Consider the following 144,179-nt stretch of genomic DNA (forward strand, 5'->3'; position numbering starts at 1 on the left):
AAATATATCAAACACGATACACCATCATACAGTGAGCTGTATTTTTTTTTTTTGGGGCTCTGTACCCCAGCATTTTGGATTTAAAATGACTATGAGGAGTGCAGACTGTTAGCTTTAATTTTAGGGTATTTTCATCCATATTGGGTTAACCATTTAGAAACTACAGGACTTAAGTGTACATAATGCCCCATTTTAGGGGACCAAAAGTATTGGGACAAATTCACATATATGTGTATTAAAGTAGTCAAAAGTTTAGTATTTGGTCCCATATTCCTAGCACGCAATGATTACTTCAAGCTTGTAACTCTACAAACTTGGATGGATTCGCAGTTTGTCGTGGCTGTGTTTCAGATTATTTTGTGACCAATAGAAATGAATGGTAAATCATGCATTGTCATTTGGGTGTCACTTTTATTGTAAATAAGAATAGAATGTTTCTTAACACTTCTACATTAATGTGGATGCTACCATTTATTACGGATAGTCCTGAATGTATCGTGAATAATGAGTGAGAAAGTTAGACGCACAAATATCATACCCCCAAGACATGCTTACCTCACACCATCACAATAACAGGGGAGGTTAGCATTGTTTTGTGGGTATGATATTTGTGCGTCTAACTTTCTCACTCATTATTCACGATACATTCAGGACTATCCGTAATAAATGGTAGCATCCACATTCATGTAGAAGTGTTTCAAAAACATATTAAATTCTTAGATTCTCCAAAATGACAAAATATTTTTTACCCTCAAATTAAAGCTGACAGTCCGCACTTTAGTAACCTCATAATCATTGTATAATTTCAAATCCAAAGTGCGAGTGTAAGGAGCCAAAACAAAAACCCAGTCACCGTCACAATACTTTTGAAGCGCACTCTTTCATATCAAACAAGATAAACCATCGGAAAAATGGCGATAAAAAAATACTGAACATAACAGCAAAACTACTACGTGCAAAACACTAAATATCATCAAATACACAACTATATAGTTATAAATTACAGTACTGTGAAAACTGGGACATAAGGCCTGCATCAATCTTTTTCACTAATTGGCCTTTTGACCAATCAGATCAGCTATTTTGCCAATAATTAGGCAAACGATCAGAATCGGGCTGCCTGTGTAAATGCAGCCAAAGGGAATCAAACAACAAGCCAGCTTGTTGGCCACATTCACAATGCCCTCATTATTAGCAGGAGAAAGGCTGGGAGCCGCAGTTACTGCTGCTTCCCGCACCTCAACTAAATACACTGTCTGGAGTTCATGCAGACATTCTACACCAGCCTACAGTAGGCCCATGACTCAGCTGTGGGTAGAAGATACAGCATGGCCTTTATTCATTCTCAAAAAAAACAGGCTGAACAGGGTTAGGCTGGCTGCTGCATTCAGCAACTGCCTCAACACGGCCACCACTTCAGGGATGTATTCATTAGGCACCAAACAATAATAAAATGGACTGAAACAAGGAGGAACTACCTAAACTTGTCCAATAAGAAACACTTGTGTATTTTTCTGTTGCAAAATGTTTTGCTACGGTGTACCCTAATGAACACAGGAGGGGGGCAGCTAACGACCCAGCAGATAACACGACATTCCTTCACTCCGAACCGTCATCCTGGAGCCGCCATCCAACTCAACCAGCCAGCCAGGGTGGGACTTTCTGGGGGAAGTTCTTTACTCACGGGAGGGACTAACTCAACTCATCATGGTGTGTTCAGGAATACTGGTGCGCTCTAAAGGTGGTGGAGGGGGGCCTGGCATCATTTGTGGATCTTCCAGTTCCTCAGCAGAGGGAGGAACCGGGCGGGGGTCAGATAGCCGGTGTGGGCCCTGCTCCCAAGGACAGGATGGTCACCGCCCCCCAGGAGGAGCCTCTCCGCCTCCGCCCAGCCCTCCACCACCCAGGCCTTCGAGTCCTGCAGAGAGAGTCCCTGCAAAGGGAGGGGGAAGTAGTGGACAACAGCACAAGACATATCTGGAGTATACAGTATATGCATGATGCAATACACAACTGCCCATGTCATTGTCCACTCAAACATACTAATGCATATCAAATCTGTAGATGCCATTGTGTTATGCTAGTTGTCACAGTATCAATAATAACAATAGAAAACTACACATACAATATTAAAATGAAGAACATTTCGTTTGAAACACTGCAGATAACATCGACTTAGACATTGTCCCTGAGTGACTCATTTATCCTAATTAATGAGGTGATAAATAATTGCGTAAAATATAAATGGCATTATATAAATATTGTACAAATAAAATGATGTCAAAAGTTAAGAAATTGAAAAAGGAAAACTGACTGTGGAAGACAGATTTATAGGCATGGCCAGAAGGAGAAGAAAAAGATGGGGGCTACTAGGGCCGATAGGGAAAGCCCTAGTTGTAAAGACAATAGGAAACTGTAGGGACTTCTGTACCTTCTGGGGACTCCATCCACACACTGCAGACCGAGCGTCTCACTCATGGGTCTCAGTCAGAGGCACACAGTATGTTGCCCTGCTGCTTTCATCCTTAATGTGGCTGCTCTCTTGTGTGGCTGAGGCGATGATGCTCTGGCTGCAACTCGTCAGTTTCTTCAGCTCGCTGGCAAACGAGAGGCCTTTCCTCTTGTCCTCACGGGCCATCTGAGTGCGCACACACACACAGTCAGAGTTATTTCTGATAAAAGACAGAACTCTTATGAGCAACAATAATCACTTGAACTTGTGGTTTGATGTGAGTGTGTTATGTTCGTATATTACTGAACAAAAATATAAACACAACATGTAAAGTGTTGGTCGCATGTTTCATGAGCTGAAATAAAACATCCCAGAAATCTTTCACACACAAAAGCTTATTTCTCTCAAATTTTGTTCCCAAATTTTTTTACATCCCTGTTAGTGAGCATTTCTCCTTTGCCAAGATAATCCATCCACCTGACAGGTGTGGCAAATCAAGAAGTTGACTAAACAGCATGATCATTACATAGGTGCAAGTTGTGCTGGGGAGAATAAAATGGCACTAAAATGTGCAGTTGTCAACACAATTCCACGGATTCCACAGTCTAAAGTTTGAGTGTGCAATTGGCGTGCTGACTGCATGAATATCCACCAGAGCTGTTGCCAGAGAACTGAATGTTCATTTCTCTACCATAAGCCACCTCCAACATTGTTGTAGAGAATTTGGCAGTACGTCCAACCGCCCTCACAACCGCAGACCACGTGTATGGCGTCGTGTGGGCGAGCGGTTTGTCGATGTCAACATTGTGAACAGAGTGCCCCATGGTGGTGGTGGGGTTATGGTATGGGCAGGCATAAGCTACGGACAACGAACACAATTGCATTTTATCCATGGCAATTGTTATGCACAGAGATACTATGATGAGATCCTGAGGCCCATTGTCGTGCCATTAATCCGCCCCCATCACCTCATGTTTCAGCATGATAATGCACAGCCCCATGTCGCAAGGATCTGTACACAATTCCTGGAAGCTGAAAATGTCCCAGTTCTTCCATGGCCTACATAACTCACCAGACATGTCACCCATTGATCATGTTTAGGATGCTCTGGATCGACGTGTACGACAGAGTGATCCAGTTCCAGCCAATATATATTGGCCGGTATATATATTGAAGAGGAGTGGGACAACATTCCACAGGCCACAATCAACAGCCTGATCAACTCTATGCGAAGGAGATGTGTCGTACTTCATGAGGCAAATGGTCACACCAGAGACTGACTGGTTTTCTGATCCACACGTCTACTTTATTTTTTTAAGGTATCTGTGACGAACAGATGCATATCTCTATTCCCAGTCATGTGAAATCCATAGATTAGGGCCCAATTTATTTACTTGATTTCCTTATATGAACTGTAACTCAGTAAAATCTTTGAAATTGTTGCTTGTCGCATTTATATTTCTGTTCAGTATACATATGGAAATGAATAAAAAAGAATAGTAATTGATGGCAGGTGCACGGGCCCCCAGAGCTCTTGGGCTGCGATTATGTCCGGTAGGCCAGTGGGTGTCAATAATTTCGAACCCCACTGCATATGCATGACATTATGTAAAACATGTCTCACACTCAGTCATAGTTAGTAAAATAATGAATTGGCAGATTTTGGCACCTTCAACTTTTTTGAAAGGTTACAAGGAAAGTTAATCATTTGAACCACCTCAATTTATTCACATTCGCTGAATGTTAAGTACATGAAATTCAAACATTCATTACCAAACTGCCTCCTATCATCCTGCAGACTATCATTCTCCGTGAGAAAACATTACATCTCAACTCATCTCTCGTGGACAGATCTACGTAAACCTAAGTTGCACTATAGGATCTGTCGGGAAGGAATGGGATGCGAGGGATAATGAGCAGCAGTAGTTCTGGTGTTATGGCACTGATGGTTTGTTTGGACAGATCTACGTAAACCTAAGTTGCACTATAGGATCTGTCGGGAAGGAATGGGATGCGAGGGATAATGAGCAGCAGTAGTTCTGGTGTTATGGCACTGATGGTTTGTCGGGACTGATGGTTTGTACGGTTGTGGCTAGATGAGTACAGCGCCATCTAGTTGTCAACAACTTGTCACCAACGTGACAACTGTAGCTTAACCCTCACCCTTTTCCTAACGTCTCTGCTGGAGCGTGTCCCCATACAGGAGTGGTTAATTCATGTCACATGACCAGGAAGTAGGGGCGGCAGGTAGCCTAGTGGTTAGAGCGTTGGCCAGTAACCGAAAGGTTGCTAGATCGAATCCCCGAGCTCACAAGGTAAAAATCTGTCGTTCTGCCAATGAACAAGGCAGTTAACCCACTGTTCCCAAGCCCTCATTGTAAATAAGAATTTGTTCTTAACTGACTTGCCTAGTTAAATAAAGGTTAAATATATATATTTTTTTGAAGTAGGAAGCAGAACGTTTGAGTGGTGACACAGCGCTTCAATGTTTAATACTTTAAAAAATATATTTTCGGGACCAATGTGTTAGTGCTGTTTTTAACCCACAGTTTTATGGCAGGATTTTACTGTCCTGACTTAACTGCTAGGTCTAGCCACGACTAGCTAGGCTACATTGCTGTCACCGGCAAAGCTGGTCTCGCTTTGCGGATGGCTCTTTGTAGCCGGGAAGGCTCTTGTAGCCGGGAAGGCTGTTTCTGAGTACGAGCCTTTCGGACTGCTCTGATTTGGAGATTGATCTGGAGATGGCCACAAAAGTCATGAAATATGAGACGTGTGAAAGAGGACAAATTTACTGACATACACTTGTGATAAGTGTAAACAGTTCGTTGCCTCAAAAGACCGGATCATTGAACGGGGTCCTAAATAAACATCTTGCTCTGGCCAAGGAGACTTCAAGGCTGCATGCTGTTTTTGATGCGGCAATTCAAAACGATCGAGGGGATAATCCAGGGTGCTCTACAAGACTGGGCTCCTCTGCAGTAGCTAATGTGGATACTAACATGGGCCACTTTCCGGTATTAAACATCCCACCGACGAGAACCAGAGAACTACTGTGTCTTGCTCTACACCATCGGAGACAAGGTGGAGTCGAGTTAGAGGTAGAAGAGGAGGAAAATCTCAACGTATCTTCCATTTGCCCTCTCGTCCAGACATGTGGCTATCTAACAGTTTCAAGGCTCTGAGCTCCGTCTCCAACAGGGCCCTCCGCCGCTCTCCCCGTCCTTCCCATTCCACCTCAGTACCAAGCTGCAAGCTCCTCTGGATCTGGTCCTGGGTTACTGAGCCGGCTATCCACTGGAGCAGCACCCCAGAGCACGTTCCACAGGCTCGCAGGGACACTCTCGTCCTCTAGTGGTAGTTATAGGAAGCTCCATAGTTAGGGTGGTCACGGAAGCAAGGACCCTCTGCTTCCCTGCAGCCCATGTTCAGGACATAGACCACCAGGTCCTTGCTGTGATGGAGCACCCGAATGCTCACACAGTAGTCATTCATGTTGGTACAAACTACATCAATCTTCATAAGTCGGAGCAATTAAAAGCTGACTTCAGAGTGCTCACAGGCAGCCTAAAGGAGACAGACAAGCAGGTTCTAATTTCCGGGCCTCAACCAACAACAGGCTGCGGAATGGAACACTTTAGCCATCTACTCTGACTACACTACTGGCTTAAATCCTACTGTTCCTCGGTAGATTTGAGTACATTGACAATTTTGAACACTTCTGGGAGAGGCCCCAGTTTAACAAAAATGGCTTGCATCCAAATAGGAGGGGCAAAAGTATCTTGTCCGAGGAGGCTCTTATAAAACATTGACTCAACAGCCCAACCCCTGCTCAGGTAATTCTTGGCATTCCCACATCATTATCATCATACTGCTACAGATAGTCATATTCCCAGGGGTATTGTCAGTAATAATCTTGTGCCCATACACTTGAATTCCACTGTTCGCTCTGTTACGGTTAGCCCGAATGGGAAGCCCACGGATCAGCTCGTCCAAATGGGAAGCCCACGGATCAAAGTGGTAGGTATGTCGTGTAAATCAAATGATACAAAGCCCCCCCCCCAAATATATTTTAATTCCAGGTTGTAAGGCAACAAAATAGGAAAGAAATGCCAAGGGGGTGAATACAGTCGCAAGCCACTGTAAAGATGCATAAAAAAGTGTTGGCCTATTACTTTGTCAGCTGCATGCCTGACCCTGAATTAGCTATGTTATCTATTTCTCTCTCTCTGGCAGACAAACACGCACCCATTAAATGCCTTAGAGTAAAAAAACAGAACAAATCCTTTGGTCTCTATAGAACTTTCAGACCTTGTTAGAATGAGAAATCCGGCCTGAGCCAAGACTAGAAAACTTGACTCTGTAGCTGATTGGCAGCTTTTCAGGCAATTGAGAAATAGATGAACCTCCTCAATTAAGAAAGCTAAATCCTGCTACTTTCTAAGTTTTATCTCAGACTCTGCTGGTGATCCATCTACATTTTGGAAAAGAGTTAATGCACTGAAGCGTGGAAAATGTCTCTCCCTCCCTGCCTAAGCAAGTTGTGTCAGACTCTAGCATCTTCACTGAGAAAAATGAGAAGTAATGCTTTTAAAATCAGCAGTTTCTTGGTACACTTTTTATTTGAAAGAAATGGTGGTTTAATTTACCCTGGTCAGTCAATCGACTGCCCTTCTCTCTCCCAGACTCTAGTTGGTATGATGGAAGATCCGTCAACCTTTAGTGAATCTTTGTTTTCATTTGAACAACTTTCTCCTTGTTATGTGCTACATTCCTTGTTTAAGATTGATATAAAAAAAATCCACTGGGGCAGATCTGCTTGATGCTTTGCTGCAGATATCTTCTCCCCTGACATTTTTTACTTGAAGATTATCTCGGGGGCTATCCCTAGGGTTTGGGGAAGGCTGCCCATGTGCTCCATCTCGACAAAGGTGGTGCCCCTCCAACATGAATAACTATTGCTCAATCTCTAAACTGTCTTGCCTAGCAACATAATATTTTAAATCTAATCAATATTTAGGCTTAGATATTTTCAAGCTTCAAAATGTAATCCAGTCTGGTTTCAGGCCAGGCCACTATATATAGTCGAAAAAATATAAAAATTGGGCTGTCTAAAATCCTTGATATCCTGCGCTTATGGACTGCCCTCTCCAATTCAAACTACAGGTTTTCAATGGGGTTCAAGTAAGACAAATGGCCATTGCAAAATGTTGATTTTGTGATCAATTAACCATTTCTTTGTAGATTTTGATGTGTGCTTGAGGTTATTGTCTTGCTGGAAGATCCACTTGTGGCCAAGATTCAGCCTCCTGGCAGAGGCAACCAGGTTTTTGGCTAAAGTGTCCTGGTACTGGGTAAAGTTCGTGATGCCGTTGTCCTTAAGAGCCCCAGGACCACTGGAAGTAAAATAGCACGATAAAATCAAAGATTCACCACCATATTTTACAGTATGGGTGTCACGCCCTGACCTTAGTTCCTTTGTTATGTCTCTATTTTGGTTTGGTCAGGGTGTGAGTTGGGGTGGGCATTCTATGTGTTTGTCTATGTTTTCTATTTCTATGTGTTTGGCCTGGTATGGTTCCCAATCAGAGGCAGCTGTCTATCGTTGTCTCTGATTGAGAACCATACTTAGGTATCCTTTTCTCACCTGGTGTTTGTGGGTAGTTGTTTCCTGTTGTGTGTCTGCACTAGCCAGAACTGTTTCGGTCGTTATCTTTGTTATTTTGTTATTTCAGTGTTAATTTAATAAATATGGACACGTACCACGCTGCATCTTGGTCCTCTCCTTCCAACAGCCGTTACAATGGGGTTCTTTTCTGCATATTAATATTTATTTCGACGTAAAACCCACCAGTGGTGTGCGTGGCCAAAGAGCTCTATTGTCATGTCATCTGACCATACACCGGTTCCGATCCAACTGCCATTTAGCAACCTCCAGGTGTTTACATTTGCTGGATGACATTGAAAATAGAGCTATGAGGTATTGAAAACAGGGCTTGAACCCTATCTTTTGAGAAACAAAGTATTCCTTGTTAAACAAAATCTCTCTCAGCAATTGTATTAGTATAAAAATATTTTCCCAATTTTCTGTAGCATACAATATAGCTCAGTATTTGTATTACTTATGTCTTTTTTGCTCATCTTTATCAGGGGTGCCAATTATTTTGGACCTCACTGTACCTAAGCAGGAAAATTGACGTTTACAGTAGCATTAGCTAGCCTAGTCAACTCTAACATTGGCTGGCGTTCAGGAAATTGGCTAAATGGTTAAGGGAGTTACCTCATATGATTAAGACAATTCGTATTGAATGCTGCATATGTCAAGTGCACTCAAAACAATATATTTATCTTATTTTAGTCTTTGGGAGCTAGCTAGATTTTATCATCATCATCATCATCCCACACCGACAGCAGCTTACGATTTCTTCTTCGGTATAATGACGGTCTGCAAACAATTGTTTAAGGTGCATGCCACCACCTACTGTGATGGAGTGTGTGGTCCATCACAGTTACACAGCTTTACATTAGTATAGAAGAAAACAAACTCAAATTTTAGTCACAGCAATATTTCACTGTCATATACAAAATAAAATCAGCTCCTCCCTCGACACGGATTGATCAACATTACGTTTTTTCGGTTCGGCCCACCACTTATTTTCCCTATAAGCAACAAAACCAATGCGTGTGCAACTGTGGACAAAACAGGTTGCCTTAGAATCAAAGGATGGTTGACAATATTGAAGCTATACTTCCTCTCCATATCTTTATAAAAAATATATATAAATTGCACAATGAGCACTTGTCTGGGATTTTTGGGCATTTTTTGGCATATTAGCATACAGTAGACATGACAAGAGTAAAGAAAAACTAAAAACAAGACATGGTATCAATAAGATGCAACGAGCTGATACGAGCCACCTACGATTCCCCACGTGGCAGCTTCTTGTCATTGTTGCTAGCTATCTGACTGTCCAGAATCGCAACCCCATCGACGCGCACGCATCAATTTCATGACGTTGCCAGCTAACCCGTCTACTGTATATGAAAGGAAAGTAGTGTGTATTTCATAATATGACCCCAGGACGGGGCACTTACAATGAAGAAATTGCTAAAAAAATACAGTATTTGCTTGACCGGTTTCGCATTAAAATAGCTTGACTCTACAGCAGTCATGGGAAATTTTTGTTGAATAATGTAGTACCTCTTCCTTGGTTTTAAGGCAGATTCTGCCCACATATCCCTCTTCGGGCTGCCAGCTGTTGATAACCCTGATGATCTCCTCCTCAGGGGCTACGGGGCGCTGCTGAGGACACCTCTTACGGTCACTGCGCTCCTTCCCCAGTGACACCTTCTCCTCACACAGGAAGTATTCACTGGCACCATCTGTGGACATCAGCAACTAAAGTAGGGAGAGGAGAAATAGATAGGCCACTATGAACAGAGAGCATGGCAGGTCTGGTGTGTTTGTGTGTGTACATTTTTCTATGGGTGGGTGTGCTGGGACTGACCGTGTCCAGTAGCTGTCCGGCGGTGGTCTGCTCTTTCACAGACACTACAGTGAAAGGCTCTCGACCTGGCACACCATGGACAGTCACTTTGTGCTGCTGGGCTGCCCTCCGCTCCTCAGAACTAAACAGCTGACAGGGAAATACAGTGTTGTAAATATCTATCTACATTGTCCTTACATGTACTTTAAGGTTACTAGCTAATTAGCTCATCAGATGCTGTTCGAAGAGCTACAATAATATAAGCAATCCCTAGATGCTCCTCAGGGGTGTGTGTATGTGTGCTACCATGGCAGCAGGCAGGGCTGTGCCGGTGGGGCTCTCCTCTACTCTGCGGCTATAGATGAACAGACTGGACACCTCCAGGGGCTCGTTGTGCTGCGTCCTCAGCTGGATGTGTCTATAGCCTGGAACAGACAACCAACCACAGACATTAAGAACAGGGAGTAGAAGTGTATTAACCTGGCCACATGCCATGCTGTAGCTGCTAGCAAACTCTGTACATAGCATGTTGCTAAATATCATTGTTAAATGATCTATTAATAGGTTACATGCTATTGATGTGTGAACTTGAGAAAAATAAATTGTCAGGAATATTTGAAGTCATCACTTTCTTCCTCCTCTTTTCCACTCCACCCCTCCCCCTCATCCTCTCCCTCACCTGGTTTGAGGGCCCGTAGTGGCAGAATCCTTTGAGCGGTGGTCTGGTAGCTGTTGTTCTCAACCACAGCGATGCGCAGGAAGCAGGTGTCCTCAAAGTGCACGGGGAATCGGAAGTGCTCTGACCACATGGGGTTGAGCGCGTTGCGGTGGATGGGCTTGGTGCGGAATTGGAAGCTGTCCACGGGCATGCCCATCACTTCCACCTCCACACAGGGGCTGCCCGCGCTGTTGGCAGGGCACACGTTCTGCCCAGACACAATCTGACAGAGGGGGAAAGGACACCTTTAATTCATTATATACTGTATATCAAAAGTGAATTTAATCATCTCAATCCACTATAAGACAGATACTTGGCATTACACGTGTAATTACATTACTCTGTTTTACTTAATACTTTATCATATGTCATATTCCTGCCAGATTTTATAAGAAATTAAACATCTGTTTACACAACTCGTTTTACGACCTTTTTTCCCCATTCACTATTGCGGAACATTTATTGGGTTGTGTCCTTGTCTCAACTAGAGAAATCATACTGTATATATGGTGCAAATAGCTCCAATAAACCCATCAAAACCATGTTGAAGAACACAATGGGAGTGCTTTGGGTAAGTGTGTGTGTGTGTGTGTGTGTGTGTGTGTGTGTGTGTGTGTGTGTGTGTGTGTGTGTGTGTGTGTGTGTGTGTGTGTGTGTATATATACCCAGCAGGGTAGTTAGTGAGAGAGACCAGTATATGGGTCATATTGTTTGGCTACATTTTAAAATAGGTTTTTGTTGGGTTGAGTGTCTGTGTATCCCTAGAGGGGGAGATATTGTGTGTGTGTGTACTCCCAGCAGCATACCACCCTGCATCCCATTGCTGGTTTGCCTCTGAAGCTAAGCAGGGATGATCCCTGGATGAGAGACCAGATGCTGCTGGAAGTAGTGTTGGAGGGCCATTAGGAGGCACTCTTTCCTCTGGTCTAAAATTTACAAAACTATCCCTTGGGGACACTGCCCTGTGTCGGGTGCCGTCTTTCGGATAGGACGTTAAACAGGGGTACTGATTCTCTGTGGTCACTAAATCATAGGGGTGTTAACCCCGGTCTCCTGGCTAAATTCCCCATCTGGCTCCTCATACCATCATGTCCACCTAATCATCCCCAGCTTCCAATTCGCTCATTCATCTCCCATGTAACTATTCCCCAGGACTTTGCTGTAAATGAGAATGTGTTCTCAGTCAACATACTTTGAAAAATAAGGGTAATTTTTTTTTAAATAGAAAGTGTGTGTTTGCAAGCTTGCTTGTGTGCATCCATGTACACTCCCCTCCATATGTCCATGTCCATTCAGTTCCTATTGGACAAAATACAATTCAAAACAATCAAAACAAACTGGAAACGCATCCAATAAGTTTGTAGTCACAAGCTTGATGTATTCATTGCGTGGAAGGAATACGGGACAAAATGTTAAACTTTTGACGATAAGCGAATTTGTCCACATGCGACTTCTTCAAAATGGGGGGACTAGATACATAGTGCTTTCATTTGTAAACGGTATAACAGATTTGTATGAAAACACCCTCACATAAAAAGGTGCCATTCTGTACTGTCACCTCATATGAAACATTTGATCTCAAATCCAAAAGTAGTATCGAGCCTATGAAGTAGAGAGCCAAAAATGGTTTTAGCAGTCCAAATACATATGGAGGGTAGTGTGTGTGTTTGTGTGTACTCACAGTCAGAGAGTAGAGTGTTGGGCTTATGCTCTCCATGTCTCTCTCCAGGGAGCAGAGTTGCTGGTAGAGGGGACAGCAGCGATCCCACAGCACGGGAGGTTTCAGGACATATCCACAATGCCCATTCGCCTCAAACAGAGCCATGTTCAACTGCATGGGCAGGTCTGGAGAGAGCAGAGGTGGTGACGGAGAGTGAAAGAGAGAAGGGGGGAGGTGAGAGAATGAGAGAGGAGAAAGAGTTAGAAAACAACAGCAGACCATCCATTATTTCACAAGCATCACTTATCCTAATTTTAGTTTGAAATTTGGCACAGGTGAGTGGAGAAACATAGCTTGCAAATCTGCAACTAAGCTTTATAAATGTGTAAAACAGACAAGCCAATAAAATACATGTTTTATTTACTTATTTAACTAGGCAAGTCAGTTAAGAACAAATTCTTAGTTACAATGACAGCCTATCAGTATCACAACCATGTCCAGGGTACTGAGTTGACTCAGTGCTGCCCAGGTCAGAGCTTCCCCTTACAGAGAAATTAGCCATGACATGCAAGATAACATAACCCAGTGTTTCCCCAATACATCTCCACACGGTCATATTGTACCCTGTCCAATCCATTTCCAATGAATAGGCAACTAGAGTTTCTTGAAAAGTTATGAGTTCATAAGTTAAGTAGGGCCCTGAGTTTTTCCTGACCATGTCACCTGACCAGGGTACAAAATGACGTAGTTATGGACTATACTGAACAAAAATATAAAAAAACGCAACATATAAAGTGTTGGTCCCATTAGCTGAAATAAAAGATCGCAGAAAAATTCCATTTGCACTTCAAGCTTATTTCGCTCATATTTTGTGCACAAATTTGTTTACATCCCTGTTAGCGAGCATTTTTCCTTTGCCAAGATAATCCATCGACCTGACAGGTGTGGCATATCAAGAAGCCGATTAAACAGCATGGTCATTACACAGATGCACCTTGTGCTGGGGACAATAAAAGGCCACCTTAAAATGTGCAGTTTTGTCACACAACACAAAGCCACACGTTCCAAGTGAGGGAGCGTGCAATTGGCATGCGGACTGCAGGAATGTCAACCAGAGCGGTTGCCAGAGAATTGAAAGCCGCATCCAACGTTGTTAGAGAATTTGTCAGTACATCCAACAGGCTTCACAACCGCAGACCACGTGTATGGAGTCATGTGGGCAAGTGGTTTGCTGAACAGAGTGCCTCATGGTGGCGGTGGGGTTATGGTATGTGCAGACATAAGCTACAGACAATGAACACAAGTGCATTTAAATCTAATGTAATTTGAATGCACAGAAATACCTTGAAGAAATCCTGAGGCCCATTGTGAGGTCCATTTTTTAAGGTATATGTGACCAACAGATTCATATCTGCATACCCAGTCATGTGAAATCCATAGATTAGGGCCTAATTTATTGATTTCATTTGACTGATTTCCTCCTATGAACTGTAACGCAGTAAGATCTTTGAAATTGTTGCATGTTGCGTTTATATTATTGTTCAGTATATAGAAGTTATTTCCTCATACCCAGATAAAGTCCCCGCCTGGTTATTTCCCCATACCCAGATTAAGTCCCAGCCTGGTCCTGGACTAAAAATAACTTGCAATGAAGAATCTCCATTGAGCATAGTAACATCCAGGGACTAAACTGGACCAACCTTATCAGTAAGACTCCTCTCCATGTCCTTACCATCAGTCTGATAGTTGAGAGCCACCACTTGCATGCCGTGTAGCCAGAAGGGCAGAGGGTTGGGGTTGGCTGAGTCGATGCGCGTTGCGGCCGGGTAGGTCCTTAACAGCTGGCAGGTGGTGTGCTGGATCAGCTTCTCTGAGTTGCGGCGGCACAGGCGCTTGGCAGTGTTCTCGTTGACAGAGGAGATGTGGTAGCACTTGGGAGTGTGGATGATGGCACTCACTGAGGCATTGGGGCTGAGCACGGGCGATGTCTGCTCTTCCCAGCTCAGACGGATGCCCTCCACGCTACCTAGAGAGGGGGCAACAGTTACACATTTACAATCTAGTCATTTGGCGGATACGTTTATCCAGAGCGATAGAAGTGAAAAGGAAGCAGAAACAAAGACAGCTCAAACAACGATTTGAACACATTTTTAAAAAAGTTTTTTTTCCAGGATAGTAAGAAAACGTAACACTAACATTTAAAATAACCCAAATAGTACAGGTAACTGCCAAAATAATGAAAACACTTGAGTAAATCAGAGATACAAAGTATATTGAAAGCAGGTGCTTCCACACAGGTGAAGAAATTAAGAAATTAACATCCATCCATCCCATCATGCTTGGGGTCATGTATAAAAATGCTGGTTAGGCTGTTATTTTGGCTACCTTTGCCCCTATAGGATGACAATTGGGATGTGGCAAATGTAAAACATTTCTGAACGTTTAAACTGCCATTTTTTTAATGAAGATAGACAACCAGGTGAGGAGAGTTCCTTACTAATTAGTGATCTTATTTCATCAATCAAGTACAAGGGAGGAGTGAAAACCCGCAGACACTCGGCCCTCTGCGGAATGAGTTTGACACGTGATTTAAACCATAAGAAGAAAAAAAAAACATAAAATGACATGAATTCACAATTCAGATATGGTCCTGCATATGACTGCTATGGGGCAATGCAGTTCAATCTACTGCCGTCCTGGCTACCTACCAGACGGCACTCACCTTACTGCTGTCCCCCACCCACTCAGCAACGATGCTACGTAATGCCGTTATAGGTTCTCTGCTGTGTCCCTCCCCTCCATGTTCTCAGTTGTCAGTACTGATGTGATGGCTCGTTGCAGTGATGTATGACAGCATGTTCATAGACGTCCAACAATCTGTTACCTCCACGTAGTATGGTGTATGAGAGCAATCATTGTACCATTTTTACATCCGGGCCGTCAAGGCATCTTGTTGTCTGGTTCTATATATGCCATCAGGGCATTGAAGCCACCATCCTCTACCATTGGCAATGGCTGCATTTCAACTAAAATTATTTCTGTAATCAGTGCTGTGATTACTGCAGTCAGCAACAGGTTGGGTCTCCCTTTCAGATGGTTAGGCATTGCACCTGTACTGCCACTGTAGCTCAATTCCACCTAGCAAAGTCTGCATTTATTTCACCATCTTCTCATTTAACTTCTCAAAGTACTGCCATACAGTACTTTGTGCTGTCACTTCCCTGTCTCACTCACTGGCATTTTCCCAACTGTTAACGATGACGTGCGAAGTGCCTTATATCTGTGGCAAATAAACGTTTAAACGTTCACACCTCTAGATGACAATGCCCTACCATCCACATGTCACAAGTGGTCACCGAATAGTTTGAGGAGCATGAAAATGATTTAAACCATATGCCATGGCCGTCTCAGTCACCAGATCTCAACCCAACTGAACACTTATAGGAGATTCTGGAGCGGCACCTGAGACAGCGTTTTCCACCACCGTCAGCAAAGCACCAAATGATGGAATTTCTCATGGAAGAATGGTGTTGCATCCCTCCAATAGTTAGACACTTATAGAATCTATGCCAAGGTACACTGAAGCTGTTCTGGTGGCTGGTTGTGGGCCAACGCCATAGTAAGACACATTATGTTGGGGTTTCCTTTATTTTGGAAGTTACCTGACCTTTCGAAGGGTTATGATTGATCACGAGAGGCATTAGCTACACAGCTATTCAAACTCTCTGCCAAGCCTCAGTGCCCAGACAGAAAAAACACGCACCTCCAAGATATGCAGTCTCTAACAATCCCATTTGAACCCTTTTACAAACCCTTTAAAAACTCCACGACAGCTTCTCTCAGCACCTTTCACTGTACTCTAATGCAGCGTCCGCACACTTTGAGAGGGCCATTTTATGGAAAAGTTAAAGGGATAGTCCAGCCAACTTACAACATGACACATTGGTTTCCTTAACTTGTAAGCAGTCGATGGACAGGGTCTGACAGCAATCCATGCTTTGGTTTAGTTTCCCTGGCACTTACATTTGAGGCACAAATCCCATTCATGTCATGGGCCCAATATTAGCATGTCCAAATCACACGAAATTATCTAAAATTGACTGTGAAACTCAGTCACTTATAGATGATTTGAACATGATGAGCGAAAAAAAGCGCGTATATTGGTCCAATGACTTGAATAAGATTTGTGCCACAAATGCTAAAATGTCCATAAAGGAAAACCAACAATCCCTTCAACAGGCTGGTTCCCATGGGGGGGTAATCTGACTGAGTCTGTATGTGGGTGTCCTTACCTGTCCCTACACATCCCACCCCCAGGTCTAGGGGTCTGGGTCAAAGGGAAAGGCTGGGCCATACGTACCCTTCCCTGGTACCGCCTCCTTGGGGCTTCCTCCACTACGACCAGGATCCATGCCAAAGACGGACTTCCTGTTCTTTCTGTCTTTTCTTCTGCCAGAGGCCGAATGAGAGAGGGTGGAGAGGCCTGTTTCCCCCACACACAGAAAGAAAGCGACAGATGAGAGTGTAAGACAAGGCCGTGGCTTAAAGGCACCATCACGCTTCCTCCCCTCCTTTCCCTTACTCACGCTGGTTTAATGTTGCTTGTTTGTTCTAGCTGTGCTCTGGAGAATTATACCCCTAGAAGATGTGCACCTGATTCTAATTTACAATCAATTCAGAGCCCTGTTTGTGAACATCCACCGTTATCTCTCACGGTTGGGAAATCACCAGGCAGAATAAAAACACTGCACTACATTCTGAACATAAACCATTAATTTGCTGGAATGAGCCATACAGTCAAGTTAATTGAACTGAATTAAAGGAGGACTACCAGGGAACTTGACGGCCTGGCAGTAGATGATGAGGTCAGAGAGCTCCTGAGCGATGTGTCGACTCTCCTTCTTGTTCTGGGGGGGATATAAATCTTCTTCCAGCTCTATGTCAAATACCTAAGGTAAGAGCAGAATCAGTGATTCAGATCTGGAATTACTTCTAGGGGAAAAAAATACATTTAGGGTGCATTTGTCAAGCATTTATATACTGTAGGTCTGGTGTCTCGTAGTTAATATTTAAGATCAGTTTTATCTCTATGGTGTCTCCTGGCTAAGAGAGAGGTCAGAGGTGAAACCCACCTTCCCTTTGTACTTGGTTACAGCATTGTCTGCTTTCTTCACCCTCTTGGCCATCTCATCAGTGATGGGATGGTCTTCCTTGTCACCTGATGACTTCCTTTCTGGTTTATCATTCAGGACGTTATCTGAGAAACAAAACCATTGTCTTTGAGTGAGGGAGTCAGACAGAACAGCTTGAATTACTCAAATGACTGCTTCCAATGTAATGTTATTCACTGGCTTCACATTTAATCTTCCTTGTGAAACCATTACCGGTAAACTGAGATAAGAATTCCATCCCATAACACATTCCACATGCTTGCAATGCTGGGAATTGGGGAAATGCTATTCAGACGAAAACAGTGGCCCTCCACAAATCCCAAAATGCAACGCAATGTCTGTAAACAAAGAGCCTGGGAGTTCGAGTCTTCAGCTCTTCTCTCGCCCACACACAGCAGGATACAATACATGACTGTAAACACAGATTTGATGTCAGCAATGGATCACTCAAAGATGATTTCCACCAAAACGCATCATGACAGTTACTTTACTGCAGGAATCACACTGGTTGAGTGCAGTTTCAGTGTAGTGTCATCTGTCTGTCTCACACTGCTCTGGTTACATGTGGTGGCTGGTGAGAGCCTATCCGCAGAGGTAGTGGAGTGGGCTAGGGATTTTCACCCCCACCGCTCCATGTTTCGACAGGGGCCTGAAGAAACCAGATGTCTTGGTTTTCTCTCTGATGAGCCATTGTCACTAGCAAGGTCAGGACGTACATATCAAGACACAGCAGTGCGGATGGGGGGGTTTGACGTATTTACACTACACTGGTCCTGTGTGTACTGACAACACAGAACCAAACAGATCATCAGCCATTAACCCACAAACCACACGGTCTTCTGCTTTAACCATACTCCCTCTGCAGTTTAATACTACAATTACCCTCAATGTCAAGTCCCAGAATTCTAACCTATCCAGTACCCCCCCTTGGTACAGTAAAAGCCTCGATTTCACCCCAGCAAGCAGGTAAGCAAGGGAGACCTGCAAAGTGTACAGTACCCAGGCCCACGGTACAAGCTCACTGCACAGACGGAGTGCTACAGTTGGAACCATGCAGTGGAGCTGGTACTGTAAATGCAGGGAGACCGCTTATGTCGTTCAGTTTACCTTCAAGGCTATAAGAGGCAGTGGAATCTGGAAAGAGGTCAGCTGCAGCACAGAGGAACAGTCAGGGACAGAGTAATAGGAGGAAAGAGCACAGGAAAACAAACACACCTCCAAGTAGAGCTACTGTAAATCCACTGGAGGCTTCCCTTATGTTAATAACAGACAGAATCGAGGGAGGTGTTAAAAAGAAGAGTCTAAATACAAGTCATTATCCTTCATAACAACCATACATTGTTACAGCGATGTACTATAGGGGCGGAGTGAGGGAGAAAGTAGTTAGTGAGGACGTCATTGAAACCACAAGAGACTGAAGCTTTGATCTGCTCAGTATGTGTGTTGTACACATTGTTACAGAGTGTTTATCTACAGTAACAGCGAGTCTCTCTCTCACCATCAGACAAGGATTCACAGTCATCGTCATACTCGTCTTCTTCCTCTTCATCATCGTCGTGGTTACCAGGAGAGCTTCCTCCCGGGGCCCCGTTGCTGGTCTGTGCCTTTATGTGGGCCAGCTGGTGAGTCTGAGAGAACAGAGCATGATGAGTGGAAAGTCCTGTAGCCATTGCACCATGTCAACAGACATAAAAGCTTGTTCTTACATGGGGCCATTATCTTTGAGTGCTTCCAGGTCTAGGCTCCTCAGTCACTTCCGAAGACACAGCTTGACTGACGTCATCCTCGACTGCGAGGGGCCGTGTGTATATACTGTGCGCATTCGTTCACACTGTATAAGGTCTTGTAGTGTGGCAATATTTGATATACATACATATTATATACACACACCTCGCATGCGACCCTAGATAAGATTATCCAATTAGCCTATGAAATTCACTGCATGACTGAGGGACCTTACAGATAATTGTATGTGAGGGGTACAGAGATTAGGTAGTCATTTAAAAATCATGTTAAACACTATTATTTGGTTATTGGACAGAGTGAGTCCATGCAACTTAAGCAAATGTTTACTCCTGAACTTATTTTGGCTTGCCATAACAAAGGTGTTGAATACTTATTGACAAGACATTTCAGCTTATAATTTTTCATTAATTTGTAAACATTTCAAAAAGCATAATTCCACTGAAATGGGGTATTGTGTGTAGGCCAGTGACACAAAACCCAAATGTATTCAATTTTAAATTCAGGCTGTAACAACAAAATGTGGAAAAAGTTAAGGGGTGTGAATACTTTTTTTAAGGCACTGTATGTGTGACGACCTGAGGGGGTGTGCTGGGTACTATAGAGATGACAGAATTCCTGAGAGGACAAAAAAAGAGATGCTTGCATACAGTGTCATCAGGGTTCACTTTGAACAACTAACCACAGAGATGATATATCCATTTGTATGGCAAAGTTTAATATACAGTGCATTTGGAAATTATTCAGACCCCTTCAATTGTTTTGTTACAGCCTTATTCTAAAATGTATTAATTCTTAAGCCTAGGCGTCCCACTAGCAGGACAACTTCCGATGAAACTGGAGGGCGCGCAATACAAATTATGTATATTAAACATTTAGGTACATACAAGTGTCTTATATCGGTTGAAAGCTTAAATTCGTGTTAATCTAACTACACTGTCCGATTTACAGTAGCTATTACAGAGAAAACATGCCATGCGATTGTTTGGGGACGAAGCACAGGTTTCATAAATTCACAAATAGCTATTAAATATTCATACTTTTTGAAAATCTTCCTCTGATTTGTCATCCGAAGGGTCCCAGCTATAACATGTAGTGTCGTTTTGTTAGATAAAATCCTTCTTTATATGCCAAAAAGTCAGTTTAGTTGGCGCCATCGATTTGAGTAATCCACTCGTACAACATGCAGAGAAAGGAATCCGAAAATCTACCCCTAAACTTTATTTCAACAAGTCAAAATACGTTTCAATTTACTCCTCAGATACCCTAAAATGTAATCAAACTATTATATTTCTTACGGAAAGAAGTATGTTCAATAGGAAACCAATATCAGGTGAACGTTGTCTTCATGGCGCACGCAAACACAAATTTCCAAGACTGTGTCCCTGTACAAAAACTGATATTTCTTATTCATTTTGGAAGTTACAAGCCTGAAACCTTGAACATAGACTGCTGACACCCAGTGGAAGCCATAGGAATTGCATCCAGGGAGCTAATTTTCAGTGTGCCATTGTAAGAGGATGGTCTCTCAAAAAAATATAAATAATTCTGGTTGGTTTTTCTTTGGATTTTCTCCTATCATATCTATTGTGTTATATTCTCATATATTATTTTAACATTTCTACAAACTTCAAAGTGTTTTCTTTCCAATGGTACCAATTATATGCATATCCTGGCTTCAGGGCCTGAGCAACAGGCAGTTTACTTTGGGCACATCATTCAGGCGGAAATTTTGAAAAAAGGGGCCTAGCCCTAAGAAGTTTAATTAAAACATTTTCCTTAATCGACACACAATACCCCATAATGACAAAGCACTTCTTTTTGTGTATGCAAATGTATAAAAAATTAAATACAGAAATCCTTATTTACGTAAGTATTCAGATCCTTTTCTATGAGATTCAAAATTGAGCTCAGGTGCATACTGTTTCCATTGATCATCCTTGAGATGTTTCTACAACTTGAAGGTCTCCAAGAACACAGTTGCCTCCATCATTGTTAAATGGAAGAAGTTTGAAAAAAACAAAACTCTTCCTAGAGCTGGCCGCCGGCCAAACTGAGCAATCGGGGGAGAAGGGCCTTGGTCAGGTAGGGGACCAAGCACCTGATGGTCACTGACAGAGCTCCAGAGTTCCTCTGTGGAGATGGGAGAACATTCCAGAAGGACAACCATCTATGCAGCACTCCACCAATAAGCCTTTATGGCCTAGAGTGGCCAGACAGAAGCCACTCCTCAGTAAAAGGGACATGACAGCCCGATTGGAGTTTGCCAAAAGGCACCTAAAGGACTCTCAGACCATGAGAAACAAGATTCTCTGGTCTGATGAAACCAAGATTGAACTATTTGGCCTGAATGCCAAGCCTCACGTCTGGAGGAAACCTGGCACAATCCCTTTTGTGAAGCATGGTGGTGGCAGCATCATGCTGTGGGGATGTTTTTCAGCGGCAGGGACTGGGAGACTAGTCAGGATCGAGGGAAAGATGAACAGTACAAGTACAGAGAGATCCTTGATGAAAACCTGCTCCAGAGCGCTCACGACCTCAGACTTAGGCGAAGGTTCACCTTCCAACAGGACAACGACCCTAAGCACACAGCCAAGACAACGCAGGAGTGGCTTCGGGACAGGTCTCTGAATGTCCTTGAGTGGCCTAGCCAGAGCACGGACTTGAACCTGATCGAACATCTCTGGAGAGACCTGAGAATAGCTGTCCAGCTCCCCATCCAACCTGACAGAGCTTGAGAGGATCTGCAGAGAAGAATGGGAGAAACTCCCCAAATACAGGTGTGCCAAGCTTGTAGCATCATTCCCAAGAATATTCGAGGCTGTAATCGCTGCCAAATCGCTGATATTTCCATTTTTTTTTTTATTATGTTTTTGCTTTGTCATTGTGGTGTAATGTGTGTAGATTGTTGATGAGAAAAACTATTTAATCCATTTTAGAATAAGTCTAACGTAACAAAATGTGGAAAAAGTCAAGGGGTCTGAATACTTTCCGAATGTACTGTATAATGAACTAAAATATAAAACGCAACATGCAACAATTTCAAAGATTTTACTGAGTTACAGTTCATATTAGGAAATCAGTCAACTTAAATAAATGCATTAGTCCCTTATCTATGGATTTCACATGACTGGGAATACAGATATGCATTTGTTGGTCACAGATACCTTAAAAGAAAAGGGCCTCAGGATCTCGTCACGGTATTTATGTGCATTCAAATTGCCATTGATAAAACGCAATTGTGTTCGTTGTCCTTAGCTTATGCCTGCCCATAATTCCATAACCCCCACCAGGTTTCCATGTAATTGTTGATAGTTTTGCATACGAATATAAAAAAATGTGCACATTTTCCCACCAGAGAAAATGTTTCCTTCCAATTTAATTATTGCGGATAAAAGTCTGTGCGTGATGACGTAGTGCACATAAAAATACAAGTGAAATGTTTTCTTTACCCCCCTTTTCGCTTTGGTCTCATCGCTGCAACTCCCCAACGGGCTTGGGAGAGGCGAAGGTGGAGTCATGCGCCCGCCTAACCGCGCTTCTTAAACACCCCCCAGCTTAACCCGGAAGCCAGCCGCGCCAATGTGTCGGAGAAAACACTGTTCAAATGGCGACAGGGGTCATCCTGCAGACACCCGGCCCGCCACAAGGAGTCACTAGAGCACGATGAACCAAGTATAACCCCCCCCGGCTAAACCCTCCGCTAACCGGACGACGCTGGGCCAATTGTGCACCGTCCTATGGGACACCCGGTTGTGGCACAGCCCGGGAATGACCCCGGATCTGTAGTAACGCCTCTAGCACTGCGACGCAGTGCCTTATACCGCTTGGGAGGCCCCCTCTACTGACGGTTTTGTCAATAAAAATGTTGTATAGCATTTTCTATTTGCCCATTGAACGTGCGCTGCAGCCAACCATTCACAGATATGGTGCGGGTTTAGCTTACATTAGATTATTATGGACAAAAGAGCAAGATTTTTTATTTGTCAAACGGCAGCCAAGCATCGATAATGTCACCGGAATAGGACCCTTTATATTTAATAGAAAGGAGCATCAAGCTCATCACAGGGTGGTGAAAGTGCACAGTGAAGTTCATCATAGCTTATCAGTAGTCAAATAAACTGCACGCTTTCTGAGTCGTAGTGGGAGGATCACACAAAATATCATTGTGTGACTCCAAGTTTACATTCGATAAGATGGTTACAATATCAATATTTGCGCATAAAGGCATTTCCACCTTCATTTCTCACATAATTAATTTTAGACTCAAAAGATTGTATTTTGTTTTGTCGGCATTTGGAAAGTTTTCTAACACATTTGCTGTTTCCATCAGCCCTGTTGTGACATTTTTTATCCAACTTACTTTACTCGCATTAAAAAGGTTGGATGGACACCTGGTTACTAACACTCATTTCAATAGTGGATGGATACTGTGTGAGAGAGATGCATAATGGACTCTTGACTGGGGAAGAGCAGGCTGCCTCTTGAGTATTTTCCTTGTTTTCCTGGGCCATTGTCCATGCAGACCCAAAGGTGACAAAGCGCACATACGTTAGGGCCGATCCTACAGTCTCACCTTCTGTTTGAGAGTGTCAACAGGAGCCTGGTGTGCCGTCAGCTTCTTGTTCTTGAGGAGGATCTTTCCCTTCAGTTGCAGTGGGGAGGGGAGCAGCGGGTCATCAGAGAAATCACTTTCAAACAGGAATTTGCTCACCAGCTTGACTCCGAACACCGCCTTCAAACACAAATAAACAGATCAAGTGGGCTGACCAAAGGAATCCTCACAGACACGTTAAAATCAAAGGTGTTTCATCAAAGCACTATCAGAGTGGTCTCCAAAGAAGGAAGGAATGAATTAACGAGGTTCAGCTAGAATCCGTACTGATCATGTCCATTGGAGCCAGAAGGAGGTACCTTGAAGATTTCAGCCATTTTGCGTTGCTGGGGCAGAGAGCAGTGGTTCTCAATGGACAGGATGACCGGCATGTCTGAGTTGACAAAAGCAGTGCGATTGATCGCCTCCACCACATCCTAGAAGGAAATGGGTTACAGTATGAGGCATAACTACAGTCCTATTTATTCAATAATTCCAGCATATAAGCAGTATTACTCAAGCTATAAAAGAGGTATGCCGTCATTGTACTGCATCTTGGACAAACTGTGACACAAGGTCAATAGCGGCAGTGTGACAGGGTTGTGGCAGGGTTATAGACTAACCTTAAAGGGGATCTTGGTGGTCAGGGTGTATCCGTGGTAAATAATGGGTGATCCGTCGTCTCCATCCCAACAGTCCAGCTCCACACTCCTGCAGCCCTGCAGCAGGACCTAGACAACACAACAACCACATCCCATCATAATAAGACAAGACACCAAAACATAATTCATCTTATAGTACAGTAGGAGCCCAGAGTTTTTCCTGGTCAGGTCACAGTCTGGAAAAACTCCTAGCCCTGCTTATGGCAAACCAAACTGAAGATGACAAATTGATCCGATGCTTAGAAATCCCCTACACAAATAAACTAGAAAAGGTACATTTCCGGGAGAAAATATGTTTGCTTGCGTCAGTTATCTAAAAGGGTGATAGTGGTGATCTCACCTGGCTGTAAAGCTCCACGGAGGACTCTCCTTTGAGCTGGTGTCCAGTGAGGTACGTGTTGTGAGAGGACTCTATGTAGTAGTAAGACATTGGGTAGTGGAGCTCCTCCGCGTTCACCTGAGACTCCTCGTTCTTAGACGCAAAGTTCTCCTTGTCCATCAAAAACCTGGGGAGGATTTGAGGAAAAAGGTCAGTAATTAAACTGGTCATGAACGTAATTTCAAAATTCCTTTGACGAATTTCTTGAGTTAATTACCCATTAAAAATGACGTTAGTTAAGGTACCTGGCAAAACCTTCAAAGGACATCCAACCCATCTGACGTACGCTTACACAAGGCTCAAATGTCTGAGGGAGACAAAGGAAAACAATTGAACAATACATCACAGGAATATAATACTCCAAGTCTTACTTGCATCACATCTGTGTTCTGTACAGTATGTCCCAAGTTAAAGGGACATTACATTCCAAAATCAAATTATGTCAGATGTTTTCAGACCGTAAGACACATCCAATTTCGGCCTGGTGGACCAGTCATGAGACCTACCTGGATGATGCTTTGGATCTCGTCGTAGGTCAGGTGTTTTCGCTGGCAGTTCACCAGGAAGTCGTTGAGCTGTGGGACGGCCAGCCCAAGCACCCCTAGAGAGGCGTTCTCCACGCCCGTCCCATTGGTCACGATGCTGGCTGCAGCAATGGCGTCCGAGATCTGCTTCTGGTTTTCCGACATCTGCTGGCGTGGTCGGATGAAGAGGCCCAGGTCCGATCCATTACGGGTCAGCAAGTCTGTGGAGGACAGGAAAACCGCATCTTTAGAATTCATTCCCTAACTAACCAATACTCCCCAGGGTAGCTTACTAATCTAAATCTGCATGTAACATTATGATAGGGCTGACCCTATTTAATCGACTGGTCGATAGGCTGTTGGTCGACCGAGATTCCTTTAATCAAACAGTAGCACCAAAAATCATGGTGTACAAGACACCTGTTTGATTCCCGCCTGTCTGAGTGGACTAATCCATTGTGGAGGCGGGACAGTTTATCACAAGTCATGTGCTACTGAAATTGTATATGGTTATAAACTCAGCAAAAAAAGAATGGTCCTCTCACTGTCAACTGCGTTTATTTCCAGCAAACTTAACATGTGTAAATATTTGTATGAACATAAGAAGATTCAATAACTGAGACATAAACTGAACAAGTTCCACAGACATGTGACGAACAGAAATGGAATAGTGTGTCCCTGAACAAAAGGGGGGTCAAAATCAAAAGTAAGAGTCAGTATCTGGTGTGCATCTCCTCCTCATGGACAGCACCAGATTTGCCAGTTCTTGCTGTGAGATGTTACCCTATTCTTCCACCAAGGCACCTGCAAGTTCCCAGACATTTCTGGGGGGAATGGCCGTAGCCCTCATCCTACGATCCAACAGGTCCCAGACGTGCTCAATGGGATTGAGATCCGGGTTCTTCACTGGCCATGGCAGAACACTGACATTCCTGTCTTGCATGAAATCACGCAGAGAATGAGCAGTATGGCTGGTGGCATTGTCATGTTGGATGGTCATGTTAGGATGAGCCTGCAGGAAGGGTACCACATGAGGGAGGAGGAGGTCTTCCCTGTAACACACAGCGTTGAGATTGCCTGCAATGACAACAAGCTCAGTTCGATGATGCTGTGACACACCGCCCCAGACCATAACGGACCCTCCACCTCCAAATCGATCCCGCTCCAGAGTACAGGCCTCGGTGTAATGCTCATTCCTTCGACGATAAACGCGAATCCAACCATCACCCCTGGTGAGACAAAACCGCGACTCGTCAAAGAGCACTTTTTGCCAGTCCTGTCTGGAACAGCAACGTTGTTGCCAGTGATGTCTGGTGAGGACCTGCCTTACAACAGGCCTACAAGACCTCAGTCCAGCCTCTATGAGCCTATTGTGGACAGTCTGAGCACTGATGGAGGGATTGTGCGTTCCTTGTGTAACTCTGGCAGTTGTTGTTGCCATCCTGTACCTGTCCCGCAGGTGTGATGTTCGGATGTACCGATCCTGTGCAGGTGTTGTTACCCGTGGTCTGCCACTGAGGACGATCAGCTGTTTGTCCTGTCTCCCTGTAGTGCTGTCTTAGGCGTCTCACAGTACGGACATTGCAATTTATTGCCCTGGCCACATCTGCAGTCCTCATGCCTCCTTGCAGCATGCCTAAGACACGTTCATGCAGATGAGCAGGGACCCTGGGCATCTTTCTTTTGGTGTTTTTCAGAGTCAGTAGAACGGACTCTTTAGTGTCCTAAGTTTACATAACTGTGACCTTAATTGCCTACTGTCTATAAGCTGTTAGTGTCTTAACGACCGGTCCACAGGTGCATGTTCATTAATTGGTTATGGTTCATTGAACAAGCATAGGAAACAGTGTTTAAACACTTTACAATGAAGATCTGTGAAGTTATTTGGATTTTTCTGAATTATCTTTGAAAGACAGGTTCCTGAAAAAAGGACGTTTATGTATGTATGTATGTATGTATGTATGTACATACATATATACATATATATATATATATATATATATATGTATATGTATATACATATATATATATATATATATATATATATATATATATATATATATATATATATATATATATGTATGATCAATGATCATGAGGAAGGTGAGGGATCAGCCCAGAACTACACGGCAGGACCTGGTCAATGACCTGAAGAGAGCTGGGACCACAGTCTCAAAGAAAACCATTAGTAACACACTACGCCGTCATGGATTAAAATCCTGCAGCGCACGCAAGGTCCCCCTGCTCAAGCCAGCGCATGTCCAGGCCCATCTGAAGTTTGCAATGACCATCTGGATGATCCAGAGGAGGAATGGGTGAAGGTCATGTGGTCTGATGAGACAAAAATAGAGCTTTTTGGTCTAAACTCCACTCGCCGTGTTTGGAGGAAGAAGAAGGATGAGTACAACCCCAAGAACACCATCCCAACCGTGAAGCATGGAGGTGGAAACATCATTCTTTGGGGATGCTTTTCTGCAAAGGGGACAGGACGACTGCACCGTATTGAGGGGAGGATGGATGAGGCCATGTATCGCGAGATCTTGGCCAACAACCTCCTTCCCTCAGTAAGAGCATTGAAGATGGGTCGTGGCTGGGTCTTCCAGCATGACAACGACCCGAAACACACAGCCAGGGCAACTAAGGAGTGGCTCCGTAAGAAGCATCTCATGGTCCTGGAGTGGCCTAGCCAGTCTCCAGACCCGAACCCAATAGAAAATCTTTGGAGGGAGCTGAAAGTCCGTATTGACCTGAAGGATCTGGAGAAGGTCTGTATGGAGGAGTGGGCCAAAATCCCTGCTGCAGTGTGTGCAAACCTGGTCAAGAACTACAGGAAACGTATGATCTCTGTAATTGCAAACAAAGGTTTCTGTACCAAATATTAAGTTCTGCTTTTCTGATGTATCAAATACTTATGTCATGCAATAAAATGCAAATTAATTACTTAAAAATCATACAATGTGATTTTCAGGATTTTTGTTTTAGATTCCGTCTCTCACAGTTGAAGTGTACCTATGATAAAAATTAGACCTCTACATGCTTTGTAAGTAGGAAAACCTGCAAAATCGGCAGTGTGTATATATATATATATATATACACACACACACATATACATACATATATATACACATATATACACATATATACATATATATACACATATATTTTGGTTACTACATATACTACATATTTTGGTTACCTTATTTTGGTTACTACATGATTCCATACGTGTTATTTCATAGTGAAGACATCAAAACTATCATTCTACAACTTAGAAAATAGTAAAAATAAAGAAAAAACTTTGAATGAGTAGGTGTGTCCAATCTTTTGACTGGTGTTGTATATACGTTCTGACCTTTTATTTTTGCTTTTTTTAAATGTAACTTTTAAACAATGACTGAACAGTACCAAATGCAAAACCACTCACACAGTCACAGACAAACACATAGGGTTTCAGTAAGACAATGTGAGAGACATACCTAGGTCAGGCTGCAGTCCCGTGTCCTTGTCGTCAATCCTCAGGGTGGTGTAGAGGGGGGCAGACTCTGGGCCAGAGCTACTGCAAGGAACGGCGTAGGTGTCAAACAGCTCCTTCAGGTCTTTACGGCTCCGAATGCTGCACATCAAAACAAGAACAAGGGCTTTTACATTCAATTGACAAGAGAGGGAAATTATTATCCACTCTTGGGGAACAATGGGAGTGGACAATGCTATGGTTTTGTAATTATTACACGTTGTTTCGGTGTGTAGCCTTAGTCTGTTTTCAACTGAGAGAAACCTCAGAAGAACCCAGTGTGTCTTTTACAAAACAACCTTCGGAAAGATTGGTTGGATTTGTCAAAACTTCTTCTGAATGTCTGAATGGAATGCAATTTCTATATCCTGTATGTATTGTGAAAGTACAGCAGGCCTATGTGTTGTATAAGTGTAGGGACGATATACACAGCACATAATTGTGCTCTTACCCTTTGAGAATTCCTTCTACCTTCCCAGTGGGAATGATTAACAGAGGCATATTGAATTTAAATCACTACCATGGACTTGTATAGTTACTGTTCCTATATAGACTATAGTTACTGTATACTGTAAAGAGAGGTGGTCGGAAGTTGGATGGAGCACCTGAAAGACTTGAAGAGCTCGACGAACTCGATGAAGCTCATAGTGCTGTCAGAGCTCATGAGGTCCTGGAAGCCCTTGAAGAAGCCCTTCCCTAGGCCGTGCCAGCTCTTGCTGCTCCATGCACTACACAGGGACAAGAGGAGAGGGATTGGTGACTGTTCCAAGTTAAAAACACTAGATTTAAAAATGATATTTTATATTGTAGATAAAGACGATTAAATAAAGTATTTGGTACAAGGTTCACTGTATGAGTAGGTTGACATGTAAGTATTTGACACTAGGTTTACAGATGAATTATAAACCAGAGTGATAGAAAGGCAGTTTTTACCCTTATGAACAGGCCTGGGGTCAGGTTTTGTGTCTTACCCTGGCTGGGCCTTGGTGCTGCCTGAGAGGATGGGGGAGGAGGCCAGGGAACCAGAGGCCAGGGAACCAGGGCTCTTACAGCTCGGTGGGGGGAAGGGTCCAGGGAAGCAGTCCTCTATGGAATCAATAAAGTACAGAGTTACACACACAGTATAAATGGTCAAACACAGTGAACTAGAGGATTCCAAAAGAAAAAAAAAAAAATCTGGTACTATTTAAAATCTCAAGTATTCACATTTTTGTGTCCCTCCCTATAAAACATACACTCTCCTACATATTTATTTGGACAGTGAAGCTAAAACATTACATTTGGCTCTATACTCCAGCATTTTGCATTTGAGATCAAATTATTTATATATGGAGGCGACAGGACAGAAGGTCACCTTTAATTTGAGGGTATTTTCATACATACAGTGCTTTCAGAAGGTATTCATACCCCTGGACTTAAATCCACATTTTTGTTATTGTACAGCCTGAATTCAAAATGGATTAAATAGATTTTTTCCCCCTCACCCATCTTTACACAATACCCCAAAAGGACAAAGTGAAAACCTGTTTTTAGAAATTAAACACAAAAATCTAATTCACATAAAAATGCACACCCCTGAGTCAATACTTTGTAGAAACACTTTTGGCAGCAATTACAGCTGTGAGTCTGTCCAGTAAAGTCTAACAGCATTTAACACCTGGATTGTGCAATATTTGCCCATTATTATTTTCAAAATTCTTCAAGCTCTGTCAAACTGGTTGTTAATCATTGCTAAACCATTTTTCAGGTCTTCCCATAGATTTTCAAGTAGATTAAGTCAAAACTGTAACTCGGACATTCAGGAACACTTACTGTCTTCTTGGTAAGAAACTCTAGTGAAGATTTGGCCTTGTGTTTTTGGTTATTGTCCTGCTGAAAGGTGAATTCATCTCCCAGTGTCTAGTGGAAAGCAGACTGAACACCATTTTCCTCTAGGATTTTACCTGTGCTTAGCTCCATTCCGTTTCCCTTTTATCCTGAAAAACTCCACTCCTTAATGATTACAAGCATACCCATAACATGATGCAGCCACCATAATGCTCGAAAATATGGAGAGTGGCACTCAGTAATGTGTTGTATTGGATTTGCTCCAAACATAACACTTTGTATTCAGGCCAAAATGTTAACTTCTTGCCACATTTTTGGCAGTATTATTTTAGTGCCTTGTTGCAAACAGGATGCATGTTTCGGAATATTTTTATTCTGTACAGGCTTCCTTTTCGCTCTGTCATTTAGGTTAGTATTGTGGAGTAACTACAATGTTGTTGATCCATCCTCAGGTTTTTCTATCACAGCCATTCAACTCTAACTGTTTAAAGTCACCATTGGCCTCATGGTGAAATCCCTGAGCGGTTTCCTTCCTCTCCGGCAACTGAGTTAGGAAGGATGCCTGTAGTAGTGACTAGGTGTATTGATACACCCAAAGTGTAATTTATAACTTCACCATGCTGAAAGGGATATTCAATATCTGCTTTTTTAAATTTGTGCCCATCTACCAATAGGTGCCCTTCTTTGCGAGGCATTGGAAAACCTCCCTGGTCTTTGTGGTTGAATCGGTGTTTGAAATTCACTGCTCGACGGAAGGGACCTTACAGATAATTGGATGTGTGGGGTACAGAGATGAGGTAGTCATTCAAAAACCAAGTTAAACACTTATTGCACACAAAGTCCATGCAACTTGTTATGCACATTTTTGCTCCTGAACTTAAATTTGTAAGAATTTGAAAAACATAATTCCACTTTGACATTATAGGATATTGTGTGTGGGCCAGTGACCAAAAATCTAAATGTATTCCATTTTAAATTCAGGCTGTAACACAACAAAATGTGGAAAAAGTCAAAGGGTGTGAATACTTTTTGAAGGCACTGTTTCACCGTTTGGAAATTAAAGCACTGTGTATCTAGTCCCCCCAATTGAAGGCGTCATAAGTATTAGGACAAAATCACTTAGTGTATTACGTTTAGTCAAAAGTTTAGTATTTGGTCCCATATTCCTAGCATGCAATGACTACATCAACCATCTGACTCTACAAACTTGTTGGATGCATTTGCAGTTTGTTTTGGTTGGGTTTCGGATTATGTTGTGCCCAATAAAAATTCATGGTAAATAATGTATGGTGTCATTTTGGAATCACTTACTGTAAATAAGAATATAATTCTTCTACATTCATGAGGATGCTACCATGATAACAGATGATCATAACTGAACCTTGAAAAGTGATGAGTGAAAAAAGTTAGCACAAAAATCACAAAAAAAATGCTAATGGTGAGAGGTTAACATGTTTTTTTTTGGCATCTGTAACTTTCACTCATTATTCACGATTCATGATTATATACAATACCAGTCAAAAGTTTGGACACCTATTCATTCAAGGGGTCTTCTTTATTTTACCATTTTGTACATTGTAGAATAATAGTGAAGACAACAAAACTATGAAATAACACATATGGAATCATGTAGTAACCAAAAAAAGTGTTAAACAAATCAAAATAGATTTGAGATTCTTCAAAGTAGCTATCCTTCGCCTTGATGACAGCTTTGCACACTCTTGGCATTCTCTCAACCAACTTCCTGAGTGGCAGGTAGCCTAGTGGTTAGAGCGTTGGGCCAGTAACCGAAATGTTGCCAGATCGTGCCACCAGAGATTCTGGGTTCGAGGCCAGGCTCTGTCGCAGCCGGCCGCGACCGGGAGGCCCATGGGGCGGTGCACAATTGGCCCAGCGTCGTCCGGGTTAGGGAGGGTTTGGCCGGCAGGGATATCCTTGTCTCATCGCGCACTAGCGACTCCTGTGGCGGGCCGGGCGCAGTGCACGCCGACCAGGTCGCCAGGTGTACGGTGTTTCCTCCGACACATTGGTTTCGGAGGATGCATGGCTCTCGACCTTCACCTCTCCCGAGTCCGTACGGGAGTTGCAGCGATGAGACAAGACTAACTACTACCAAATTGGGGAGTAAAAAAGTGGTAAAATAACAAATTTAAAAAAGGTTGCCAGATCGAATCGCCGAGCTGACAAGGTTAAAATCTGTTGTTCTGCCTCTGTCGCCGTACACCTGGCGACATTTAACCCACTGTTCCTAGGTCGTCATTGTAAATAAGAATATATTCTTAACTGACTTGCCTAGTTAAATACATTTTAAATTAAAAAGGAGTTCCCACATATGCTGAGCACTTGTTGGCTGCTTTTCCTTTACTTTGCAGTCCAACTCATCCCAAACCATCTCAATTGGGTTGAGGTCGGGTGATTGTGGAGGCCAGGTCATCTGATGCAGCACTCCATCACTCTCCTTCTTGGTCAAATAGCCCCTACACAGCCTGGAGGTGTGTTGGGTCATTGTCCTGTTGAAAAACAAATGATAGTCCAACTAAGTGCAAACCAGATGGGATGGCATATCGCTGCAGAATACAGGTTAAGTGTGCCTTGAATTCTAAATAACAGACAGTGTCATAAGCAAAGCACCCCCACAACTCCTCCATGCTTCACGGTGGGAACCACACATGCGGAGATCATCCATTCACCTACACTGCGTCTCACAAAGACACGGCGGTTGGAACCAAAAATCTTACATTTGGACTCGTCAGACTATAGGACAGATTTCCACTGGTCTAATGTCCATTGCTCGTGTTTCTTGGCCCAAGCAAGTCTCTTCTTCTTATTGGTGTCCTTTGGTAGTGGTTTCTTTGCAGCAATTCGACCTAGAAGGCCTGTTTCACGCAGTCCCCTCTGAACTGTTGAGATGTGTCTGTTACTTAAACTCTGAAGCATTTATTTGGGCTGCAATTTCTGAGACTGCTAACTCTAATGAATTTATCCTTTGCAGCAGAGGTAACTCTGGGTTTTCCTTTCCTGTGGCGGTCCTCATGAGAGAGTTTCATCATCGTACTTGATGGTTTTTGCGACTGCACTTGAAGAAACTTTCAAAGTTCTTGAGATTTTCCGGATTGACTGACCTTCATGTCTTAAAGTAATGATGGACTGTCGTTTCTCTTTGTTATTTGAGTGGTTCTTGCCATATGGACTTGGTCTTATACCAAATAGGGCTATCTTCTATATACACCCATACCTTGTCACAACACAACTGATTGGCTAAAACACATTAAGGAAATAAATTCCACAAATTAACTTTTAACAAGGCTCACCTGTTGATTGAAATGCATTCCAGGTGACTACCACATGAAGCTAGTTGAGAGAATGCCAAGTGTGCAAAGCTGTCATCAAGGAAAAGGGTGGCTACTTTGAAGAATCTCAAATCTATTTTGATTTGTTTAACACTTTTTTTGGTTACTACATGATTGTGTTATTTCATAGTTTTGATGTCTTCACTATTATTCTACAATGTAGAAAATAGTAAAAAATAAAGACAAACCCTGGAATGAGTAGGTGTGTCCAAACTTTTGACTAGTTGTGGATATATTTTTTACTATTCAAACCGTTATTACGGAGACCGTGGACATCTGGCTAGCCAATTAGCATCATCCAAAATCTGTATGAATGTATGAAAATGTATGAAAATACCCTCAAATAAAAGGTGACATACATTCTTTACCATCGCCACAAAGAATGCTGGAGTATAAAGCCAAATTAAACATTTTAGTTTCACTGTCCAAATAAATATATAGGGGAGTATATGGGAGGACAGTTGCATGTCTCTGAATAATTTTTGAATAATAATTTTTTAATAATATCTCACATAATTGTGAGATATGGTGTAATAAACCTAATCTAAATCTAGTGATGAATGTGGCAATTGAGCAAGTTGAGACTAAACTGCTTGATGTAAACCTAGATTGTAAACTGACATGGTCAAAACATATTGATTCAACGGTTGCTAAGATGGGGAAAGGTCGGCTGTGCTTTCTTTACATCTCAATCGACCAAACACGTTCTACAGGCCCTAGTTGTATTACTCCTAGACTGCTGCCCAGTTATATGGTCAGTGCTGCAAAGAACAACATTAGCAAATTAGTTAGTGCCCAGATCAGAGCAGCACGGGTGTGGGTTCTACTAAACTGATATATGGAATTGTTTTAAGATGGTCATACCAAGGATCATTTAGCTATTTGATTTGGAATTTTAGGTATAAAATAAAACATTTGCTTAAGGTGATAGAAATCTGAATGCATTTCCAGCGTTAATGTAACGATACTTTCCTGTAGATATATTGTCTCACATTTTAGAGGTCGTGAGGGGAAACTTTCCTGATTCAAACGCTCATTTCTGCCCGACATAGAATTCTATGCAATTCAACGTCGGGCTTCCCGAGTGGCGCAGCGGTCTAAGGCACTTCATCTTAGTGCTAGAGGAGTCACTACAGACCCTGGTTTGATTCCAGGCTGTATCACAACAGGCCGTGATTGGGAGTCTCATAGGTCGGCGCACAATTGGCCCAGCGTTGTCCGGATTAGGGTTTGGCCAGGGTAGGCCGTCACTGTAAATAAGAATTTATTCTTAACTGACTTGCCTAGTTAAATAAAGGTTAAACAAAAAATACATTCCAGGCAATAGTTAGCCCCGAGGTAGCCTGCCATGGAGCAGGTTAGATCTGAAGGATCCGTTGCCGTAGAAATGTACCTGGCTAAAAGTTTAGCCACTTCCGTGGTACCAGTTATCCCAAGTTGAACTCAGAGTTGACCAAAGTTACCTCGCTAACTCCTCAAACTACATTAGTAGTATAGGGCCTTGGTCTTTGTGAGCGATATTGACGTATTGAAACCACCAAACTGTCTGTTCAATCAGTACATGACATGCCACCAGGGGTCTCTTCATAGCCCCAAGTCCAGAACATGCTGTCTTGGCAACAGCTAATGGGGACCCTAATAAAATACTAATAGACAGGTTACCTAACTCTTCCTGGTGCACGCTGTTATATAGCTCCGGTCCGTTTCTGCACAGGGTGTCCTTGCAGCTCTTGGTTTTACGTTGGCTCGTCTCGTCATCGGTAGCATCCCCGCTGTATTTCTGTGTGATTTATGAAACACTCAATGACACAAATCTTCATAAACTTAGAAAAAATTAAGACTATATTTCTCAAACTAAGACTATTTTTTAAATATTTCTCCTAACCCTGACGAGAGCATTCTTCTTCTTCTTGGTGGTGGAGCTGTTCTTCTGCGCGCTGGGCTTCTCTGTGGCCTCTGTGCCCATGTTCCAGCACCGCCCCCCAAACAGCCTGATGGCCTGAGCTAGGGTGGGACCCTCGTACCTGCCCTCCTCCTATTGTAGATGGGAGATGACAAACAAACGCACCACACAGCAGTCTGAGGAGATTGCTCACTCAAGGTTTATTGGCATTAAGTGAGTCAAAATGATCTTCCTTGCATCTGTGCTCATGTTACAGAGGCTCACTGTTTCCCTTTTGAGTATTGATTCCCAGGACATTAGACATAACAAATATATTTTCATACTTGTGTATTATAGACAGTCAATATTCCTTATTATCCACTACAATCTAAATTAAGTCATTTTTTACCCTATAGAGGCGGACGTACTGCCTCCTGAGCCAGTGCAGCCTCTTATCGGGGAACTTCTTCAGCTTCCTCATGGCGTTGACCAGCTCCACCAGGCCCTCATACAGTATGCAGGCTGTGTGCCTGGGGGACACAAAGTGCAGTAGCCTGTTGTCTGTAGTATGGAGCCCGTAGAGCAGACTGACCCCATTCTCCTCGGCCCTCATGGTGTTACACAGCTTGTTCTGCAGACACACAGCAAACATGTCCACCCCCTGGTGGCCCATGAACACAGCCTTGACCACAGAGAGGTCCAGCAGGCCCTCCGCCAGGCCGCTCACTACGGGTTGACCCAGGCCTGGGGGATCTGTGGGGGGGCTGCCGCTCTGTGGATTAGCCCAGGTCAGAAAGCAGTTGTCGGGCTCCAGGCGGAGGAAGCATCGAGCGGTGAGGTGGCTCTCCTGGTCGTAGTGGATGACAGTGGATCCCTGCAGGAGGAACTGGTGGACGTCAGGCTGGAGGGAGAGCACGTACCAGGGGATGAGCTCCGTGCCGTGGCTAAAGGCCCGGTGGGTCTCATCGGTGCCCTGGAATGCCACCTCTTTAGCCTGCTCAGACAGGTCCCCCTCCACAAACCTGCTGGGAGGATGAAGAATCGGGAGGACATGAAATAGATAAGCAGAACATCAAACAATAGATAATAGTTAATAGTTGTCATCAACACTTCAATCTGTCTCTTCTCTAGGACATAGAGGAAATTGTCTCATCACCAACTTCTATTCAATGAGTGTAACACAACCCAGCCATGTTATCTACCTAAAGAACATCACTTTGAGGATAACAAATCCATTGAACGCAACAGTCTCAAACAGTTCAACTGTTTTTAAAACGTTTAGCATAGTTGAACAAGTATAAAAAGCACCATGCAATTGTAATAGCAAATTCTACTCATACAATTAAAGCAAAGTTAGTTAGTGGGAAACCTCTAAAAATGGCAGTCTAATACCTTACAAGACATGGTTCGAATCAGACCTGCTCCTGAAAGAGCTACGGTGGCGGGAGGAAGAACAGAGAGAAAAAGTCAGGAAGTGTCTAGCTACAAATAGTAAAACAGAAGAGTAAAAGAAGGATGAGAGGTGTCACATTCGCCCTCATCTTTCCTTCAGCCTTGTTGAGCCTTGTTGAGAGAACTTCCATAGAAAACCATAGACTGGATCCAGAGGCCCCTCCGTTCAGAAACTGGGGTCATAAATCATAGGCTTTTTCCACCCAGAGGACAAACAGATCTCCCATCAGGGTCAGGAAACTACACTGAACAAAAATACACAGTGCATTCGGTATTCAGACCCCTTGACTTTTACAGCCTTACTCTAAAATGGATTAAACTGTTTTACCCCTCAATCTACACACAATACCCCATAATGACAAAGCAAAAACAGGTTTGGAAATTTTTGAAATTTTACGAGAGAAAAGAAAACACGGAAATATCACATTTACATACGTATTCAGACCCTTTACTCAGTACTTTGCTGAAGCACCTTTGGCAGCGATTAAAGCCTCAAGTCTTCTTGGGTATGATGCCACAAGCTTGGCACACCTGTATTTGGGGAGTTTCTCCATTCTTCTCAGCAGATCTTCTCAAGCTCTGTCAGGGAGCATCGCTGCACAGCTATTCTCAGGTCTCTCCAGAGATGTTCGATCGGGTTCAAGTCCGGGATCTGGCTGGGCCACTCAAGGACATTGAGACTTGTCCCGAAGCCTCTTCTGCATTGTCTTGGTTGTATTCTTAGGGTCGTTGTCCTGTTGGAAGGTGAACCGTCACCCAAGTCCGAGGTCCTGAGCGCTCTGGAGCAGGTTTTTGTCAAGGATATCTCTGTACTTTGCTCCATTCATCTTTCCCTCAAACCTGACTAATCTCCCAGTCCCTGCCACTGAAAAAACATCCCCACAGCATGATGCTGCCACCACCGTAGGGATTGTTCCAGGTTTCCTCCAGACAAGACGCTTGGAGTTCAATCTTGGTTTCATCAGACCAGAGAATCTTCTTTCTCATGGTCTGAGTCCTTAGGTGCCTTTTGGAAAACTCCAAGCGGGCTGTCATGTGGCTTTTACTGAGGAGTGGCTTCCGTCTGGCCACTACCATAAAGGCCTGATTGGTGGAGTGCTGCAGAGATGTTTGTCCTTCTGGAAGTTTCTCGTATCTCCACAGATCTCTGGAGCTCTGTCAGAGTGACCATCGGGTTCTTGGTCACCTCCCTGACCAAGGCCTTCTTGCTCAGTTCCAAGAGCTGGCCACTCGGTAAAGAGTCTTGGTGGTTCCAAACGTATTCCATTTATGAATGATGGAGGCCACTGTGTTCTTGGGGACCTTCAATGCTTCATAAATTTGTTGGTACCCTTCCCCAGATCTATGCCTCGACACAATCCTGTCTCGGAGCTCTACGGACAATTTCTTCGACCTCATGGCTTGGTTTTTGCTCTGACATGCACTGTCAACTGTGGGACCTTATATAGACAGGTGTGTGCCTTTCCAAATCATGTCCAATCAATTGAATTTACCACAGGTGGACTCCAATCAAGTTGTAGAAACATCAAGGATGATCAATGGAAACAGGCTGCACCTGAGCTCAATTTCAAGTCATAGCAAAGGGTCTGAATACTTATGTTTACAGTTGGTCCGATGTTTCATGTTCATGTTTCATGATCTGAAACAGACATTCTCCATACGCACAAAAAGCTTATTTCGCTCAAATTTTGTGCACAAATTTGTTTAAATCCCTGTTAGTGAGCATTTCAACTTTGTCAAAATAATCCATCCTCCTGACAGGTGTGGCATATCAAGAATCTGATTAAACAGCAGGATCTTTACACAGGTGCACCTTGTGCTGGGGGCAATAAAAGGCCACTAAAATGTGCAGTTTTGTCACAAAATGCCACAGATGCCTCAAGTTTTGAGGGAGAATGCAATTGGCATGCTGACTGCAGGTATATCCACCAGACCTGTTGCCAGAGAATTTAATGTTAATTTCTGTACCATAAGCTGCCTCCAACGTCGTTTTAGAGAATTTGTCAGTACTTCCAACCGGCCTCACAACCGCAGACCACGTGTATGGCGTTGTGTGGTCAAGTGGTTTGCTGATGTCAACGTTGTGAACAGAGAGCCCCATGGTGCCGGTGGGGTTACGGTGTGGGCAGGCATAAGCTACAGACAATGAACACAACTGCATTTTATCGATGGCAATTTTAATGCACAGAAACACCTTTAAGAAATTATGAGGCCATTGTTGTGCCAGTCATCCTCCCCAATCACCTCATGTTTCAGCACGATAATGCACGGCCCCATGTCAAAAAGATCTGTACACAACTCCTGGATGCGGAAAGTTCTTCAAATGGCCTGCATATTCACCAGACATTTCACCCATTGAGCACGTTTGGAATGCTCTGGATTGACGTTTAATGACAGTATTTTCCAGTTTCCGACAATATCCAGCAACTTCGCACAGCCATTGAAGAGGAGTGGGACAACATTCCACAGGCCATAATCAACAGCTTGATCAACTCTATGCGAAGGAGATGTGTCACGCTGCGTGAGGCAAATGTTGGTCACACCGGTTTTCTGATCCTCACACTTACCTTTTTTTTTAAAGATATGTGACCAACAGATGCATATCTGTATTCCCAGTCATGTGAAATCCATAGATTAGAGCCTAATGAATTTATTTAAATTGACTCAACAAAGAATTCACATCATAAACTCAGTCCCCAGATAATCTGACATTAAATATGCAGTAGAGTGGTGTACTCAAGTAGAGGGAAGACTAGATGAAAGCTATCACAGTATAATGGTGAGAGGAATGGATTGACTCAATATTCTCCCTGACACTTTAGGATTAGCCCTGATCTTAGGTCAGTTTTGTGTTTTCCCCCTACAAGTCAAGGTTAGGATTTGGGGATCAGATCCTTCCTGATCCTGTCACTTACTGGTTCCTGTCCATGAAATAGTTCCTGTGAGAGGTGGAGAAGCCTTTGTGGTGGCCCCCATTCTCCGTCTCCAGACTGCGGTTGCAGGAGCGGATGATCTGCAGGATGTTACTGACCGTGGCCTCCTTCTCGTGGCTGTGCAGTCCGTCTGGCCCCACCCTCTGCAGGAAGTGCTCCTGCCCGCCGTAGTCCGTCACAAACTACACAAAGAGAAACACAGGGTAAAGTGAACCTGTTACTGTAGTAATAACAGTTTTACTACACAGGTATAACAGCAATTAAATGTAAAGTGTACATAGCCAAACTGCTTGTTTATATAGTCAAACTGCTTGTTCCGGAAGCGCCAATGTATTCAGACACCTTCCTTTTTTCCACATTTTGTTACATTACAGCCTTAATCTAAAAATAATGAACATTTATATTTTTATCAATACACACACACACACACACACACACACACCACACACAATACCTCAATGACAAAGCGAAAACAGGTTTCGGCAGAGCCATCAAAGCTGTGTTCAGAGCTTTAGGGTGATGGCAGGTGTTGTCTGTACACCTAGTTTTATTCACCCACTATGCTACAAGCCTGGCATGCAAGCCTGGGCCTGGCCCACTTCTTTACCTCTGGCGAGTCGTGCGGTGAGTGGCGCAGGCTGATAATGCTGGCGGCCCCATCCAGCGCGTCACTCAGCTCTTTGAGGAAGACGCCACAGAAGGGCACCACCTTGCACCCTGGGATGTTAAGTGCCACCTTCCTGTACTCGGACAAAGACTTGTGCTGCGCCATGGCATCTTTCAGGCTGCGCATGGTCTCAATGTCTGACTGGTCCATGAACTGCCACATCTTCAGCACTTTACGAGACCTGGAGCAGAGAATCATTCCATATTGATCTAACCACATCTTATCTACATTGTTTTTGTACATTGTAGAAGACACTCATCCAGAAAGACTTTCAATAGGTGTGTTCTGAATATGAACATTGACAGATACTGTAGGAAGACTAAGTGAGATGTGTAATAAAGGTATTTGTACTATAGTGTAGTCAGTCATAAATACCGTAGTCCAGCCAGGAACTCCATGACAGCGTTGTAGTTTCCCATGTTCCAGCAGCACTTGGCTACATGGACCAGGTAGGAGAACACCTCTCTCTTCTTCTCCATGGTACCCGCAGTCAGGATCAACCAGGTCACCCACAAGCTCACCTATTAGATGCAGCAAATCTCAGTTAGAACATGGACCCCACAAGCTCACCTCTGTAAAAGCCAGGCTGCACTTCAAGTCCTTACATAGTACACTACTTTTATAGGGTCCATAGGGCTCTAGTCTAAAGTAGTGCACAATATAGGGAATGTGCCGCCATTTTGGACATACCCCTAGAGTGAAAGACCAAGGACGAGGACTAGTGTTTCTCACTGTGCAGGTTAATGTTCTACACAGCATCTACATCAGCACGATTTATGATGAACCAAGGTGAACTCATTGAAATGGAAATAAGCCTAAATTCAACCCAGGTTTCGCTGTCACCATCTCCAACCGAATACAAAAAGGATGCTGGTAATTGGCTCCACAACAAGTCATGAAACTCCTGATTGCACCAGGTCTCGTTTGTTTCACTGGCACATAAATCCAACACAACAGTAGACCTAAGACAAAAGCTATATCGGCTTTATCCAAGTGCTGGCAGAAACCGTGGCCTGGACATAACAGTTGGAACAAATATTTGCCAGCTGTCATGTTGTAGCTAACCCCCCCTCCCCCCTCCCTCCCTCCCCTGAAACAATGATGGTTAGATAAACAGTTCCACAGGCAGGCCCCTGATTAGGGGTGTAATGGTACATGTATTTGTACCATTCTGTACAGGGACCTCGGTTTACAATAAAAAATATATTTCCAACATAAAAACACTAGGTCTGCATTGCAGTCCTATGCCTAGAGTAAATAAACATGGCAGGCTATTCCGTTGAACTAGAGCTCACGTGCACCTCGTCATCAAAATGTAAACCTTAATTGGCGCATTTCAAACTGTCCTTTTGTGAGGCGCAGCCAGGAACTAGTTCTGTAGGCCTACGACGGCGAGTGGTGGGGGGTTTAAAAATCAAAACTTGGGCTTCCCAGTAGATTACAACCGATGGACAGAAAGTTCTGGATAAAATGCAAACAGTATGTCGCCACGCTCATCAAGAATAGCCTATGCAGCTGCCAACACCTCAAATATGTTGACACATTTATGGGTCTTTCTATAAACTAGGGTACCAGTGAGCATCTGTTTGGAGCTGTTACAATACAATTCATAATAATTTACCTTTTTTAAGTGAATAAGTATAGGACATCAATGGGGAACATGGGTACATTCAATATAATTCAAAACTGAGCAATCAGGGGAGAAGGGCCTTGGTCAGGGAGGTGACCAAGAACCCGATGGTCACTCTGATAGAGCGCCAGAGTTCCTCTGTGGAGATGGGAGAACCTTCTAGGAGGACAAACATCTCTAAAGCACTCCACCAATCAGGCCTTTAAGGTAGAGTCCTGTCCCACCATGCAGCATATATATATATATATATATATATATATATATATATATATATATGTCTGGATTTCTAAGACTAGTATCATATTCACAACTAAAGTATCCAAATAACTCTAAATCTAGTAAATAGGACCTTTTTCCAAATGATCACTTTTAAGCTCAATATAGCCACTTCATACGCGCACTCGCTCCGGAATGGTGAAAATATCCTTTCTATTTCATTCAGCTAAGTTCAATTACATTAATCATACAATAAAATAAAAGCATATAATGTCAGCTAAATGAACAAGCCTACGGCATAGAGTATAGCCAGATAACATAGGCCTACAACTCATCCTGTTCATCTGAAATACATTTTCTTCATGTCATGTTTCTTTAGACACGACTCAAATAAATAATGGATTTATTGTGATGGTGTATATTGATTTAATATACCTTTAAAATGTAGATGTTCCAAAGGGCCACATCAGCAGGTTGTATGCATGGAGGCGTGGAGACGCTAAACGTGTTAATGTTAATTAATGGTCAAATACCATGAGACATGCAGATTTTTGCATGACAGTAACCGGCAGACAAAATGTCATAAATGCCACAGCCCTAATGAAAGTCAAATGATAAAGACCGGGTGTGATACTACATGCGATTGAACAGCCAAAGTTCTGGAATTATTGTTGATCTGGAGAATTGACAGAAGATTTGTGTCTATTGTTACTGCGATCAAGATAATTAGCCTATGTCCTGGACACAATTATGTCAAGATTCCTGAGGTAAGATTATGGTCAGTGTACGTTTAGATCATTTGTTTTCTTGATTAAAATGGGGCAAATCGGGAACATGAAAATGGCTTGTTTATTTGTTTTTGAATAGAAATGGAAAAAACTGAAAATGGCTTATTTGTTTTTGCACATCAAACAAAAAAATTCACATGGGGATGGGGTTAAATGTGGAATGCCTGTCATTTGTTAACCCTTTGACGCATACGATCACATATTTGTGATCATTGTTGAGAGGTCCCTGCAGCGTACCATCACAAATATGTGATTGGAGCAGTCTCAACAGAACGTATGATGCAACAAACGCATCTAAACAGCATTGTTGTCTGAAAAGCATCTAAACAAGGTTTTTGTACTGATGGGAAATAAGTCTTCACAACTTTATTCCACCTTTTATTGTAAAACATAAATGCAAACTTCATCATCCAAAAATCACACGGAACACATCCAAACTCATTCCATAAACCAGTCTAAACAGCATGTTGCGCTGACAAAAAAAACACAAGTTAGCGACCTAACATCTAGACTAGTTTACAATGTACCACATCTCTGGTGAGCACAAGGGATGATTGTAATAATGTTTAGAAAAGAGATGTGCATCAGCTAAGCTAACAGCAGCTAAATTCTTTATGATGGCAGCCATGTTTGTTTATGTTTGACAAGCAAAAACTCCCTAATCCCAGAATGCCATTCACTATAAGACGCAAATATACAAAGTCAAAGATGGCTGTGCCCATTGCCTGAAAAATATTTATTTAGTTTAGCCACTTTTCAGCATATTAAAATCTTCAATGTACTTGTTACAGTGTATACAAAAAGCGGAGCACATGACTTGACAAGTTAACCGTTTTTGACAAATCACAAGGAAAATATGTTGTTATCACCTCACAGATCATCACACCAAATACAAGCCTACTGCCTAGCCTAACCGCAGCGTGAAAGCTAAACAGGGATGAAACCATTTTAGGGGGGTTTTCAATTCCATGTGGGGTAAAAATGGTGGAAGGCATCGTGGGGGGATACGATGCAGGAAATATTACTATGATGGGGGATTTATGAATAAATGGGGGGGGAAACAGAAGTTTATACGCAAAATAAAAATAAACCCCCTGGAAATGGGGGTATGAGCTGGCAACCCTGAGGTACCATAGTTACAATCTGATGCTGCGTTCAAAACAACAGGGAACTCGGAAATCTCCGACTTCAGTGCGTTCAAGACTACTGGGAACTCGGAAATAACGATCTCTGAATGGGAAAAGTCTCGGGCCTCTTTCTAGAATTCAGACTTTCCGACCGGAAGATCACTGATGTCATGATTTGACCTCGTATTTTTCAGAGTTACCAGTTGTCTTGAAAGCACCATAAGTTAGTCGAGTGAACTATCCCATCACCTCGTTTTTTATAACATCTTTGGTCAAACTGACGATTACGAGACAACCAAAATGCATTGTATGATGTCAACAAACATGGCGCCACACATAGCTGGCAAATAGCTTAGCATTAGCTCATCACAATCAGCACAACTTTCCAAAAAAGTATTTTACACACATCTGTGTCCTTCCATTAAAATCTATGCAAGAACAGGAATGCATGATTAGTCATTAGTACTTGAAAACATGTGAATAAAATAGTAAATACATTTTTCTCCATACATACAGTATGCTACAGTAGAAACAACACGATATACAGAAAATAAGACAATTACTTTGATAGGAACGCAGACTTGTCCAAAGTTATTATTTGTAAGGAAAATAACAATGAAGGCAATACAGGCACCAGCCAGAAAATGTGCCAGGGGGAAAACGTTTCTACAAGGCTTGTTCTGACGAGAGATGCGCAATGTCTTCATACTTGATCTGTGGAAACACTGGGGAAGAGCTTGGGCTCTTGTTGAAGAGAGAAGTTTGTCCAGCTCAGTAAAGCATCAAACATAAATTGTCCGCAACAGTGAAATGGGCTACTTCTTACGCGAATGAATGAGGTGGAACACACATCAAATCAAACTGTTAGAAAATCAAACTTGTTGAAAATAATTAGAAATTGACAAGTTGAAAAATAGCCTATAGATAATTAGAAGGCAGTGTGCCTTGGTTTGAGGGCAGTGTGGGTTAACTGTCCTGTTGCGTAACAATCACATTTCGGAACAGAGTGCATTCTGACATACGCATAAAACAAACCCCCAAAAATTGTTTACCTCACGTTGGGGTGATCGTTAGAGATATTTGGAACTCACATAAAGGGTTTTAAGTGCACAGCCAAAACTTCCTGTCCTTTCAAAGTAGGAGTTCACCCTTCTAACTCCATTCTATTAATATATTAATTAAATCACTGCCCATACCGTGCCACAGTGCCAAGATAAAATAAGATTTCTGAATTTCTACATAAGATTTCATGTGTATTGACTTAATGAACTGCTGTCACTGTTAATGGTTAACTGACTGATATATCCTAGCTACCCAACTAACCATTGGTAATCTTAATCAATGATGCCAATTCGGCCAAAACAACAGTATCTATTGCTAGACTAGAGATATTCCCCTTGCTGTAGTTAGTCAATGGTTGCATATCTAACTAGTTGGAGTGAAGCAAGGGTGTGAATAGTAGACATGCAAATATATCCTTTCACTGTTTACAGCATGTCTTCAGCTACCCAGAACTGTCTGATCAGCCTGATAGGGTGCCGTGTGTGTGTTCAGCTTACACCTGTGCAAATCCATGTGTGTATAGCAATGGAATGAGTCATCCAACCTAGGGCTGTTGTGGTCATGAAATTTTGTCAGCCGGTGATTGTCAAATAACTGCCGGTTACACGGTAATTGACCGTTAATTAACAAACACATTTAGCATCTCCTGGCTTCCAGACATGATACCACTGATGCAGACCTTTGGAACACCTACATTTTAAAAAGTATATTAAATCCATGTAATATAGCCTACACCATCACAATAAATCCATTATTGATTTTAGACAGTTCTAAAGAAACATGATATGAAGAAAAAAATGTAGTCTATTTCAGAAGAACAGAATAGCATACTCTGCGTTGTCCTAATGTCAGGCCCTGATCTGGCTATGCCATATGGCTGTGGGCTACACTAGTTCATTTAGCAAACAAAATTGTCTTAGAATTCCGTGGCATTATTTTACAGTATGAAGAATACAATTGAAAATAGATGAATAAAATATAACTAATATTTTCTCCAAACGATTGAAGCAGTGCACACATGCGGCTATTCTATGTTGAGCAGTTAACAAAGAAACAGGTACACCTATGCTTAATTTAGCGTTATGTAACTTTAGATGTGATACAAATGTTGGACTATTTGTTTTGATTTTTAATACATTTTAAGGCTGCATGATGCGAATAATGATGATTTGAAAAAAGGAGCATGAAAGCCATTAGCTCTGCTTAGTTTTTTGCACAGGTAAGTACTACTGGAAAATCTATCATCCTGAGCAAGTACTTCTCCCACATGGTGACCTCGGATGTCACCTACTAAGGAAATGGCGTCTATAACAGCATTTGTAACAGTTAAATGCAACAAAACATTTATAAAAAGCAATCTATTATTGTGGTTTTTGACCTGTCATTTGTTTACAAGCATGACAGCTGTACTTTTAGTTTATGGTTGACACGAGTCCAAATCACATGAACACATCCAACTGGTATTTATGGCTTCACAACTGGTAAATTCCCACCTCCTACAAAGTTAAACGCAGCATCAGATCTGGATCAATGGCATTTTATTTTCCGGCTGTACCGAAACGTTAACCTAAAACTGAAATACGTACCAAACTGTGGGTTTGGAGAACCGGGGATGCATTTTGATTTCCCCCAGAGAGAATTTCAGAGACACTAAATAAAAAGTTAGAGCCCCATGAGAGACATCACCCACCCATCCTCCTCCTCCCTCGTTTCCAGGAACGACCGTCACTGAGAGACGGTACCAAAGTGATAGAGAAGCGAGAACATTCCTCTTCTCCTTCTCCAAGTGTTTGCAGTACATGAGATAACTTATTTGAATCCAAACGGACATTACAGCTATGTTTCTCAGCGTTTTAAACAGTGTTGGCGGTGGACATGAAAGCACTGGTAACCCAAGTAGATTAGAGGCAGGCACATACTTTGCAGAGCAGCTGATATTCTAGATATCCATGGGAGGACGGGAGTTGTGCTAAGTCCATATTAAATGGTGGGAGAGCAGTCGGTGGTGATCTAAAACAGTCTCTAGCTATTATGTGGTGTCCCTTTGATAACACAGGGGTTGCATCAGAATGACAACCCAAATCGACTGGACTGAAAACCGAGCGGCACTCTGATTTATAGTGCATCATACTGGCGTCAAACAGGCTACACAATAACAATGGAATTATAATTCCAGGAACAAATATTGTATTCCTTTTGGTGCGAGTGTCAATAACATTTGATCAGTGAACAAAAACATACACAATGTACTTACAAACTTGTTTCATTTGTTGTGTGTGCTACTGCATTGTTAGGGTTCAGTTGTCCCATGATGGAACTATTACATATTCAAGGTTGACAGAAAGTTACTACAAACTCACCATAGGAGCATAATGTGTTTGTCAGAAATAAACGCTCCAGACAGCTACTACAGGCTTAAACGGTCCAATAACTTCCCCCAGTTTATCTGCTCCAGTTTGGGGAACTGGGACACAGCAGGTAACCCTGCACACAGTGAGTCCATGTCATCATGCTGTGGAGGCTGTCAGACTTGTTCTATATTGGGAAGAGTCCCTCATTTGATTCTAGCTCTGCCACATGCCCAAAAATGGTCAGGATGCACATTTGGGGAAATAAAATTATAAAAAATATGTTCCCCCTCTGCTTTGCTCACTTAATGAAAACCAGCGGATGTTAAGGCACGCAACATAAAGATGACATTATTTCCACTCCTCCGCTCGGTACTCTGTGCTTGGGACTGACCTCATTCCGATGTGGCCGATACGTTTTTCTTAATTGTTTATTCTCAAAGTCAATCAGCGTAAAGGGTAGCTCAAAGGGCTCCGTTTATGAGTGTAATCACCACAAGTATGAGTAAAACTGTCAGAATAAGATACACTATACCACGAGGTGGTCAATTCTACTTCACATTACTGTCAAGTGAAAACTTTGATAATCTAGTACAAAAGTGATCACCAATCCTGGTCCCAGAGAGCAACAATATGCGCAGGCTTTTGTTCTAGTCCATCACTAACACACATGACCCAACTTCATTAACCATCAAGACCTTCATTATTTGAATCCCATCTATTAGATATTTAGGACAAGGATTGTTATTGACCACTCAAAGCATAGCAACATTAGCATATCCTCTAAAATAGTTCACCTCATTGAATCGTGTGACCAGGTCCTCCACAGAGTTTCTCTGGGTCTGCGTGGGCAAGGCCGGGTCCGACAGCGAGGCCTCGAGGCTGGGGTGCAGGTGCTTGCTACAGTCGGGGATGCCCAGGTCCCTAGTGAGAAAGCAGAGGTAGTCCAGGGGTAAGATGCGTCGGTAAAGCTGCCGCTCCTGCTCCGTCAGGATCCGAGCAATCTCCTCGGGGAACTGGATCAGGTGGCACAGCTCGGCCAGCTCCTTGCTGATGTCCATCACGTTGGGCGGAAGGGCGCTCGACACCGACGTGCTGCACAGCTGACGCTCTGAGAGACAGATGAACACAGTCAACTAAAAATGTTAACTCCAATGTCAAGGTAATATTAAACATGGTGAGAAAGCTGAACACCACTGTCTTTCATAACACGTCTTAAACTCCGTAGTTCAGACATCAAACTTCAGTGCCCTCAGCATCCCACATTTATAGTACCTACTGAAAGTCTACCCTTGCACAGTTCACATTCTGCTGCCTTAAATTTCAATCTAAAAAAAGATTCAATTGTGATTCATTCTCCATTGATCTACACATCTGTTTGCAAAAGTAGTAGTTCCTGTGATTTAAGAATAACTTTCCCTGTCTCTGTAAGGTCCCTTTGGACCAATGAATGTCAAACAATGATTGAACCTCAGACACACCAATGAGCTTTAAAAAGCATGTCTAGAATACATTTTTAGACAGGCGTAGATCAGCAGAGATTAAAAAATAATTCGCAAACACTGAATATCCCTTTTAGTATAGTCCAGTATGGTAATTAATCTATGGGTGGTGGGTTCCCACTTGGGCTCCCGAGTGGCACAGTGGTCTAAGGCACTACATCTCAGTGCTAGAGGCGTCACTAGACACCCTGGTTTGAATCCTGATGGTATCACAACCGGCCGTAATTGGGAGTCCCATAGGGCGGCGCACAATTGGCCCAGCATCGCCTGGGTTTGGCCGTCATTGTCCCCCCTGCGGGACTGTTGAGCTAACGTGCGCTAATGTGATTAGCATGAGGTTGTAAGTAACAAGAACATATCCCAGGACATAGAAATATCTGATATGGGCAGAAAGATTAACAAGAATTTAAGCTAACTGCACTGTCCAATTTACAGTAACTATTACAGTGAAATAATACCATGCTATTGTTGAGGAGAGTGCACAGTTATGAACTTGAAAATGTATTAATAAACCAATTTGGCACATTTGGCCAGACTTGATTCAACAGAAATACAATGGTTCATTGGATCAGTTTAAAACTTGGCACATGCACTGCTGCCATCTAGTGGCCAACATCTAAACTGCACTTAAACTGGAATAATACATTGTGGCCTTTCTCCTGCATTTCAAAGATGGATTATCTTTTACCATATATAATGTGTTATTTTTTTCCTACATTCATTTCATATTTCCATAAACTTTAAAGTGTTTCCATTCAAATGTTATCAAGAATATGCATATCCTTGCTTCCGGTCCTGAGCTACAGGCAGTTAGATTAGGGTATGCAATTTTAGGTGATTTTTTTTTAAAGGGTCTGATCCTTAAGAGGTTAACTGACTTGCCTAGTTAAATAGTTTAAATTGAAAAATTTCACCCAAACACCGCAAATATCTGGCCTCGAGGCCACTGAGCTGGGTAAAAAAAATGGAAACTGCTCAGGGACATCACTACAAGGTTTAAGATAATTTAGAACAGCCACTGAATTCATTGTATGACAAAGTGAAAAGGAAGCCTGTGTTAAAAAAAAAACATTCCAAATCATTAATTCTGTTTGCAACAAGGCTCTTGAACAATACTACAAGACAAAATGGCAAATAAATAAAGTTTTTGGCCTAAAAGTCAAACTTCAAATCGATTACAACTCATCATAGAGTGAAACAGGGACTGGGGAATTTGTTAGAATAAAAATAAATATGAGGGAGAAAAGCCCAGGTAAAAAGTTGAAGGAAAACCTGCCTCAGTCTTCTGAATACCTAACTCTGGGATATAGTTGTATTTTCCAGTGAGACAATTAGGCCTACTGTACACAAATTTTAAGGGTCAATTGCCGCTTAGGCCGTTTTAACACCAGAAAAGTTGGTTCTGTGTGTCATCGATATGAGTCAGAAACATTAATTATAGTGTCATAATTGACTACAACAGGTAAATTAGATTTCAAATCTAATGTTATTTGTCACATGACCTGAATACAACAGGTTTAGACCTTACCGTGAAATGCTTACTTAGAAGCCCTTAACCAACGTAGTTAAGAAAAATAAGGGTTAAGAAAAATATTTACTAAATAAACTAAAAGTAAAAACAAAAGTACAATCAAATAAAAAAAATAACGAGGCTTTTTTTTAACAAGTTGATTTATTTTCTCAATAAGGGAGGTGGTCACAATTGACACCCCTAAAGATTTGTATAAATAAATGTAGTCAAATGTAGTATTCAACTATATCAAGCTTGTGACTCTCCACACTTGTTGGATGCATTTGCAGTTAATTGTAGTTTTAAATGTAATAAAATTATTTATTGCCCAAAAGAATGAAAGCTAAATAATTTAGTGTGTCATTTTGGAGTAACTTTTATTCGCTTACATCCTCAACACCAATGCCCCTCAGAGCTGTGTGCTTAGTCCCCTCCTGTACTCCCCGTTCACCCACAACTGCATGGCCAAGCACTACAACAGCATCATTAAAGTTCTCTGATGACAACAGTGGTAGGCCTGATCACCGACAACAATGAGACAGCCTATAGGGAGGTGGTCAGAGAACTGGCAGTCTGGTGCCAGGACAACAACCTCTCCCTCAATGTGAGCAGGACAAAGGAAATGATCGTGGACTACAAGAAAAGGAGGGCTGAACAGGCCCCCATTAACATCGACGGGGATGTAGTAGAGCTGTTCGAGAGTTTCAAAGTTACTTGGTGTTCACATCAACAAACTCTGTTGTACAACCGCACATGGACTCTGTACTTTAGTTTATTTAGTAAATATTTTCTTAACTATATTTCTTGAACTGCATTGTTGGTTAGGGGCTTGTAAGTAAGCATTTCACGATAAGGTCTACACCTGCTGTATTCGGCGCGCGTGACAAATCATTTGATTTAACTAGGCAAGTCAGTGAAGAACCAATTCTTATTTACAATGAAGGCCTACCCCGGCCAAATCCTAACGATGCTGGGCCAATTGTGTGCCGCCCTATGGGACTCCCAATCACGGCCGGTTGTGATACAGCCTGGAATCGAACCAGGGTCTGTAGTGACGCCTCTAGCACTGAGATGCCGTACCTTAGAGCACTGCGCCCTTTATAACTCTTACCTTTGAGCATGGCGTGGCCAGTGGAGCACACAGTGACTCTGGGCAGAGCACTGCGGGCCCCGATGGCGGCGGTGGCCTCCAGCAGGGCCCCGGTCAGACAGGCATACACCGAGGTCTTCTGGGAGCTGACCCGGTACCTGTACCTAGGCTGAGCCGGGCAGAGGTAGGGAGGCCATTCCTCCCTAAGACACACACATCTGGCAAAGGCTAGTGGGTGTACCAGGTTGTCAACTTTCAGCACATGGTGGATCTGTTGACAGAAGAGAAGAAATGTATTTATCGAGACTTTGGTATAAACAAGGTGTTAAAGTGACACACTAACTTTAACACATCTAATCCTGGCAATCTTAAAATTGACCTAGAGTTATGTAAAACGTGAAAAAAAAAATCTGGATGTTTTTATAATGTTGTCCAAAAGCAATTTTGCATCAGAGGAAAATGTCTAAAGCAACAGCTTGACCTTAGTGGCCGGCCACCTCTTCCCAATTCATTTCAGTCTCTTCCAAGAGCACTTCATCTCACTCTGAAAACAGTTCTGTGAAACCAGCTGCCATTAGTAACCCTGGAGCACTATTCTGCCAGGCGGTTTCAGGAAAACCATTTACTAGCCCTTCCTCTGAGCAAAAGGACCCTGCTACTTCGTCCCTGCTCTTCACAAGATCTACAGCACACTCAGATGGTGACAATATGAAAGAGGATGGACTGGATCCAACGGTTTGAATGGAGGGCCTGAGCAGGAGCTGCACTATTTCCAGACTGTAGTTTAGGTTGTCAACTCTGGAGACAGCATGATATAAGGGAATGGAACATTGTGCTCCGTTAGGTCAGTTCACAGACCTTTGAAGTCAGAGCAGCACTGAATACTTTCAAATCTCCTTAGGAGAGACAGCAAGACCGTTTGATTTTGTGAACTGCATGTTGGTTTTGAATGTATTAAGAAATGACTCATCCAGTTATGGTAAATGTATCTTCCAAGGGCTGAATAAATATTCATAACAGAAATCCTGAAATAATCAGGTAGATCATGTTTCAATATCATTACTTCAATAACATCATCCTTGCCTCGTTAAAGCCACATCAACCAGGATAAGACCCTCTATAACAGGGTTCCCCAATAGGAGGCCCGGTGATTTTATTTGGCCCCCAAATTTGTATGAGCAAAATTTGTGTAAACAAAATTGTTGGACATAAGTCTAAAAATCACTAAGAAATCAGCTGAAAGTGATTTGAATTTAGAAAATGTTCCAAAGTATTCCCATGCATAAATGGAGGCATATGTGATCGTATCCTAATGTAATTAAGGTTGGAAATTCTGTTTTTGTCAAATACTACTGGCCCGCGGCTGAATGTAATTGGGGAACCCTACTCTTTAATACTTAGCAAGTCAATTAGCTGGTTCTCATTTCTGCCTCTCTATTTGATTGCCACAGAAAACTACATCACACAGCTTTTACATAAATATACAGTTGTCTGAACTGTTCAAGAATACAAGGACAATTCTGATGGTCAGGGGCTACAGTGTGACACTTTATATGTAATAAATCATGTCTGGTTAGTCTCTTGTCCTTTTTAACCAGACCTAGGTTCAAATACGATTTAAAATCATAAAAGATATATTAGCTGTACTTGATTGGTCTTGCCTCTTGCAATGTAACCAATAGAATAGTCCCAAAAGTGCTTGGCACTCCAAGCAGGCTAAATCCAACACTCAAGTATTTCAAGTAGCATTTGAACCCATGTCTGACTAACAGAAAGCCCCAATGTTGAAAAAAAAGGGCAAAAATGTCCTGTTTTATGATAAAAGCAGGCCAGAAGCCATGACCCGCCATCCACCAGCCAGAAATCTACCAGGCGACACACAATTAGGCTAAAGCAGCCAGTCACCACATTGGCTAGTTGCAAAGCTGCTGTGACTTTGTGGCCTGCATTGCAGAAGCAGATACATGCAAGAAAACCAACCAACCAACCAACTGAAACTATAGGCAGTGGGTTGTCCACTTGATGTTGTTCTGCCTCGTGTCAAACAACTCTTTCTTTTACAGCACATGTAGTAATATCAACCAGTTTCGATAGAGCCGTGCAGGACACAGACAGCACACGCCCAATAACTGCCACTTATTTTTCTGAACAACGTCCACACACACACGAGCACAAAATGTTCATGCCAAAAAAAAAGCAATAAGAAAGTTTATACTGCATAAAATAGCCAGTCATGATCCAGTTAGGCAGATACATCCCAGCTAACTCCACAGGAGTTGGAACAGACACTATTGGACGCGCTAGTGCCAGATCTCATACCAGCTAACTCTTTAAAGGGTTAAAAGAGACAGCGTCTTGTATGCTCCAGTACCAAATGACAGGTTCCCCATGTCACCCCTTGCAGACCAGACCACCCTCAAGAATGACCCTCTCGGTTACAGTATAGAGACAACCTGGTCTATATTACAGCGTCAGTCTGCTCTATACTACAGCTAGTCAGGTACAGTATCTCAGCATAAAGATAAATAAGCCATCCATCCAGACAGCGTAAACCAACCGATCCAGAGACCTAAGCACAGACGAGTATGTCATTCTCCTACTATAGAGGTTAGAACATGAGGACAATCTGAGAGAACGTCAGGCAGTCATCCACTCTAGTCAAAGTCAATAACTGACAAGCCTATTTTATATTGTCTTTCAGGGCGACAGAGAGCCTCTCCCAAACTCCTGTCCACCGCTCTTCCTGTGTCTTCACAAGGTAATGTTTGTAGTTCCTTCACTGGATGTCTAGACTTTTTCCAGCACTAACTAAATATTTTATGGCAAGGCCTCGTCCTCTTATCTTGGAAAGCAGAGCTGGCTTGGGCCTACTGAACACAGCAATCCATGCTGTTTAGAGAGGCTGATAGCCACCATACTTACTTCACCAATACCATAATACTGATTGACTACACATAGCACAGACATGTAGTACTGACACTCCAGTGGTTGGGAAAGGGTACGGTGGCTGGACATGCAGCGACACAGACCCCGCTACTGTCAGAGATCACACACACTGACTCAAGGTATTTGGGGAATGGGTAGACAATAATAATGATGCTGATAATGCTGTCTCCACACACTATGATAAATTACTGTACTGTAAACCTATGCTTGAAAACAAAATAAAAAGATAGCTAAGTAAAATACAAAAAGAGGCTGAATACCTTTCCAGATAAAGGAGTGATGTTCTTTTTAAAACAGAACTAGGTAACTAGGCTATGTAAAAGGCTCAGGGAAAGATCCAGAAAATGACTCACGTAAAAGTGGAAGTCACCCAGTAAAATACTACTTCAGTAAAAGTCTAAATGTATTTGGTTTTATATATACTTAAGTATCAAAAGTAAATGTAATTGCTAAAATATAGTTAAGTATGAAAACTATGAATAATAAATAAAAAAAATCCTTATCTTAAACAAACCAGACGGCACAATGTTCTTTTATTTTTTTGCATTTTTTTAACATATAGCCAGGGGCACACTCCAACACTTACAAACAGACAAATTTACAAACAAAGCATTTGTGTTTAGTGAATACCCCAGATCAGAGGCAGTAGGGATGACCAGGGATGTTCTCTTGATAAGTGTGTGAATTTAACAATTTTCTGTCCTGCTAAGCATTCAAAATGTAACAAGTACCTCTGGGCGTCAGGGAAAATGTAGGGAGTAAAAAAAAGGTACATTATTTTCTTTAGGAATGTAGTGGAGTAAAAGTAGTCAAAAATATAAATAGTAAAGGTACCACAAAAAACTACTTTAGTTCTTAAATAATTGTTACTTAAGTACTTTACACCACTACCAACACAACTGTACAAGTTCAGGCTTAATTGGCGTGTGTGTGCATGTTGTGAGAGTGCGTGAGCTTGAGTGTGAGCGAGGCGACTTACAGGCCCAATGCAGCAGTTTCTCAATATCAAATCATTTCTGTCTAACAATTAAGTGATTGTTTTCAATTAAAATGTAACAGAATCAAAAATAGCTTCTAAGCAGAGAGCAATTTCTCCTGCAAAAAGTTGCTAGGACTGTCGGAGTGGTCTGAGTGAAAACTAGCCGTTATTGGCAGAGAGGTTTGGAACTCTTTCTTATTGGTCTAATAACTAATTAAACAGGCTGGCCAAAACTCCATCCCACCTAAACAGGCAGACATTTCAGGGGGTCTTTTCAAACAGCTGGTACACTAAAAAGGCATTATCATCACAGAAACAATTATTCCAACTACAATACATAGTGTGGACTGCACTGGGCAAGACACGTTTTTGACTGCACTGGGCCTTTAAAACAACAAACTATTGTTCTAAACCCCAAAGAAATTGCACAAGAAACCCTAACTATGTTCTGGTGTAGAGTCACATTGAGTAACAGAGCGTGTTGAACCCCACAGCCTAGAGAGAACTGTAAGAGTTGAGAGAGAAAGCAGAGTTGGTTCCCTCCAGACTCAACCTGGAACCCATTATTACCAGGCTCCCAGCACTACACCATCTCGTCAACCCGTTCTCATGTCTTATCTAGCTGGCCCTCTGCTACATTTCACATACTTACAGTATTCCAGATACCCAGTAGGCTACTTGGGATTTCTTAAAAGTCTATAGTGTACAAGAGAAAGTAACCTTTCAATACAGTAAGGTTTAGTACTTAGCAGACCTGCAACCTTTTTTTTTTTTTTTATACATTTACATTTTTTTAACCCCCTTTTTCTCCCCAATGACAATCTTGTCTCCTTGCTACAACTCCCCAATGGACTCGGGAGAGGTGAAGATCGAGTCATGCGTCCTCCGAAACATGACCTTAACACCCGCCAGCTTAACCCGGAAGCCAGCTGCATCAATGTGTTGGAGGAAACACTGTTCAACTGACGACCGAAGTCAGCTTGCAGGTGCCCGGCCCGCCACAAGGAGTCGCTAGAGTGCGATGAACCAAGTACAGCCCCCCCGGCAAAACCCTCCCTTAACCCGGACGAAGCTGGACCAATTGTGCGACGCCCTACGGGACTCCCGGTCACGGCCGGTTGTGACACAGCCTGGGAACAAACCCGGGTCAGTAGTGATGCCTCAAGCACTACGATGCAGTGTCTTAGACCACTGCACCACTCGGGAGGCCTAGTCTGCTATCTTCTAATGAGCAATGTACCTGTTATTGCCCTATAAATGTCACGATTATATCTGCCACATTAAACACTATATATACCCAAAAGTATGTGGACACCCCTTCAAATGAGTGAATTCACCTATTTCAGCCACATCCGTTGCTGACAGTCAGTAGCGGTACGTGGGTAAAATCACTGTGGAAGCCAATCACCCCCCCACCCCCCCCACCCTAATTTTGTTTTAAGCCATATTACAACCTGGGTTGTGATAACTGCGTTGCTTGCTCTATAACCTGTTAATTTACATGCCTTGCGACCGTGATCTATATTCTTAAAAGGCCAAGACAGTGGCATAATAAATTAAACCACACCTTTGATGTATCACAAAACCAGATAGCAACCACTGTCCAGCAAAGTCCACAAAGCATATTGCGTCTGCGCGCGTTCGTGCAAGTAGAAAAACACCAATGCCATCCTCCCTTTCATGTTGACGAAACAGTATCACTCTGTCATACAGTACACAATTGTTTTTTTTATGTCCTAGACTACTTGACTAAAATGCTTGCTCACTTGCTTAACTTCCACTCATGGGCAACATTAAAGGCATGAGCTCTGCTTTGTTTTTTTGCGCAGGCTGTACACACTTCAGTCTCTCACTTACAATTTCCCGGCTGCATCCCCTTTGTGTGGCCATAATCCCCCTAATAAAATCATGCATTTTGTGGCCAGTGGCCGTTATAATTCCCTTCTCCCCGCTGTGTGCCGAAGCACCGCTCACTCACATGGTTCTGTCATGTGATCGGGTATTTCTCACAGGCTACAAGTGAAGACAGACACGTGAAGACAGACAAGTGAGGACAACTGTGCGCGTCCTTATCCAATTCTGAGGAGCATATTGGAAGAACTGTCCACATTTACCATTCGTCAGCCAACAAAATGAATCGGCCTAAACGAACAGCAAAAGCACTAGCTTAGGTCAATCTACTATCCCCCATAGGAAAATAAATAAATAAATCACCTATTCTATTATGTGCGAGAAATAAATATTCCAAAACATAGTCTGGGACAGTTGTGTGATGCAATAGATTCCAAATTATTACAACCACTAGCATCAAAATAAGCTATGAGGCTGCCGCAACAGATCAAAACGTTTAGCTTAAAATGTTGATATCCTAAGTTTATTTCTTCACATTATAAGCGCAGCAATGCGCACACGATAGTAGGCTATAAGAAAGATTGAGTATGGTGTTTTCTAATGGAACAAAAGTGACCGCAAAAATCGATTAATACATAATGCTTTTATTATAAAAAGGTCAATTTTTAAATGGTGAAAATTCTCTCCCCCAAACTTGCTGCATATGTATGCCAGTTAGGCTCAACACCCATTGTAAAGCGGACTAATGTGCCTTATTTTAAGATTTTTTTGGGCTACTTTAGTTGTGATACAGACGAAGACGTGGATGTCGATTAAGGCCACCTCTCTAATTCAGAGGTGTTGAGTTAAATGCGGAAGAAACATTTCAGTTGAAGGCATTCAGTTGTACAACTGACTAAGGTATCCCCTTTTCCCTTACTGCACGCCGAGACATAAAAGTGGTATCCACAAGTTCCTCTGATCTGAACAAGCTTAAAAATGACAATCTCGGTTTTCCTTTAACAGAACAAGCTGTTAGATAACACCGATGTTGGAGATGCATCTTCCTGAAAATCACAGGGATAAGAACTTGCAGTGGCCTACTGCACATTGTGACAGTTAACATCCTACAATTTTACACATTTTGCAATTGGAGCAAAGACAAAATGCTGCCGTTATAAAGCAAATTTCCTGCAATTCTACACGTATTGCCATGGAGCAGAGAGAAAGATGTGCAGTTTTATAGCTAAATCTCAGGCTATTATACACATGTAAAAAAAACATTGCAGTTTTACAGCTAATTTCCTGTAATTCTAAACATTTTCACCATGGTGCGTTCATATGCTATCTGGTGAGGGGGGGGGGGGGGGGCTTCAAGGCACAAAGTTAAACAGATTGTTCACACTATTCTATGTTTATTTAGTAACCTACTTGGTATGTCTAATTAAAGCAAGTCTCTGATAATACAGTGTGTGGGCCAATCATCTCTCCACCCATGCAATATGGCTGCCCACTAATGTCCCCTGAGACTGTGGGAAGCTGATGAACATGCCACCCTGGGACGTCGGACCACTTGATCGTGGTCATTAGCCAGCTATGCCCACATTTGGCATGAGAAACCTTTAGAAAATACCCTTAAATGTCAGCTTTCTTTCTGTTGAAATGCTTTGACACTTTGTTCACAGTGCAACATGAAATGTCACACAAATGTCCACCATAAGCCATTACATTTCAACTTTTCTGTTCAAATTATATATTCAGAATTCAAAAGCCTATACCAACCCTGACCCCAAATGAACATATTTTCATGTTTTTCACTTGTTTTTTTGTCTTGCAACCTCTATCATCAGTAGCTGTGTGGCAGGAGGTTAAGACGTTTACCTAAACACAGACCCTTAGTCCATCCACTTAATTCAAGTGGGAAAACTCATCCATTCCATGCTTTGGAAGCACTTAAGTGATCCCATGAACAAAGGACTTGCTTACACATCAATGCCTTTGATCAATACTTTGTCAAATGAAATGCACTACTGTAATTATATTAGGTACAACACGCTTCAATACGTTGAACACTATTCCCTTGATATGGTGACGATATAGATTATTCACGCAATCATTTTAGGAGGGGAGGTATTCCTTTAGTTTCCATGGAGCGATTGAGGAGCCGAGGTTCTGGTTCAGATTACATAAGTACTGCCACCATGTGATGAAAGTACGCTAACAGACTAGATCACAATGTTGAATAAAGGAGCCTAAAATCTGCTGATAAAATTAACTGATAAAGCATAAGGAGTATCAGGCTGAGGCAATACTTACACAATACAGCCTCACCCTAACGGTGTTCACTGTTCATACACACAAAACCACGTTTATCCAAGTAAAGGAAGGACAGGAAACAGCTGATAGCTAACTGGATATTCCAATTCCATAATGACCAAGAAATCTGCCTTGGGGCCAGTTCTTTCACAATCTAAATTTTCAAATGCCAGCAAAACTTGAGAAGTCATCCAAAAATACTGCCTGCTGTCACTAGATGGCACCCAATAGCAGCCATGCTGCTGGCTTACGAGAACTCAGCCTGTGCTCTTGTAAACAACCATCAATTCAATTAGGTACTCAATTCTATTTACTAAATCAAATGACTTGTAAAATCTCTCTAGTTAAAAGCCAACATATTGTACTAGAGGTTGCTTGTTACAGTGCTTTCAGAGAATATTCACACCCTTTGACTTTCTCCACATTTTGTTGTGTTACAAAGTGGGTTTAAAATTGATTTGTCCTTGTTTGACAACAATCTACACAAAGTACTCTGTCAAAGTGGAACAAATTATATTGGTTAACAATTCATGAAAAATAACTCATCTTGATTAGTTATTGACAACCCCTTGGAGTTAATACATGTTAGAATCACCTTTAACAGCTGTAATCGCTGCCAAAGTCAATGAGCTTTGCCACATTTGTTGCAATACTACAGTGCTTTGTTGTAAACAGGATGCATGTTTTGGAATATTTTTAGTTCGTACAGGTTTCCCTTTCACTCTATAAATTAGGTTAGTATTGTGGAGTCAACTGTTTTTGATCCATCAGAACCATTAAACTCCGTAACTGTTTAATTGGCCTCATGGTGAAATCCCCGAGTGGTTTTCTTCATCTATGGTAACAGAGTTAGGAAGGAAGCCTGTATCTTTGTAGTGAATGGGTGTATTGATACACCATCCAAAGTGTAATTAATAACTTCACCATGCTCAAAAGGGACATTCAATGTCTGCTGTTTTTTGTTTTTTTTACCCATATACCAATAGGTGCCCTGCCTGGTGTTTGAATCTGTGTTTGAAATTCACTGCTCGACTGAGGGACCTTACAAGTAACTGTGTGAGGTAAAATCGGTAGTCATTCAAAAATCAGGTTAAACACTATTATTGCAAATTATGTGACTTGTTAAGCAAATTTTTACTCTTGAAGTTATTTAGGCTTGCCATAACAAAAGGGGTCGAGTACTTACTGACTCCAGACATTTCAGCTTTTCATTTTTTACTAATTCATAAACATTGCTAAAAACATAATTCCGCTTTGACATTATGGGGTATTGTGTGTAGGCCAGGGCCAAAATCTCAATTTGATCAATTCTAACACAACAAAATGTGGAAAATGTCAAGGGGTGTGAATATGTTCTGAAGACAGCTGTATCTGTTTCACCGTTTGGAAATCAAAGCACTTTATGTATCTAGTACCCCCATTTGAAGGGGTCACAAGTATTTAGACAAATTCAAATTCACAGTATTACATTTAGTCAAAAGTGTAGTATTTGGTCCCATTTTACTAGCACACAACTACTACATCAAGATTGTGACTCTACAAGCTTGCTGGATACATTTATTGGGCTGTGTTTCAGATTATGTTCTGCCCAGTGGAAATGAATGGTAAATAATGTGTCATTTTGGTAACATGTGAGTGACGAGCAACTGCGAGGCTCCAGTTCATGAGGCATGTATGTAATGACTAAAGAAACACTGACCAGGGTGGAGGATACACACCCTTAGGCAGTAGTTTAATAAACCACATTCCTCCAGCCTCTAACAAGGTTTGTTTACTCTTAATGTGAAGCACACACACCAAAGCTCTCCACAGGACATGACAAGAGGGATGTTCTTTCTGGACCTCTGCCATTTTCCCACAGTAGATGAGCTGGGGGGGGGGGGGGGGTCCCACATCAGTACTGTACTCACACAAGTACAATACGTCATGGGGCCTCTATGATAAATGATCTTGCATATTTAGGATGTTTCCTAAACAGAGTGACTGGCAGAATGAAGATTGCATGATCACAGTTCCATCAAAATCCTTTTAAAAACAGTCACACTACAGGGCATCATTGACTCAATCAATAGATAAGGAAATAAATATGCAGTGCAAGGTCCTTCCTCAAAACAAAGCCCCAAGCAATCCTAGAGAAACAGGAGATTCCTCAAATAGTGATGTGTTTACTTCTCACCCTTTTTTGTGTAGAAGAGCATCTGGACAAACTGAAGTGTTACACTCCCCTAATCTCTGCCTAAACCGCATCACCCAACTGGGACAAAAACACGCCGCCTCGTCACATTCCACTAGAATAGCACAACATACTGCTATGGAGCAGGTAGAGAATGGAGAATGGCTCTACCACCTGCCTCTGCAAATCAGCTATTCAGTGGCCTAGTGATAGTCCCAGACCCTGAGGACTTCCTGTATTGAAAGCTAATTAGGAGTCCTATTGGACTTTACTGTGTGTGTGTGTCCACGCGCATATCTTTCTAATTTCCTAATCTATTACGCTTCATCTAAATCATAGTTTGTCAAACATCAGAGCCCCTAAGATTTTTTATTCAAGGATTAGGTTCATGGAAGCTACTAGCTAGCAGCTGCCAGCTACAACTGATCAGCGCTGATACTACTGACTCCTATCCCTGTTTTTTCATACTTTTATGAGTAAGGCCATAGTCTCTCTCGCTCGCAAGTGACAGTGGTGTGCTAGTGAGCGTCCTTATCAGCGAATCCTGTCATTCTGCTCTCCTGACACCCAACAGACAGGAAGTGATGCGGCCATGAAGGTTAGTCAGGACTGTTGTTTTTGTGAATCAAACAGCAGACTGGGTTCCTGTAGTTAAGGGGAGCTCAGCCGAGCCAAGACTGAAAAAGACCTCAAAAAATTAGAATTGTGTGTATAGTTGTGTGTGTAGTTAACGCATCATGTCAAAGTTCAGATTTCAATAACGTAATCGCTATATTAGTCAGATCCTGTCGGATATCCCACTCCATACAAGGTAAAACTGCAAAGCCTATCATTTTATTCACATACTATAACAACTGTGTGCCATCTATACTGAACAAAAATATAAATGCAACATAAAGTGTTGTTCCCATGTTTGAGCTGAAATTAAAAAGATTCCAGAAGTTTTCCATAAGCACAAAAAGCTTCTCAAATTTTGTGCACCCCTGCATTTACATCCGGGTTAGTGAACATTTCTCCATTGCCAAAATAATCCATCCACCTGACAGGTGTGACATATCAAGAAGCTGATTTAACAGCATGATCATTACACAGGTGCACCTTGTTCTGGGGACAATAAAAGGCCACTGCAGTTTTGTCACAGAACACAATGCCACAGATTTCTCAAGTTTTGAGGGAGCATGCAATTGGCATGTTGACTGCAGGAATGTCCACCAAAGCTGTTGCCAGAGAAATTAATATTAATTTATCAATAAGCCGCCTCCAACGTCGTTTTACAGAATATGGCAGTACGTCCAACCGGCCTCACAAAGGCAGACCACACCAGCCCAGGGGCCGAAGAGTATTTCTGATTGTGGGGGGGGGAAACTCATTCTGATTGGCTGGGACTGGCTCCCCAGTGGGTGGGCCGATTTTCTTACATGCTACTTTCCGAGAAGCAACCTACCCTTCTCGCCATTCCCTCTGGCGAATAGTAAAACATCTGTTGCCAGGAGGCTATACATGTGCAAACTTACAGAGATGAGTGTTCGCATGAAAAACTGCTTTGAGGGGGAAATTAAAGGAGTTGGTTAGACTCTAATTAGAGTCCTGAAAAGCAAACAGCAAAAAACCCCGTCTTCGCCCTGAAGATGTTCGATCCTGGTGTACGTGAGCTGGGAGTGTGTTTTACAGGTAAAACCCGAGTGGCGCAGTGGTCTAAGGCGTCACTACAGCCCCTTGAGGCGTCACTACAGCCCCGGGGTAAATCCCAGGCTGCGTCACAGCCGGCCGTGACCAGGAGACCTATGAGGTGGAGCAGAATTTGCCCAGCATCGTCCGGGTTAGGGGAGGGTTTGGCTGGCCGGGATTTCCTTGTCCCATCACGCGCTAGCGACTCCTTGTGGCGTGGCGGGCCGGGCGCCTGCAAGCTGACTTCGGTCGCCAGCTGGACGGTGTTTCCTCCGACACATTGTCAAGAAGCAATGTGGCTTGGCAGGGTCGTGTTTCACAGGACGCATGGCTCTCGGCCTCTCCCGAGTCCATAAGGAAGTTGCAGCGATGGGACAAGACTAACAACCAATTGGATATCACGAAATTTGGGAGAAAAGGGGTAAAGTACAAACAAAAATATATCTATAAAAAATTATTAAAATCACAATGGTGATGAATGTCAAAGCAGTGGTCTGGTCTCTTTAAACAAACACTGCTGTTAAACTGAATTGATTATGTAGAGTTTCTCTGATCACAACAGAGAAACAAATAAAGCTGTTGAGGAGAAGGTCTCGTTTGAATAAAATCATGGAAACTTGCAAGGAACTAATACAGTTTGCATGAGAGGCTGATCTCTTGTCAATTTCCACAGCATGCAAATTAACATTCAAACTAGTTACAGAGATGAGCTACCAACTTTCAACTACAATCTAGCTTGCTGCCCAACTCAACTAACTTTTGTTAACCTACTAGCCCAGCAATAACTAAACAGAGAAAAGCTGGGTCTCTCTCTTTTCCTGTGGGCAATTCCATGGTAACGGATTTACGCCGAGACTTAGATTTTTCACTTTACAAAATGTTCACCAAACAAAAACAATTGATTTGACAGTTTAACAAACCATAGAACTCCATGCACAAGGACTATTTTTAACAAATTCCACAGACAATTGTACAAAAACACATTTACAGGAAGAACTGTGCAGGTACAAAGTTTGGTAACAGAATTACAATAAAATCTCCCTCAGTTAATTCTGCTAACTTTGTATCTGCACATTTTATACAGTAATTGTGCTTTTACTGCAGAAGTACAGTTCCCGCTCAGCCCAGTCAAAACTGTTCACTGCTCTGGCACCCCAATGGTGGAACAAACTCCCTCACGACGCCAGGTCAGCGGAGTCAATCACCACCTTCCGGAGACACCTGAAACCCCACCTCTTTAAGGAATACCTAGGATAGGATAAAGTAATCCTTCTAACCCCCCCCCCCCTTAAAAGATTTAGATGCACTATTGTAAAGTGGTTGTTCCACTGGATATCATAAGGTGAATGCACCAATTTGTAAGTCGCTCTGGATAAGAGCGTCTGCTAAATGACTTAAATGTAAAATGTAAATGTACTGTGTAAATCGTTCAAAGTAGTCATTGTGCATTGAGTTGCATGGTTTGTTTAGCATACAATACCAGCCAGAAGTTTGACCACACCGACTCATTCAAGGGTTTTTCTTTATTTTTACTATTTCCTACATTGTAGAATAATGTGAAGACATCAAAACTATGAAATAACACACATGGAATCATGTAGTAACCAAAAAGTGTTAAATCAAAATATACTTTACATTTGAGATTCTTCAAAAGTAGCCACCTTTCACCTTGATAAGCTTTGCACACTCTTGGCATTCTCTCAACCAGCTTCACCTGGAATGCTTTTCCTACAGTCTTGAAGGAGTTCCCACTTATGCTGAGCACTTGTTGGCTGATTTTCCTTCACTCTGCAGTCCAACTCATCCCAAACCATCTCAAATGGGTTGAGATTGGGTGATTGTGGAGGCCAGGTCAGAGGTAGCACTCCATCACTCTCCTTCTTGGTCAAATAGCCCTGACACAGCCTGGAGGTGTGTTGGGTCATTGTCCTGTTGAAAAACAAATGATAGTGGGACTAAGCGCAAACCAGATGGGATGGCTTATCGCTGCAGAATGCTGTGGTAGCCATGCTGGTCAAGTGTGCATTGAATTCTAAATAAATCACTGACAGTGTCACCAGCAAAGCACCCCCACACCTCCTCCTCTGTGCTTCACAGTGTGAATGACACATGCGGAGCGCATGCGTTCACTTACTCTGCGTCTCACAAAGACAGAGGTTGGTACCAAAAATCTCTAAACTCAGTCCAAAAGGACAGATTTCCACCGGTCTAATGTTCATTGCTCGTGTTTCTTGGCCCAAGCAAGCCTCTTCTTCTTATTGGTGTTCTATAGTAGTGGTTTCTTTGCAGCAATTCGACCATGAAGACCTGATTCACGCAGTCTCCTCTGAACAGTTGATGTTGAGATGTGTCTGTTACTTGAACTCTGTGAAGCATTTATTTGGCCTGCAAACTGAGGTGCAGTTATCTCTAATGAACTTATCCTCTGTGGCGGTCCTCATGAGAGCGGGTTTCATCATAGAGCTTGATGGTTTTTATGACTGCACTTGAAGAAACTTTCGAAGTTGTTTACATTTTCCAGATTGACTGACCTTCATGTCTTAAAGTAATGATGGACTGTTGTTTCTCTTTGTTTATTTGAGCTGTTCTTGCTAGAGGTCGGCATGACCGATTAATTAGGGCCGATTTCAAGTTTTCATAACAATCGACAAACTTCATTTTTGGACGCCGATTACATTGCATTCCACGAGAAAACTGCGTGGCAGGCTGACCACCTGTTACGCGAGTGCAGCAAGAAACCAAGGTAAGTTGCTAGCTAGCAGTTTAATTTATTTTATGTTAGCAGGCAATATTAACAAGGGAAATTGTGTCACTTCTCTTGCGTTCATTGTACGCAAAGTCAGGGTCTATGCAACAGTTTGGGCCGCCTGGCTCGTTGCGAACTGATTTGCCAGAATTTTACATAATTATGACATAACATTGAAGGTTGTGCAATGTAACAGCAATATTTAGACTTAGGGTTGCCGCCCGTTCAATAAAAATACGGAATGGTTTCGTATATCACAGAAAGAATAAACATTTTGTTTTCAAAATGATAGTTACCGGATTTTACCATATTAATGACCAACGGCTTGAATTTCTGTGTTTATTATATTATAATTAAGTCTATGATTTGATAGCACAGTCTGACTGAGTGGTGGTTCAAACTTTACTGAGTTTTCCAGCAGCTCTTAGCAATGCTTGCTTCACAGCGCTGTTTATGACTTCAAGCCTATCAACTCCTGTGATTAGGCTGGCAATACTAAAGGGCCTACTAGAACATCCAACAGTCAAAAGGTATATGAAATACAAATGGTATAGAGAGAAATAGTCGACGTGTCATAATTCCTATAATAACAACAACCTAAAACTTCTTAACTGGGAATTTTGAACAACCAGCTTTCATATATTCATGTTCTGAGCAGGGAACTTAAACGTTAGCATTTTTACATGGCACATATTGCACTCTTACTTTCTTCTCCAACACTGTTTTTGCATTATTTAAACCAAATTGAGCAGGTTTCATTATATATTTGAGGACTAAATAGATTTTATTAAATTAAAATAAGTGTTCATTGTTCATTCAGTATTGTTGTAATTATAGTAATAATGACACACACAGTTGAAGTCGGAAGTTTACATACACCTTAGCCAAATACATTTAAACTCAGTTTTTCACAATTCCTGACATTTAATCCTGTTCTAGGTAAGTTAGGACTTTATTTTAAGAATGTGAAATGTCAGAATAATAGTAGAGAAAATGATTTCAGCTTTTATTTCTTTCATCACATTCCCAGTGGGTCAGAAGTTTACATACATTCAATTAGTATTTGGTAGCATTGCCTTTAAATTGTTTAACTTGGGTCAAACATTTAGGGTAGCCTTCTACAAGCTTCCCACAATAAGTTGGGTGAATTTTAGCCCATTCCTCCTGACAGAGCTGGTGTAACTGAGTCAGGTTTGTAGGCATCCTTGCTAGCACACGCTTTTTCAGTTCTGCCCACAAATTGTCTATATGATTGAAGTCAGGGCTTTGTGATGGCCACTCCAATACCTTGACTTTGTTGTCCTGAAGCCATTTTGCCACAACTTTGGAAGTATGCGTGCGGTCATTGTCTATTTGGAAGACCCATTTGCGACCAAGCTTTAACTTCCTGACTGATGTCTTGAGATGTTACTTCAATATATCCACATCATTTTCCTCCTCATGATGCCATCTATTTTGTGAAGTGCACTAGTCCCTCCTGCAGCAAAGCACCCCCACAACATGATGCTGCCACCCCTGTGCTTCACGGTTGGGATGGTGTTCTTCGGCTTGCAAGCATCCCCCTTTTTCCTCCAAACATAAGGATGGTCATCATCGCCAAACAGTTCTATTTTTGTTTCATTAGACCAGAGGACATTTCTCCAAAAAGTATGATCTTTGTCCCCATGGTCAGTTGCAAACCGTAGTCTGGCTTTTTTATGGCGGTTTTGGAGCAGTGGCTTCTTCCTTGCTGAGCGGTCTTTCAGGTCATGTCAATATAGGACTCTTTTTACTGTGGATACAGATACTTTTGTACCCGTTTCCTCCAGCATCTTCACGAGGTCCTTTGCTGTTGTTCTGGGATTGATTTGCACTTTTCGCACCGAAGTACGTTCATCTCTAAGAGACAGAACGCATCTCCTTCCTGAGAGGTATGGCGGCTGCATGGTCCCATGGTGTTCAAACTTGTGTACTATTGTTTGTGCAGATGAACGTGGTACCTTCAGGCATTTGGAAATTGCTCCCAAGGATGAACCAGACTTGTGGTCTACAATTATTTTTGAGGTCTTGGCAGATTTCTTTAGATTTTCCCATAATGTCAAGCAAAGAGGCACTGAGTTTGAAGGTATGCCTTGAAATACATCCACAGGTACACCTCCAATTGACTCAAATTATGTCAATTAGCCTATCAGAAGCTTCTAAAGCCATGACATCATTTTCTGGAATTTTCCAAGCTGTTTAAAAGGCTCAGTCAACTTAGTGTATGTACAGTTCTGACATACTGAAATTGTGATACAGTGAATTATAAGTGAAATAATCTGTCTGTAAACAATTGTTGGAAAAATGACTTGTGTCATGCACAAAGTAGATGTCCTAACCGACTTGCCAAAACTATAGTTCGTTAACAAGAAATTGTTGGGGTGGTTGAAAAACTCGTTTTAATGACTCCAACCTAAGTGTATGTAAGCTTATGACTTCAACTGTATATAAAAAATATACGTCCGATTAATCGATATCGGCTTTTTTAGGTCCTCCAATAAATCTGTATCGGCGTTGAAAAATCATAATCGGTCGACCTCTAGTTCTTTCCATAATATGGACTTGGTCTTTTACCAAATAGGGCTATCTTCTGTATACCACCCCTACCTTGTAACAACACAACTGATTGGCTCAAACACATTGAGGAAAGAAATTCAACAAAATGAACTTTTAACAAGGTACACCTGTTAATTGAAATGCATTCCAGGTGACTACCTCATGAAGCTGGTTGATAGATAATGCCAAGAGTGTGCCAAGCTGTCATCAAGGCAAAGGGTAGTAACTTTGAATAATCTTGAATATAAAATATATTTTGATTTGTTTGACACTTTTAGGGTTACTACATGATTCCATATGTGTTATTTCATAGTTTTGATTTCTTCCCTATTATTCTATAATGTAGAAAATAGTACAAACAAAGAAAAACCCTGGAATGAGTAGGTGTGTCCCAACTTTGACTGGTACTGTACATCTCAGCGTGATTCCATTATTGTGAATTGCCCCTTTCCTCTCTCTGAGTTCACTACTCCAGTGTTGCCCAGCTAAGATCCCTTCACCATATAATCCTGTGTGTCTTGGCTCACTTAATTTGCTGTGGAAATAAACACAGGAACACTGGATACCTTGGAATTTCTCACATAAAACTCCACTTAAATTATTGTATCGTTAGAAACTCAAGGAGAGTTAGGGGGAGAAAAGCACAAGATTCAGTGAGCATTCTGTTTTGTTCCTATAGTAACACCATATGAATAGCGCCGATCGTGTTGACAGGCGCTGTGATGATTACCCTTTTCAACGGCCTCCCTATTTGCAAAGATGCGAGCCTTAGATAAATGCTGCCCATATTACACCACAAAGGAACCATAACAACCCTGCATTTCTAACCACTGCAGTGGCCGGGTTAGTTACCACAGACTCTCTCAACACAGATGGTCACTCCGTTGTCGCATTTAGTGTTAGCACACACAGTGGTGTCCGTTAAACATCCATGGCAGTGCTTTGACAAGGGAGGTTGGAAGCCAGATAACTGCACTTTCTCCGGCCCCATTCATCTAAACGCTCGGTGACAGGTCCTCTCAGCGTCGCAAAAAGTCCTCACACCACATTTAGCACGTGGTCCATAGGAAATTAACCTTAACACGGAACCGGGCCTCTCTCGCTCCGTGGATATTACGGATTTCCATGGCTATAACTTCAATGGAATGGTAGCTCAGGCTCTCAGTAATATTGGGATCAGAACTAACTGGCCCCCAAATCATTTTTCCACTGCTGCGGACAAAAAGACAGTGCGACTGTGGTTCCTCTTACTCTTCCTGCAGAGTATAACAGGTGGAACATTTAAATCAGAGAAGAAAAACTACTAAAAACAGTTTTTTCTGTGAACCAATGATTTGTTCTTTTAGTTGGGAGGGATTGAATTGCTGAAGCATAATAATGAGCAAAATACTGCACACTACAAAAAATAATTGCAGAATGTATCAAGATTATAACACTATTTGATGGAGTAGATTTTGTGTGTGGGAGCTAAACCAACACTTTCATAACAGAAAGCCGCTGCAGCTGCACAGATCTCTGATAACAGAGGGTTCTTACATGAAACCTGTAGCCTGGGGGTGAAGAACAAACGTGCTTACCTCCGAGAGTCTGACTCCGGAGTAGCCGAGCAGCCCCCTGCAAACACGCAGGCTGATGGCCAGAGTCTCCGCGCCGTGCCCTCTAACTGATACGATGGGTCTCTCACTGGGGTGCCAGGTCCTTCTGCAACTAGCCTCCCAGGCCCTATCACCCAACCCCCGCTCCCCCAGAGATGTGGCGCTGAGCTGGTCTACGGCACTAGCATGTTTAGGGTTAGAGTAATACCAGTATTTGCATCCTGCATCCAAAAACATCCCCTGCCCAGTGTCATAAGATAACTTCAGATACTGAGGGAGGGGTGAGCAGCGGCCTCTGCTGCCCTGGTCGCTAACTTCTGGCTGGTGAGAATGTGGGCGTGCTTTGCTTTGACTCCAAGACATGCTGTAGTCTGAAGTGACAAAGTCATTTCTGGTCTCGGCAGACTCCAGCACTGTCCCACGACACACAGCAGCTTCTATGTCCTCAGATGCCATAGTGATGCTCAATGTCCCAGCTGTCCCTTCCTGGCACGGAGCTTCAGATCAGACTATTTAAAGGTGGAGGATAGGGATGGTCTTTATCAGGAACATACACAGCCAGTAATACTCCTCCGGACAGAAGTGAAAATAGAAGCTTTTACAGCTGACAAACCAGCCCGGAGAACAGGTGACCCTTGGCAAAATTAGGAATTTCCTGAGAGAACTGTCCGGTGTTGAGAGCTTGCATATCCCTTCTTCAGAGTGGGGTGTGTGACAAGGCAGTCACTGACGCTTTGGCTCGCTCCTCCCGAGTCCAACAGCCATGCCTGCTTTCTGGATCTGAGAAAAGCAGAAGACAAAAGGGAAACAGATTAGCACCAGAACAGACACAATCACATACTGTAACATAAGCCAAGTTCCTTTGATACCTGGACCTTGTAGAGACTGTCATCATGCTGTTAGAATGTCAGTTATAACAACCTAGTTCTGTTGTGTCTCTGCATACACTAGTTGGGTTTTGTCATTTGTGTTTCACATTAACACCAATGGACAAGGGGGGGGGGGGGGGGGGGGGCTTTTTTCTGAAGTCTTTCGTATGTCTCCTACCTGGACAACATCCACTACTGAAGCGCAGGTTGACTCATAATCATTCCCCTCGTTTACATCCACGGGGAGGCTGGTTTAGGGTCATGAAATATTGTATGGATGAAGACGGGTGGGTGGCGTTCGGGTTGAATAAAGACAATAATTTTTTAAATGCAGAAACGCATCATTCTTGTGCAATTTATAAGCTACATTTAGATTTTCCTTTCATTATTTTTAGGCTAACTTTTGGTGCGCCAAATTGTCTAAATGTCAAATCGGCAAAATTATTTACTATTAATTTCTATTGGGCACAAAATAATCTGAAACGCAACCAAAACAAACAGCAAATGCATCCAACAAGTTTGTAGAGTCACAAGCTTGATGAAATCAGTGTGTGTAAACTTTTGACTACTTTAATACACATAAGTGAATGTCCCAATATTTGTCCCCTAATATTGGACTAGGCAAAAATAAATAAAACGGTTCACCCGATATGGATGAAAATACCCTCAAATTAAAGCTGCACCTTAACTTCGGTTCTTGTATCATTTCAAATCGAAAGTGCTGGAGTACAGAGGCAAAAAAAGGTCACTGTCCCAATCCGTTGAGCTCACTGTATAGTCGGGCAGTTGTGGGTGGGTTATTAGCCATTGTGGGCAGGTACATAAAACAAACAGCTGATGTCCACATCCACTACTGCGGACGGCAGCAGAAAATCCTGCTGTAAAAAAGGCGTGGGTAATTGGAATGTAAGGCCTGCACAAGGGAGGACCAGTTCAGAGAAGTTGGAGAATTGGGTCCATTGATCCTGGGTCAATTTATCTAGTAGTCAAGGCCGAGTAACCCGCCAACTTCCCACACAGCAGACACTCAGTAAAGCAAGGTGTCTGAAGAGCAACAGCCTCTTTTTACAGATAAATGTCAAATTATGTAAGAAATTAAAAGAACTTGAAAAGAATCAGCTGTAATCACGATGACAGAAAACAAGTACCAAGTGATCGGAGCCTGTGTTAGTTTAAATCTATTAAATGGGCAACCGTAAACTTGAAACAATAATTCCTGTTCAGGCTATGCAGAGTTTATTTATATTATGTTACAAAACAAGTGTAGGCCTAAATTCACTGGTCATTGTGTAGAATACATTTTGGGTTCTGATGGGGTTTCACAGTTAAACTAAGATCATGAAGCACGTAAAGGTTGTAATTCTTCTAGAATCACTGGATTTCATTCATTTATAAGTCTAAAAATAGATGTAGCAACTGCAGATTGCCCCTTTAACAAAAGGCAGTTTGTTGTTGCTCCATGGTAAAAGGCACTGACTGTACAGTAACTTTGTGTGACAATATACAGTACCAGTCAAAAGTTGACACCTACTCATTCAAGTGTTTCTTTATTTTTAATATGTTCTACTTAGTCTACTAAGTGAATACATCAAAACTATGAAATAACACATCGTGCATCCCTACATGATATCGGCATTGGCCGATTTAGCTATTAAAAAAAGCCAACATCGACCAGATGTCTAGTTTAACGCCGATGTGCAAAACCGATGACAAAGCTAACATGCATACCTATATAACGTAGGTACATGACTTAATAACGCCACATAAAATTTAGAGCTACATGGGTAACACAGCATTCCTAACCTAGCCCACAATGTCTACTGTGTGAATCAAGCAGTCATTTGAAAGAGTAAGAACATTTCAGCGAGACAACTCAAAGGCAAAATTCATTAAAGCCAAGATAATTGGAATTCATTGTCCTTGACAATCAACTGTTCCCTGTCGTGGGTGATGTTTGCTTTCGCCGACTGGTCGAGCACCGGTACACAATACCAAGTGCGCTATTTTTCAGAGGTTGCCCTACCAGAGTTACACAGTAATAACATCACGACTAACATTTTGACCAGCGATATCAGCCCCATGAGCATGCCGAGTCTGACAGCACAGTGGGTCGTCGAGGATATTGTATACATTCTGTATACTTCTGTCCCTTCTTTGGACACTGTTAACTAACCTCCAGACGAGCATCAATGCCATACAACTCTCCTTCCGTGGCCTCCAACTGCTCTTAAATGCAAGTGAAACTAAATGCATGCTCTTCAACTGATCGCTGCCAGCACCTGTCCACCCATCCAGCATCACTACTCTGGACAGTTCTGACATAGGTATTTGTAGTTGTCCACATATTCTAGGTGTCTGGTTAGACTGTAAACTCTCCTTCCAGACTCACATTAAGCATCTCCAATCCAAAATTAAATCTAGAATCGGCTTCCTATTTCGCAACAAAGCATCCTTCACTCATGCTGCCTAACATACCCTCGTAAAACTGACCATCCTGCTGATCCTTGACTTCGGCTATGTCATTTACAAAATAGCCTCCAACACTCTACTCAACAAATTCGCAGTTGGTTAAATAAAGGTGAAATAAAAATAAATAAAAAGTTTGTACTGAGGAAAGTCGTATTGCACGCTCATGAATGTGCTGGTTGTCATACTGCTGCCGCCAATTCAATGGCATTTGAGAACATGAACACACTAGCTAGCTCCATTCAAACAACTGACTGGAGAAATAAGCTCATCTACTGCGCCTGCAGCAGACGTGATACCCTCTGTCATGGCATTGAAACGCCTGCTCAACAAAACTGCCGACATATGCTGTGAACAAGCAATTAGGTGGCATTCTCTTTACTGTGTGGCCACCATGCTCGATGCTAGGTACAAGGACCGCTACTTCGATGCAGACAAGAAACAGGGTTCCACACGTTCCCGTGACGTGTGAAGTTGTGTGGGAAAAATATTCTTCTATATTCTTAGCCTACTATAAAATGTAGGCTTTGTGTGTTGACTGTGATCAGGGTAAGTGTGTTTGTTAAATGAACAAAATAACTATGGATTTCATGTGCATGGCACAGCCATGTAGTACATTGGCTGCACAAACGAGTAACATAATTCAACTCAAAATTATGCTCATATTTTGTGTACAAAATACATTAGTAGTCATGTTTTAGGACCTGCCTAAACAAATATATAATGGATCTCTTTGTGATGGTGTATATTAAAATGGATTTATTAAAACAGACGTGCACCCGTATCGGCCCACGCCTATTCCCACTCCTTAACTTGCCGACGTGTGCACGTAAGGTATGAAAGGTTTATCCCAGCCAAAGCATGTGGTAAAAATGGGACTATATGAATTTTATTCCTGAAAACATTGCCAGATTTTTTTATACAGGCAACATAACGTTTACATATGTATAGATTGCATACTGTACTGTTAGTGATATTTGGGTTGTTAGATTTGTTCCGACATTTCTTAAAAATATACAGTACCAGTCAAAGGTTTGGACACACCTACTCATTCAAGGGTTTTTCTTTATTTTTACTATATTCTACTTTGTAGAGTAACAGTAAAGACACCAAAACTATGAAGTAACACATATGGAATCATGTAGTAACCAAAAAAAAGTGTTAAAGAAATCTAAATGTATTTTATACTTGACTCTTCAAAGTAGCCACCCTTTGCCTTGATGACGGCTTTACACACTCTTAGCATTCTCTCAACCAGCTTCATGAGGTTGTCACCTGGAATGCGTTTTAATTAACAGCTTTTCCTTCTTAAATTTGTGGAATTTCCTTCTTAATGTGTTTGAGCCAATCAGTTGAGTTGTGACAAGGTAGGGGTGGTATACAGAAGATGGTCTTTTACCAAATAGGGCCAAGTCCATATTATGGCAAGAACAGCTCAAATAAGCAAAGAGAAACGACAGTCCAGCATTACTTTAAGACATGAAGGTCAGTCAATTCGGAAAATGTCAAGAGCTTTGAGTTTCTTCAAGTGCAGTCGCAAAAACCATCAAGTGCTATGATGAAACTGTCTCTCATGAGGACCGCCACAGGAAAAGAAGAACCAGAGTCACCTCTGCTGCAGAGGATAATTTCATTAGATATAACTGCACCTCAGATTGCAGCCTAAATAAATGTTTCAGAGTTCAAGTAACAGCATATCTCAACATCAACTGTTCAGAGGAGACTGCGTGAATCAGGCCTTCATGGTCAAATTGCTGCAAAGAAACCACTACTAAAGGACACCAATAAGAAGAGACTTGCTTGGGCCAAGAAACACGAGCAATGGACATTAGACCGGTGGAAATCTGTCCTTTGTTCTGACGAGTCCAGTGGCGACCCATCATTCAGAGCAGGTGGGGCTTGCCTGTTATGCATATTATTTTGGCATTAATACAGGTCACATATCAATTTGTAAACAATGTAAAAAATATATAATTGAGTTAATAAAGTCACATACTCAAGAGAACAGAGACCATGTTTGTAAGGCAGCTCCAAAATGCAGGTGTTTCAGCCTAGCTCAGTGATTTCTGTTGTGGTGGGGCAAGCCAGCAGATAATACGGAGCGTTGCGCTGTGTTTGGCTCAGTGTTCTGTCACCCATGGGGACACTACATCACTGCCAAGTCTAATGGTAGAACTAGAAAAGTCTAGCCCCTTGGATTCTGCCATAGAGTTACATTAGAAGTGCCCATCCATGAAGGCTCAAGGTCATTGGCCACAGATAAAATGACATCAAATCACATTATATGTACAGTAGCTTTGATTGGACTGATCATGTCAACATCATACTTTCAAAAATCTTAGCTAGCAGTCATCATCATGAATCAAGTCGACAATCTACTGGCAAATCCTTTTTAAACCTTGTCATAAGAAGAGAAATAATGAAGAGAAATTATAGATAAAAAGTATAAGTGCTCATCTGCCATTGGACATAAACATTACACAAGTTGGAAATCGCAACTTCAACAATGAGTGATTTGGAAGGAATCAGACTAACTGCAAGCATTGCAAAGCAATCACTAGCCTGCTATTCAGTAGAGTGTCTGTGTGGTCCCAAATCTGGGATTAAGGGGCACTTTTCCAAGTTTAAAATGATAAACATTCAACATTGGCCATGCTGTCAATGAAGCATGATTTGTGCTGCGCTCAAAACAACTTGGCACTATGAAGTCTTGAACTCACTGAAGTCAAGTTACCTGGGAAGTTGGGAATAAACGAGCTCCGACTGGGAAAATAGGTTATGAACGGTCATCCAACTCAGAATTGTAAACCCGGCCTCTTTCTAAAGCTACGACCTGACAATCAATGACGTCATCATGATTCAACCTTGTTTCCCCCCCCCGAGTTCCAAGTTGTTTTGAAAGCACCATAAATCCAGAGAATACCGGACTTTGATGACAAAATTTGCCCACGAAGGACTGCCGCGCCACCTTCCTGTTCAAGCGAGCACAGGACAAGGTGAGTCCAAAAAATGTATTGTATGCTGCTGCATAAATAATGTAATATGCCAGGTGTAATATGTACACTGTAGCTAAGAAAGTAATACTAAGTGTGTGGTGTGAAGTAAGCTGTTAGTAGCCCATGTGCATCACGCTAATAATGTGATCCCTTTTCCCCCCCTCTTAAATTTCACCTACTGTTCTGACTTGGTGGTGCACATGCAGCCCATAACCTGTTTTAGAGAAATGTAATCATTGAATATTATAAGAGCTTTCATTGTCTGCCTATATGCCCCCTTCATTTATCCTACGGTTCTGACTTGGTATACAGGGAGAATACTGGAAGAACGACCCATGTTCTGAATTCTGATGCTGTACATTAAGTGCAAAACAAATAGTTATATTGACTACGTTCATCCTAGCTCTTAATCGAAATGACGGATTGCCTCTTATCCGCTTGTCGTCGCCTTATGCCATAGTTTGTACATCTCAATTGTCATTAGAAAACACATTTGTTTAAGCAAGTCAGCCATATCAGCAAAACATAAATAAAAGGCAGTAAATGAGGCTCGGTTAACTGTTTCACTACCAGACAAGGCTCAGCTGATAGCCAGGTGTAGCATTGGTAAGATGCTGTTGTTGGGACAGCTTTATGTAGGCCCTAACAGTTTGTGGGCACCGTTTGTCACCGTTATTGCGCAATTAACGTATTGTTTAGTGGCTTTGCTGGCATGCATCCCCAAATCTTGAGGGGTTTGCCCCACCAAGATTTACATGCCAAAATCAGTCCAAATTTGAGATTTTTGGTTCCAACCGCCATGTCTCTGTGAGATGCAGAGTAACTGAACAGATGATGTCTGCATGTGTGGTTCCCACCATGAAGCATGGAGGTGGCGGCGTGATGGTGCTTTGCTGGTGACACGGTCAGTGATTTATTTAGAATTCAAGGCACACTTAACCAGCATGGCTACCACAGAATTCTGCAGCGATACGCCACCCCATCTGGTTTGCGCTTAGTGGGACTATCAATTGTTTTTCAACAGGACAATGACCCAAAACACACCTCCAGGCTGTATAAGGGCTATTTGACCAAGGAGAGTGATGAAGTGCTGCATCAGATGACCTGGCCTCCACAATCACCCACCCTCAACCCAATTGAGATGGTTTGGGATGAGTTGGACCGCAGAGTGAAGGAAAAGCAGCCAACAAGTGCTCAGCATATGTGGGAACTCCTGCAAGACTGCTGGGAAAGCATTCCAGGTGAAGCTGGTTGCGAGAATGCCAAGAGTGTGCAAAGCTGTCATCAAGGCAAAGGGTGGCTAATCTCAAATCTATTTTTGATTTGTTTAACACTTTTTTGGTTACTACATGATGCCATGTGTTATTTAATATTTTTGATGTCTTCACTATTATTATACAATGTAGAAAATAGTACAAAAATAACACACTTGAATGAGTAGGTGTCCAAACTTTTGACTGGTACTGTATACATACACATTTTTACTGCATTGTTAGAAGTAAGTAACATAGGCAGTTTCATGCACCTGCTATAACATCTGCTAAACTGTGTATGGACCAATAAAGTTTGATTGGATGACTAGATCAATTCAAACATGGATAGCATTGGCTGTGACACCCTGTCCTGAGCAAATGATTCATTTCTGAGCCAGCAATGAAATCAGACAATTAGGCCTACATAACTCATCTGAAGTTCATTTATCTAATTAATTTCAATGAATGGACTTAAAATAAATCACCAAGATGAGACATACAAGAGCAGAGCATCGTGATATGTCTGTACCCATAAACATTATGAAAATCAATAAAGTTACAAAGGCAGTATGTAAGGAATCACTAGTCATTTGAAGCACGCCTTGGCACGTGTATGCATATGCGCTCCAACTTGCTTTCTCTACATTTAGCCAAGACTTAGTTACATCTCGCAGAAAATGTGTATAACTTACCAAAATGTAGGCAAATGTAGTGGAAACTCGCGGTAAACAGTCCTCAAAAGCGATTCAATTAAAAAGTGATAGGACTTTTATCCCCCACGACGAGTCACGAAACCGTGAAAGTTGCCGAGTGAGATGAAAAGGCCACCCTTAGCAGCATTGATTAGGACCTGCTGTTGTTGTGTTGGTAGTTGGTAGCCCATTTGCTGCGGTGGCGGTTGGACAATAGCCGCTGAGTAGTTAAAATATGCAAATTCAATGCACTGTCACTACATTGGAATGTCTGTGGCTAGTGTTCCACGAGGCAATTAGTTTGACAGTGGCCTTGTCCAAATACGTATACTTGCGTTTTAAATAGTAGACTTAAAAATGTTTTTTAAATAGTAGACATTTTCGGTATGCGAAAAAATAACGTTTTATAGTATGTGAAAATGTTGTATGCTTTCAATTTAAGGATTTCATACAAATTTCGGATTTTCATCTAGTAGGATTTTGCAGCGCGCTATTGAGGAATATAATTATCTTTCCAGACCCACGTGTATGACAATAGCTGAACCAAAATGAACGATTGGCGGGAAACAACGGAATTGAATTGTGTATTAGAGTATGCATTCTCAGTGGGAGGAGCCTAGCATGCTGATATTTGTTGCTTACTACAGTCGTTTTTACTAAACAGTACGTTGTAAATAGTATGTAGTACGCAGTTTAAGTAGGCAATCTAGCATTAGGAGTCTGTATATTGGTTAGACTCCCTGAGTTGTGCATCATTCTGGTGTGTGGTGAAGGAAAATAACTCTACCACTATAGAGCTCCACAGTGGGGGTGTCGTAATACCCATAAAACCTTCCGGTCAAACAAAGAAATGGTTCCAATCGTTTTTCCACCATTCATTTTTCCCATGGGGAATTTTAGAAACACTTAAAATAAGGGCTGTGTTTCTTGTCGGCTTACCCCAGTGTGATGTTTTGATAACCATGCAAATCTCACTAGGGCAAGGTGACTTTTATCAATATATTCAGATCTATTTACTCTCACAATCGAAAATACTAATTCACATCAAAGTAGACCTCATGCAGGTATTGTGTTAATGTAAAACTTGCTCAAGACAGTTCACAAAATGTACTATTTAAATAAATGTAGGTAGTAAATGAATTGCTAAATTTAACTAACAATAGATAATTCATCCAGAGATTCTTACCTTTGCCTCAATTCGGCAGTCTTGTCCAGACATCATGGCATTTCTAGTTCTTTATGATAGCCTCATTAGCAGCTAATTAACATTTCAATTTTGGGTGGTAAATACAGGTGACTATATTGATAAAAGTCCCCTTGTCCTAGAGAAATGTACACGGTTATCAAAGCGTTATGCCAGGGTAAACCTACACGAAACACAGCCCTTATTTTAAGTGTTTGTTGATTTGATTGAATATACTGTACTCTTTACCATCTACTGCATCTTGCCTATGCCGTTCGGCCGTCGCTCATCCATATATTTATATGTACATATTCTTATTCATTCCTTTACACTTGTGTGTGTATAAGGTAGTTGTCATGAAATTGTTAGATTCCTTGTTAGATATTACTGCATGGTTGGAATTATAAGCACAAGCATTTCACTACACTCGCATTAACATCTGCTAACGATGTGTATGTGACGAATACAATTTGATTTGATTTGAAGAAAGTAATACTGTGTATGTTGTGAAGTAAGCTGTTAGTAGCCCATGTGCCTCACCCTCATAATTTGTTCCCTTTTCCCCTCTTAATTTCGCCTACTGTTCTGATTTGGTGGTGCACATGTAGCCTATAGCCTGTTTTAGAGAAATGTAATCATCGAATATTGTTCGAAATTTCATTATCTGCTTATATGCCCCTTTTATTTATCCTACGGTTCTGACTTGGTGTACAGGGAGAATATTGGAAGAACGGCCCATGTTCTGAATTCCGTTTTACGGGCTCCTAACCAACTGTGCTATTTTGTGTTTTTTCGCATTGTTTGTAACTTATTTTGTACATAATGTTGCTGCTACCGTCTCTTATGACTGAAAAGAGCTTCTGGATAGCAGAACAGCGGTTACTCACCTCGAACTGGACAAAGATTTTTCTTTAATGAGTCCGACCCGAAGGATATACTGCTTCTCCGAGACCAGTCCCAAATCCCTGTCGTTCACGTGAAGAAAATACGGAAATACAGGGTGCGGAGATCAGGGTGCCTTGTGAGAATTTGTCGGCGAGTGGGTAACCCGCCTCTACCATCCGTTCTATTGGCCAACTTGCAATCACTGGAAAATTAACTGGATATCCACTCTCAACTATCCTACCAACGGAACATTAAAAACTGTATATCTTATGTTTCACGAGTCGTGGCTGAATGACGACACAGATAATATACAGTTGGCCGGGTTTTCCGTGCATCGGCAAGACAGAACAGCTACTACTAATCTGGACGCGGATAAGAAATCCCGCTATGCCCTCAGATGAACGATCAAACAGGCAAAGCGTCAGTACAGGACTAAGATTGAATCCTACTACACCGGCTCTGACGCTCGTCGGATGTGGCAGGGCTTGCAAACTATTACGGACTACAAAGGAAAACCCAGCTGCGAGCTGCCCATCTGAGCCTTTTTATGCTTGCTTCAAGGTAAGCAACACTGAAGCATGCATGAGAGCACCACCTGTTCCGGACGACTGTGTGATCACGCTCTCCGTAGCCGATGTGAACAAGACCTGAAAAATAGGTCAACATTCACAAAGCTGCGGGGCCAGACGGATTTCCAGGACGTGTACTATGAGCATGTGTGGACCAAATGGCAAGTGTCTTCACTGACATTTTCAAACTCTCCCTGATCCAGTCTGTAATACTTACATGTTTCAAGCAGACCACCATAGTCCCTGTGCCCAAGGAAGCAAAGGTAACCTGCCTAAATGACTACCACCCCGTAGCACTCACATTGGTAGCCATAAAGTGCCTTGAAAGGCTTGTCATGGCTCACATCAACACCATCATCCCGGAAACCCTAGGCCCACTTCAGTTCTCATACTGCCTCAACAGATCCACAAATGACGCTATCTCAATCGCACTCCACACTGCCCTTTCTCACCTAGACAAAAGGAACACCTATGTGAGAATTCTGGTCATTGACTACAGCGCAGCATTCAACAGCATAGTACCCACAAAGCGCATCACTAAGCTAAGGACCCTGGGACTAAACACCTCCCTCTGCAACTGGATCCTGGACTTCCTGACAGGTCACCCCCAGGTGGTAAGGGTAGGTAACAGCACAACTGCCACGCTGATCCTAAACACGGGGGCCCCTCAGGGGTGTGTCCTTAGTCCCCTCCTGTACTCCCTGTTCACCCACGACTGCGTGGCCAAGCACGACTCCAACACCATGACATGGAACTTCCTTCCATCTCATATTGCTCAAATAAAGAGCAAACCTGGTTTCAAAAAACAGATAAAGCAACATCTCACGGCACAATGCCTCTCCCTTATTTGATCTAGGTAGTTTGTGTGTATGCATTGATATGTAGGCTACGTGTGCCTTTTTAAAAATGTATGTAGTTCTGTCCTTGAGCTGTTCTTGTCTAATGATGTTTTGTATTATGCCATTCTGTGTTATGTTTCATGTTTTGTGTGTACCCCAGGAAGAGTAGCTGCTGCTTTTGCAACAGCTAATTGGGATTCTAATAAAATACCAAATACCATCAAGTTTGCTGACGACACAACAGTGGTAGGCCTGATCCCCGACAACGATGAGACTGCCTGTAGGGAGGTCAGAGACCTGGCAGTGTGGTGCCAGGACAACAACCTCTCCCCCAACATGAGCAAGACAAAGGAGATGATCATGGACTACAGGAAAGGAGGGCCGAACACGCCCCCATTCACATCGACGGGCTGTAGTGGAGCGGGTCGAGAGTTTCAAATTCATTGGTGTCCACATCACCAACAAACTATCATGGTCCAAACATACCAAGACAGTCGTGAAGAGGGCACGACAACACCTTTTCCCCCTCAGGAGACTGAAAAGATTTGGCATGGATCCCCAGATCCTCAAAAAGTTCTACAGCTGCACCATCGAGAGCATCCTGACCGGTTGCATCACCGCCTGGTATGGTAATTGCTCAGCATCTGACCGTAAGGCACTACAGAGGGTAGTGCGTACGGCCCAAAGCTTCCTGCCATCCAGGACCTATATACAAGGCGGTGTCAAGAAGGCCCAAAAAATGGTCAAAGACTCCATTCACCCAAGTCATAGACTGTTCTCTCTGCTACTGCACGGCAAGAGGTACCGGAGCACCAATTCTAGGTCCAAAAGGCTCCTTAAAAGCTTCTACCCCCAAGCCATAAGACTGCTGATGTCACGGCAGCCTTCCCTCTCTTCACTAAAAGAGGGGGTGAAACAGGGATCGGACCAACACGCAGCGTAGCCAGTGCTCAACATGTTTAATTAAACAAAAAAACAGTGAACACTTACAACGAACAAAAAATAACAAAGTGTGGCAAACCGAAACAGTCCTATCTGGTGCAGAACACAAACACAGAGACAGGAAACAACCACCCACAATCCCCAACACAAAACAAGCCACCTATATATGATTCTCAATCAGGGACAACGATTGACAGCTGTCTCTGATTGAGAACCATATTAGGCTGGACACAGAAACAGACAAACTAGACACACAACATAGAATTCCCACCCAGCTCACGTCCTGACCAACACTAAACAAGCAAAACACATAAGAACTATGGTCAGGACGTGACGTGACAGTACCCCCCCCCCCCCCCCCCCCCCCCCCGAGGTGCGGACTCCGAACGCACCCCTAAAACTCAAGGGGAGGGTCTGGGTGGGCATCTGTCCGCGGTGGCGGCTCCGGCGGTGGACGAGGACACCACTCCACCACTGTCTTTGTCCCCCTCCTTAGCGTCCTTTGAGTGGCGACCCTCGCCCCCGACCATGGTCCAGGAACCTTCACCAAGGCCCCTCCTAAATATAGACAACTCAGGACAGAGAGGTAGCTCAGGACAGAGGGGTAGCTCAGGACAGAGAGGTAGCTCAGGACAGAGGGGCAACTCCGGACTGAAGGACAGCTCCGGACAGAGAGGCAGCTCTGGACTGAATGGTTGCTCCGGACTAGATGCAGCTCATGACTAGAAGGCAGCTCATGACTGGAGGGCAGCTCATGACTGGAGGGCAGCTCATGACTGAAGGGCAGCTCCTGACTGAAGGGCAGCTCCTGACTGGAAGGCAGCTCCTGACTGGAAGGCAGCTCATGACTGGAGGGCAGCTCATGACTGGAGGGCAGCTCATGACTGGAGGGCAGCTCATGACTGGCGGGCAGCTCATGACTGGCGGGCAGCTCATGACTGGAGGGCAGCTCATGACTGGCGGGCAGCTCATGACTGGAGGGCAGCTCATGACTGGAGGGCAGCTCATGACTGGAGGGCAGCTCATGACTGGAGGGCAGCTCATGACTGGAGGGCAGCTCATGACTGGAGGGCAGCTCATGACTGGCGGGCAGCTCATGACTGGCGGGCAGCTCATGACTGGCGGGCAGCTCATGACTGGCGGGCAGCTCATGACTGGAGGGCAGCTCATGACTGGCTGGCGGCTCTGGCAGCTCCTGACTGGCTGGCGGCTCTGGCAGCTCCTGACTGGCTGGCGGCTCTGGCAGCTCCTGACTGGCTGGCGGCTCTGGCAGCTCCTGACTGGCTGGCGGCTCTGGCAGCTCCTGACTGGCTGGCGGCTCTGGCAGCTCCTGACTGGCTGGCGGCTCTGGCAGCTCCTGACTGACGGACGGCTCTAGCGGCTCCTGACTGACGGACGGCTCTGACGGCTCGGGACAGACGGGCGGCTCTAACGGCTCGGGACAGACGGACGGCTCAGATGGCGCTGGGCAGACGGACGGCTCAGATGGCGCTGGGCAGACGGATGGCTCAGATGGCGCTGGGCAGACGGACGGCTCAGATGGCGCTGGGCAGACGGATGGCTCAGATGGCGCTGGGCAGACGGATGGCTCAGATGGCGCTGGGCAGACGGATGGCTCAGATGGCGCTGGGCAGACGGATGGCTCAGACGGCGTTGAGCAGACGAGCAGTGCAGGCGGGGTTGGGCAGACGGCCGACTCTGACCTGCTGAGGCGCACAGTAGGCCTGGTGCGTGGTGCCGGAACTGGTGGCACCGGACTGGAGACACGCACCTCAAGGCTAGTGCGGGGAGCAGGAACAGGGCACACTGGTTTCTCAAAGCGCACTATAGGCCTGGTGCGTGGTGCCGGAACTGGTGGTACCGGACTGAGGGCACGCACCTCAGGGCGAGTGCGGGGAGAAGGAACAGTGCGTACAGGGCTCTGGAGACGCACAGGAGGCTTGGTGCGTGGTGCCGGAACTGGTGGTACTGGGCTGGAGACACGCACCACAGGGAGAGTGCGTGGAGGAGGAACAGGGCTCTGGAGACGCACAGGAAGCCTAGTGCGTGGTGTAGGCACTGATGGTACTGGGCTGGGGCGGGAAGGTGGCGCCGGATATACCGGACCGTGCAGGCGTACTGGCTCCCTTGAGCACTGAGCCTGCCCAACCTTACCTGGTTGAATGCTCCCCGTAGCCCGACCAATGCGGGGAGGTGGAATAACCCGCACTGGGCTGTGTAGGCGAACCGGGGACACCATGTGTAAGGCTGGTGCCATGTACACCGGCCCGAGGAGACGTACTGGAGGCCAGATATGTTGAGCCGGCTTCATGGCACTTGGCTCAATGCTCAATTTAGCCCGGCCAGTGCGGGGAGGTGGAATAACCCGCACCAGGCTATGCACACGTACAGGAGACACCGTGCGCTCTTCCACATAACACGGTGTCTGCCCGTACTCCCGCTCTCCACGGTAAGCATGGGAAGTGGGCGCAGGTCTCCTACCTGACTTCGCCACACTACCCTTTAGCCTCCCCCCCAAGAAATTTTTGGGATTTCTTCTCGGGCTTCCTGGCCAGCCGTGTTCCCTCATAACATCGGTTCCCCTTCTCAGCTGCTTTCGCTCTCCTAGCTGCCTCCACCTGTTCCCATGGAAGGCGATCCTTACCAGCCAGGATCTCCTCCCATGTGTAGCAACCCTTTCCGTCCAATACATCCTCCCAAGTCCATTTCTCCTGGTCCCGCTGCTGCTGCCGTTGCTGCCCGTTGCTACGCTGCTTGGTCCGGGTTTGGTGGGTGGTTCTGTCACGGCAGCCTTCCCTCTCTTCACTAAAAGAGGGGGTGAAACAGGGATCGGACCAACACGCAGCGTAGCCAGTGCTCAACATGTTTAATTAAACAAAAAAACAGTGAACACTTACAACGAACAAAAAATAACAAAGTGTGGCAAACCGAAACAGTCCTATCTGGTGCAGAACACAAACACAGAGACAGGAAACAACCACCCACAATCCCCAACACAAAACAAGCCACCTATATATGATTCTCAATCAGGGACAACGATTGACAGCTGTCTCTGATTGAGAACCATATTAGGCTGGACACAGAAACAGACAAACTAGACACACAACATAGAATTCCCACCCAGCTCACGTCCTGACCAACACTAAACAAGCAAAACACATAAGAACTATGGTCAGGACGTGACAGCTGAACAATTAATGAAATTGCCACCCGGACTATTTACATTGACCCCCCCGCCCTTTGTTTTTACACTGCTGTTACTCACTGTTTATTATCTATGCATAGTCACTTTACCACAACCTACATGTACAAATTACCTCGACTAACCTGTACCCCCAAACATTGACTCGGTCCCAGTACCCCCTGTATATAGCCTCGGTATTGTTATTTAATTTTTTATTTCATTTTTTACTTTAGTTTATTTAGTAAATATTTTCTTAACCAACAATGTAGTTTAAGAAATAGAGTTAACGGCTTGTATGTAAGCATTTCACGGTAAGGTCTACACCTGTTGTATTCAGCGCATGTGACAATAAAATTTTATTTTATTTGATTGTACAACAGTACAGCAGACCACAGGGCCAGGACTGAGCAGCCCAGCAGCTAGGGATTGCCTAAATAGCTATCTCCCCTGACGTGGGCATGTTTTCAATACAGACTCCTTTTGTTGTACATTATTCCATATGTACAACAAGACCTTATGAAAGTTGCCGGGTATACCATTAATATTAAAACAAATCTAGTGATACTGTACATAACTTTCTTCCATACATTGTGGGAGGATAACCAGCCTTCCAGTTAATGGCAATGCATTTATTAGCCACTATAAATGCTAGGTTACACAGTTTCTTCAACATTTCCAAGCAAACAAAAACAGGGAGAAGGGAGAATCTGTTGACATGCTGAAATAAAATAACATACTCTATGCCAGAATTCAGCCAGCCTTCACAAAACCACAACATATGCAAATATGTCCGCTTTTGTGCTTTACACCTCCAGCAGCATAATACAATTTCTAAGTGCATGATATTCAGTTTCACTGGCGTACGCTCTATGGATGGTCTTAAATTGCAGTAATTTACAGTGCATTCGGAAACCAAGCCATAAGGTCGAAGGAAATGTCTGTAGAGCTCTGAGACAGGATTGTGTCGTGGCACAGATCTGGGAAAGGGTACCAAAACATTTCTGCAGCATTGAAGGTCCCCATGAACACAGTGGCCTCCATCATGCTTAAATGTAAGAAGTTTGGAACCACTAAGACTCTTCCTAGAGCTGGCTGCCCGGCCAAACTGGGCAATCGGGGGAGAAGGGCCTTGATCAGGTAGGTGACCAAGAAGCCGATGGTCACTGACAGATCTCCAGACTTACTCTGTGGAGATGGGAGAACCTTCCAGAAGAACAACCATTTCTGCAGCAATCCACCAATCAGGCCTTTATTGTAGAGTGGCCAGATTGAAGCAACTCCTCAGTAAAAGGCACATGACAGCCTGCTTGGAGTCTTGAGAAACAAGATTCTCTGGTCTAATGAAACCAAGATTGAACTCCTTGGCCTGAGCTTCACGTCTGGAGGGAACCAGACACCATCCCTACGGTGAAGCATGGTGGTGGCAGCATCATGCTGTGGGTATGTTTTTTTTAGCGGAAGGGACCGGGAGACTAGTCAGGATCGAGAGAAAGATGAGAGGAGCAAAGTACAAAGAGATCCTTGATGAAAACCTGCTCCAGAGCACTCAGGACCTCAGACTGGGGGGGAAGGTTCATCTTCCAACAGGACAACGCATGAGTGGCTTTGGGACAAGTGTCTGAATGTCCTTTAGCAGCCCAGCCAGAACCCGGATTTGAACCCGATTGAACATCTCTGGAGAGACCTGAAAATAGCTGTGCAGCGACGCTCCCCATCCAACCTGACAGAGCTTGAGAGGATCTTCAGAGAAGAATGTGAGAAACTCCCTAAGTACAGGTGTGCTAAAAACCTGTTTTTGATGTTTTCATTATGGGGTATTGTGTGTAGATTGATGAGGGGGGAAAAACGATTGAATACATTTTAGAATAAGGCTGTAACGTAACAATATGGAAAAGTCAAGGGGTCTGAATACTTCCCGAATGGACTGTATGTCTGAGATTATATGAACAGGACTGGGCATTCTAACTTATCTATATCCATTCATCAATAGCGTCTCCCAGGTCTTCCTCACATTTTTGTTTTACATGTTTTGTGTCATTGGGAAAAGCCTCTATCAATCCTTGATACAGTTTGGAAATCAATTTTGGAGGTCTGCCTTATAATAGCATCTGGCTTGTCCTGTGTTAGCTGGACAGAGAGAATAAAGTGTAGTATCTGCAAAATTCACCTCACCTCTGTCACAGATTGGTCTTCCCTGGTTGCCTGACCCTGCTGAGACCCCTGTCACCATCTGATCCTCCTAAAATGAGGCATGACAAAGAATTAACTTGGTGTACATTTATACATTATATTATGCAATAATAGAAAATGGTTCAATAATTGAAATGACTATTATTCTCAGATCTCAGACTGCAGCTTTAAGCTTAAGCTGCTGTCATGTAGCTACTGTAGATCTACCCTTCAATTCAAGATGGAACTTTGTATAATTCACTGATATTGTTGATATACTGCAAAATTCACCAGAGCTCCATTGACTGGTCTTCCCTGGCTGTCTGACCCTGCTGGGAATCTTCCCACTCCTAAAAGGTAGGCTATAAAAATGGCTCAAAAGAAAGTGCAAGTCTCTCCTACTCTTCTCTCTTTAACTACATCTAGCATATTGGCTGATATAGCCCAGTAATACAATCTAAGGGCTATGTGAGAATCTCTGGTAATTGAACATATTTCGTAAGTTATTTTTGCGCATTTGATATTGCAAATTGGACACCAAATAGTAGGGACCATGGCTGGCAAGTGTGCTGCGTCACATACGCCTAAAATAACATCGCGAGACTGCGGTTGGGTTTGGGACCAGTTCTTTCAGTACCGGGTGGGAGTCGGACAGAAAGCCAGCAGGAGCGGGTTGAAGAAATCCGTCCCGCAGACCTCTACCACAGATATAACAATGAGACCGATCTTTCACTGGATGTATAAAAATGAAGCATCCGCTTGGCGTTTTCACTCACTACCAAATATGGTAGTGAGAGGAAGCCCACTGGCGGGCAATGGGAGAAGATGGAACGAGATTGATTTTGGCCTACATTCTGCAAATGTTCTCATCGATGAGATCTCAATACAGTTTTCTGTTCCCAAAACTAGAATCAGTTATGAACAGAGTGGACTACGTTTTGTAGACTTTAGCTTTTGCCAAAGTTTTTAAAAATGGTCTTGTTTAGGAGTGCAAAGTCATATTGAGTTATTGCACAAGCGGATTTCAGAGTAGGCGTTCCCTAATCGAAAAATTAAGATGTATGCTAGAACGGGCCAATAGGATCTCGCTAGCTCGTGTTTGGCTCTGCCCACCTCCTTGCTTATTCTGCCCACTATCTGGTTCCATTGGAAACGACAGGCTGTGATCTATCTTGGTTTGGTTATAAAAATCTTTGCCTCTATTGTGCACCATGACAGTGAAGCCTGTAACTTAACAGCTGTTTATTACTGACTGTGTCAGTGTGAAAAGTAAGAGAATTAGCTGGGGAAACTGACAGATCAATAAAGTTACATTGTCATACTGACTAACACAACTCACATTACACTGAAAAAAACATCAGAATATCAATCTCCAATCGTTTGGTCGATGGTTTCATCGTTTGATTCAGGTTTAGTTTGATTGAGGCAAAAATAATAGCTAATGTAAGCAAACTTCTGGCCAGCGCTCTCTCTCTCTCTCTAAATGGTACATCAATGAGCGAATGCTAGCCAAGTTCATTTTCTTCTGAAACGGGACAAAACAAAGGCTACAAAACATTTCCATACAAACAACTGCTGTTAGTAGTAGTAGTAGTAGAAGTAGAAACCTCATATCATTATCTGTCAGATAACTAGCTAGAGCTGACGTGGCTGTGGTAGCTACTCACTAGCTTAGCTTATGTATTCACCTCAGTCGAGAGAGGATGAAACATTAGCTAACGTTACATGTCAGTTACAATACTAGCTCTGCAAATAACCCCTAGTTGAGTTTTTTTCTGTTACGTTAAACAGCAGTTACCTTGGCTGCTACATCAGTCAACTAAAGAGTAGGCAGTTTCTGTTTTGCTACCTTTACAACTCGGTGAAAGAGCGCAACACGTACACACTGAACCATGCTCAACTCTCCCGTGCTGGTCCAGCCAGCCATCCAGAAGCTTTGCCTTCACACAGCCTGTCAGCCCGCTCTGTGGTGTCCTAAAGCACACCGGAGCCACGCTTTGTATCACATTCCAATGTTAAAACTGGGGGCGACCAAAATGAAATTTCAGAATGTGGGGAGGACATGTCCCACCCCATCCCCAGTGAAATTTGCGCCCCTGCATTCAGTACAAACCGCCACTCAATGTAGAAAATGTTATATCTAACTGAACGCACCTCTGGCCTGTGTGTGTGTGTGTGTGTGTGTGTGTGTGTGTGTGTGTGTGTGTGTGTGTGTGTGTGTGTGTGTGTGTGTGTGTGTGTCTGTGTGTGTGTGTGTGTGTGTGTGTGTGTGTGTGTGTGGATGGAGAAGACTGGGAGGGAGGGAGGGAGTGGTCATCTCACCACTTCCCAAAATATTGCTAGTTGTCAGCTGCACTTATGTTAACCTGGTAAAGTGAGATTGTTTTCCATTATCCTCCTCTGAAAGGAACTCGTATGCCATCCAGGAAGAATGTGCAGCGCAAGCCCTCAACTCCCAATCAAATTGGCACATTAAATTCAACTGATTTACCATACATTTTTGCATTACAGTTCACCAATTAAACCAGATTCTTCACAATTGACTGTAAAACTGCAGCATGAGTCAGATACACATGTATAAAATACTTTATGGGGCTTTCATTATTCATGTCCACAAGTTATTTTGCAACATGAGGGGGTATCATCGGATGGGGCCACAGTGTCTCCTGACCCCTCCTGTCTCAGCCTCCAGTATTTATGCTGCAGCAGTTTATGTGTCGGGGGGCTAGGGTCAGTCTGTTACATCTGGAGTACTTCTCCTGTCTTATCCGGTGTCCTGTGTGAATTTAAGTATGCTCTCTCTAATTTTCTCTTTCTCTCTTTCTTTCTTTCTCTCGGAGGACCTGAGCCCTAGGACCATGCCTCAGGACTACTTGGCATGATGACTCCTTGCTGTCCCCAGTCCACCTGGCCGTGCTGCTGCTCCAGTTTCAACTGTTCTGCCTGCGGCTATGGAACCCTGACCTGTTCACCGGACGCGCTACCTGTTCCAGACCTGCTGTTTTCAACTCTCTAGAGACAGCAGGAGCGGTAGAGATACTCTTAATGATCGGCTATGAAAAGCCAACTGACATTTACTCCTGAGGTGCTGACTTGTTGCACCCTCGACAACTACTGTGATTATTATTATTTGACCATGCCGGTCATTTATGAACATTTGAACATCTTGGCCATGTTCTGTTATAATCTCCACCCGGCACAGCCAGAAGAGGACTGGCCACCCCTCATAGCCTGGTTCCTCTCCAGGTTTCTTCCTAGGTTTGGGCCTTTCCAGGGAGTTTTTCCTTGCCACCGTGCTTCTACACCTGCATTGCTTGCTGTTTGGGGTTTTAGGCTGGGTTTCTGTACAGCACTTTGAGATATCAGCTGATGTAAGAAGGGCTATATAAATACATTTGATTTGATTTGAACATGAGTGTAAGGCAATATCATGATAGATCATTTACCACAAAGGAGACTTTTTAGGTACCAGTCTTTACGGTATCTGCACAAACAGTTCAGCAGTTCTTTTAAAGATAATTGCTTAACAAGATTAAAACAAGATGAATATGCTATTTAAGCCTACCTATTTTATTAACACATTACCACTTCAGCAATTGCATTTTAATTGCAATTACACAACGGGGACTGTTCCAATTATTCCGCTTGTGTAATAACATAAACCGCTATGCAATTGCAAAGCTATAACTACATTATTATGCATTAACAATGTTACCAAAGTAATTAGTGTTACTACACAGGCATAAGCAAATTAATGTTACCCATATGTTTAAATTGTTTAGAAAAAATCAATGCATGAGAAGTGTGTTGAACCAATGATGTGTATAAACCCTGGATGACTGACAGGGGCGCTGTATTGATGTCACGTTCTGACCTTAGTTCCTTTGTTTTGTCTTTTGTTTTAGTTGGTCAGGGCGTGAGTTGGGTGGGTAATCTATGTTTTCTATTTCTGTGTTGGTTTTCTGTGTTTGGCCTGATATGGTTCTCAATCAGAGGCAGCTGTCAATCGTTGTCCCTGATTGGGAACCATATTTAGGTAGCCTGTTTTCTGTTGGGTTTTGTGGGTGGTTGTTTTCAGTCTTTGTGTGTCTGCACCAGATAGAACTGTTTCGGTTTTCACGTTTGTTGTTTTTGTATTTGAAGTGTTCAGTTTTTTGGTTTATTATTAAATTAAGATGAACACTAACCACGCTGCCCTTTGGTCCTCTCCTTCTTCCACCGACGACAGCCGTTACAGAACCACCCACCTCAACCGGACCAAGCAGCGTGGTAAAGGACAGCAGCAGCAGCGGCAAAGAACACAGGACTCCTGGACATGGGAGGAAATTCTGGACGGTAAGGGACCCTGGGTTCAAGCTGGAGAATATCGCCGCCCTCGTGAAGAGCTGGAGGCAGCTAAAGCCGAGAGGCGGTGGTATGAGGAGGCAGCACGAAAGCGCGGCTGGAAGCCAGAGAGGCAGCCCCAAAAATTTATTGGGGGGGGGCACACGGGGGGTGTGGCTAAGCCAGGTAGGAGACCTGAGCCAACTCCCCGTGCTTACCGTGGAGAGAGAGCGACCGGGCAGGCACTGTGTTATGCAGAGATGCGCACGGTGTCCCTGGTATGCAGGCTTAGCCCGGTGCGGTACATAGCAGCACCTCGTATCGGCCGGGCTAGAGTGGGCATCGAGCCAGGTGCCATGAAGCCGGCTCTACGCATCTGGTCTCCAGTGCGTCTCCTCGGGCCGGAATACATGGCACCAGCCCTACGCATGGTGTCCCCGGTTCGCCAGCACAGCCCAGTGCGGGCTATTCCACCTTGCCGCACTGGCCTGGCTACGGGGAGCATTCAGCCAGGTAGGGTTGGGCAGGCTCGGTGCTCGAGACCTGTAGTGCGCCTCCACGGTCCGGTCTATCCGGTGCCTTCTCCATGCACCAGTCCGCCTGTGGCAGCCCCTCGCACCAGTCCAGTACCACCAGTGCCAACACCACGCACCAGGCTTCCTGTGCATCTCCAGAGCCCTGTACGCCCTGTTCCTCCTCCCCGCACTCGCCCTGAGGTGCGTGTCCTCAGCCCGGTACCACCAGTGCCGGTACCACGCACCAGGCATCCAGTGCGTCTCCAGGGTCCAGTACTCCCTGTTCCTGCTCCCCGCACTCGCCCAGTGGTGTGTGTCCCCAGCCCGGTACCACCAGTTCCGGCACCACGCACCAGGCCTACTGTGCGCCTCAGCAGGCCAGAGTCTTCCGTCTGTCCAGCGCCGCCTGAGCTGCCCGTCTGTCCAGCGCCGCCTGAGCCGCCCGTCTGTCCAGGGCCGCCTGAGCCGCCCGTCTGTCCAGCGCCGCCTGAGCCGCCCGTCTGTCCAGCGCCGCCTGAGCCGCCCGTCTGTCCAGCGCCGCCTGAGCCGCCCGTCTGTCCAGCGCCGCCTGAGCCGCCCGTCTGTCCAGCGCCGCCTGAGCCGCCCGTCTGTCCAGCGCCGCCTGTGCCGCCCATCTGTCCTGAGCCGCTAGAGCCGCCCGTCAGTCAGGAGCCGCCAGAGCCGCCCGCCAGTCAGGAGCCGCCAGAGCCGCCCGCCAGTCAGGAGCCGCCAGAGCCGCCCGCCAGTCAGGAGCCGCCAGAGCCGCCCTTCAGTCCGGAGCCGCCTGTCAGTCCTGAGCTACCCCTCAGTCCTGAGCTACCCCTCAGTCCTGAGCTGCCCCTCAGTCCGGAGCTGCCCCTCAGTCCGGAGCTGCCCCTCAGTCCGGAGCTGCCCCTCATTCCGGAGCTGCCCTTCAGTCCGGAGCTGCCTTTCAGTCCTGAGCTACCCCTCAGTCCTGAGCTACCCCTCAGTCCTGAGCTGCCCCTCAGTCCTGAGCTGCCCCTCAGTCCTGAGCTGCCCCTCAGTCCTGAGCTGCCCCTCAGTCCGGAGCTGCCCCTCAGTCCGGAGCTGCCCCTCAGTCCGGTGGGGCCCGTTATTAAGGTTCCCAGGCCAAGGTCGGCGGCGAGGGTCGCCGCTCAAAGGACGTCACTGAAGCGGACAAAGACAATGGTGGGGTGGGGTCCACGTCCAGCGCCAGAGCCGCCACCGCGGACAGATGCCCACCCAGACCCTCCCCTATAGGTTCAGGTTTTGCGGCCAGAGTCCGCACCTTCGGGGGGGGGGAGGGGGGGGGGGGGGGGGGGCGGTTCTGTCACCGGGGCGGTACTGTGACCTTAGTTCCTTTGTTTTGTCTTTTGTTTTAGTTGGTCAGGGCGTGAGTTGGGTGGGTAATCTATGTTTTCTATTTCTGTGTTGGTTTTCTGTGTTTGGCCTGATATGGTTCTCAATCAGAGGCAGCTGTCAATCGTTGTCCCTGATTGGGAACCATATTTAGGTAGCCTGTTTTCTGTTGGGTTTTGTGGGTGGTTATTTTCAGTCTTTGTGTGTCTTCACCAGATAGAACTGTTTCGGTTTTCACGTTTGTTGTTTTTGTATTTGAAGTGTTCCGTTTTTTGGTTTATTATTAAATTAAGATGAACACTAATCACGCTGCGCTTTGGTCCTCTCCTTCTTCCACCGACGACAGCCGTTACAATTGAAGCCACAGTGCAGCCATCTTGGCACTCCTTAATTGTAAAAAATATTTTGGAAGCTATAGAAATGCATTTATTAATGTCTACATTCGTTTCTGACATGTTTATTATATTACAGACACCTTAATGCAGACTTTTACATTATATTATGTGAGCTAAACATAAAAATGACAAAATAATAAAATGTTCTTTGAAGTATTTTTTTTTCTAATAATGTTACTGTCCCCACTATAACAAAACCAATACTTAAATACATGTAATTTTGTCCTTGAAACATTTAATTGAAATACTGTAGAATTCCATAAATTCCTGTAGAGGACTGCTGTCACGTTCCTGACCTGTTTTCTGTTGTTTGGTATGTGTTTATTGGTCAGGGCGTGAGTTTTGGGTGGGCAGTCTATGTTTTCTGTTTCTATGTTGGTTTTGGGTTGCCTGGTATGGCTCTCAATTAGAGGCAGGTGTTTGACGTTTCCTCTGATTGAGAGTCATATTAAGGTAGGTTGTTCTCACTGTTTGTTTGTGGGTGATTGTCGTCCGTGTCTGTGTCTGCGCACCACACGGGACTGTAGCGTTTGTTCGTTCGTTTGTTATAGTCTGTACCTGTTCCTACGTGCTTCGTGTTATATGTAAGTTCTCATGGTTTAGGTCAGTCTACATTCGTTTTTGTTATTTTGTATCCTTCCAAGTGTTTGTTTTCGTGTTTCGTCGTTTGTTGTAATAAATCATTATGTATTCACAACCCGCTGCATTTTGGTCGAATCACTACTCCTCCTCTTCGTATGAAGAGGAGGAGGAATGCCGTTACAACTGCTCTACCAGAGAGTTACAATATGGCCGACTGGTGGCTTCAAAGCCTCTCCATGGCAACTACACAACAGCATCTGCAACCGAGGGTTTATATATGTCATTGGTCTGAACAAATGGTTTATATATACACTAGCTGACTGACGGGGGGCTGTTTTGAATCCACACGCCTCCATCCAGGCACACCCCCACCGTTGAAATATTTAGGAAGATATAGAAATGCATGTATTAATATCTACATTTGTTTTTGCCACTATTATTCTTTTACAGACACCTAATGCATACTTTTAAAGCTAAAGATGTAAAATAAAAAATATATAAAACATTTTCCTGACAGTATGATGTATTTTATAGTACTGATTTTACTGTCCCCACTACAACAAACAAATACATATAGTAACTGCCCAATTTCTATGAAATATGACCTATAATTACTTATAATATGAATGAAGTAGTTTCCCTTCTGTCACGTTCCTGACCTGTTTTCTGTTGTTTTGTATGTGTTTAGTTGGTCAGGGCGTGAGTTGGGTGGGTTGGTCTAGGTTTGTTTTTCTATGTTGGGATTTTGTGTTCGGCCTGGTATGATTCTCAATCAGAGACAGGTGTGTATCGTTGTCCCTGATTGAGAGTCATACTAAGGCAGCCAGGGTTTCACTGGTGTTTTGTGGGTGTTTGTTTCCTGTGTCAGTGTTTGGGCCACACAGGACTGTTTTCGGGTTAGTCACGTTTGTAGAGTTTCGTAATTTGTAGTGTTTGTTGTTTGTTCATTAAAACATGAATACCTACTACTCCGCATCTTGGTCCGATCCATGCTCCTCCTCGTCTGAGGAGGAGAACGACTACGACGACCGTAACAGAAACACCCACCAAAACAGGATCAAGCGGAGTGGAGAAGGAAGGCAGGAACAACAGCAATGGGGAAAAGAGGAATGGACTTGGGAGGAGATCCTAGACGGTAAAGGACCCTGGGCAGAGCCAGTGGAGTGTCGCCGCCCCAAAGCGGAGCTGGAGGCAGCGAAAGCGGAGAGGAGGTTGTATGAGGCTAAAGCAAGGCAGAGCGGCTGGAAGCCCGAGAGGCTCACCCAAAAATTTCTTGGGGGGGGGGCTAAAGGGGAGTGTGGCGAAGCCGGGTTGGTTACCTGAGCCAACTCCCCGGGCTTACCGTGGAGTGAGAGGGCGTCGTACTGGTCAGACACCGTGTTATGCGGTAAAGCGCACGGTGTCCCCAGTACGCGTGCTTAGCCCAGTGCGGGCTATTCCACCTTGCCGCACTGGGAGGGCTAGGTTGGGCATCGAGCCGGATGTCATGAAGCCGGCCCAACGTATCTGGCCTCCAGTACGTCTCCTCGGGCCGGCGTACATGGCACCAGCCTTACAGGTGGTGTCCCCGGTTCGCCTGCATAGCCCAGTGCGGGTTATTCCACCTCGCCGCACTGGCAGGGCTACGGGGACCATTCAACCTGGTAAGGTAGGGGAGGCTTGGTGCTCAAGAGCGCGTGTCCTCCTTCACGGTCCGGTATATCCGGCGCCACCTTCCCACCCCAGCTCAGTACCACCAGTGCCTACTCCACGCACCAGGCTTCCAGTGCGTTTCCAGAGCCCTGTTCCTCCTCCACGCACTCTCCCTATGGTGCGTGTCTCCAGCTCAGTGCCTCCAGTTCCGGTACCACGCACCAGGCCTACTGTGCGCCTCAGCAGGTCAGAGTCGGCCGTCTGCCCAACGCCGCCTGCACTGCTCGTCTGTCCAGCGCCGTCTGAACTGCCTGCACTGCTCGTCTGCCCAGCGCCGTCTGAGCTGCCTGCACTGCCTGCCTGCCCAGCACCGTCTGAACTGCCTGCCTGCCCAGCACCATCTGAGCCATCCGTCTGCCCAGCGCCGTCTGAGCCATCCGTCTGCCCAGCGCCGTCTGAGCCATCCGTCTGCCCAGCGCCATCTGAGCCATCCGTCTGCCCAGCGCCATCTGAGCCATCCGTCTGCCCAGCGCCATCTGAGCCATCCGTCTGCCCAGCGCCATCTGAGCCATCCGTCTGCCACGAGCCTTCAGAGCCGCCCGTCTGTCCCGAGCCATTAGAGCCGTCCGTCAGTCAGGAGCCGCTAGAGCCGTCCGTCAGTCAGGAGCTGCCAGAGACGCCAGCCAGTCAGGAGCTGCCAGAGACGCCAGCCAGTCAGGAGCTGCCAGAGACGCCAGCCAGTCAGGAGCTGCCAGAGACGCCAGCCAGTCAGGAGCTGCCAGAGACGCCAGCCAGTCAGGAGCTGCCAGAGACGCCAGCCAGTCAGGAGCTGCCAGAGCTGCCCTACAGTCATGAGCTGCCCTACAGTCATGAGCTGCCCTACAGTCATGAGCTGCCCTACAGTCATGAGCTGCCCTACAGTCATGAGCTGCCACTCAGTCCGGAGCTGCCACTCAGTCCGGAGCTGCCCCTTATCCCGGAGCTGCCCCTTATCCCGGTGCTGCCCCTTATCCCGGTGCTGCCCCTTATCCCGGTGCTGCCCCTTATCCTGGTGCTGCCCCTTATCCTGGTGCTGCCCCTTATCCTGGTGCTGCCCCTCAGTCAACTGCTACCCCTCAGTCTGTTACTGCCTTTTGGAATAGCGGGATTGACATGGAGGGTGAATATTGGGAGGAGGCCACGGAAGCGGGGGTTGACTATGGTGGGGTGGGGACCACGACCAGCGCCAGAGCCGCCACCGTGGACAGACGCCCACCCAGACCCTCCCCTAGACTTTGTGCTGGTGCGCCCGGAGTTCGCACCTTAAGGGGGGGGTTCTGTCACGTTCCTGACCTGTTTTCCTTTGTTATGTATTTGTTTTAGTTGGTCAGGGCGTGAGTTGGGTGGGTTGGTCTAGGTTTGTTTTTCTATGTTGGGATTTTGTGTTCGGCCTGGTATGATTCTCAATCAGAGACAGGTGTGTATCGTTGTCCCTGATTGAGAGTCATACTAAGGCAGCCAGGGTTTCACTGGTGTTTTGTGGGTGTTTGTTTCCTGTCTCTGTGTTTGTTCTGCACCAGATAGGACTGTCTCGGTTTTCACGGTTTGTTATTTTGTTTGTTGTTTGTAGTGTTCACTTGTTATTATATTAAACATGTTGAGCACTGGCTACGCTGCATTTTGGTCCTCTCTTTCACCCCAGGAAGAAAGCCGTTACACCTTCAATATGAGAGAAATTGTTTTAAAAATTGTTATAAGTATGTTAAAAAGCAGCTTTTCTGTGGGCGTATACTGGTCATTAAAAATATTCATGCAAGTAGTGTTAGGCTAGCTCATCCTTCCTCTAGACTGCTGATTGGCCAGCTCATCCTCCTCAGGGAGATTACATCAGTGGCGATTTTAGCATGTAAATCTTGGTGGGGCCAACACCCCTCCAAAATATGGGGATGCATGCCAGCACTACACAACACAACAGTAAACAATACATTAATTGCACTATAACGGTGACAAACGGTGCCCACAAACTTTTAGGGCCTACATAAAGCTGTCCCAACAAAAGCATCTTACCAATGCTACACCTGGCTATCAGCGGAGCCTTGTCTGGCAGTGAAACAGTTCTTTCAGCCTCATTTACTGCCTTTAAAAAAAACATAGCTGATATGGCTGAATTGCTTAAGTAAATGTGGTTTCTACTGACAAGTGAGATGTACAAACAATGGCATAAAGGGATGACAAGCGGATAAGAGGCCATCCGTCATTTCGATTAAGAGCTTGGACGGACGCAGTCAATATAACTATTTGTTCAGCTCTTTTGAAAATGTACAGCGACTGAATTCAGCACATGGGCCGTTCTTCCAGTGTTCTCCCTGTACACCACGTCAGAACCGTAGGATAAATAAAGGAGGCATATAAGCAGACAATGAAAGCTCTTATAATATTTGATGATTACATTTCTCTAAAACAGGCTATAGGCTACACACCAAGTCAGAACAGTAGGCAAAATTAATTAAGAGGGGAAAGGGACCAAATTATTAGGGTGAGACCCATGGGCTACAATCAGCTTCCTTTACAACAGACACTTAGTATTACTTTCTCAGCTACAGTATACATATCTCTCTGGCATATTACATCATTTATGCAGCAGCATACAAGACATTTTTGGACTCACCTTGTTGTGCTGTGCTAACTTGAACAGTAAAGTGGCACGGCGGTCGTTCGTGGGCAAAGTTTAGTCATCAAAGTCTGGTGTTCTCTGGGTTTATGGTGGGAACTCGGAAAAAAACAAGGTCGAATCATGATGACGTCAGTGATCTTCAGGTGGTAGCTCTAGCAAGAGGCCTGAGTTCCCGACTTACAATTCCGAGTTGGATGACCGTTCAAAACTTATTTTCCCAGTCTGAGCTAGTTTTTTCCTAAGTTCCCAGTTGTCTTGAACTCACCTTTAGTCAGATTTCCCAATTCTGAGTTAACAGTTGTTTTGAGCGCAGCAAAAATCATGCTGGATTGACAGCATGGCCAATGTGGAATGTTTATCATTTTAAGCTTGGAAAAGAGACCCATAAACCGAGAATTGGGACCATACAATCACACATTCAACAATGACTGGTTTGGGAGGAATCGGTGGCTAACTGCAAGCGTTGCAAAGCAATCACTAGCCTGCTATTCAGTGAATAGTATCTGCAATCCAGAGTTTAAATACATCATTAGTCTGAACACATAGCATGATGTTAAAGTTCCTTCTGCCCTCTGCTGGCTACACATTTTGTACATGGGTTACACAGAAAATAATCTATACTGTTTCAAGTTATCTGTCCCATCTACAATACAACAATACACAAGCGTTGTCGTTCAATGAAGGGTCAAGAGAGAACCATGGAAAGGTCATGGCAAAGTCGAAAACCTCAAACGCAGGGTAACATGACAATGGTTCCCCTTAGAGGTACTACTCTGAAAGGCTCTGACTCAGTGGTTTGTGAAAAGCTATAGTGTAGTCTTGTTTCTACCATTGTTCATAACTGAGTACTTCGTTTAGCCAGGTTGGAACAACTGTGTGCAACATTGGCGTAAACTTCATTCTGTCAGACCTGTTCAATCACAACAGGAATTGCAGCCATGCTCATGTATGATCAACTGGAAAACGTAAAACTTCCTTAGTTCAAGAGATCAAGACACATAGGTGAAATGTATATGTAATTTATTTTAGAATAAAAAATGACATCCTGCATTGTGTATGAATATACAACTTTTAGAGTAATCCTTAAATCTAATAAAACAATCTGAAATAGTAATATAATAATTACATAGTTGAGAAGGGATTTAGTAAGGCATGAAGGTGGTAACATTCTATTCAGCAGTCAAAAAATAAGTAAAAAAACTCATCTGTAATGCTCTCCTCTGAGCAAGTGCATCCAACTTCTCAGTTTCAATCAAATCACTATCAATCAAATAAAATCCAACATGAACCACACAAAGGTTTAGACATACTATATGTCTCTGTGTCCACCTTAATTGAGGACAAACACGTTGTGAAATATGGTCCCATAAACAGTTAAGTCATTTCAACTTATATAAACAATGTATGAAAAAGGAGGGCACAGTGGGCTCAGAATTACATTGAACAATTAAATGGTTCATTTAAATTGTTCGTACTGTTGCTATAACCAATTTATGTAGACCTACGAGAAAATGATTGAACACAGTTAATGTTAAGAAGCATTTTTGCCACATATTTGATAAACAAGTCATACATTCAATCAGTCTGAGAAAGTGCTTTTGATAAAGCAGAAATATGTATTTGATTTCTATTGATAAATAAATAATATAAAACAGCAGTCACACTGGCATAACTAGGAGTATAACACGTACACAAAGCATCATAACTGACACGGCATGTAACAGAAATGTGCAAAGTCAAGTGCTTAGTTCTAAATTAGTAGTACACATTTCAAAAGGAAGGCAACAAGTGGTTTTCTGTGGTATACTGTCATAAAGCTATTTGTACTGTAAATATCAAGTTTCCATCATATTATACTATTTAACTACTGTAGGCAGCATAAATGTGAGATGCATAAAGTCATCTGACTATGCAGCTTACTCCTTGGGTCAACAAAATAGTATTGCTAGCTGTGACACATTGCACAAAGCAAATCTTTTTAAAATCTTTGCATTTTGTAAAAAATTATGTCACACTTTTAACATTTCCACAAAAAAACTATTGTGACCAGCAGTGTATTAAAATAAAGGATATCAGCCTATTTTAAATTGAAAAACATGCTAATATAAGCTTTGCTGATTAACCTCAGTACACACACAAATGGTTCTACAGTGCCTTCAGAAAGTATTGATACTCCTTGACTTATTCCACATTTTGTTGTGTTACAGACTGAATTCAAAATGGATTACATTTATATGTTTTCTCACCCATCTACACACAATACCCCATAATGACAAAGTGAAAACATGTTTTTAGAACTTTTGCAAATGTATTGAAAGTGAAATACAGTCATATCTAATTCACATAAGTATTCACACCCCGGAGTCAATACTTTGTAAAAGCACCTTTGGTGACGATTACAGGCTTGAGTCGTCTTGTGCAAAGCTGATACAGACATACTCATCTATATTTGGGGATTTTCTCCCATTCTTCCTTGCAGATTTTCTCAAGCTCTGTTAGATGGAGAGCGGCGGTGAACAGCAATCTTCAAGTCTTTCCACACATTTTCAATGGGATTCAAGTCTGGGCTTTAGCTGGGCCACTCAAGGACTTTCACATTCTTGTTCTGAAGCCATTTCAGCATTGCTTTTGCTGTATGTTTGGGGTACTTTGTCCTGTTGGAATGTAAATCTTTGCCCCAGTCTGTTGTTTGCACTCTAAAGCAGGTTCTCATCAAGGATTTGCCTGTATTTGGCTCCATTCATTGTTCCCTCTATCCTTACCAGTCTCCCAGTCCCGGCCACTGCCATGCTTCACAGTAGCAATGGTGTTCAATGTGTGATGAGTTATTGCTGTTTTTTCCAGACTTAGCGCTTTGCATTTAGGCCAAATAGTCAAATTTTTGTCTCATCAAACCACAGAATATTTTTGTATTTCACTTGCCTTTTTGGCAAACTCCAGGTGTGCTGTAGTGCCTTTTTCTCAGGAGTGGCTTCAGTCTGGCAACACTCCCATAAAGCCCAGATTTGTGAAGTGCTGTAGACACAGTTGTCCTTCTGGCAGGTTCTCCCATCTCAGCCAAGGAACTGTAGTTAGATCAGAGTGGTCATTGGGTTCTTGGTCACCTGCCTTACCAAGGTCCTTCTTGCCTGGTTGCTCAGTTTGGTCAGACGGCCAGCTCTAGGCAGTCTGGGTAGTTCCATATTTTTCATCACAATTCTATCTCGGAGATCTATGGACAGTTCCTTGGACTTCATGGTATAGTTTCTGCTCAGACATGCAAGTTGTAGTGACATCTCAAGGATGATCAAAGGAAATTGGATGCACCTGAGCTCAATTTGGAGTGTTATAGCAAAGGAGTGTGAATACTTATGTTAAATTAATTATTTCTGTATTTGATTTTCAATAAATGTGCTTATATTTCTAAAAACATGTTTTCACTTTGTCATTATGGGGTATCGAGTTTGAATTCAGGCTGTAACAAAATGTGGAATAAGTCAGGGGGTATGAATACTTTCTGAAGGCACTGTATGTAGTGCCACTGCCAAATAAGGGCAATTTGGCTTGTAACCATAGCGGAACACTTTTTGAAGGTTCTATAAAGAACCATGTTCATAAGGTTCTAAATGGAACCTTTATGGTGCTATAAAGAGGGTTAGCTATATTATATTATCTTTAAAATTACATGGGTGTTATTATTGTGTTAATTTACAAGTTGAATCAAGTGTGCTAGCTCTGGACCGGCTGGGGGTCCCTGAGGAGAGAATTGAGATTTAGTCAACCGTTGACACGAGGCCTTACATAAGTCTCTCACAAGACACTATTACTGACCAGTCATATTTAACATGCAATGACATAACACAACAGATTATATCAACTGGAATGACACTCACTCTCGGCTGCACAAAAAGAGCTGTGAGAAAACCACGCCCCAAAATATTAAAATGAGCCACCTCCCCTACATTTGAATTATCACTAAAAGATTAAAGCACCGTTTTCTGAACTGCAAAGAACCATTAAAGAGCTCAAATGGTTCCACATAGAACCATCACCCTTACCAAAGAACCCTCTTTTCTAAGTGTGTTGATGTAAATACTAAAAAATGTCCAGTTTTGTGCTCAAAACCTCACAGTAACATTTGGATGTAATATTGCTTCTTTGGTTTACATAACACTCTTGACTGCTGAACATTAACATCATATTAATTGATAACCTTTAATTTATTCCTGGAATAAAATATTTGTCTGATGTGTGGTTCACGGCTCTTTCTTGGGTGTGTGTTGCTGTACCACTTCCTTAGAGCCACACCACAGGTACTGACGACCACACAACATGCCCCACCGAGACTCCACATGGTGGGCTTACGGTTGAAAAAAAAGAACTGGAAAATAAAGGCCAGGATCACGTCAACGGTCCTCATCAAGGCCACAGGGCCGGCCTTCTCAATCTGAAGTGCTTTGGTGAGAAACGTTTGGCCAGCAATACCCAGGATTGCAATCAGCATAAGGATCCACCTGTCTCTCCCACAGAATGGAATGGTCCATTCACCAAGTATAAACAAAGTGATGACACACTCAATGAAACCAATGACCGCATAGTACCACACAGACAGATAGTAGTGGACGCTTTTGCCCATTTTCCTGAGTATAACTAAAGTGCAGGCTGCTCCTAACGCTCCACCGAAGGCTGCAATAGTCCCCTTGAGATGATTGGTGTAGTCTCCCTCTATTCCCTCTATACGAGCACCGAATATGAAGGGAGGCCTGGCTATCATTATGACACCGGCCAGAGTGAAGACAGTGAAGACACAGTCCCAGATTGTGCATTTCTCTTTGAGGAAGATCCAGGCTAACAAGGCGGTGAACACTGGGTTGCTGAACATGATGACTGTTGCATCAGCCAGGGGCATCTGCTGTACTGCATAGAACAATAGGATCATGGCGTTGGAACCCAATAACCCTCTCATCACCAAATAGATACGCTTGTCTCTTGGTCCAAGGAAGCCAGTCCTGAAAAACAGAAAATGTATAGGTTAAATATTTGCATGGGATTATCAAGGTTCAAGGGGTCAAGTGGTCCAATATAGTATAAATACAGTTATGTAATAACTTACTTGTAATAGATAAGCATAGGCATCACAAACAGCATCTGGAAGAAGCAGCGAATGGCACTGATTTCTACAGCATGGACTCCATCTATTGTCTTCACCAGAAGAGCTATAATGGAGAAGAATACTGTTGCCAGCAGGCCATAAAACAGGCCCAGTCCTGGACAATGTTTATTCTCTGAGGACAGAGGGAGAAGGACACATGAACTGGTTAAAATAGCTTGAATGGAACTGAACATTAACCAACTAAGAGGGAAGTAATTTAATAGTTGTTTGTCTGAGATGGGGAAGAGGTACAGTACTCAAATGTGATATCAAAAGCCACTTCGTTGAAAAGAATCCCCGCTAAAGCTGAATTACTGGCAGCTTCTTGACAAATTGAAAGCTGCAGGGTGATTTGAGGTGTTGAATATGATTAGATATATCTACCTGGGAGTTGGCCTGTCACACACTGTACCTACTGATTACTCGTGTTTATTACCTACAGATTACTCGTGTTTATTGCCAACATAGAAAGAGGGCAATGAACCAATGTCCCCTAAATGGAGAGAGACTCAAATTGAACAGGAAGTATAAGGGGCCATTTTAGCCTGTACTGGCTAGATATATGGAAAACAGTGTGGAAGGACGCAGAAGAGCATTACTCATCTGAGAACAGACAACACCATTGTCAGACTTCCTTGTGAGTTTTATTTACACCCTGTGAGTACTGTAGGTGCTCATTCTTTCCCACTTTGTAATCATACCTTAAATCAGAGGTCTCCAACAGGTAGATTGCAAGCTACCAGTAGCTCGCAGCGCACCTACTGTATCAATAGCTCGGCCAATCTATTCTGAAAGTACATTAATTTTTTCATGTGTTCCATCTGTCATAAACATAAAGCTCCCGGCTACGAAGCCACATTGACAATATCCCTGGTTAGGCACTTTTGTCTTAAAAAGTCAAACGTAACACAGTCTGCCAATTCATTTCCAGCAATATTTCCTCTGTCTGTTTGGTGTGCACGTCTATCTAGGCTGTATAGCTGGCTATTTGTATGTAACCAGGTCAGTTGCCCCAGTATCTCTGTCTGAGAGACCTCTCTAACGCCCAGGAAGCTCAGATTCAAACTCCCATTCACCAGCTCTGCAAGCGTCATAAAAAACATTCGCTACTCACCAAATATGGACTATCTCATTTACTCCCGTTACGGCCAGTATGGACATCCAAAAAAGGTATGAATATAAATGTACAAGCAATCGAAAAAATGACTCTTCGGCACCACCAATGTATTGAGCTGTTGTAGACTTCCGACATGTGCGTGGCAGTAATATGTGAATTACATATGCATTTTTTCCCCGGTTACTTGTACATTTTTATTTAGACATTTTTTGGAAGTACATAGTGCCTTCAGAAATTATTCACACCCCTTGACTTTTTCCACATTTTGTTGTGTTCCAACCTGAATTTAACATTTATTAAATTGGGATGTTTTGAGGCCTACTGAGTGGTGCAGGCTCTGTCGTAGCTGGCCGCGACCGAGAGACCCATGGAGCGGCGCACAATTGGCCCAGCGTCGTCGGGATTAGGGGAGGGTTTGGCCGGGATGTTCTTGTGCCATCGCGCACTAGTGACTAAGGCACTGCATCTCAGTGCTAGAGGCGTCACTACAGACACCCTGGTTTGAATCCAGGCTGTATCACAACTGGCCGTGATTGGGAGTCCCATAGGGCGGCGCACAATTGGCCCAGCATCGTCCGGGTTTGGACGGTGTATGCCGTCATTGTAAATAATAATTTGTTCTTATCTGACTTGCCTGGGTAAATAAATTTATTAAATAAAAACAAGGAGGATTTCCAATGCCTTGCAAAGAAGGGCACCTATTGGTAGATGGCTAAAAATAAAAAAGCAGACAGTGAATACCCCTTTGAGCATGGTGAAGTTATTAATTACACGTTGGATGGTGTATCAATACACGACAAAGATACAGGCATCCTTCTTAACTCAGTTGCTGGAGAGGAAGGAAACCTCTCAGGGATTTCACCATGATGCCAATTGTGACTTTAAACAGTTACAGAGTTGAATGGCTGTGATAGGAAAAAACTGAGGATGGATCAACAACATTGTAGTTACTCCACAATACTAACTTAATTGACAGAGTGAAAAGAAGGAAGCTTGTACAGAATACAAATATTCCAAAACATGCATCCTGACTGCATCAAGGCTCTAAAGTAATATTGCAAAAAATGTGGCAAGTTATTAGCTTTTTGACCTGAATACAAAGCATTATGTTTGGGGCAAATCCAACAAACACATTACTGAGTACCAACCTGTCACGTTCCTGACCTGTTTTCTGTTAATTTTGTATGTGTTTAGTTGGTCAGGGCGTGAGTTGGGGTGGGCATTCTATGTTTTGTGTTTCTATGTTTAGGTCAGGTGTAATTAGCCTTATATGGTTCTCAATCAGGGACAGGTGTTTGACGTTTCCTCTGATTGAGAACCATATAAAGGTAGACTGTTCACACTGTTGGTTTGTGGGTGATTGTCTTCTGTGTTTGTGTATGTTGCACCACACGGGACTGTTTCGGTTTGTTCGATCGTTTGTTTGTAGTCTGTTCCTGTTCGTGAGTTCTTCGTGTATTTATGTAAGTTCCATGTTCAGGTCTGTCTACGTCGTTTTGTTATTTTGTAGTTTGTTGAAGTGTTTTCGGTTTTCGTCTTTACTTTAATAAACTTCGTTATGTCAAATCATCACGCTGCGCTTTGGTCCAATCCCTACTCCTCCTCTTCTTCCGAAGAGGAGGAGGACACCCGTTACAGAATCACCCACCAACCATGGAGCAAGCAGCGTGAGAGGAACCAGCAACAGCGGCAAAGAAACCAGGACTCGTGGACATGGGAGGAAATATTGGACGGAAAGGGACCCTGGGCTCAACCAGGAGAATATCGCCGCCCCAAAGCTGAGCTGGAGGCAGCGAAAGCAGAGAGGCGGCGTTTCGAGGAGCTAGCTCGGAAGCAGGAGAAGGATCTGGGCTACACTACGTGGGAGGAGATCGACAGGTGGGCGATCAACCCAGGGCGAGTGCCGGAGCCCGCCTGGGATTCTCTGGCGCAGTGCGAGGAGGGATACCGGCGAATGGAGGCAGCACGACGACGCGGTAGGAAGCCTGTGAGTAAACCCCAAAAATTTATTGGGGGGAGGCTAAGAGGGAGAGTGGCGAAGTCAGGTAGGAGACCTGCGCCTACTCCCTGTACTTACCGTGGAGAGCGAGAGTACGGGCAGACACCGTGTTACGCAGTAGAGCGCATGGTGTCTCCTGTACGTGTGCATAGCCCGGTGCGGGTTATTCCACCTCCCCGCACTGGCAGGGCTAGATTGAGTATTGAGCCGGATGTCATGAAGCCGGCCCTACATATCTGGCCACCAGTGCGTCTCCTCGGGCCGGCTTACATGGCACCAGCCTTACGCATGGTGTCCCCGGTTCGCCTACATAGCCCGGTGCGGGTTATTCCACCTCCCCGCACTGGTCGGGCGACGGGGAGCATACAACCAGGTAAGGTTGGGCAGGCTCAGTGCTCAAGGGAGCCAGTACGCCTGCACGGTCCGGTATTTCCGGCGCCACCTCCCCGCTCCAGGCCAGTACCACCAGTGCCTACACCACGCACCAGGCTTCCAGTGCGTCTCCAGAGCCCTGTTCCTCCTCCACGCACTCTCCCTGTGGTGCGTGTCTCCAGCCCAGTGCCTCCAGTCCCGGCACCACGCATCAAGCCTCCTGTGCGTCTCCAGAGCCCTGTACGCACTGTTCCTTCTCCCCGTACTCGCCCTGATGTGCGTGCCCTCAGCCCGGTACCACCAGTGCCGGTACCACGCACCAGGCCTATAGTACGCCTTGAGAGTTCAGTGTGCCCTGTTGTTGTTCCCCGCACTAGCCTGATGGTGCGTGTCCTTAGCCCGGTACCTCCAGTTCCGGTACCACGCACCAGGCCTACAGTGCGTCTCAGCCGGCCAGAGTCTGCCGTCTGCCAAGCGGCGCCTGAACTGCCCGTCTGCCCAGCGGAGCCTGAACTGCCCGTCTGCCCAACGGCGCCTGAACTGCCCGTCTGCCCAACGCCGTCTGAACTGTCCGTCTGCCAAGCGCCGCATGAACTGCCCGTCGGTACTGAGCCTTCAAAGCCGTCCGTCTGCCATGAGCCTGCAAAGCCGCCCGTCTGCCATGAGCCTTCAGAGCCGTCCGCCAGACAGGAGCCGCTAGAGCCTTCCGCCAGACAGGAGCCGCCAAAGCCTTCTGCCAGACAGGATCAGCCAGAGCCTTCCGTCAGACAGGATCAGCCAGAGCCTTCCGCCAGACAGGATCAGCCAGAGCCTTCCGCCAGACATGACCAGCCAGAGCCGTCATCCAGCCATGACCAGCCAGAGCCGTCATCCGGCCATGACCAGCCAGAGCCGTCATCCAGCCATGACCAGCCAGAGCCGTCATCCAGCCATGACCAGCCAGAGCCGTCATCCAGCCATGACCAGCCAGAGCCGTCATCCAGCCATGACCAGCCAGAGCCGTCATCCAGCCATGACCAGCCAGAGCCGTCATCCAGCCATGACCAGCCAGAGCCGTCATCCAGCCAGGATCCGCCAGAGCCGTCATCCAGCCAGGATCCGCCAGAGCCGTCATCCAGCCAGGATCCGCCAGAGCCGTCATCCAGCCAGGATCCGCCAGAGCCAGCCAGCCAGGATCCGCCATCCAGTCCGGTGCTGCCGTCCCTCAGTCCGGTGCTGCCGTCCCTCAGTCCGGTGCTGCCGTCCCTCAGTCCGGAGCTGCCGTCCCTCAGTCCGGAGCTGCCGTCCCTCAGTCCGGAGCTGCCTTCCCTCAGTCCGGAGATGCCGTCCCTCAGTCCGGAGCTGCCGTCCCTCAGTCCGGAGCTGCCCCTTATCCCGGTGCTGCTCCTTATCTTGGTGCTGCTCCTTATCTTGGTGCTGCTCCTTATCTTGGTGATGCCCCTTATCTTGGTGATGCCCCTTAGTCTGGTGATGCCCCTTAGTCTGGTGATGCCCCTTAGTCTGGTGATGCCCCTTAGTCTGGTGATGCCCCTTAGTCTGGTGATGCCCCTTAGTCCGGAGCTGCCCCTTATCCCGGTGCTGCCCCTTATCCCGGTGCTGCCCCTTATCCCGGTGATGCCCCTTAATTTAGGTGGGTTTATTTGGAGGGTGGTCATTGAGAGGGGGATACAAAAGCGGGGATTGACTATGGTGGGATGGGGACCACGCCCAGAGCCTGAGCCGCCACCGTGGACAGATGCCCACCCAGACCCTCCCCTAGACTTTTGGTGGTGCGTCCGGAGTTCTGTCACGTTCCTGACCTGTTTTCTGTTAATTTTGTATGTGTTTAGTTGGTCAGGGCGTGAGTTGGGGTGGGCATTCTATGTTTTGTGTTTCTATGTTTAGGTCAGGTGTAATTAGCCTTATATGGTTCTCAATCAGGGACAGGTGTTTGACGTTTCCTCTGATTGAGAACCATATAAAGGTAGGCTGTTCACACTGTTGGTTTGTGGGTGATTGTCTTCTGTGTTTGTGTATGTTGCACCACACGGGACTGTTTCGGTTTGTTCGATCGTTTGTTTGTAGTCTGTTCCTGTTCGTGAGTTCTTCGTGTATTTATGTAAGTTCCATGTTCAGGTCTGTCTACGTCGTTTTGTTATTTTGTAGTTTGTTGAAGTGTTTTCGGTTTTCGTCTTTACTTTAATAAACTTCGTTATGTCAAATCATCACGCTGCGCTTTGGTCCAATCCCTACTCCTCCTCTTCTTCCGAAGAGGAGGAGGACACCCGTTACACAACCTCCATATTTCAAAGCATAGTGGTGGTTGCATCATGTTATGGGTATGCTTGTAATTGTTAAGGACTGCAGAGTTTTTCAGGATAGAAAATAAATGTAATGGAACTAAGCACAGGCAAAATCCTAGAGGAAAACCTGTTTTTCTGCTTTCCACCAGACACTGGGAGATGAATTCACCTTTCACCAGGACAATAACCTAAAACACAAGAAGACAGTGAATGTTCCGGAGTGGACGAGTTTCAGTTTTGATTAAATCTACTTGACCTGAAAATGGTTGTCTAGCAATCATCAACAACCAATTTGACAAAGCTTGAAGAATTTTGAAAAGAATAATGGGAAAATGTGGCACAATCCTGGTGTGGAAAGCTCTTACAGACGTACCCAGAAAGACTCAAAGCTGTAATCACTGCCAAAGGTGCTTCTACAAAGTATTGACTCAGGGGTGTGAATGTAAATTTTTGGAAATGTAAATTTGAATGTAAATGTAAATGTGAATGTAAATTTCTAAAAACATGTTTTCATTTAGTTATTATGGGGTATTGTGTATAGATGGGTGAGAACATTTTTAATTCAGACTGTAACACATCAAAATATGTAATAAGTCAAGGGGTATGAATACTTTCTGAAGGCACTGTACTGGCCGTAACGGGAGTAAAGGAAGATAGTTGATCAGTGAAACATATTTGGTGAGTACAGAACGTATTTTGATATTATAACACTTGCAGAGCTGGTGAATGGGAGAGCTTCCTGGGTGTTAGAGGTCTCTAACGCAGATACATTTTTGCCGTTTCTCTATGAATAAGTGTAATATGAGAGTAAAAAACAGAAAAGTCCCATACCAGGACATTTTTTTTTACTGAGAACAGAATTTGGGAAAACACAGAAGATCATTTTATGGGGCCTGTCATTCCAAATGCTGTTTATTAGCCATTACACCGAGTGTACAAAACATTGCCCTCGGAACAGCTTAAATTCTGCGGGGAATGGACTCTACAAGGTGTCGAAAGCGTTCCACAGGAATGCTGGCCCATGTTGACTCCAATGCTTCCCACAGTTGTCAAATTGGCTGGATATCCATTGGGTAGTGGACCATTCTTGATACACACGGGTAACTGTTGAGTGTAAAAAACCCAGCAGCATTGCAGTTCTTGACACACTTAAACCGGTGTGCCTGGCACCTACTTATCATACCACGTTCAAAGGCACTTCAATCTTTTGTCTTTCCCATTCAGTGAATGGCATTCACACTCTGAAAGACACACATTCTTCGTTTTCTCAAGGCTTAAAAATGCTGCTTTAACCTGTCTCCTCCCCTTCATCTACACAGCTTGAAGTGGATTTAACAAGTGACCTGGATTGACCTGGTCTGTCTGTCATGGAAAAAGCAGTTGTTCTTAATGTTTTGTACACTCAGTGTATCTTACCAGGTATAACAGAGCAACCTCTTGTTGCCTACACCAAGTACCCGGGGAAGAGTTGCAGGGTAGAGAAGAAGACAAGAATGTTCCTATTTGAAAGCTATATATACAAATATATATATAAGTAGCTACTACATATTTTTAAGTAGAAAAGGTTATAAAAAATGATAAAAAAGGTTCGAGACCCCTCCCTGCCTTTTAAATTATAAGTGAGAAACCCATGTTACATGTTTTTAAATAAATGCCTAGGTATTTCCTGGTGTAAAAACTGGGTCCACCATCCTAGAGCTACATCATGTAATTAATCCTGGTGGGAAAATGCCTCGTCATCCCTTTGAGGATGATGAAAATGTTTAAACGGATTACCATTCGATAATTCATAATCAGACAGATTAAAGTGGGGGTGAAGCGGCCACAATGATGCAATATAGGCTATTAGGTAGTTTAATCTGAACGAGTTAGTGAGGCAATATTTATTACCAGTATAGTAATTAGAGAACCACGATTACGTCCGTTACATAATGTACTGCTACGGAGGTCGTCATTGGCTGCTCCGCTGGTTATAATTTCTCATTACCGTCTACCTCAAAGGTCATACAACTTTACCTAGATGGAAGCAGATCCAGTCATATAATGGACTGTGTTAATAAACCACAAACAAGTGTGTTCAAGTGGTTACGTTGGTAGACCTCTAAAGATAGCTAGCTAAATTATATAAATTATCTCTAGTTTTAGCTTGAAGGCTACCTGTGGCAACTGTGTCTCCTGCGTCCGTTGAGATGGGATCCCCGCGGCCGCCAATTCTACAACACAAGGGAGGACATAATCTTTGCTTCGCACTGCTTTCCACTGTTCTAGTCCTTGCCTCTTCATTACCCCGCTCATCATGACTGTTACTTTGTAAATTAATCCTCTCAGTAGTGTGTTCATCGTCGTCGTCATCGCCAACTTTGTGAAATACAACTTTAATGTCCCCCTGTCTAAGGTGAACGGCCGATAGAACTCTGTCGTCTATACTATTACTGTCCTTCAAATCCCCCATTGTAAAATGCAACTGCAACAGGTGAGCATGCCTTGGATGTATTTTACACCCTTTATGTCTACGAGTGAGTGAGTTGTCACACCGGTTTAATATGTAACCTTAGTGGCCACTGTAGTAGCATGCAATAGTTACTTTAACCACGGGGGGCAGCTCCAGTGGGCAGCTCTCCAGGGTCATGGCTAGAAGGGATCCAGCGTTAGTCAAATTAACCTCAGATTTGACTTTTGGTAGCAGGTTAGGATAATTAGTTTAAGGCTAGGAAAAGAGTTAGGGGTAGCTAAAATGCACATTTTTTTTTTTTTTTTACTTTTGACGTTAATTTGTCAAAAGATGGATCCCTTCTAGCCGCGCTCAAGCAAATGACATACCGGTAAGGGGCAAGCCAGTTGGCCAACCAAAACGTTACCTTAAATTCAGGTCAAGTTCAACAAACGGTTCAACCTTCACCTTATTCAAAAAAATCTGAAAGAATAGTGGACATTATTGGGGTACTTAACTAAAGTGCTCTTCTTGTTATAGAATGATCAAGATTTGAATATGTGTAGGCCTGTGGAGGCTGGTGGGAGGAGCTGTAGGAGGATGGGCACATTGTAATGGCTGGAATGGAGTTTTTGGAACAGGGTCAAACACGGTTTCCATATGTTTGATACTGTTCCATTTATTCCATTCCAGCCATTACAATGGGCCCGTCCTCCTATAGCTCCTCCCACCAGCCGCCACTAGTGTAGGCTAATGCAATTGTGGTGTTTTATTAAACAAGGACATGAAGATAACGCATTTATGGTTTTATGAAATGTGTTTATTACTAGCCTACTATACATAAAATACAGCTAAATTAAAAACAAAAGACACTCTTACTACATATTAGAATACACATGTTTTTTGTAGTATTGCAGTTACATATCTTGACCTACATTAAATTCAAAATGTAATTTCAAAATCTAAAACTAGCTCCATATGAAAGATAACATGATTGGAGTGGTCCCCTCTACATACAAAATGCGGTATCGTATAAATGAATTGACTCATTATAAAAACGTAAACATTTTATTTGGCAAATTGTTTGTCAGTTAAATGTTAGATTTAACATTTGACTTACATTTGAATGTATTCTCGTTATTTGCTTTACCTAAAGCACAGCTATTGTCGTAGTGTAGGGCTTAGTTGCAGTAAGTCAACAATTGGTTTGTCTACGAGGAAGAAAAGAGGAGAGTGATGTGAAAGGAAGGGATACAGTAGATGTTTCTAGCAAGGCATTCATCAGGAATTCTTATTAGTGGACTATATCATGCATATAGCCCTACAGTATAGTCATCCCCTCCAGTGTTCAGTGATACTGCATTTATCAACTACACACTCCTTAATTGTTTTCATTAATTAATTATTACTCAGGTCAATCATTATGTGCTCGTATATCTGAGTTTTCCCTCTAAAGCTGGAGGCCAGCAGAAACTCTCTGTTGTCAATGGACACCAGAGAGAATGCCCTTGGTGCCTGGATGTTCAGGTCCTGGAAGTGAACAAATTGGCCCCTCTTCAAATCCCACTGATAGACCTGCGTCAGGGAGTAGTCGCTGCCGAGGATGGCGTACTGCCAGTTGCCGATGGAGACTGGCTGGAACACCATGGAGCCCCGCGAAGGCATTGTCTGTACCTCTTTGAACATGGCGCCGTCCCACCTCATCACCTTGGAGTCCCCAATAAAACGCGTCAGGCAGATGAAAAGTTCACTCTTCACCTTGAAGTGCTTGACCGCAAACACATCCTCCATTTCGGGGATATCAGTGCGCCTGTCGAACTGCTTCAGACTCTTGCTCCACTGGTAGACGACAGGCCTCTGGGAACTGCTGGCTAGGATCAGATGGGGCTTACCAGAGATCTCTAGGTACTCCACGTCTGTGTCACGGTACCAGAGATGGAGGGACTGGTGAGAGTAGAACCCATTGCCGTTCCACTTGTACACTGTGGTATAACCGGCCTTGGAGCTGTCTGCGATCACGAAGAAGGACTCACCGTCTATGAGGAAAGTCTCAATGTCATTAGGTTTCCTGATTTTTAGGATGTCAATATCCTGGATTTTGATGAATTTGTTGGCTGAGATGTCCCGCTTGTAAATGTGAGAGCCACCAAAGAGCTGGGCTACGAAGATGAACAGCTGATTATCAATCACCATGGGTTTGCATACCACAGTGGATGTACCTGTAAAACAAGGACCAAAAACAAAGTATTAGAATATAGGAACATGAAGTCAATATTCGCGAGAAACACTAAATACATATACACTATAAATGTTATGATCCACAAGATATAGTATGACACTGTATTCACACATAGTGATATAAAATAAACATTGCTCACTTTGAATGCTGTCATAGGTTCTGAAAACAGTTTCAACGTGATCCCATTCCAGGAAGCTGCACGTTCCAGTAAAGGGCTGGGCAAACACAACAAATTTATCCATGCCAAAGGTAAAGGATTCCACTGAAATGGACTCAAACATCAGTGGCTGATAAGAGGCAAACTCTGCAATACAAAACAGATTTAATGTTTCAATGTTTATTCGCCACGTGCAAAACCGGTGTAAGACAGTACAGTGAAATTCTTACTTGAGAGCTATTTCCCAACAATGAAGCAATAATAATATAGATCATAGAAAATGGAATAAAAAAACAAGAAGTATGATGTAAGTTGAACACAAGAATGCAAGTACAGTGCCTTCAGAAAGTATTCACAGCCCCTGACCTTTTCCACATTTTTTGTGTTACAAAGTGAGATTAAAATGGATTAAATTGTAATTTTCTTGTCAACAATCTACTCAAAATACTCTGATGTCAAAGTGGAAGAAAAATTGAATACCACTTTGAGCACAGTGAAGTTATTAATTACACTTTGGATGGTGTATCAGTACACCCAGTCACTACAAAGATACAGGAGTCCTTCCTAACTCCGTTGCCGGAGAGGAAGGAAACCGCTCTGGGATTTCATCATAAGGCCAATCGTGACTTTAAATCAGTTACAGAGTTTAATGGCTGTGATAGGAAAAAACTGAGGACGGAAAAACAATATTGTAGTTACTCCACAATACAAAATTCAAAAGGCACTCGCACATCTGAGCTATCTTTTTTGAAGGTGCATGTACTGCGTGTACTGACAGTCATAGACCGTTTTGCCAACATGAAATAGAGGAGGAGGCATTGGCATTCACAGGGCCGGCTACAGGCATAAGCAAAATAAGCGGTCGCTTAATTTTCATTTTTTGGAACTCCATCAGGGTCACAAATTACTATTGAGAGTAAGAATAGTAGAATACACCAGGAGCAATTTTTTACATGTGTTTTTTTATCCTTCAGCAGTTTTTCTCTTAGTATGTCAGTCACTGAAAGACACTCAATTAGCCATGCCAGCTAACAATTTTTAGATTAACTACCAATCTGGCTAGACTATCTAAACTTGTAGTATTCGTGGCCGAATACTGAAGGGAACGCAGGGCACATGCCCAGGGCCCTGACATCCAGGGGGCCCCCATTGATTTTGTCAGTCATTCTCACTCATATATCATATTAACATGGCATAAGTCATGACAAAATGTTTAGATTGTAGGAAATTAGCATTTTTTTCTCACTGCCCCATGGTAAAATGAGTCAAATTTACTTTAAATCCTAAATGTTTCTCACCGCTGTCAAGAGGTTGGCCACTAAAATGTCTTGCCGCAAGATGGGGGGGGGGGGCAACCAACTCTAGTTTAGGGTATCCAAAAGGCTAGAATGGACATTCATCTAGCGTACAAGTAGGGTGAGTCAACATGTTTTTTCTACTTGCTCGCATGGCGCACACACACACACAGAAATCAATACCATGGACCGCCACATGATAATTTGCAACGTTGATTGGACTAAAACATTTTTGGTATCTTTAAGTTTGTTTTCACTGTATTAGACTAAGCATAAAATAGAATTTGTCACATGCTTCGTAAACTAACAGTGAAATGCTTACTTACGAGCCCTTCCCAACAATGCAGAGAGAAAAAGAGATAAATAATAGAAAAATAATAAATAATAACACGAGGAATAAATACACAATATTTTTTGAAATGTTTTGGCAGCGTTTACAGCCTCGAGTCTTCTTGGGTATGACGCTACAAGCTTGGCACACCTGTATTTGGGGAGTTTCTCCCATTCTTCTCTGCAGATCCTCTCAAGCTCTGTCAGGTTGGATGGGGACATCGCTGCACAGCTATTTTCAGGTCTCTCCAGAGATGTTCGATCGGGTTCAAGTCCGGGCTCTGGCTGGGCCACTGAAAGACATTCAGAGACTAGTCCCGAAGCCACTGCTGCGTTGTCTTGGCTGTGTGCTTCGGGTCGTTGTCCTGTTGGAAGGTGAACCTTCTCCCCAGTCTGAGGTCCTGAGCGCTCTGGAGCAGGTTTTCAACAAGGATCTCTCTGTACTTTGCTTCGTTCATCTTTCCCTCAATCCTGATTAGTCTCCCAGTCCCTGCCACTGAAAACCATCCCCAAAGCATGATGCTGCCACCACCATGCTTCACTGTAGGGACGGTGCAAGGTTTCCTCCAGACATGAAGCTTGGCATTCAGGTCAAAGAGTTCAATCTTGGTTTCATCAGACCATGAGAAACTCTGGTCTGATGAAACCAAGATTGAACTCTTTGACCTGAATGCCAAGCTTCATGTCTGGAGGAAACCTTGCACCGTCCCTACGGTGAAGCATGGTGGTGGCAGGTAGCCTTAGAGTTCTTGGGAACAGGAATGATGGTGGTCAGCTCTAGACGTGGGGATTACAGACTGGGACCAGGAGAGGTTGAAAATTACCGTGAAGATGCCTGCCAGCTGGTCTGCATATTATGAGAACCGTCTGGCTCCGTGGCCTTGCGAGTATTGACCAGATTAAAAGCTTTACTCACGTCGGCCTCAGAGCGAGATCACCCAGTCCAATGGGATGGCGGGGGCCCTCATGCACAACTTGGTGTTGTTTTTATTGAAGCGTGCATAAAATGCATTGAGTTCGTCTGGTAGAGAGGCATCATTGGGCAGATCATGGCTAGGTCTTCCTTTGTAATCCGTAATGGACTGTAGCCCCTGTCACATACGTCGAGTGTCAGAGCCGGTGTATTAGGATTCCCATATTGTCCTTTTGTCTGTTTGATGGCTTTGCGGAGGTCGTAGCGGAACTTCTTGTACGTGTTCATGTCAGCCATAGTGCCGGGGTTGGCTGTGGTAGCCCTGTGTGTGCAATAGCTCTGTCTTTTATTTTAGCACTTACCTCAGTGTTAATCCAGGGCTTTTGATTGGGGAAGCAGCAAACTTTCACTGTGGAGAAAATGTGTGCAATGCGTTTCCTGATGAAGCCGGTGACTGAGGTTGCCAGCTCATTGATGCTATCGGTGCAGTCCCAGAACATATTCCAGTCAGAGCTAGGAAAGCAGTCCTGCAGTATAGCTTCCGCTTTGGGGATCATTTATCTATCTTCCGGCGCCAACAGAGATGGCCGCCTCACTTCGCGTTCCTACCGCCCCAATAGGTCCACAGACGACGCAATTGCCATCACACTGCACACTGCCCTAACACATCTGGACAAGAGGAATACCTATGTAAGAATGCTGTTCATCGATTACAGCTCAGCATTTAACACCATAGTACCCTCCAAACTCATCATTAAGCTCGAGACCCTGGGTCTCGACCCCGCCCTGTGCAACTGGGTCCTGGACTTCCTGAAGGGCCGCCCCCAGGTGGTGAGGCTTGGTAACAACATCTCCACCCCGCTGATCCTCAACACTGGGTCCCCACAAGGGTGCGTTCTCAGCCCTCTCCTGTACTCCCTGTTCACCCACGACTGCGTGGCCATGCACGCCTCCAACTCAATCATCAAGTTTGCAGACGACACTACAGTGGTAGGCTTGATTACCAACAACGACGGGACGGCCTACAGGGAGGAGGTGAGGGCCCTCGGAGTGTGGTGTCAGGAAAATAACCTCACACTCAATGTCAACAAAACAAAGGAGATGATCGTGGACTTCAGGAAACAGCAGAGGGAGCAGCCCCCTATCTACATTGACGGGACAGTAGTGGAGAGGGTGGAGAGTTTTAAGTTCCTCAGCGTACACATCACGGACAAACTGAAATGGTCCACCCACACAGACAGCGTGGTGAAGAAGGTGCAGTAGCGCCTCTTCAACCTCAGGAGGCTGAAGAAATTTGGCTTGTCACCAAAAACACTCAAACTTTTACAGATGCACAATCGAGAGCATCCTGTCGGGCTATATCACCACCTGGTACGGCAGCTGCTCCGCCCATAACCGGAAGGCTCTCCAGAGGGTAGTGAGGTCTGCACAACGCATCACCGGGTGCAAACTACCTGCCCTTCAGGACACCTACACCACCCGATGTCACAGGAAGGCCAAAAAGATCATCAAGGACAACAACCACCCGAGCCACTGCCTGTTCACCCCGCTATCATCCAGAAGGCGAGGTCAGTACAGGTGCATCAAAGCGGGGACCGAGAGACTGAAAAACAGCTTCTATCTCAAGGCCATCAGACTGTTAAACAGCCATCACTAACATTGAGTGGCTGCTGCCAACATACTGACTCAACTCCAGCCACTTTAATAATGGAAAAATTGATGTAATCAATTTATCACTAGCCACTTTATATTATATAATGTTTACATACCCTATATTACTCATCTCATATGTATATATTGTACACTATACCATCTACTGCATCTTGCCATCTTGATGTAATTAAATGTATCACTAGCCACTTTAAACAATGCCACTTTATACAATTTTATCATACCCTACATTACTCATCTCATATGTATATACTGTACTCTATACCATCTACTGCATCTTGCCTATGCCGTTCGGCCATCACTCATTTATATATTTTTATGTACATATTTATATTAATTCCTTTACACTTGTGTGTATAAGGTAGTTGTTGTGAGATTGTTAGGTTATATTACTTGTTAGATATTACTGCATGGTCGGAACTAGAAGCACAAGCATTTCGCTACACTTGCATTAACATCTGCTAACCATGTGTATGTGACAAATAAATTTGATTTGATTTTGATCTACCGTCATTGTAAATAAATGTCCACGGAACGCGTCACGGGTACTTCCTGTTTGAGCTTCTGTTTGTAAACAGGAAGCATGAGTCATGATCTGATTTGCCTAAGGGGGGATAATGGTTGGCCTTGTATGCTTGCATGTGGGTTGAGTAACAGTGGTCTAGGACTTTATCGCCCTTAGTAGCAAAGGAGACGTGTTCATAGAAGTTGGGAATCAAGTGTCTTAGTGACACGGAAATAAAATGACTGGCAACAAGAAAAGCAGCCTCGTACAGTTCGTTAAGTGACAGCTTGTTGTTGTAGTAGGCCTGAGGTGGAATATATACATCAACACTCTCGAGAGGTAGAAGGGTCTGCATTTCACCATCGTGGAAATTCCAAGACGGGTGAACAATACATTGTTGGTGATGAAGAGACATACCCCTCCCCTATTGATTTCCCTGAATCCAATGTCCTGTACGCTCAGTGAATGGAGAATCCATTGAGTTGGATAGCTGTAGGGGGTCTGAAAGCCATGTTTCAGAAAAACAGAATATTGCAGTTACGAGAGTCCCGTTGACAGCAAAGCTGCGATCAGTCTTCCATCTTATTATCAAGTGGCCAATAGAATACAGGGAAGTGGTGGCCGATTTTCCCTTCGCCTTAGTCCCACCAGGATGCCCGCTCTTCTCTTTTTCGCCTGCATTTCCTCTTGCGTAGCCCGAAGATTGGGTCAGAGGTACACAAAGAGCCCAGGGCAGATGACTTGAAGTCAAAGTTGATAAGGATTACCATCACTACCAGAGAAGGCAACATTACTGGCATTCTTCCTTGGTGACTGTTTTTAGTGTTCTGTAGGCTACTCTAGGTACATACTCTACAGTATTAGTGTTATCATTTTCACTTTATCCTGACTGGTAATTAATTTACAGTCTTTGAGTCTATTGTGTAATGGCCACTGCTGAATAGCATGAAGCAGCCGTGGTTAAGGAGATTAATATTGCAAGGTGTGCAATGCATAGTCACTTTAACTCTACCTACATGTACATATTACCGCAATTACCTCGACTAACCGGTGCCCGAGCACATTGACTCTGTACCGGTAACCCCTGTATATCGCCTCGCTATTGTTATTTTACTGCTGCTCTTTAATATTTGTTACTTTTATTTCTTATTTTTTACTTAACATGTATTTTTCTTAACTGCATTGTTGGTTAATTAAGGGCTTGTAAGTAAGCATTTTTCCCTTTTGTATTCGGCGCATGTGACAAATAAAATTTGATTTGATTTAAAATAATTGCACCAATCACCTGCAGTTATGCAGTCAAAAGACCCGGGCACAAGGTCATTGATCAGTTTCCCTTGGAAAAGCGATGGCCCACTGCAGGGGATCTGATCAACCATCGCATTGGTGGTATGCATCCACTCCACCAGCCACTTTAGTTTGCAGTCACATTCCAGGTTGTTCCCTTTCAGATCCCTGGTAAAACAGGTTAACACAGTATGCATAAATCAAAACCGGAATATTTTTAATGAAAATGAAAACTTTTTTGTTTTACATAAGTACACTTTAGATGGTGATGTTGCAGATTAAGCTGCTGGTTATGTGAAGAAAAAAAAAAATACTCACACTTTAACCAAAGCATCCATGCCCTTGAAAACATCTTTGGGTAATGTACCCAGGTTATTATAGGCCAGGCTCCTGATTAAAAAAGGGGAAAACATTGTGTTTTAGACCACAAAATACAGTATGTCCTGAATCAACACAATACATTGTGTCTGACTTCCAAAAAGATATGTTCTTGGAACTCAGCATTATGTTTCCCCTTGTCACTGGGTGGGCCCTGACCGTCACTTCAGTCCAGGCAGTATGAGTAAGGAGGAGAGGTTACAGAGCAGATATCATATTTTGTTTTGCTCCCCAGGACATATTGTTCTTGGTTATAATTAGATTTTCAAGAGTACACAGTACACTCAGACAATCTACTGAAAATAGTGAAAGGCGATACATTCTTAGAATAACGATTCTGCAAACTTATATGTCCACTCATGTTTGTCTTTTTTTCTATAGAAAGGAGTGTAGGGGAGACCGGGGATGGTGGTAACAAGGGACAGTTGTAACACTTGCAATTCCTCCAATCAAGAGCGAGGTAGAATCATATGATTCACTGTGCACATGCTCAGTTTAGTCCTGAATCCTCATGTGAAGAAGCAAGTCACTGTGATAAACTCTGCAGATTCTATTGACAGAAATCAGATTTTGAGGTAAGAAAGTAATTATTTTAACCAAATGTGTTTTTGTGATTGTATAAAAGTGTAGTTTCATTCACCTAACTTATATCAGGTTTATAACCAGTCTGTGTAGAGATATTTGATGCAAGTTAGCAATGGTAAAGTGTTAACATTTAGCTAAAATGGAAGCTAGCTAATGGCTGCAAGGGTAAGGGTTAGTTGTAACATGTTACAATTAACCCCGACTAAAACTGGATGTTTTTGGTACATGTTTTCTTTTACTTTCAGCATGCCTAGATCATGGAAAAGAAAGACACAGGGGAGTACCTCTCCACACTTTGAAAATAACGTAAAATGACGTAACAGAGCAGGGGAAATCAATCAGATCAGTTGCAAAGTTGTATGGCATAGGTCATGTGATGCTGTGCAGATTCTGCAAAGAGAGAAAGAAACCACTGGAGAAGGGGTCGAGAGAGCTTGTAAGCTACCGTAGTGGGAACAGGGTCTTCATTGACGAGCAGGAGCCGAAGTTGTCAGAGTATCTCTTGAGGGCAGCTGATTTATGCCCACTGTGCCCACTGCTATCCAAGCCACCTCTCCAGCTGCCTCCCAGGCCACCTCTCCAGCTGCCTCCCAGGCCACCTCTCCAGCTGCCTTCCAGGCCACCTCTCCAGCTGCCTTCCAGGCCACCTTTCCAACTGCCTTCCAGGCCACCTTTCCAGCTGCCTTCCAGGCCAACTCTCTAGGCCAGGTGGAAACGCCTGATTACTCTTCTGATTTCAACCCAGTTGATGTACACCCATTCAAGCACTCAGAAGGCAAAACAAATGTTGCTCCCCTTAAAAAAAAACAGATCGAAAGAAGCAAGCCAAAACAAACCACACCGAACAACAACAAAAACTGTCCTGCTTCAGATACAAAATACAAAATAAAGCAGATTGAACCAGAAGATTCAGATTTCTTCAATGAGGAAAACTTCTGCATTGTGTGCATGGAGCACTTTAACATTTCCAAATCCAAGGAGGTCTGGTTGCAGTGCTAGGAATGCAAATTATGGAGGCACCAAGCCTGTACCACTGTGACTCTGATCACACACACACACACACACACACACACCAGAAATGTTCAGGTGTTTAGTTTAGCCTAGTTGTTGTTTGGTTGAGAAATACCATTTAGTGGAGGGTTAAATAACTTGCCTAGTTAAATAAAAATTAACAAATTTTTATTTTATTTATTTATATTTATTATTATTTCTGCCAAACAAATATGTTAAACATGGCAATGTTGCTCTCATGGTCTCAATAAAGGCGTTCAAAAATTAGTTGCATGTCATGATTTATGCACTTTTTCAATCTGTTACAATTCACCCCAAGAACTTTTTACAACTAACTCAGATCATGGGGTAGATTGTAACACTTCACTCCTTGTATTTAAGACAACACCATGCATTTGCAGTTTGATTTACATATATAATAAAGTTTTACAACCATCCCCGGTCTCCCCTATTAGCAAATATTCTGAAATGAAAACTGAAAGTATTCCCAGTCAGCAAGGTCACCAAGTTTACATAGACCCACCACAGTGTCCTTTGGCAACTTGATATGGCAGAAGTGAGGGAGACTAACCTTGCTTAATATCACTGGAATAGGATTTGCATCATATGCAGTTTTCACAATAATACAACTGAGGTACATTTGCTTAATATTTGAATGTACCTGTGGGAGGCCTCAGTGAACAATGGTTTTGATAATGCTATGCACCACGGGAAAAGCAACAGAGGTGCGGACTAGAGTCACATGACTTTGACTTGAGTCTGACTCAAGTTCACAAAATTGATGACTTGAGACTGGATTTGGAAACTCAAGACGTGGGACTCAACTTTGCCTTGAGACTGATGACTTGAAATTATCTGGCCAGGTTGTGTAATGTTTTGTCATTCATTTTGTAGCACACTTACTCTCCATGCAGCCAGAGACTTTTGACCAATGACCAGACATCAGCATTGGCGAGCAAAGGCGGGCGCACATTTCCCGATTAGTGACCATAAAGCACTTGTTTCATTTTCTCTGGTTTTGTCTGTCAAAAAACTGAGTAGCCTGCGTTCATATTATCCATATAAAATACAGTTTAGCAATCTGCAACGGACGCATCTTTGCCAGAACAATAGGCTATCTGGTGATTTAATTGATCATTTTCATATTTCAGATGATAGGCCTTGGTTGGGTGAATTATATACCTCAGTGGTGGGTACTGGTTATATGTCTAAAGATAACTGTAACCTAGCACTGCCTTCAATACTTGTAGGATGAACATGTAACATATTAAATAAATGACGATATTTGTGAGGAAGAAAAGGCTACAGGCAGACCATGCCTTCCAACTGATCCTCAACCTCTGCTGCATAGGCTACAGGAAGGCGGTGACATTGCAAACATGAATGACTTTCAGCTCAAAATGCTGGTGGAAAACATCGTTTATTTCTTTATATTGCGTTTAAAAAATGCATCACCGTGTACGGCTGTAATGACAGGCAACATTCGCGCAGCGATTGTGCGCGCTTGTTCGACCTGTGTGCGCGTGCTTGTACGTGATCACCAAACTGTTGGAACTGCATGTATGGCAATCCTCCCTACAATTTGACGCACCCGATTCTATAGCTGTACAGCAAATCAGCAATATGTTCGCTAGTTCATAGGTTCACAAACTCTTTGATCCGCAACCTCTAAAAATGAGTGTTTCAAAGCTTGCGGGTCAAAAAGTTTGAGAACCTATGATTTGCTGTAAGCCATAGGATCGGGTGCGTTGGATTGTCATATGCAGCTCCAAAAATTGTTTGGTGATCAAAAATATTAGGCTAACTGTTTACTTTGCAATCTCACCCGCAATGTGGCATCAAGCAACAATTACTAGCATAGGCCTACTGTTCTTTTGGTAAGTCAATATTGCGTGAAATTCATAATTTACTTATGAAGCTTGCATTTGGAATTTGTTGTTAAAATGAATTAGTACATCATCAAAATGTGTTGTAGACAAAATAATGAAAAAGGCTGTCCGGTAGCCTCAATTGACAAATATTTGTATTTGAACAAGTCATTGCATGTATAGATATTTTTTTTAAACTTGATTTGAGACTTGACTTAAAAAAACGTGTGACTAAGAATGCACGTCTTGGACTTGACTCGAGACTCGACTCGTTCTACTTGGGACTCAACTTGAGACTCAGACCTTGAGACTAGCTTGTGACTCGAAAAATGTTCAAGTATGGTTAACACAATATGCAAATGACACAAGGCCATTGTTCTAACACATTTTCGGATTGTAATTAAGTAAAAAAGGACATTCTTATACTTACAGGTGTATAACTGCTTTTAGGCCCCGGAATGCATATTGTGATATTGATGCAATTTTGTTGTTTTCGATAAACCTGTGAATGAGTTAACATTTAATAACATATTTTGAGATTTAATCATCATATGATGCATTTGAGGATCGTATCCATTAGAGAGAGTACAACTCACAGGTACTCCAGATGCGGTAGACCTAGGAATGCATCCTCATCAATTGAGTCAAATGTGTTGGCAGTGAATAGGCTGTTAAGAAAATAGTTTACATTACATCATTTCTATAACATTTTTGCTTTTACTCACACTTGAATATACATATTTCACATTGTGGTTGAGTTTCCAAGCAACCCACTGCTAAAAAATGTGAACCACTTCATTTTCATGTAGCCTAATCCTTCTGTTCACACTTGTAATGTTTTCTTACTCTGAGTTTCCAAAACAACACTGTTTCACAAGCCTATAACAATAACATATGTGGTCCCAACAAAACTTGTCATAACATAGCCTATTCAGTATTATTAATATTGCCCACAAACTCTTGACTCATTTTGCATCATTAGCCATGAGGGAAAAACAACCATGTCACAGATGCATGTTTTCCTGAAATGTTTTCACACTGTAGCCTATCATGGTGAGATATGGGTGGGTCCTCAGACAATCGATTTACTGCAGTGGAGTAACAGTATTCCGAGAAAAGTTTTTGGTTTAATTTCATTGAGCAGTTTTTATTTCAGCTAAGCAGCCAATATCCTACGCCCCACTGAGTTCATGTAGTGTGTTATTACATAATCATGCTCTTCCTCTGAGGTAGCAGAGCTGTGCTTTGTTAATGCACATGGACCATCATGTTAACATATATTATAAAACATCGTTTAGTAAAGTCAAACTCACAGAAGATGTAGCGCTGGAGAGTGTAAGAAGCTTCCTCCAGTGATTTGGGTGAATCCTGATTTGAGAAAAGATCTGAATAGAAACATGGCACAAAAGATTCATGTTATTGATAATATATCAACCATTTAATTTGATTTGATTGTAGCCGTACATTATTTCGATTAGCTGCTTTATTTGCGGTGTTATTTATTCCATTCAACATGTTCCTAATACTCGACAAAGAGAGATTATACGATATCCCCATCATAATGCCATTGCCAATATTAATATTTAAATAATTTACAATATTTAATTCCAAGCACTTACAAGGAAAAGACATCAGGTGGAAAGCTGTGAGGGACCGATCTTATATTTTCACACAATGCATTATCTTTGGTGCACGTACAAGATGCGGGGCATCTAGGTTGCTTCACTCTTCTGCTCTCCGCTAAAAGCAGGATGGTGGCGACGCAAAGCAAGACCGTGCATTCTTTCAGGGTTTTGTTTCCATATCCCATCCTTTTGGTGCTCTCTGGTGACAACCAGTCCGTCGAAGATTTCTGAACATGAACCTCAATTAAATATCCAAACTTAAAATGTTTCAATGTCAAATCTTGAATGTCTGTATTTGCTTCGAGTTATGCAGTGATGTATGCAGCTTGTATCTCAATGACCAGGCACTCATCCAAAAGATTCGTTCTGCAAGGCGCAGTATGTAAATGCAGGACAGGGAAAATACGACAAAACGTCACCGATCCTTGGACGGATTAAAATCCTCCAAAATACGTTGTCATTCCAAAAGTGAAAATGTACACAATGTAGGCTACACAATTTTATATTGTATTTTTTTGTAACTAGGTTGGCTCTGTGTTTTATTATGAAACTCTGACTGAGCATCTATTTGGCTTGTGCATATATAAGAAACGATGAAAGCCTCAGTCCCTAGAGAGAGAGCTCAGAGAGCTGCGCTTATTTTATGACTGGGTGGTATGGAGCCCCACAGTGGAGGTGTCCTAATACCCATAAAATTTAGCTGTCGAACAGGAAAATGGTTCCAATTGTTTTTCCACAGGGGACTTTAGAAACACTTAAAACAAGGGCTGTGTTTCATATAGGCTAACCCTGGCGTAACGTTTTGATAACCATGTACATTTCTCTCGGACAAGGTGACTTATCAATATAATTGGCTCTACATATACTCAGATTTGAAAATGCTAATTAGCATCGAAGTAGACTTCACACGAGACTACAAATCCCTGCAAGCTACTGCACATCATCTCTAGCTGACACCTTTGCTAACAGGTATTGTCAATTTAAAACCTGCACAAGACAGTTGACAGTTCAGTCCATTTAAAGAAATGTAGCCAATTATTCATTACTACATTTAGCTAACATTATATCGTTAATACAGAGATTCTTACCTTTGCCTCGATTCAGCCGTCTTCTCCAGATCATCATGCCATTTGTAGTTCTTTATGATAGCCACATTAGCAGCTACTTAGCATTTCATTTTTGGGGGGGTAAATACAGGCGAATATATTGATAAGTCACCTTGTCCTAGAGAGATTTACACGGTTATCAAAACGTCACTCCAGGGTAAGCCTACACTTTACACACATTTGAAGTGTTTCTAGAAAACTCTATGGGAAAAATGAATGGTTTTATGGGTTTTTCTGCGTTCAAAACAACTGGGAACGTGGAAAAAAACAAGCGCTGACTGGGAAAAATTGATTTGAACAGTCATCCAACTCGGAATTCCAACTCGGGAACTCTGGCCTCTTTCTAGTGCTACGACATTCCGACTTGAAGATCACTGACATGATTTGACTTCGTATTTTTGAGAGTTCCCAGTTACCGTAGCAGGTTAGGAAAATTTATGTAGCAGGGTAGGATAAATAGGTTAAGGTTGGGTAAAGGGTTAGGGTTAGCTAAAATGCTCTCTTAACCAGCTATGAAAAGTCACTTCCAGTCGTAGCTGTACTCCATCTAGTCACAACTGGGATGCAGGCTATTATTAATGCTCGCACAAAATCCATGAATGTTTAATGCAGAACGGCCTATTCATTAGGAGGGTCTGTGGAAACAGTCAGTGGGATATCCTTACCGTAAACACTAACTTTAGCCCCTACCCTTACCCTAACCATCCTTGGGACATCCATACCCTACATAAGGGACGTGGCATTTCCCTTATGGTTGATGAAGATCTCCATATGGCAAATGGATGGTCCCTTACTAGAAATCCTCGGGTGTTATTAAAATAGGCCGACGGCCACAGGTCGTCCCCCAGGGCCCGGTCTTCCGGGAAGTCATGAAATAAAGTTTCCAGGACACATCGTTTCCGTGATATAACATTTTTGTCTTTTTCCTGTTGTTTCGGAAAATTTCACCAGATTGCGACTGGCTTTATATGGCAAATGGACATCACCAAATGGACATGGCCGTTTCTCGGAAACGGATCAGACTTCGAAGACAAAACTCGGTGAGCACAGGGGTGGCCAAATGTACTTTTAGCCCAGAAACAAGATGGCGTCGAGGCCACAACGCTCTTTGAGTTAATGCACATTTTGTGGGATTAAAGGTCAAAAATTGTAATACAGCGCTAATTTGACCGCTTCACGTCAAAGTACATAAACCTACGGTGTAAGGAAAAATAGAATCAGATATTTAACGATCGTATTTTACGAGAAATCGTAAAGTTAAGTTATAGATCCAGTTGAGGCGGGTTTCAGAGCTCTATGGGATTTTCTGTGATTTGTTGTACTCACACACACAGTCAATATGGAGTGACACAGCGTGGGGCTTACAGATACACAGAGCCTGCAATAGTTACCTGCGTTCAAACCATCAAAGAACTAGCTCTGAAATATGTGATAGTTGGCTTCTAAACGAGTTGGACAAAGTGGGTTTGGTGTCAGTATGTATCAGTTTGGTATCAGTATGATATCTTATTGACTGATGGATGGCTGACTTGATGGCTGACTTAATGTCCATTTCCAATAAGTTTAAACAGTGATGAACCGACACCAAATGAACATGCTGAAATCAACACTGAAAGTGTTGGCAAATGGCATCACCGTAGTCTCTAGGCCGTGCCGAGTTCAAGGAGATGCCCCACTTGACCGTAGCTCACTTGGTCTGACTGCAGCGACCGTGCCAATAGTAGGCCCGGAATGAAGCCTGACATGTAGCCGGTGCATGTAGTCTGACACATCTGAGTTTCTCCCTAAGGATAACATGGGTTATCCAATTCTTTTTGCCACCTGTTCAGGGTCACCTGTACCTCTACAGATATCAACATGAAAAGATTGAATGGTCCCCTTCATATCCTAAAGGGGAATTATGAACTTCACCATCAAATAAGGCTGAAATCCCAGAATGTGCAGGCTTAAATCATCACAGAAAGGGAAACAAATGGCATCAACCTAGTCTCTAGGCCGTGCCGAGTTCAAAGAGATGCCCCACTTGACCGTAGCTCACTTGGTCTGACCTCAGCGACCGTGCAAATAGTAGGCCCGGAATGAAGCCTGACTAGTAGTGATTTAATGATGCTTTAGACATATTGCGGCCTCTGGGTCACACAGAGACACTCCGTTTTCGATGGGCTCATCAGGGGGAGGTTGGGGCGGATAAGCCACAGAGTTATTCTAGCTGCGCGCGCCAGTTCATGTAGTCTGACACATCCGAGTTTCTCCCTAAGGATAACATGGGTTTACAGGTTATGCTCTAACTCTGCTTCTGTGCAGGCAATTTTCAAAATTCCTTTTGCCACGTGTTCAGGGTCACCTGTACCTCTACATCAACCTAGTCTCTAGGCCATGCCAAATTCAAGGAGATGCCCTACTTGACCGTAGCTCACTTGGTCTGACCGCAGCAACCGTGCAAAAAAGTAGGCCCAAAATGAAGTCTGACCTAAATTTGAGGTGCTTTTGGGTGACAGCGGCAGAACCGTTGAGGCTAGAAACACAATTCAACCACAGGAACGTTCCTAAGGTCCTCCCGACCTGTGCAATCCTAAATTGCGGTCATGGGGCTGTTTCGAAGGGTTAAAAAGGTCACATCTTTCCAAAATGTCATATGTGTGATTAGGCACCCCACGAACCGCCGTACATAATAGAAAACCAGTTTTTTATCCCTGATTTTTTGCCCTTTTTGGAAGACTTACAAGTTCCATTTAGGTTGTGATACGTATCCATGTATAGTCTGAATTTGATATATTTCCAGATTATGTTTGGGGGGCATATAAAGAGCCACATATGTGAAGAGCAGCTGTCTCTAACGTTTTTGGGGTAATATATTGACATCCAGAAAGGTCATAGAACAAGGCCCAAAATGAAGCCTGACCTAAATTTGAGGTGCTTTTGGATGACAGTGGTAGAACCGTTAAGGCTAGAAGCACAATTCAACAACAGGAACGTTCCTACGGTCCTCCAGATCTGTACCATGTGGAATTAACCATTAACAGTGAAAACATGGTGCTTTTCACAATTCCTGACATTTAATCCTAGTAAAAATTCCCTGTCTTAGGTCAGTTAGGATCACCACTTTATTTTAAGAATGTGAAATGTCAGAATAATAGTAGAGAGAATGATTTATTTCAGCTTTTATTTCTATCACCACATTCCCAGTGGGTCAGAAGTTTACATACACTCAATTAGTATTTGGTAGCATTGCCTTGAAATTGTTTAACTTGGGTCAAACATTTCAGGTAGCCTTCCACAAGCTTCCCACAATAAGTTGGGTGAATTTTGGCCCATTCCTCCTGACAGAGCTGGTGTAACTTAATCAGGTTTGTAGGCCTCCTTGCTCCCACACGCTTTTTCAGTTCTGGCCACAAATTTTCTTTGGGATTGAGGTCAGGGCTTTGTGATGGCCACTCCAATACCTTGACTTTGTTGTCCTTAAGCCATTTTGCCACAACTTTGGAAGTATGCTTGGGGTCATTGTCTATTTGGAAGACCCATTTGTGACCAAGCTTTAACTTCCTGACTGATGTCGAGATGTTGCTTCAATATATCCACATAATGTTCCTGCCTCATGATGCCATCTATTTTGTGAACTGCACCAGTCCCTCCTGCAGCAAAGCACCGCCACAACATGATGCTGCCACCCCCGTGCTTCACGGTTGGGATGGTGTTCTTCTGGATTGCAAGCCTCCCCCTTTTTCCTCCAAACATAACGATGGTCATTATGGCCAAACAGTTCTATTTTTGTTTCATCCGACCAGAGGACATTTCTCCAAAAAGTACGATCTTTGTCCCCATGTGCAGTTGCAAACCGTAGTCTGGCTTTTTTTATGGCTGTTTTGGAGCAGTGGCTTCTTCCTTGCTGAGCGGCCTTTCAGTTTATGTCGACATAGGACTCGTTTTACTGTGGATATAGATACTTTTGTACCTGTTTCCTCCAGCATCTTCACAAGGTCCTTTGCTGTTGTTCTGGGATTGATTTGCACTTTTCGCACCAAAGTACGTTCATCTCTAGGAGACAGAACGCGTCTCCTTCCTGAGCGGTATGACGGCTGTGTGGTCCCTTGGTGTTTATACTTGCATACTATTGTTTGTACAGATGAACGTGGTACCTTCAGGAATTTGGAAATTGCTCCCAAGGATGAACCAGACTTTTGGAGGTCTACAATTATTTTTCTGAGGTCTTGGCTGATTTCTTTTGATTTTCCCATGATGTCAAGCAAAGAGGCACTGAGCTTGAAGGTATGCCTTGAAATACATCCACAGGTACACCTCCAATTGACTCAAATGATGTCAATTAGCCTATCAGAAGCTTCTAAAGCCATGACATAATTTCCTGGAAATTTCCAAGCTGTTTAAAGGCACAGTCAACTTAGTGTATGTAAATTTCTGACCCACTGAAATTGTGATACAGTAAATTATAAGTGAAATAATCTGTCTGTAAACAATTGTTGGAAAAATGACTTGTGTCTTGCACAAAGTAGATGTCCTAACCGACTTTCCAAAACTATAGTTTGTTAACAAGACATTTGTGGAGTGGTTGAAACATGAGTTTTAATGACTCCAACCTAAGTGTATGTAAACTTCCGACTTCAACTGTATGGACGCGACATGTTTGACGCTGTTCCATTCCAGCCATTCCAATGAGCCGCCCTCCTATAGCTTCTCCCACCAAGCTCCACTGCGCAGTATGTACCTACAGTATGTGTCCTCTGTTGTTGTTTGCCTTTCTTTGTTTGCTGAAATCCAAACTTTTTAAAGGGATAATCCACCCCAAACCACAAATTCCTATGTTTAACAGTGTTGAACAGTGTTAAATAACACTAATATTTGAAAACAATATTTTTTTGTGTAGGGAAATGGGGTGGAGATGTAACCATTAATCATATCTGCTACCTGACTGTACTTATGTGCGCTCATAGATTCCAGTAAAGATTCCGTTATAGATCAGTTATGCCAAATGGGAACAATAGATCTCTTATTCTTCTGAATGCTGTAATTGAAGTCCTCGGAAAATGGTGGGATAGTAGGAGTGAACTTTTCCAGTCTTGAACAGAACTCCACTGTTATTGGGGATGATCCCCCATTAAAGTCAACAAAAAGACACAGCATGTGATTCAGTATGTTCGCTGAGAGAGCTACAAAGAAAAAAATATTTGGTTGAGCACAGAAATGTAACTGGTAAGTAAGCCCCCTGGGAACAAAACTGATTAAAATAAGATCTGTGAGGAGGATAATATATTTAGCTGCATCATATTACATAGGCTATTACAATTGTATTATTATTATGATTTTGATTTGGTTTTTGATTATATTGTTATTAACCTACTGTAAAACTTCAATTAAATCGCTGAGTTTTAAATAGCCTCATGTCCCTTTTTATAGCCGCGCAATGGCACACATTTCAGCAATTAAACGCCTGTATCAAATAAATGTTGGGTCTAAATGAATTGTTTACCAGGTTACCATAAATTACCATTAGTTGTTTACAAGGATTAATGTTTGATTTAGTAATTAATTCAGTAATGACTCGAAAAATTATGGCAATCATCAGTTTTTAATGCCAGTCAGAAACTGCAAGCCATTGGCTGCTAACAGCTGAGAACAGCTAGCTAACTGGCAAGCACAAAAACAGTCAACCACTTCAGGAGTACAGAACCCATTGAAATCGGTCAATAACCCTCTAGTGGTGAAAGTATAAACTCAGAAAATGCACAGTCAAAGAGGAGAATAATTATTCTGTCAAGGAAAAGTTTTTGCTGTTGTTGAAACAGAGGGATACTAAGACAAAATAAATGTGACAGTGTGTAAATGATAACACAGTGCAGAAAATGAAGAAATTGAATAAAATGCTGGAAGTGAATGCTGGATTTAAACAATGAGCTATGCAAATGAGCAGAAGATGTGACATCCTTGGGATGTCCCTACCCCATTAAAGTTTACATTTGAAATGGTTAAGACTAAGTAAGGATTATGGTTAGGGTAAGGGTAGGGGTTAAAGTTAGTGTTCAGGTAAGGGAAGACCCCCATGAAATTGACAAAAATGAATGGCATTGGGCAAACCATATACACGATCGCAAATACCACTCAAACGGACAGCAGTTCATCAAAAGCAACCGGAATATTGCAAATGCCAAGCGTCATAAACCAAAAATCCCATTGGGGGGGCGAGAGTGCCCCACCATAGGATTTCATATCGGAAATGGTCACAAAGTCAGGTCTCAAGGGTGAAATTTTGTCAATTATACATATGTAGTAACCGTATGGACATACATTTGTCTTATTTTATTGAGTTTGTCCATAAGGCCTATGTTATGTCCATTTGCCATATATGATCATAGGAAGTTGGCTCCCGAACCCAAAAGTCAGTGAACCATGTCCAAATGGAATAAGAAATGTCCAAACGGCATATATAAGTATTGAGAGTACCAAATCAGGATTTTATATCCATTTGCCAAATATGATCACAGGAAGTCGTCTTCCGACACCCAAAAGTCAGTGAACCATGTCCAAATGGAATAAGAAATGTCCAAACGGCATATATAAGTATTGAAAGTACCAAATCAGGATTTTATATCCATTTGCCAAATATGATCACAGGAAGTCGTCTTCCGACACCCAAAAGTCAGTGAACCATGTCCTAATGGTATAAGAAATGTCAAAATGGCATGTATACTGACCAAATTATATACAGTTCAAGTCGGAAGTTTATATACACTTTGGTTGGAGTCATTAAAACTCGTTTTTCAACCACTCCACAAATTTCTTGTAAACAAACTATAGTTTTGGCAAGTCGTTTAGGACATCTACTGTGTGCATGACACAAGTAATTTTTCCAACAATTGTTTACAGACAGATTATTTCACTTATAATTGTCACGTTCGTCGTAGTGAGGAGACCAAGGCGCAGCGTGATTGGAATACATTCTTCTTTTAATAAAGAAAGAACACTTGAACACTTAAACAAACTAACGTGAAGCTATAAACAACTAGTGCTGACATGCAACTACACATAGACAATAACCCACAATACCTAAATGGAAAATGGCAACCTAAATAGGATCCCCAATCAGAGACAACGATAAACAGCTGCCTCTGATTGGGAACCAATTCAGGCCACCATAGACCTACAATCACCTACACTTACAAAAAACCCATAGATCTACAAAAACCCTAGACAACACAAAACACGCATACCCACCCTCGTCACACCCTGACCTGACCAAAATAATACAGAAAACATATATAATTAAGGTCAGGGCGTGACAATAATTCACTGTATCACAATTCCAATGGGTCAGAAGTTTACATACACTAAGTTGACTGTGCATTTAAACAGCTTGGAAATTTCCAGGAAATTATGTCATGGCTTTAGAAGATTCTGATAGGCTAATTGACATAATTTGAGTCAATTGGAGGTGTACCTGTGGATGTATTTCAAGGCCTACCGTTAAACTCCTCAGTGACTCTTCGCTTGACATCATGGGAAAATCTAAAGAAATCAGCCAAGACCTCAGAAAAATAATTGTAGACCTCCAAAAGTCTGGTTCATCCTTGGGAGCAATTTCCAAATGCCTGAAGGTACCACGTTCATCTGTACAAACAATAGTATGCAAGTATAAACACCATGGGGCCACGCAGCCGTCATAGCGCTCAGGAAGGAGATGCGTTCTATCTCCTAGAGATGGTGCGAAAAGTGCAAATCAATCCCAGAACAACAGCAAAGGACCTTGTGAATATGCTGGAGGAAACAAGCACAAAAGTATCTATATCCACAGTCAAATGAGTCCGATATCGACATAACCTGAAAGGCCGCTCAGCAAGGAAGAAGCCACTGCTCCAAAACCGCCATAAAAAAGCCAGACTACGGTTTGCAACTGCACATGGGGACAAAGATCGTACTTTTTGGAGAAATGTCCTCGGGTCTGATGAAACAAAAATAGAACTGTTTGGCCATAATGACCATCATTATGTTTGGAGGAAAAAGGGGGATGCTTGCAAGCCGAAGAACACCATCCCAACCGTGAAGCACAGGGGTGGCAGCATCATGTTGTGGGGGTGCTTTGCTGCAGGAGGGACTGGTGCACTTCACAAAATAGATGGCATCATGAGGTAGGAACATTATGTGGATATATTAAAGCAACATCTCAACATCAGTCAGGAAGTTAAAGCTTGGTCGCAAATGGGTCTTCCAAATGGACAATGACCCCAAGCATACTTCCAAAGTTGTGGCAAAATGGCTTAAGGACAACAAAGTCAAGGTATTGGAGTGGCCATCACAAAGCCCTGACCTCAATCCCAAAGAAAATTTGTGGGCAGAACTGAAAAAGTGTGTGCGAGCAAGGAGGTCTACAAACCTGACTCAGTTACACCAGCTCTGTCAGGAGGAATGGGCCAAAATTCACCCAACTTATTGTGGGAAGCTTGTGGAAGGCTACACAAAAAGTTTGACCCAAGTTAAACAATTTCAAGGCAATGCTACCAAATACTAATTGAGTGTATGTAAACTTCTGACCCACTGGGAATGTGATGAAAGAAATAAAAGCTGAAATAAATCATTCTCTCTTCTATTATTCTGACATTTCACATTCTTAAAATAAAGTGGTGATCCTAACTGACCTAAGACAGGGAATTTTTACAGGATTAAATGTCAGGAATTGTGAAAAACTGAGTTTAAATGTATTTGGCTAAGGTGTATGTAAACTTCCGATTTCAACTGTATATACAGTTTGATACCATTCAAATCAAATCAAATGTTTTTTGTCACATGCGAAACATTACAGTGAAATGCTTACTTTCAAGCCCTTAACCAACAATGCAATTTTAAGGTGGGGGGGGCAATGCTGTCAGGGTTGCCATTTGATTAGTCGTTCAGGAGTCATATGGCTTGGGGGTAGAAGCTGTTTAGAGGCCTCTTGGACCTAGACTTGGCGCCCCGGTACCGCTTGCCGTGCGGTAGCAGAGAGAACAGTCTATGACTAGGGTGGCTGGAGTCTTTGACAATTTTTAGGGCCTTCCTCTGACACCGCTTGGTATAGAGGTCCTGGATGGCAGGAAGCGTGGCCCCGGTGATGTACTGGGCCGTATGCACTACCCTCTGTAGTGCCTTGCGGTCGGAGGCTGAGCAGTTGCCATACCAGGCAGTGACGCAACCCGTCAGGATGCACTCTATGGTACAGCTGTAAAAGATTTGAGGACCCATGCCAAATCTTTTTAGTCTCCTGAGGGGGAATAGGTTTGTTGTGTCCTCTTCATGACTGTCTTGGTGTGCTTGGACCATGCCAGTTTGTTGTTGATATGGACGCCAAGGAACTTGAAGCTCTCAACCTGCTCCACCACAGCCCTGTCGATGAGAATGGGGGCGTGCTCGGTCCTCCTTTTCCTGTAGTCCACGATCATCTCCTTTGTCTTTGAGGGCACTATGGTGTTGAACGCCGAGCTGTAGTCAATGAATAGCATTCTCACATTCCATTTCATTCCAGCCATTACAATGAGCTCGTCCTTCTATAGTTTCTCCCACCAGCCTACTCTGGTACACGATAAGGGTTTAAGAATTTTAATTTAAGTATCGACTGCATCGAGAATCAAACGAGTCGGAACTTCATAGAAATGCTAGTCTGTGCTCAACTCTGTGGATTTCTATGTGGATCTCTATGTGTGCATGTTCAAAATAGACTAGGGGCCTACTGTATTTATATTTGTCTCCATATTTGCTGCTTCTTTTTTTCTTCTCAAAAACAACTTTGTTTTTATTATTAAAATCAGCACCTGAATATCTGATCTTGTGTATTCGGTATTAGGCTATGGTTTGATTCCAGCATCACATTTGTTGGAAATTCTTTGATTTGGCCAATGGTGTTTATATATATCATTGGTTGTGACAGTTTACTGTTAGAAATACATTTAATCCACCTTTCTTTTTGTGTGACACACATTCTCCAGGCCATGTAATTAGAAATTAGAGCTAGAATTGAATAGGATCTCTATGCTCCAGCCCCTCCTGCCCCAATCATAAACGTTCTCTTATACGTAATCAATACGCGACTTTGCCAATACGACACCTGTTGAGGCATTGCAGCTTTATAGTGGGGAACTGCCACCTGCCACTGAGGATAAGGCGGGACAAACTTGCATTAGCGTACTGGGCGAGGTTGAAAGAGAGTTCAAAAGGACATCCTGCGGTCACGGCAACTGGGGACTGCTGGGAGCGAGGAGTGGGTCAGCAGAGGGTGTACAGGTGGACAAATGGGCAGAAAGTGGTAGAATTTGGGGGCCTCCCGGGTGGCGCAGTGGTCTAAGGCGCAGCATCGCAGTGCCTCACTGCATCGCAGTGCCTCACGGTCGCAGCCATGGGGCGACGCTCAATTGGCCTAGCGTCGTGAGGGTTTGGCCGGCAGGGATATCCTTGTCTCATCGCGCACTAGCAACTCCTGTGTTGGGCCAGGCACAGTGTTTCCTCCGACACATTGGTGCTTCTGGGTTGGATGTGCGCTGTGTTAAGAAGCAGTGCGGCTTGGTTGGGTTGTGTTTTGGAGGACGCATGGCTCTCGACCTTCGCCTCTCCCGAGTCCATACGGGAGTTGTAGTGACAAGACAGTAACTACTAACAATTGGATACCACAAAATTGGGGAGAAAAAGGGATACCATTTTATTTTTTTAAGAAAGTGGTAGAATTTGGACTGGGGGAGAGAGAGAGATGGGGCCAGCAATTGCATTGGGGAATGTTCCTCTGTGGCTGTTTACGAAACCAAGTGTAGATGTGGATATGATTGAGGGTAGGAGAGAATGGAATGAGGACGTGAGAAGGTGTGTGAAGAGATATCTACTGTAGATAATTGGTTTTATTCGTTTTTAAGGATATATACAGATGGTTCAAAGGATCCAGTTAGTGGTAGGGTGGGGGCAGGGGTTTATATCCCAGATTTCAACGTTAGAGTATGTAAGCGGTTAACTGATTATGTGTCGGTGTATGCAGCCGAGTTGATGGACATGATTATAGGTTATATAGGTGTCTAGGGCTCTATTTCACTTTCTTAGAGGAACAGGACTAATGAAGATAATTTAATGTAGGTAGGCTGTGACTGGCCTCCAGTATAGTAGGTGGCGGTGTATGCACCTTAACAGTGGAATGCGATCTGCCAACGCAAAGAAGAAGAAGAAGACTTTCCAATGTAAACAAACCGTAGGCTAATTGTGAGCATGGCGAGAAATATGGACAGTCTCGTAAAGGTAGTTGTATCTCGACTTTATCTTAGGTCAGACAAAATGGACTACTTTATAGTGTATTTATACTTGATCCATTTGTTTCATCCATATCACATATCTAGCTGTATCTGGACCTAGTCAACACGCTAGCTTCAATGCTTTATGGCTAGCTGCACATGTTACACATTGTGTGCAACTTAGGAGACAACGCTAGCTACTTATATACTGTACCTTGCCCTAAAAAAATGCATATTGTCGACAGCAATGGCCATGGTCAACAGCAGCAAGTAGCTAAAGCTAGCAAGCAAGTTCCCTGACTTACATTTGGGCGAACGTTAACTCTAGCCAGAGTAAAGTGAGTGCCAATTTCTCTCCAAATGATCAATTCTTTGCTATATGTCAAATGTAGTTACCTAACCAATTCAGTCCCACATCCTGACCTTCACGTTGCAAATGTTGACAAAACAGCATCCTAACCAATTCAGTCCCACATCCTGACCTTCACGTTGCAGATATCACTGCAATGCAGCCCCGGTGTGGTGTTTCATCCAGTCTGCTGAGATGGCCATTTGATTTGATAATTTTTATTTAACTAGGCAAGTCAGTGAATAAGAAATTCTTATTTTCAATGATGACATAGGAACAGTGCTTTGTTCAGGGGCAGAACAACAGATTTTTACCTTGTCAGCTCGGGGGTTCGATCCTGCAACCTTTCGGTTACTAGTCCAATGCTCTAACCACTAGGCTACCTGCCTCCCATGTTGAGTTACACATGCTTCCAAAACAATGAATATTTCATAAGCTACCGTTCCTATCTCTGTAGAATTAGCCTGCCTGTGCTTGATGGCTAAACAATAGATTATAGGCCTACTATCACGAGGGCCTAACAAGCTCTCACAAGCTATATAGCATGATGACAGAAAGATTACCTTTCTTGCAGGTCCATGGAGGCGGAGGGTATGACTCCGACTTCAGTGATGATGAGGGCCAGGGGGAGACGTCTCAACGTGGAGTGAAAAGGTAAGGGCCAGATGATCATATAGCAATCTAAACTCAAATCCAAACAATTAGCCTACTTCAAGATACTACATGCCATTTTTTTCGTTTTTTTTTCATTCATGTTGACTTGCAGGAAACGTGAGGAGGATCTACTGCGGAAGCCTTTTCAGAAAGCAAGACACACAAAGGTGGCACATAGGGATGTTGCCACTCATGAATATGACAGGTACGGTATCGGTCTCTTTCATAATGAAGCATCGTTGCCTGGCGTCAATTATGTTTTCTGTTAGTGACTGCAAGTGTTTTGTGTTCCCACACAGGGAGGAAGCCAGAAACCGACGTCATCACCTGATATCAATGAATGCTGTATCCTTCTAAAATTGATGATGAAGAGCTTTCACAAGTAAGAAAACGATAAAAGGTCCCCCGTCGCAAGTTAGAGTGCATTGTGATTGAAGATTCATGTTTGGGAGTGTGTAGCTGCCAGAATAACAGCAAAGTTCCCCCTGAATGTACTTCACCCAGCAACAATGTTCAATATCTGTTGTTTTTTCCCCCAGGATGCAATATTAATTCAGTTCCTTATTTTTATGCATGATTTTATTATCATTGATTCCCTAACCATTTACCTTCAGTTTGAGAGACATAAAAAGTTTGTCAGTGACTACATATTGTATTATGGTGGGAAAGTGGAGGATCTCAGACGCTCCACGTAAGTTTTGCTTTTGTTTTTAATGTTTCCTAATATGTGGAGTAGAGATCTTCATAATGATACATCTCTGTGTGATATGAAAAAATGCTGACACGTCATTTGTCATTGTAAACCTAAGGGCCAATGATAAATCGGACCTGGATGTGGTGCGTGAAAACCATCGCTTCCTGTGGCGGGATGAGGATGAAGAAGAAATGACATGGTAAGTACTGTTAAACAAAATACTTTTCTTTGCCACTGTTGGAAATATTGGTCACCAATAGCTGCTCTTTTATTATCAGGGAGAAAGAACTAGCAAAGAAGTACTATGACAAGCTCTTCAAAGAGTACTGTATCGCTGACCTAAGCAGATATAAAGAAAACAAGGTATGTGGTATTTTTATATATATACAGTACCTTTCAAAAGTTTGGGGTCACTTAGAAATGTCCTTGTTTTTGAAAGAAAAGCAAAAAAAATGGTCCATTAAAATAACATCAAATTGATCAGAAATACAGTGTAGACATTGTTAATGTTGTAAATTACTATTGTAGCTGGAAATGGCTGATTTTAAATGGAATATCTACATAGTCGTACAGAGGCCCATTATCAGCAACCATCACTCCTGTGTTCCAATGGCACATTGTGTTAGCTAATCCAAGTTTTTAATTTTAAAAGGCTAATTGATCGTTAGAAAACCATTTTGCAATTATGTTAGCACAGCTGAAAACTGTTATACTGATTAAAGAAGCAGTAAACCTGGCCTTCTTTAGACTAGTTGAGTATCTGGAGCATCAGCAGTTACGGGTTTGATTACAGGCTCAAAATGGCTAGAAACAAAGCACTTTCTTCTGGAACTCTTGAGTCTATTCTTGTTCTGAGAAATTAAGGCTATTCAATGTGAGAAATTGCCAAGAAACTGAAGATCTCGTACAACGCTGTGTACTACTCCCTTCACAGAACAGCGCAAACTGTCTCTAACCAGAATAGAAAGAAGAGTGGGAGACCCCGGTACACAACTGATCAAGAGGACATTAGTACATTAGAGTGTCTAGTTTGAGAAACAGACGCCTCGCCTCACAAGTCCTCAACTGGCAGCTTCATTAAATAGTACCTGCAAAACATCAGTCTCAACGTCAACAATGAAGAGGCGACTCCGGGATGCTGGCCATTAAAAATCAGCGGTTTCCATCGACAATAGTCATTTACAACATTAACAATGTCTACACTGTATTTCTGGTCAATTTTATGTTATTTTAATGGACAAAAAATGTGCTTTTCTTTCAAAACAAGGACATTTCTGAGTGACCCCAAACTTTTGAACGGTAGTGTTTATGTAAGTGTGAATACATAGTATTCTATTGGTATTATATGATTAATGAGGATGACTGCACTTTTCCTCCAGTTTGGGTTCCGATGGCGCGTAGAAAAGGAAGTCGTCTCTGGCAAAGGTAGTCTTTATTACATTTTAAATTCAGAGACATTTATACATTATGAATGTATACATTGATGAAAGTTCTGTTTTCTGTTTATTCATTTGTTGTTTATTCAGTTAATTGCTTATACAGTTCACCATTAAAATGCCAATACCTGGAGTCGGGGACATACGTTTGTACCTATCAACCAACAGCTCTAGTCAGAAGTAATTCGGAACTCTACCACTAGATGGCGATAAAGGTCAAGGCGTGCTTACTTTGACTCAGCTTTCAGGGGTTGACAACCCTGTTCTTGTCATACCACATGGCAGACACATAAGGTTTAGTTTACCTCTTTGGATTTCGACTGGGGAGAGGAGGGTGAAATGTATCCAACCACTAAGAATAGTCAGTAAGCTTAGTTGGTGAGCTGATTTCTAGAAGTAGGTGTGGTATCTGGTTGGAACAAAACTCGATGGTACCTGCGGCGCTCCAGGATCACAGTTAACCACTTTTGGTTAACATTAATCTCGGAAACCCAGAAATAAAATCTACCGTAATTGTGTCAGACGCTCGATTAGGTTCTGGGGGTGATGTATGAGAAAAGATACTAGATACTAACTAAACTAGCAAAGTCTCCACTTCCCTAAATGGAAACTCTCAGCCAGAGCATGGATTGGTCATTGCATCCCATTATGTGGAAAATAATCACCAGATAAATGTATTTCCCCAAAACAAATAGATGTGTGATGTCTGCCATTGATGCTTCCAAATAAATCTCCTTCTTCCCTGGTACTTAGGAAGTAACTACACAAATAGAGTAGCCATTCAATTATCCACTTGTGAATTATTTAAAAAAGCTTTGTGGGTGATAGAAAGCATAAATAGAATAGGTTATTGGGAAATGCTACAAGGTGAGTGCACTGAGACACTTTAAGTAATGCA

The 144,179-nt window shown here is 43.3% G+C and overlaps 4 protein-coding genes and 1 long non-coding RNA gene across 6 annotated transcripts in view; 2 read left to right on the forward strand and 3 right to left on the reverse strand.

The window, feature by feature from the left end:
- Window positions 1-664: 664 nt before the first annotated feature.
- Window positions 665-91,064, reverse strand: LOC120029866 (1-phosphatidylinositol 4,5-bisphosphate phosphodiesterase epsilon-1-like). The gene is made up of 32 exons (XM_038975174.1): window positions 90,958-91,064; window positions 89,163-89,229; window positions 71,095-71,892; window positions 52,307-52,556; window positions 48,981-49,294; window positions 41,388-41,533; window positions 40,953-41,193; window positions 40,328-40,527; window positions 36,370-36,982; window positions 35,964-36,113; window positions 35,741-35,858; window positions 29,873-29,987; window positions 29,507-29,629; window positions 28,867-29,003; window positions 25,373-25,611; window positions 25,112-25,173; window positions 24,828-24,993; window positions 24,449-24,556; window positions 24,146-24,262; window positions 23,808-23,966; window positions 18,987-19,116; window positions 17,450-17,574; window positions 17,149-17,266; window positions 16,678-16,800; window positions 14,050-14,343; window positions 12,339-12,502; window positions 10,619-10,880; window positions 10,246-10,364; window positions 9,961-10,089; window positions 9,654-9,851; window positions 2,432-2,638; window positions 665-1,933 (listed from the first exon to the last, which is right to left on the reverse strand). The coding sequence occupies exons 3-31, from the start codon at window positions 71,566-71,568 to the stop codon at window positions 2,471-2,473; spliced, it is 5,562 nt and encodes a 1,853-aa protein (XP_038831102.1). The 5' UTR covers window positions 71,569-71,892; window positions 89,163-89,229; window positions 90,958-91,064; the 3' UTR covers window positions 665-1,933; window positions 2,432-2,470.
- Window positions 91,065-104,027: 12,963 nt separating this feature from the next.
- LOC120029761 (solute carrier family 35 member G1-like) lies at window positions 104,028-114,043 on the reverse strand. Its single transcript, XM_038975033.1, has 3 exons — window positions 113,659-114,043; window positions 105,693-105,864; window positions 104,028-105,588 (listed from the first exon to the last, which is right to left on the reverse strand). Exons 1-3 carry the CDS (start codon window positions 113,951-113,953, stop codon window positions 104,781-104,783), a joined length of 1,275 nt encoding a protein of 424 aa, XP_038830961.1. The 5' UTR covers window positions 113,954-114,043; the 3' UTR covers window positions 104,028-104,780.
- On the forward strand, window positions 113,487-124,570 carry LOC120029763. The gene is made up of 3 exons (XR_005473599.1): window positions 113,487-113,974; window positions 123,089-123,282; window positions 123,538-124,570. It is a non-coding gene; the product is annotated as an uncharacterized LOC120029763 (long non-coding RNA).
- On the reverse strand, window positions 114,731-127,996 carry LOC120029762 (leucine-rich glioma-inactivated protein 1-like). The gene is made up of 8 exons (XM_038975034.1): window positions 127,791-127,996; window positions 127,485-127,556; window positions 126,768-126,839; window positions 126,602-126,673; window positions 122,648-122,719; window positions 122,328-122,497; window positions 116,311-116,475; window positions 114,731-116,151 (listed from the first exon to the last, which is right to left on the reverse strand). Exons 1-8 carry the CDS (start codon window positions 127,979-127,981, stop codon window positions 115,331-115,333), a joined length of 1,635 nt encoding a protein of 544 aa, XP_038830962.1. The 5' UTR covers window positions 127,982-127,996; the 3' UTR covers window positions 114,731-115,330.
- Window positions 127,997-140,075: 12,079 nt separating this feature from the next.
- Window positions 140,076-144,179, forward strand: part of LOC120029628 (protein FRA10AC1-like) — a 14,861-nt gene continuing 10,757 nt past the window's right edge. For both annotated transcript variants that reach the window (XM_038974917.1, XM_038974918.1), the window contains exons 1-8: window positions 140,076-140,155; window positions 141,072-141,151; window positions 141,264-141,356; window positions 141,451-141,496; window positions 141,766-141,842; window positions 141,961-142,044; window positions 142,124-142,208; window positions 143,225-143,270. In XM_038974917.1, the coding sequence (XP_038830845.1) occupies window positions 140,126-140,155; window positions 141,072-141,151; window positions 141,264-141,356; window positions 141,451-141,496; window positions 141,766-141,842; window positions 141,961-142,044; window positions 142,124-142,208; window positions 143,225-143,270 (541 nt within the window). In that variant the 5' untranslated portion in view covers window positions 140,076-140,125. The remainder of the gene's footprint in view (window positions 140,156-141,071; window positions 141,152-141,263; window positions 141,357-141,450; window positions 141,497-141,765; window positions 141,843-141,960; window positions 142,045-142,123; window positions 142,209-143,224; window positions 143,271-144,179) is intronic.

Source organism: Salvelinus namaycush, chromosome 35 (genome assembly GCF_016432855.1).
Source record: "Salvelinus namaycush isolate Seneca chromosome 35, SaNama_1.0, whole genome shotgun sequence".
Taxonomy (NCBI): domain Eukaryota; kingdom Metazoa; phylum Chordata; class Actinopteri; order Salmoniformes; family Salmonidae; genus Salvelinus; species Salvelinus namaycush.

What these genes read in the sequence shown, in the direction of transcription:
- LOC120029761 (XM_038975033.1), bottom strand. Translation starts at nt 113,953, where the DNA reads ATGGGGGATTTGAAGGACAGTAATAGTATAGACGACAGAGTTCTATCG. An exon ending in AGGAGACACAGTTGCCACAG is followed by an intron (nt 105,865 to 113,658) that starts GTAGCCTTCAAG and finishes CTCTGTCCTCAG; the next exon opens with AGAATAAACATTGTCCAGGA. An exon ending in CCTATGCTTATCTATTACAA is followed by an intron (nt 105,589 to 105,692) that starts GTAAGTTATTAC and finishes TCTGTTTTTCAG; the next exon opens with GACTGGCTTCCTTGGACCAA.
- LOC120029866 (XM_038975174.1), bottom strand. Translation starts at nt 71,568, where the DNA reads ATGGCATCTGAGGACATAGAAGCTGCTGTGTGTCGTGGGACAGTGCTG. An exon ending in AGAAGAATGCTCTCGTCAGG is followed by an intron (nt 35,859 to 35,963) that starts GTTAGGAGAAAT and finishes TAAATCACACAG; the next exon opens with AAATACAGCGGGGATGCTAC. An exon ending in CCGTGGAGCTTTACAGCCAG is followed by an intron (nt 24,557 to 24,827) that starts GTGAGATCACCA and finishes TGTGTTGTCTAG; the next exon opens with GTCCTGCTGCAGGGCTGCAG.
- LOC120029762 (XM_038975034.1), bottom strand. Translation starts at nt 127,981, where the DNA reads ATGGGATATGGAAACAAAACCCTGAAAGAATGCACGGTCTTGCTTTGC. An exon ending in CTACCGCATCTGGAGTACCT is followed by an intron (nt 126,674 to 126,767) that starts GTGAGTTGTACT and finishes ACTCATTCACAG; the next exon opens with GTTTATCGAAAACAACAAAA. An exon ending in CTAAAAGCAGTTATACACCT is followed by an intron (nt 122,720 to 126,601) that starts GTAAGTATAAGA and finishes TTTTTTAATCAG; the next exon opens with GAGCCTGGCCTATAATAACC.